Source organism: Plecotus auritus, assembly GCF_963455305.1.
Source record: "Plecotus auritus genome assembly, chromosome: 5".
NCBI classification, from domain to species: domain Eukaryota; kingdom Metazoa; phylum Chordata; class Mammalia; order Chiroptera; family Vespertilionidae; genus Plecotus; species Plecotus auritus.
Window position 1 is genome coordinate 140,287,542 of NC_137776.1, and position 144,179 is coordinate 140,431,720.

General features: G+C 44.1%; 1 protein-coding gene across 19 annotated transcripts; it reads left to right on the top strand.

Moving 5' to 3' along the window:
• Positions 1–769: 769 nt before the first annotated feature.
• TJP2 (tight junction protein 2) lies at positions 770–110,888 on the top strand. Of its 19 annotated transcripts, XM_080669196.1 has the most exons (25): positions 8,071–8,148; positions 26,521–26,641; positions 75,630–75,683; positions 77,970–78,094; positions 79,253–79,355; positions 80,759–81,431; positions 84,073–84,176; positions 84,816–84,963; positions 86,558–86,666; positions 86,772–86,899; positions 87,481–87,547; positions 88,324–88,474; positions 92,754–92,862; positions 94,029–94,239; positions 94,900–95,087; positions 95,529–95,624; positions 96,322–96,401; positions 96,796–97,006; positions 102,834–102,934; positions 104,117–104,329; positions 105,482–105,592; positions 106,744–106,825; positions 106,922–107,076; positions 108,427–108,512; positions 109,657–110,778. In XM_080669196.1, exons 1-25 carry the CDS (start codon positions 8,090–8,092, stop codon positions 109,814–109,816), a joined length of 3,645 nt encoding a protein of 1,214 aa, XP_080525322.1. In that variant the 5' UTR covers positions 8,071–8,089; the 3' UTR covers positions 109,817–110,778. The 19 variants fall into 19 exon arrangements, with proteins under 19 accessions (XP_080525315.1, XP_080525328.1, XP_080525317.1 ...); XM_080669202.1 differs by lacking the exon at positions 8,071–8,148 and adding an exon at positions 772–1,179 and having other exon boundaries at positions 106,744–107,076; positions 109,657–110,888; XM_080669201.1 differs by lacking the exon at positions 8,071–8,148 and adding an exon at positions 1,000–1,179 and having other exon boundaries at positions 106,741–107,076.
• Positions 110,889–144,179: the final 33,291 nt, after the last annotated feature.

Sequence of the window (144,179 nt, forward strand, 5' to 3'; positions counted from 1 at the left end):
CACACCCGGGACCAGCCGGCAACCTGGACTTGTATCCTCACCGGAACTAGCAACCTTTTGGTGCACCGGCCAGGGCACCGCCCCAGGATTTTAAACAAGATGAAGTGAAAGGAGCACCTGCTTGCCAGGGGCAGGCTTGGACACTAGGAAGATTCTGCTCTCGGCTGGGCAGGGATTCCGGTTGTGACTAAGCGGACTCTGGGGTTAGCGCTCCCGCCCTCACCTATTGTCCCAGCGGGAGGAACCGGTATTTCCGGATTGGGGCCTCAGACCCTGTGATCCTGGCTAAGGGTGAGGCTGGTGGGGGAGGGGAACGGAAGCTGATCACAAAAGTTAACTTTCCACCGACCTCATTAACCTGCTTCCCACCCACCCCAGCCAACAAAACGAAGACCCCAGTGCCACCACACACACACACACACACACACACACACACACACACACGCACACACACACACACACACACACACACACACGCAGTGGCCGGAGCTACCCTCTTCCAAAAGCACAATCCTGCAGAGGGTTAGAAAGCCGACCTGGGCACGAATTAAGAAAGAAGTACAGCGCATTCCGCTTGCCCTGGGCGGGAAGAAAACTCAGTGCAGTTTTGCAGAGAAGGAAAGAGGTAGGGCAGTGCGTTGCGCTGTCTGGAGTGACTAGGCGATCTTTGCAGCCTCGGCCCCTGCCCCACCACTTGGTGGCGTGTGGGAGCCCCGCAACCCCGTCCTTCCAGACACCCCAAAGTAACGCTGCAAAAAAAAACACACACACACACACAAAAAAAACAACCTGCGTCTCCTCCCTCCGTGTCTCGAGGAAGCAGGTGACAGCCGCTGCCCACCCTCGTCCCCTCTGAGCCGCCGCTCTCTGGCTAGCCGCTGACCAACTCGCTCTGCCCCCCAACTTGGATATATATTTTTATTTCTCTCAAAGCTCCAAACAGGAAATAGCTTGAGTCACAATAATACACAGGAGCGGCCGCGGAGGCCAACTGCGCCCGCCCATTCCCGGGCAGCCTCCCGCTCCCCGGCTCGGGAGAGGCGCCACCAGCGACGCGCGCGGGAAGCAGGGGACAGCGGCCCAGCAGCCGGCGCCGCGTGGGAGCGCGCCCAAGCGCAGACCGGAGCCACCCGCAGCCTGCGCCCGACTCTGCTGACCGCGGACGCCACCCGCCTACAGGCGAGTACTGCGCCCTCCTCCCTCTCCTTCCCCGGCCCGGAGCGCCCGCAGCGCCTCCCGGTGCCGCCCGCCGCGCAGCGGGAAAAGAACTGCGCCAGGCGCCGCAGCCCGGGCTCTGGCGACGCTGGGGGACCTTCCTCCTGCCCCAACTTTGGTAAAGGAGGGATTTGCGGGGTGTGGCGGGGTGCTTGCACTCTTGATCCGTCGTGTGGACGGAGGTAAGGGGCAGCGCGAGTAAATGCGAGTTCATGCCCGTCCGTCCCCTCCCCACTCCCATTTCCTTGAGCTCTTCTCTATTGAGGATTGATTTTTTTTTTTTTCTTTCTGGGGGATGCCTGGCTGACATTTGCTTCCCCATGCCCCCGGGGGACGACGGCGTATTATAGGGTTTGTCTGGGGGAGCCGTTTGCAAGTGGGCTTGAGCACGTACCTGAGGCAACTACAGGTACCTGGGGGCCACTTTCTTTTTCCGACCTGGCCTCGCGCCATCTCCTCCAAGGGATGGGAGCGGTCTCACTTCCTGTTGAGCTTCTCTTGAACACGTTTAAAAGGCCTCTGAGTTTCTGTTGGCTCTGCCAGCCTTTGCGATATTATCTGGAAGGGGCAGGAGCTGGTGCCTTGGATTTACGCGGGCCCAGGGTTAGTTGGAAGCTGGTAAGGCCGCCTGAGCTGCCAGCCTGCGGGGCTTGGAAACTGCGCACCTGGGAGTCCCATTGCAGCCCCGGCCGCCTCGCGGACCCGCGCCGCCGGCCGAGCGGGGGTCTGTTGCCCCTGTCCCGCAGAACTTTGGAGAAACTGTTTCATTTACTTATTTGTTTATTTGTACTTTCTGACTCATTTGTAAGGGAGGGGCCGAGTTTGTCAACACGCTGGGCGTTGTCCGTTTTCTAGGGGTGCATTGAAAGGTTCTGCTATAGGGAACTCAGTCCACACGGAGTTGGAAGTCTTAATGTTGGATAAAGGCCACTGAATTCCAGTCATTCTTCGAGCTGGGGAAGGGCATTTTCAAGACTGTTTTGAAGTCGGCTGGAGGGCTTCTGCGGAGCTGTGTCTCTCTGCAGTCACTTATCGCCTGTAGCTGCTTCCTAGTCCCCGAGGTGGGGGGGTGGGGACTCTTGGGGGCCCTCTTCACAGTCAGGCCCTCTATCCAAGTTTCCGAACGCATTTTTACGAACGGTGATTGGTTGGTAAGCTAAGTCTTGAACCAATTGGCTTGAAAGATCAGCCCCTCTGTGTGTCCTTGTGAGAGGACCTGGTTCTAGATTTAGACTGATAAGTTGGCATTCCTGGGACGCGCTGCTTCCAGTGAGGTCCGCAGCCCAGCAGCGGCATCATCTGGGGACCTGCTAAAATACATGCTCTGAGGTCCCACCCTGACCTGCTGAGTCAAGATGCATACGGGATCGTTAGCTTGCTAATGTTTCAGAAGCACCAGTCTTAAGTTTTCTGTCCGGGGTAAGGAAGTGATTTTCATCCAATCCTGCATTTGAACCTTGTTGCCAGACCAGGACAAACACATTTCAGTTGGCGGGTCACAGCCCGCCAGGCTCTTGCAGTATTTGGACCTGTAGTTAGCATACTAGCTTGTGAGTTTTTTTGTTTCTCAATATTTTTATTCTTTTTCTGGTAGTATTAGGATAAAATACACACAACATAAAATTTACCATTTTAACCATTTTGAAGTGTACAGTTCAGTGGCACTCAGTACATTCACAATGTTGAGCAACTATCACCACTGTCCGTTTTCAGAACTTTTCCATCAAGACAAGGAGAAACTCTGTCCCGGTTAAACAACACCCCATGCCCACTTCTCCCCAGCCCCTGAGCTTCTGGAGACTGCTAATATTTTTTCGTAGGGTACAGAAAAGGTTGATTAGGAATGTAAAGCAAAAGTAAAATCATGTTCACAGGGAATATAAGCAAACATTTGGCGATCCTTACATCACTGGCCTGGGCAAGGCAGCTGGTTCCAGATTCTTAGAGTGCATGTGCTTTTAATAGTGACAGCCCTGACCATGAGGGTTTCCTTTTTGGTTTGGCTGGAAAGGACTGGAGCAACCCAGGGTTCAAACTGCACTAATTAGCTAAGCGTAGATGCGTAGTAACATCTATCTCTGCTTTTAATTGGCTTTATTTTCGATGGCCTGTTTATATTGGGTTTAGTGTGTTGTTTTTTTAAATAATAAAACTCATTTTTGAAAATTTGTCAGAATAAACCTTAAGAAAAAAAGTTGTTACTTGGTATATAGGAGGAGGGATAGCAAGACTTCAGAAAGATTTGAAATAATTGTCTAAAATCCCCCAGACTATTTTGTTTCTGCTTTAATGGTAAATTAGTCTAATGGTCCAACCGCATTATTTCTAGTTCCAAAAAAATATTTGTATAAATTAGAAAAACCTTGTAATAGTGAAAGTCATCTGCTTGCATCTGCTTAAAATTGTCCAGCTTGTGGTTTGAGGACATGCTTTTTGGTGAGACCATGAATGTGACTGGGTGAACTAATAAAGATGGTTGGTTTTAGGATCCAAGAGAGTCATTGTTACAGATCAGGAATGCGGTTTGGAATACACAAGCTATCCAGGGATATTGGAAAGATCTAATAAATAGCCAAATAGTGGCAGATTCTTCACATTGTTCCCAGATTTCTTTTCTCTAAGACCCTTGACTTTTCTTGTAGTACGACTTGCTTCACAGTGAGCCTATCAGCTTGTAGGAAGGAACTTAGTTTCCTTTGATTGAAAAGTCCCTTTGAACGATGAATGAAGATCATTCAAATAGGCAAGACTTGGGCAGAAAATTCTCCCACTTCGGGAGATTCTTGCATTCCCAGAATTTCGGATTGTTATTTCCTTTTCATTCTAGTAAGGCAAAAGAGAAAAGATTTCCCCTCGTCCACTATGTTTTCTTCCGAAATAGCAATCTCGTTCAGTGTTTCATTTGGTGAAAAATACACACTCATTCATACACACTCAACTAAGATAGTGGAAAATTAATCTGGAGATACAAGAGAACACACTTTTATATTAAACCTGAAATAAAATTAATAATGAAGTCTTCCTTAAAATTAGGTAGTTATTGTTTCAGGTTTGGCAAATCCAGTCAACACCGTTCTCGAGATCTGAGGTTTAGAATACCCAGAAGAACCCCCTGGTCTCCATAGGAGAGATCAAGGTATCAGACTATTTCATTTTAGCACCCACGAACATTTGTTGAGTGCCTATTGTGAATCGAGTATTTTCAGATATATTCTCATTAAATCTTTACAAGGGCAGTGGGAGAAGTATTTCTCTCCCCCCTCATTTTACAGATGAGAAAACTGAAGCCAACCTGCGTCTTCCTACTTTAGACCATGGTTCTTTCCATGGTTGTTCCATGTAGAAGATTAAGTCTGCCTGCTGATGGATGCCTGAGAATATATGTATTCATTAATATCTTTTGGAACATCAGATACTTCATGCACTAGGCCCTGAGGCACATAAGAAGGTGAACCAAAACTGAAATTCCAAAAGAACAAAGGGTTCTTTCCCTGTTACCACAAGACCTCTGACGAGTGATCAGTTAGATTATACTTGGCTTGAATGTAGCATAAATGTCCGTCTCCTAGAAAAATAAGGCGTTCTCCGCATTGTGATTGGTTGGCTCTGCCATCTCTGCATATTGGCTTGATAGTCGCTATGTGGCGCCCCGAGATGCTACGCAGTGTAGGAGCAAGGGCACAGGAAGAACTGACATCTACCCTGACCAGCCAACTGAGAGAGGGAGTAAACCTCATAAATGTGGAGCTACCGCATCCCGGAGTATAAAATTAGGGGAAGATAATTATCTTCCTCTAAGATTATATCAAGGGCTCAAAAGGACCTTATTTGTAAAAGTGCTTATAAATTGTTAAGTGATAGTAAAAGCTATCTTTATCATCATTTGGGGGAAATTTACAGTGCAAAGGAGACAGAAAAACTCCCAATTTGAGGTTCCTAACACTTTTTAGTTAACTGAATTTGTTTGCAATTCTCTTCTAGATTTAGGCCATTTAAAGAAACACACATTTGGCCTTACTGGTTTGGCTCAGTGTTTAGAATGTTGGTCCGTAGACTGAAGGGTCCCGGTTTCGATTCTGGTTAAGGGCACAAACCTAGGTTGGTATGGGAGGCAACCAGTTGATGTGTCTCTCTCACATCAGTGTTTCTCTCTGTCTCTCCCACTCCCTTCCACTCTCTCTAAAAATCAATGGAAAAATATCCTCGTGTGAGGATTAGAAAAACAAAACTAGAAACACACAATTGTATTGAGATGTAATTCACATACCATGCAATTTACCTATTTAAATTGTATAACGTATTGGTTTTGAGCATAGTTACACAGTTGTGCAGTCATTACCACAATCAATTTTAGGACATCTTTATTGTCCTAAAAAGACAGAACTCCTCTATGAACCCCTTCCACCATTTGGCTGGCAAATCCCTATTTCCTCCTTCCCCCACCCTAAGCAACCACTAATCTACTTTCTGTCTATAGATTTGCCTATCCTGGACATCCTATATAATAAAAGCCTAATGTGCTAAGTGTCCGGTCATCTGGTCGGCTGTTCAACCAATCAAAGTGTAATATGCTAATGATATGCTAAGGCCACTCAACCGCTCTCTATGACGTGCAGTGACCACCAGAGGGCAGATGCTCCAACCAGTAGATTAGCTTGCTGCTGGGGTCAATCAGGACTGAGTGAGACGGGCCAGATACTCCCTGGAGCCCTCCCGTGGTCCCTCCCCAGCTGGCCAATCTCCCATGTCCCTTCCTGACCCTGATTGTGTACCAGTGGGTCCCTTGGCCTGGCCTGTGCCCTCTCGCAATCTGGGCTGTGAGGTACCCCCCTCCCCGCCCCCGGAGTGCACCAATTTCGTGCACTGGGCCTCTAGTTTACTATAAATGGAATTATACAACATGTAGTTCTGTATGTCTGGCTTCTTTAACTTAACATAATGTTTTCAAAGTTTATATTGTTGCATGTATCTGTGCTTTATTCTTTTTTTCAATCAAATAATATTCCATTGCATATATATACACATTTTTTTTAATTCATCTCTTAATGGACATTTGGGTTGTTTCTATTTTTTGGCTATTATGATTGACCCTTGTGTGAACATTCATGTACAAGCTATGTGGACATATGTTTTCATTTCTTTTGGGTACATGCCTACAAGTGGAAACCACATGATGACTCTATATTTAACATTTTCAGGAACTGCCAGACTGTTTACCAAAGTGGCTGCACCAGTTTACAGTCCAATTTCTCCACATGCTCATCAATACTTACTGTCTGTTTTTATTTTAGCCATCCTAGTTGGTGTGAAGTGGTTTTGAGTCAGACTTCTCTGATGGCTACTGATGTTGAACATATTTTCATGTGCTTATTTATTAGGCCATTCTTTTTGATTTTTAAAAATTCTTTTCTAAGGAAAAGACTAGATAAAGAAGAAATCAGTTTTGAATAGATTCCCTAGTTCCAGTGCTTCAGAAGAATACTAAATATGTAAATTGAGTCCATTGCTCTTTTGAGATTTATTTCAGTTTGCTAGCTGTGCAGGCTTCCCCGTCCCATCCCTCACGGAGCTCACATTACCAGGTTCTGGGATGTGCAGTTTGGGGCCAAGGGGTCACGTGTGGACTTTCCTTCCTAGGATAGTCCAGAGGCCACAGTCCTAGAGCCCTGACTGGACCACTCTGCTCCTCTTGCCTGTCACTGCTAATCATCACCAACCTGGAGCCAAGCCGAGCTTTGTAGACCAGAAGCCAGAAGCAGCAGTGACTGCTGAGTTTTAGTTTTCCTCTTCTCCCGCGGATGCCTGCCTGGCTTAATAGCTTTAATATCTGTGCTGCCCCGTGTCTAGTCTCCTTAGCATAACTTGTATAAGCCGATTCTGAGAGTGGGTGCTGACAGTTATGAAGGTCAGGTTTGCTACAGAAAAGAAATCCAAGAAGGGCGGTGGCCCACTGCTGTTGGGACCTCTGAAACTTATTTCACTCTTGCTGTGGTTTCACAAAGTTGGGGCAAACATCCCCACATTTTATTGTATATTCTGTTTCAAAGGAATCCCCATTGTATCTGAGGATGTAAGGCATTTCTCTGGGTTTTGGAGAAAGGGCAAAGCCTGTCCCTGGGTGTTCTCTGTTATCCTTTGGGGGCACCTGTTATTAGCAGAGGGAAAGGGTTTAATACCTGTGGTTGTAAACTGATTGCCCGGCTCTGCCTGGGACTTGCTGGTGTCAGGAGCTGAGGAGCCACTGCTTACTTTAAATATGTTTTTATTTTATTTTATTTTTTATTTTTTTTATTTCAGAGAGGAAGGGAGAGGGATAAAGAGATAGAAACATCGATGAGAGAGAAACATCATGCATGTGGACCCCCTGCTGGGTTTGGAGCCCACAACCCAGGCATGTGCCCTGACCCACTGGGAATCAAACTAGTGACCTCTTGGTTCATGGGTCGACTCTCAACCACTGAGCCACACCGGCCGGGCTGTGGCTGGCTACTTTAGACTCTCCTGTTGTCCCCAATCCCTCTCAGCCGGTTGTACACTTTTCCATTCCTGCCTGGCCCCTCCAGGCCCTGGGAGTGAGTCTCTGGTTATTGGACAGGACTGGACAGACAAGAAGTATTTCAGCATCCTGCTTCTGTGGAGACACAGTGTCTGGGAGCCCTAACACCACCCCCAGTTTCGATGATTCTCTAGGGGGACCTGCAGGAATCACACGAAGTTCACACCTGAAGTTTGTACTCACCACTGTGATTGTCACGGTGAAGTCAGCAAAGGGAAAAGCACACGGAATGAAATCCGAGGAGACCTGGCGCAAGCTCCCAGCGTCCTCCCCCCGTGGAGCCCTATAGAGCATGCTTAATTCCAACAGCAGCGAGTTATGACAGTGTGTGTGAAATGCTGTCAACCAGGGAAGCTCATGAAGACTCAGTGCCTAGGGTTTGTTCTGGGGACTTACTACTTTGGAATCCTCTGCATAGTATGTTACAAAAGTTCAGACTCCCAGAACGAAAGCAGGTTTATCATAAACTATATTATTTGTGCAAATAGTTTAGGGTCAGTGAGCCACACTTACCGGTCCTGGGAATGGCGGGGACCTTCTCCAAATCCAAATTCCCAGATGCCAGCCAACCTTGTAAGCAGGCCTTTCAAAGGATGTTAATTTTTTTTTTTTTTTTTTTTTTTTTGTACACAGATGGGGATGGGGAATGGGATAGGAAGTGAGGCTGTTGCTTCTGTTTTCTTCCCTCTGACCAAAGCTGGAGAGGACAGACATGCCTTGGGTTTAGCACTCAGATAGATCTTGGTTTCAGGATGGGTGGCATCCCTTTACTACAGGGACAGAGAAGAAGGGTGAGAGTACACATCGGCAGAGTTCACAGCCCTGCTCATTCATGCATTCATGCACTGTGGATGCCTGTACTCTGCCAGGCACCGTGCCAGGTGCTAGGGATGCAGTGGTGAGCAGAGCAAAGTCTCTGCCCTCACGAGACCCACGTTCTCCAGGGAGACAAATAAGCAAAGAGGCAATTACATTTCACTGTGATGAGGGCATGCTAAGGGCCACAGGGCACCAGGCTTAGTAGGTGTGAGCAGGCATGAATTTTGTAACCTGGGTAGGAATCATACCTCCACTACTTGCTACCTGTGTGGCCCCAGGCAGAATAACTTAGTCACTTGGTGCCTGAGTTTTCTCATCTGAAAATGGAGAATTTACATCCATTTCTTAAGGTTAATGTGAGAACTAAAGAGGGTAATGCATGTAGAACACTTACCTCAGTGGCTGGCACAGTGGGCATGTTCACTAAATAATGGTTTGGTGACATTTAGGAAGGGTGTGTTAGCCAGAGGGAACGGCATCTGCCATACCCTGGCTCTGTGCAGAGCCCAATGACATAGGGCATCCCTGCCTCCCTCCAGCCCTGCACTGCCTTCCTGCCAGCTCGCTCTGCTTACTGGTCCGAGAACACTGTTCGCTGTTTTTGCTTTTTTGGGTCTTGACAATACTTTTCCCTCTTCCTGAGAGGCCTCAGATCCCTTTGTCAGCCTAGGAAATGTTTACTCATATTATTGAGACCTAACTCAAGTGCCTCCTCTGTGAAGGCTTTTCCATGCTAAGATCGTCACCCCGAATTGTCCTCTCTCTCCTTTGTCACATTCCTGTTCCACAGTCACTCACATCTCTATGCTGGGTTGCAGTTAGTTGTCACTCCATTAGACTGGGTGATTCTCTTGGGCAGAGATGGTTTGTATTATTTGTATGTCCAGTGTCAGTCAGGGTGTTTGATAGGAAGGAGCTCAGTGGTTGTCCAGGGAGGGGAGGAATGGATGAGTGTTAGGTTAGACTAGAAAGAAAAGTCAACAAGAAATGGATGCAATGTCAGCAGAATAGGTCTCTGCCTTCAGAACAGAGCTTACAGTCCAGAGAAGAAGATAGGTGCTAAACAGGGAAACACAAACATATAATTAGATACTGAGAAGTGACTCAAGGAAGACAGTCTGGTCCAGCAGCAGGTGCAAGGGGAGCTGGAACAGGGAGACATGGGAGGTCCAAATGTCGATGCCCTGGGCAGCATGCGGTTATCTTCCGGAGGCTGGAAGGACTGGTCAGGCGGGAAGCCACACCAGGAATCCTCCCGGTGGGGCTAGAAAGGTGGGTCAAAGGTTACCATACCTCAGTTGCCAAAGGGCAAGGACCACAGGAGATCTAAGTGGACACTTGGAAGGTCAAAGTGGTCCACGTGGGAGCATGGAACTCTGGGGTTTTGCATATATTCGTTATTTTGATTCTCCCACAACCTTAACAAGTAGGTGCTATTATTATCCCCTGTTTATTGATGAGGAGACTGAGGCCCCAGTGAGATTAAAAGCCTTGCCCAGGTTACACAGCTAAGTAAGTGTGAAGCTGGGATTCAGATGCAGGCGTCTGATTCTGGAGTGCAGGAGCTTAGCCCATTACACCTTGCTGACTTAATTACGAAGCAAACCCTAATGTTATTGGGTGTCTATTATATGTTGGTTCCTGAGCCAGGAGAGACACTAGATATACAAAGATAAATATGACATCATACCTACCATTTAGGTCATCAAAGAATACCGAGGGAGACAGATCTGTAAAAATATGATTTTTTGAAGTCAGTTAAAATTGATTGAGACTAACAAGAAACTCTCTTTACCTTTCTTTTTTTTTTTTAAATATATTTTATTGATTTTTTACAGAGAGGAAGGGAGAGGGATAGAGAGTTAGAAACATCGATGGGAAAGAAACATCAATCAGCTGCCTCCTGCACACCTCCCACAGGGGATGTGCCCGCAACCAAGGTACATGCCCTTGACTGGAGTTGAACCTGGGACCTTTCAGTCTGCAGGCCGACGCTCTATCCACTGAGCCAAACCAGTCAGGGCTCTTTACCTTTCTTTTAACTATAGTGTATTGAACCATTGGCAGAGGGAAGTGTTTTGCTATTTCAAATGTGTCTGGTGGCTGAACTGCTCACAAAAAATATATTGTTGAGGGAATAGTGGGCTGATTCATTAAGCTAAAATTTACTATATATTTTTATAAAGAGTTTATAATAGAATGAGAATAACTAAATGATGGTAACAGGTGTCCTAAAATATATAATACTATCAAGATGTACTTTGAGAAAAAATAGAACCACTTATATAAAGAAGAATTTTTAAACTGAAAATAAATATAGATAATTTAGAAATATTTTATAGGAGAATGTAAAACAAAATGACTTAAAAACCTGTGGCATTTCAGGACCTTGACCATTAGGGTCATGAGGAAGTTCAGGGACTCCGGGAGGTAACTCACTTTCATTTTCTGGATGGGGGTGTCGAGGGAAAAACCCAGCCTATGAGGGAGAAGATAGAAGGACAGTGACCCATTGGTGGGAAGCCAGCTTGGTGATGGTAGTGGTAGGGCCTCCTGGAGAAAGAAAGAGTGGAGGAGGAGAAAGAAGAGAAAGCCTGCAGCCAGGAGGGAGGAGGTCTGAGGGCAGGGGTATGACACCTCCTGTCTCCGAGGAAGCAGCACCCCCTGCCCAGGCATCAGGGAGTAAATGCTCTGTGTGGGTCATCAGATGCAGGAGCACGCACTCTGGAAGGCACTAGAACAGAATTGTAGCTTGAATATTGACTCTGACGCTCAGGGGCTGTATGATCTGGGGCAGGTTTCCCAACTCTGAGCCTTCGTTTCCTCCTTGTAAAAAGGGACCATTCATGTTGCCTTCTCCCTGAATTGGTGCGGCTGTCATTGCTCTTTCGGTTATTCGTTGTCTCAGGTCTGCAGCCTCTGTTCTCAGAAGGGGAAGGTTTTGTCCAGCCTCCCACACTCTAAATCAATGATCATGCACTCTTTTTTCAAGGGACAGAATCGGGCTTTGAGAAGAGTGGGTCTTCCTGCTGTTCTTCAAGGTCTTTGCATCTCTTTCTGTGGATTTCCAGATCCTCACAATCACAGCTCATCGTTTTTTTTTTTTTAAATTTAAGTTTTTAATTATGGGTGATATTCAGTATTTTATATTAGTTTCAGGTGTACAGCGTAGTGATTATTAGACAGTTACATAACTTACAAAGTGATCTCCCGATAATTTTAGTACCCACCTGGCACCATACAGTTATTATAATATTATTGACTATATTTCCTATGGTGTACTTTACCTTCCCGTGACTATTCTGCAACTACTAATTTGTACTTAATGCCTTCACCCTTTTCACCAGTCCCCCAAACCCCTTCCCATCTGGCAACCTCAGTTTGTATTTATGAGTCTGTTTCTGTTTTGGTTGTTTTAGTTTTTTCTTTAGTATCCACATAAAAGTGAAATCATATGGTATTTGTCTTTCTCTGACTGACTTATTCCACTTAGCATAATATCCTAGGGCCATCCATGTTGTTGCAAATGGCAAGATTTCATTTTTTTTTTAATGGCTAAATCATATTCCAGTGTATAAATGCACCACTTCTTCTTTATCCCTTTATCTATTGATGGACATTTAGGTTGTTTCCATATGTAAATAATGTTGTGATGAACATAGGGGTGCATATATTCTTTTGAATTAGTGGACTTGCTGGGTCATAATGTAGTTCCGTTTTTAATTTTTGGAAGGACCTACATACTGTTTTCCACAGTAACTGCCTAATCTGTATTCCCACCAACAATGCATGAGGGTTCCCTTTTCTCCACATTCTTGCCAACACTTGTCATTTGTGCATTTATTCATGATAGACATGTTGACAGGTGTAAAGTGATGTAGTTTTAATTTGTATTTCTCTGATGATTAGTGATGTTAAGCATATTTTCATAAGTCTATTGGCCATCTGTATGTCCTCTTTGGAGAAATGTCTGTTCAGGTCTTTTGCCCATTTTTAAATTGGATTGTTTGTTTTTTTGTATGAATTTTGTTTTTTTAAAAAATATATTTTTATTGATTTCAGAGAGGAAGGGAGAGAGAGAGAGAGATAGAAACATCGATGAGAGAGAAACATCGATCAGCTGCCTCCTGCACGTCCCCTACTGGAGATGGAGCCTACAACCTGGGCATGTGCCTTGACCAGGAATTGAACCTGGGACCTCTTGGTCCATGGGATGATGCTCAATCCACCGAGCCACACCAGCTGGGCTTGAGTTCTTTATAAATTTGGATATTAACCCCTTACCAGATGTATTGTTGGCAAATATGTTCATTTTTCTTCTTCTTTTTTAATCCTCACCTGTTTTCCATTGATTTTTAGAGAGAGTTCTGGAAGCAAGAGGGAAAGACAGAGAGAAACATCGATGTGAGAGAAACGCATCGATTGGCACGAGCCCTGACCAGGGCCGGGGCTGGGAAGGAGCCTGCAACCAGGGTGCATGCTCTTGACCAGAATCAAACCCGGGACTCTTCGGTCTGCAGGCCGACACTCTATCTACTAAAGTCAAACCAACTAGGGTGGAATTGTTTTCTTAATTTCCCTTTCTGATAGTTCATTATTGGTGTATAAAAATGTAACTGATTTCAGTCTGGTCCGTGTGGCTCTGTGGTTGAGCGTCGACCCATGCACCAAGAGGCAGCTGATCAATGTTTCTCTCTCATCGATGAGTTACTTATGGGCTATGATCTTTTTAATGTATTGTTGGATTCAGTTTGCTAACATTTTGATGAGGATTTTTGCATCGATGTTCATCAGGGATATTGGCCTATAATTTTCTCACTTTGTAGTGTCTTTATCTGGATTTAGAATTAAAATAATGTTGGCCTCGTAAAATGAGCTTGGGAGTCTTCCCTCCTCTTGGATTTCTTTGACGAGTTTGAGAAAGATAGATGTTAATTCTTTGAATATTTGCTAAAATTCACCTGTGAAGTCATCTGGTCCAGGATTTTTGTTTATTGGAATTGTTTTGATTATGGCTTAAATTTTATTAGTTGTAATCAATCTGTTCAGATTTTCTGTTTTTTGTTTTTTTTTAATTCAGTTTGGGAATATTGTATGTTTCTAGGAATTTATTCATTTCTTCCAGATTGTCCAAACTGTTGGCATATAGTTGCTCGTAATAATTTTTGCTTTTAATTATTCTGTAACAGAGATTAAAAATCTGGGAAAATTGTAAGGGAGAATCTCGCCAGTTGGTGGGTACCACCTGAACTGAGTCCCAAGATTCTTTGTTCCCGTCTTTTTAAAGGTTTCTGTCAGTCACTCTCTAGCCCCTTGGGTCTCTATACCCTTCAATCAGTCTGTTCCCCAGTCTTTGTTTTTCCTATAGAACCACTCAGCCTTGGACTTGTCTGGTTCTTTTACTGAGTTGAAGGAAGTTGTAGCAGCAAAGGAGAGTTAAGTTTGTAAGTATACCTTGTTCTTGCCTGTAGAGAAGTGAGGATTGAGGAAGAATTCTTGAAGAAGTATTGGGAACAGAAGGAGAGGTGGGAGAGGTGGAAGGAAGGGAGGGAAGAGATGAGGAAATGACATCCATTGATGCATATATAGCATCTCTTTTATTATTAAAACCACCCATGTGATGTGTTCTTATTCCAGTTGTACATAGGATGAAATAGTTTCTGAAGGGGGCAAGTAACTTGTTCAAAGTCACAAGGTTTTAAGCAGCAGCAGTAGGATTCAAATCAAGCCTTCCATTTATCTTTCCTTATGTCATGCATGGAGTTGGTATGATTGGGCACCACCATAACAGGTGAGGGTGGCTACAAGGTCTCATGCCAGGAGAAGTAGGAGGAGGACGCAAGAAACAGGAGAAGGCGAGAGGCGTCCGCTGCTGGCGGCTGGGCAGTGGGTTGTTTCAGATAGCTGTTGTGTTCTGTGGGAGGACAGGCTTGGAATGTCACATTTGGTGGCACGCAGTTCAAGGTAATAGTTTAAACCCAATAGTGAGTGCGTTTTGAGGATGACTGTAGATTGGGCTACGGGCTTGAATCCAGGAGAGCCACAACTAATCTTCTTGAACTCTTTAATGATTCTTCTACATAATGTAACCTGTTTGTTTTTTAAGTGCTCTGATTGGTCACCAGAGTAGCAAATATGTAAATATAGATTATGCATGACGATATTAAGCAGGGGAATGAAATGACTTGCATAAAGTCATCTGGTATTTGTAATAGAACTTAAAAAAAGAAAAAGAGGAAGAGCTGCTTCCCTGACTCTCCTACTCTCAGTAAGGCTTTTTCCAGCTCCCTGAAAAGCAGACCACACCCTGTAAAACAGCCTGTTTGTGGCATTAGTTCATTTCCATTTTTATACTTCTAGAGCACCAGAGCAGTTAAAATACCCAGAGGAGAAGGTTGCCCACTGTGTTTCTCCAGCAGAAATAAAGTAGAAATAATCCATTCAAAGGGAACGTCAGTCTGGCCTGTGAATTTTTATGTTCAAGTTGAATGATTCAGAAACAGATCTTGAGCATCCTGGCAAGAAAGACATTTTGAGCCATGTATATTCATTGGAAAAAAAAAAAAGGATAAGTGATTTTTAATCAGAGAGTTGCTGTTGTAAAGAATTTCTAGGATTAATCAAATCAATGCACATTTCTAAGAAATATCTAGAATTATAAAGAGATTGCCATATAGTGACGTATCTGGATGGGGTATTTTTTTTAAAAAATATATTTTATTGATATTTCACAGAGAGGAAGGGAGAGGGATAGAGAGCTAGAAACATCGATGAGAGAGAAACACCGATCAGCTGCCTCCTGCACACCTCCCACTGGGGATGTGCCCGCAACCAAGGTACATGCCCTTGACCGGAATGGAACCCGGGACCTTTCAGTCTGCAGGCCGACGCTCTATCCACTGAGCCAAACCGGTTTCGGCTGGATGGGGTATTTTGACAAGACTTTTCTTCCTGTGTATTGTCCTTATATACTATTATGAAGGAGTTCTTACAAAGATGACAATTTAAAAAAATGAATACATAAATCAATTAGAAAACTGAACAATCTCATTTATGGGAGAAAAGCAGATTCTTTCTAGTTATTTGCTAAGGCAGAATTCTTTTCCTTATGAAAGACCCAATTTTAATTTTGTATGAGATCATCATAGATAAGAATCACTTTGTAAGAGTTGTGTGTTAAATGCATAAAACATTCCTATAGAAAATGGAACTTTAAAACATGCCCCCCATTTATAAAGTATTGTGTCACTTTCACTGTAGTAAAACAGCTTCCAATGGATAACAAGTTAAACTGGATTTTTTTTTTTTTAGCTCAGGCTTCATTTCTTATTTGAGAGTTGTATAATTTTTATCATGCGTCATTAGAAATACAATTTGTTAGAACAAAGCCTGTTGTGTAATTCTAATTACATCTTCCTGTATGATTAAATGAGGGCTGTATTGGAGTTGTTTTTTTTCAGCCGTGGCAGCTGTAGCCAACCAAGAATTCCTGTGACTAACTGGTACTAATTGTTTGTAGAACAACCAGTGGGAGTAATATTCATGAATACTATGGAAATGGAATATTCCAAATCCAAATGGTTTGTTCCTTGTTTTCACCACTTTATTGTGGTCAGATTATTTGTACAACTAGGCCAAGTGAAGTGGGAGCTCTTAGTCTTTTGTTGTTAGAAGATAAATTGAGGCTTAGGGAGCAATTGAAGGGTTATTTAACTTACTGACCTTTAAACTTTAAAAAAAATTGATTCAGAGAGAGAGAGAAAGATCAATTTGTTGATTCTTGTATGTGCCCTAACCTGGGATCAGACCCGAAACCTTGGTGTATCAGGATAACGCTCTAACCAACTGAGCTACCGGGACAGGGCCCTTTACTAGTAAAATTTTTTGCTCATACACTCCAATCTGAAGTCTACCATGTATATGAGTATATTAACTTATAAATGGTACACCTTAATGTAATTTAATATATATTAGTTTTCAAAGTACATATTAATATTTAAAAGCATAAATCCTCAAACTATAGAAACATCATTGATGAGAGAGAGTCATTGATCGGCTGCCTCCTGCATGCTCTCTCCTGGGGACTGAGCACGCAATCTGGGAATCCAACCCTGACCTCTGGTTCATAGGTCGACGCTCAAGCACTGAGCCACGCTGGCTGGGTCAAACTAAAATTTTAATGGTTGAGAGACAAAAAGGAAATAGATGGTTTAATATTTTCTTTTCACCCCCCTCCCCAAAGATTGTTGGTATGTGCTCCCCACTTTGGAGACCGCTGATTTAGGTCATTCAGGGTAACAGAAAACAATGGGGGAAAAAAGAAAGCTGCGACTGAGGAAAGAGAGAATCTGTAGAAGAAGGCTCAAGAATGTGGGGGCTGGGCCCGGCCAGTGTGACTCAGTGGTTGAGTGTTGACCCATGAACGAAGAGATCACGGTTGGATTCCCAGTTAGGGCACGTGCCTGTAGCGTGCAGGAGGCAGCTGATCAGTGATTCTTTGTCATCATTGATGTTTTATCCCTTTCTTCCTCTTCCTTCCTCTCTCTGAAATCCATAAAAACATCAAAAAAAAAAAAAAAGATTTGGGAGCCTGGGGGCAGGTCTGAAAAACTTATTCATTGTGGGTATCTAAGTTAATCAAAATTACTACCTAATGACTCCCTCTTCTATTTTAATTCCTTTGTATACATGAGTGTTTAGACAAGGAGCAGCACAACTCCTATAGCATATTAAATAGGGGGAAAAAGCTTGAAGAAGTTGGTGAGGGAGGTGTATAAGTGAGAACTCCTTCAGAGTGACAGAAATGCAACTAAAACTAAATTTCACAAATGCCCCTTTATTAGCTTAATTAAAGGGTACCTGGGGTCTCCTGGGATGACAGTGGTCTTTAGGTATAGCTGGACCCAGAAATTCGATGACGTCACGTTGCCATTTGGTGCTGGGGTTTTTTTCCAACTACTAATGATAAGCCCTCTCTACATGATGGGAAACATGACCACCAACAGCCCTAACTTCCTACCAGCCCTGGTTAGCAACTCCAATGAGAGGGCATTTTTCTTTGAATGTCATATTTTTGTCCCCGGGAAGACTGGTCGACCCAGTCTAGGTCATGTTGTACTATGATCCACTAGGTGGGTCCCTATGATGGACGATCCAACTTTATCCCACGGAAAGCTGTCCATAAAGGTCCTCAAAACTGAGGGGAGACACCAAAAAAAGGGGGCAGGGGGTGGTAGTTTCTGAACGTCTCCAACAATGTATTTTCATGCTAGCAGAGCTCACCCATGTTGGGTGCTAGAGGTATTTAAAACAAAAAACAATCCAAAAGAGAATTGATTCTCAATGAATTAATCTTTGCTATTGACTCAAGCATTTAGAAACGCATTGCTACATGACGACTGGACCTCCTTCATTTGTCAGAGTGCAGCCTTGTTGGAGGTTTCTGTAGAACGAGCCAAATCTGCTTCTGATTTTAGTTCACCCAGGGGCACGCAGGCTTTTTGGACCAATTATTACCAGACCTTGAGATAAGTCACCTCCTACGCCATTAGTACTTGAAGGATTATCTGCCTCAAAGATTTATGTGCGGATTAATTGGGGAGCGTACTGTAGTAGATTGCTGTGTTTAGAACCACGGTCATCCTGCAAATCATTTTCATTAGTGCTTTATTCAAAATTCTGTAGCCTTATATAATACTGACGTTGCAGAGAAATCTGAGTGAGCCTCTTCATTATTTATCTGGGGTTTGGCCTCAGCCTGGCACCCCACCCGTACCCCCCACCGAGAGGGTAATAGTTCTGGCTGGGGATCACCGAGCATCTAAAAGCACAGCGGCTTCCCGCTCCCAGTATTGCAGATTACTTCAGTTGCTTCCATTGAACAGGGAGTGAAATTTGCAAGACCTAGTAGTGAGAGAGAGAGAGAGAGAAGATGAGGTACAAAAAATACATGGCTATTCTGGAAGCAGCAGTTGGTATCACCCCTCTTAACAAAAGAGAACTTCTACCTGAGAGCAGAAGACACGTGAACCTTTGGCAGCACCCCGGGTAAGCAGGGGAGGCCAGAGGGTGCTGGGTGGGTGCTTGGGGGCCTAGATGGAGAAAAGGGTTATCTCTGTCATAAGGGCAATACATGTTGAATTCTTCATTGAGAACTTGGCGGATGTGGCCTCCCATACGGATTTAAAAATAGTCAGTAGTGAAATTAATGGTAATAATACTCTAGGAAATTCCGGGTGCAACAGCCAAGAAGATGAAGTCTAGAGTAGAATTTTACATCTAGATATTTTAATTTCCTGGTTTTGAAAATTTTTCCATGGTCTGGCAATATAGCAATTCTTGTATGTACAGACTATGTTTCAGGCAAATACTTTCCTTGAAACAGCAGTTTTTATTTCACATCTTTTTCTGAAGCCCCCATGATTTTCCCTGTTGAAGAAGGGGTAGACATTCTTTTCTGAATGGTTAGAGGCCTCAGTCCTTACTTTTCCCCCTGATGTCCTGATGAGAAACTTAGTTTAACGTGCCTGTGTGGTGGTATTTTTAGGGAATGGATCTAATTTTCAAAACTGAATGAGCCACACATTAGAACTCACCCAAGGATCAACTCAAGGAATCTGTGTAACATTTCTTTTTCTTTCTTTCTTTCTTTCTTTCTTTCTTTCTTTCTTTCTTTCTTTCTTTCTTTCTTTCTTTCTTTCAAGTATGTTTTTATTGCTTTTTAGAGAGAGAGGAAAAGGGGGAGGGGGGGAGAGAGAGAGAGAGAGAGAGAGAGAGAGAGAGAGAGAGACCGGCTGGCACATGCACCTAAGCTGAGGATTGAGCCAGCAACATCAGCATGTGCCCTGACCAGGAATCCAACTTGAGACTTGAGACCTTTCGTTGCAAGGTACGACGCTCAACCAACTGAACCACACCGACCAAGGCATGATAATATTTCTTTTTAAAAAGTAGAAAGTCACTATCTTTAAAAAAATCATATGAACGAATTACATTTATTATGGAAGATTTAGAAAATGCATAAAAACTCGGGAGAAAAATCACACAGTCTCAGTTCCCTAAGAAAATTACTGTAATTATTTAGGTTCTCAATTGGGGTGGAAGTAGGGCATGGTGGTGGTGGAAGGATTTGCCCCCCAGGGACATTTGGCAATGTCTGGGCACATTTTTGTTATAGCTCAGGGGGCGGTGCTACTAGTATGTAGTAAGTAGAGGCCAGAGATTTTAAATGGACAGGCCAGTCCCCCACAACAAAGAATTATCCAGCACAGATGTCACTAGTACTGCTATTGAGATGTGTGATTGAGGTAGATTTTCTTCCCATCTGTCAAAGGTAGTTTTTATTAGAAATAAATGAGATATTTCTCTCTGAAATTTTAGGGATGCTTTAGAATGGAATCCTGAGACAGCATTATTCTTATTACTTATTGTATGTTGTTATTATCATGTTACTGTTCTCTTAAAAAGTAAAAAGGAGTGTTTATATGTATGGAGGTGACTTGAGGAGAGTCCATGTGGGTTAATGTTCTTTCCTGGTGGGTATGGAAAACATGTTGTAATGATCAAACTGATTCTTCAAGTGGCCCCTAGAGACTGGACATACTGTAACCCTGGACCTTTGCCAGAGAATGATGGACGATTAGAGCTGGAAGAATGTTTGTCCGGGAGGTAAATTGGTTTCATATGGCACGCCAGAGCCAGTTGATGTGTAGGCTGCTCAGAGAGTCAAGTTAGGGAGGACCCCGAAGTCAAGTCCGGGCTTAGCAGGAAAGGAATATTGCAATTGTTGAGGGATGTTTGTTCTGGATGTATAATTGGAGGATTGGAGAGCTGCAACACGTGGCCTGTATATTTACCATTCCTCAATTTTCATTTAGCCTTCACATTTTACAAGTATGAAACGCAGCCTCATTTGAGTCATGATCAAGGGCGTGGCCCTCAGACAGCAACTGGATGCTCTCAATTTCTGACTCAAGATCATCCATGAAGGGATTCATCCTACACAAACACATGATTCAGATGTGTGAATTGATTGCCAAATTATTACTAATTTCTTTTTTTAAAAAATATATTTTATTGATTTGTTACAGAGAGGAAGGAAGAGGGATAGAGAGTTAGAAACATCGATGGGAGAGAAACATCGATCAGCTGCCTCTTGCACACCTCCTACTGGGGATGTGCCTGCAACCAAGGTACATACCCTTGACCGGAATCGAACCTGGGACCCTTCAGTCCGCAGGCCGACGCTCTATCCACTGAGCCAAACCGGTCAGGGCCTAATTTCTTTTTTTTTAATGTTTTTATTGCTTTTAGAGAGAGAGGAAAGGAAGGGAGAGAGAGAAACATCAGTTGGCTGCCTCCCACATGCACCCCCATGAGGGATGGAGCCTGCAACCTGGGCATGTACCTTGACCGGGAATGGAACTCTTGACCTTTCAGTGCATAGGACGCGCTCCAACTAACCGAGCCATACCGGCCAGGGCTATTTATTTCTTTTCCAGCAGCTGGAATAAGTACCTTCAGTAGAACCAGCTCTGCTTCTCCTCATTCCCCAAAACAAGTGAAACAGAAGTCAAATTATTCATTCCATCATAATCCTTATATTAAAGGAAGGTGACTGTTCTTTTATTTTTTTCTTAAACAGACATTCCCTTAAGTCTGATGGAAGCAGCACTGGGCACAAGACAACAAGGTCTTGTATCTGTAACACTTTGAATACACAAGGACAAAGTACTGTGTTGTTGATCCCCATTTTTTTGTCAGACTCCCTTGTCACCTGACACAGCCTTCCTTTGGACATACTATTATCCTTCACTAAGGATGGGTTATCTTCTACTTTCATTTTATTAATCAATTCTAAATCTTTCAGCAGCACCTCAGTGTCTTACTTCTCAAACTTTAATGTGCATAAGAATCACTCTGTTAAAGTGCAGATTTTATTTTTGCAGTCATGGCGGGGCCCGAGAGTCTGCATTTTAATAAGCTTCCAGGTGGTGCTGCCAGCTCAGGTGAGCCCAATGGATGGTCCAAGTGATGCTAGTGGTTCAGCCCATGAACCACACTTGGAGGAGCAAGCAGCTAGAGAAGTGCTTTTCATCATAGCCTACTTGCTTTTTCTTGACCTCGAACTTTCTGATCTTCCTAAGGACTCTGAGTCCCAAAACTAGTACGTCCCCTCCCTGCAGTGGTGAGAAGTCAGGTGGTTGGCTGTGCTTCTGTGGAGGGAAATCTGCCCATGAGCATTCTGACTGGTGATTTCTATTGGGCTGGTAGACTAAATAGGGAAGCCATTATTTCTCCCAAGAATTCTGTCTCTTTCATTCTTTTCAAGAAGTATTCTGATTACTACAATATGCAGTAAGTCCTCACTTAATGTCATGGATAGGTTTTTGGAATTGCAACTTTAAGTGAAACGATGTATAATGAAACCAATATTACCATAGGCTAATTGATATAAACAAGAGTTAAGTTCCTGTGGTATATTTCTGGTCACAGAAACATCACCAAACTTCGAAATAAAGGCCCAAAACACATCTCATCTTAAACATTTTAGAAATAAATGTGAGCAATACAGACATTTAAGAGAGATTACTAAAAACAAGATAATTCCTTTCCAAACTGCTGGTTCTAGTTCAGGGTCCCTGGTGACCAGAGCCCATCTCAGCCGCTCAGGGTGCAAGGTGGGAACCACCTTGGACATCGCAGGGCTACCCACATACACACACCCACACCCACACCCACACTCACTCAGACTGGCCCAATTGGACACGCCATTCAACTTGGGTGCATACCTGTGGGATGTGGGAGGAAATGGAAGGAAACCTGAGTCCCTGAGAAAACCCATGTGGACACGGTAAGAACATGCAACTCCAGCAAAAAGTGGCCCCTACGGAATTGATTTTATTTTTTAATCAACGTTATAATGAAACCAGGGTGAAAGAAATGGTATTGCTCAAGGACCTGCTGTCCTTGTAATACTGCATAGTGTTCTGGGGGGAACATGCGGGACATTGATAACACTCTCAGCAATAAAATAAAATTTAAAAATGTAAGGCATTAAAAATATGCAATTGACTAGACAAATAAGTGTTTCAAAAAATTGCTCACGAATCAATGTTTGTACATTTTAAATACGCTAAGAGAAGCTGCAATGTTGGTACCCTCTGATGAATTATTTAGATAAATTCCTCTTATGAGAGAATAAAACTCCAATATGTGTTTTCTTTTTTAATATATTTTTATTGATTTCAGAGAGGAGAAGGAGAGAGAGATAGAAACATCAGTGATGAGTGAGAATCATTGATTGGCTGTGTCCTGCATGCCCCACACTGGGGATCGAGCCCACAACCTGGGCATGTGCCCTGACCGAGTATTGAACCGTGACCTCCTGGTTTATAGGTCAATGCTCAACCACAGAGCCACGCTGGCCGGGCCCAATATGTGTTTTCTAAGGAAAAAAAAATAAAAAAAGCAGCTGCTTTCGCATTTTAAAACGTAATTGGAAGTCAGGTCATGATTCAGTTTTCAAAATGTCCTGGAATTCATTCAGCACCAACTCCCTCCTTTTTGTACTTTTTCTTGGCTGTTAACAGGGCTGTGCTCTTTGGCATTCTATTCTGCAAACAGTGTAGTCACATGATAAGCCCAAACCACCAGCTACCAACCAATTGGCTGAATGTTGCAAGGTCACTGAAATGCAGATTGGAGGACTTGTAAACATGTGCATATTTACCCCACCGCCTGGCACATAGTAGGTGCTCAGCAAATATTTGCCTATGCTTACTCAGTTTTAATGTAGTCACAAATGAAGAAAAATGGATATAAAAGAGAACTTGACACCCAAACACAAAAATACTGAGCCACCTATGGCTTTTCCTTGTAACATTTTATAGTTTTCTAGCTCTCACTCAGGTTACCTGAAAATAATTTTAAATATTTGTTAATACTGTTGCAAACCAAGAATATAATTGAGTTCTTCCTGCCAAGTTTTCTCTTAATGAAAGGTGGCCCTACTCAATAATGGTGTACATCAGAAATGGCTGCTTGTTATTGGTGGTTCCTACACAGGTCAAAAACTTCAGGAATGTTATGAAAGAAAGTTAAAATGAGGGTGTCATAGAAGTGCAGAAACTGGATTTCATTGAAAGGCAAACCAGTTCAATAAAAGAAGCAAGTTCTCTTTAGAGCTGATACCTGTAGAAACATTTCATATTAAGGCCAAAAGCATAGCCAAGCCCATCTTGATTGGCTGGCTATTTATTTATCTTTGGAAATAATAAAAGAAACCATGGATGGGGCAGGCTCTAATCCTGTTGCTTGCTTCGTAGGATGTCCAGATGGCCTTGTTTTAGCCAGTGCCTACATTTCCTGCTGATTCTTGGAGAAGGGAAATGTGTCCCCTGCCTGTACAAATAAAATCCACACTATCTTTTATTTCTTTTTCATTGTGAAGGGAATGTTTTGCACACACGCCACAGTCTCACTTTGTCTGGTAAACAGAAGAGTGTGTCCAGAACTGGTGAGAAGCCACATTCTTCCTCCCACTGGAGCAGTTCTCTGTGACTGCCCTGTGTCCAGGCCCAGGCCCAGGCCCAGCCCCGAAGCGAGCATGTTTCCTTGTGCTGTTTGAAAGGCACATGCGGGATTAATAAAAATGTCCGGAAGGGCTATTTCTTGGGTTTTCTAAGGATAAGGGGTAAAAAAGGAAAAGTGCTTGCTATCTTTTCTACTTGTGGGCAAACCACGCACATAAAGATGAGCCGGTATTATAAATGCAGTGGAAAATGAATTCCCATTTAGTTTTAAATGCTTTTCTCTATTGTATACTTTAAAATGGTAAATTTTATGTTGAGTGTATTTTACCACCATTAAGAAAAAAGTTTTCTCTTAATATTTTTCCACCTGCTGAGTTATGTTTTTAATCTCAAATTTTTTAAGATCTTGTCCTTCAGGATGACCTTCAGGTAGATTGATGATGCCAAATGTTACATGGGTAGTCATTTTCTCCAATTAAATTTTTTTTTTTTTACTTAGTAGTGAGAGAGAGAGAGAGGAACTAATTTGTTGGTCCAATTATTTATGCATTCACTAGAGGCCCGGTGCATGAAATTCGTGCACGGGGGTGTGTGTCCCTCAGCCCAGCCTGCACCCTCTCCAATCTGGGACCCCTCAAGGGATGCCCGACTGCCCGTTTAAGCCCGATCCCGGCAGTCGGACATCCCTCTCACAATCTAGGACTGCTGGCTCCTAACTGCTCACCTGCCTGCCTTCCTGATTGCCCCTAACCACTTCTGCCTGCCAGCCTGATCACCCCCTAACCATTCCCCTGCCTAACTGCTCCCCTGCCAGCCTGTTTTCCCCTAACTGCCCTCCCCTGCAGGCTTGGTAACCCCTAACTGCACTCTCCTGCAGGCCTGGTCACCTCTAACTGCCCTCCCCTGCAGGCTTGGTCACCCCTAACTGCCCTCCCCTGCTGGCCATCTTGTGGTGGCCATCTTGTGTCCACCTGTGGGCAGGATCTTTGACCACATGGGGGCAGCCATCTTGTGTGTTGGAGTGATGGTCAATCTGCATATTACTCTTTTATTAGATAGGATAGAGGCGTGGTGCACGGGTTGGGGCCAGCTGGTTTGCCCTGAAGGGTGTCCCGGATCAGGGTGGGGGTTCCCTTGGTGTGTGGGGCGGCCTGGGTGAGGGGCCTGTAGTGGTTTGCAGGCCGGCCACGCCCCCTGGCAACCCAAGTGGAGGCCCTGGTATCTGGGGTTTATTTATCTTCTACAATTGAAACTTTATAACCTGGAGTGGAGCCAAGCCTTCTGCTTGCTCCGTGGCGGCAGCCATTTCTATTGGGATTTATGTATCTTCTATAATTGAAACTTTGTAGCCTTAAGCGAGGCCTGGGCCGGCCAGGGTGTGCGGAAAGCTTGGCTTCCTCCATCGCCGGGGGCAACCCTAGCCTCCTGCTTTTTCCAGCTTCGATTCTGTTTGGGTTTATGTATCTTCTATCATTGAAACTTTGTAGCCTTGAGTGGAGGCCTAGGCCGGCAAGGGCAGGCGGAAAGCTTGGCTTCCTCCATCGCCGGGGAAACCCAAGCCTCCCTCCTTCTCTCTGTGGCCATAGCCATCTTGGTTGGGTTTATTTGCATATTTGCTCCTGATTGGCTGATGAGCGTGGCTTGTGGGCATGGCTTGTGGGTGTAGCGGAGTAATGGTTAATTTGCATATTACTCTTTTATTAGATAGGGTTAGTTGCTTCCTGACTGGGGATTGAACCTGCAATCTTGGTATATTGGCATGATGCTCTAACTAACTGAGCTACCCAGCCAGGATGATTTCCTCCAATTTTTGAAGACTGAAAACATTAGGGGCAGCAATTCCGTTCTTAGATATAGATCCGAGAAAAATTAAAACGTCCACATACATACTTGTGTTCACAACAGCCAAACAGTGGAAACAACCCCAATGTCCACCAGCGGATGAAGAGATGAGTGAAATATGACCTAACTAAACAATAGAATTGTATTTGGCCATAAAATGGAATGGAGTTCTGGTACATGTTACAACATGGATGAAACTTGAAAATACTATGCTAAGTCAAAGAAGCCAGTCACAAAAGGTCACATAGTGTATGAGTTGTTTTGTATGAAATCTCCAGAAGAGGTAAATCTATAGGGATAAAAATTGGACTGGTGGTGCCTAGGTCTAGCACGTGAGGAGGAGATGGAATTAGAGGATGATGGGTAATGTCCAAGGGGTTTCTTTTTTTGAAAGAGTGACAACTGTTTTAAAATGGATTGTGGTGATGGTTGTACCACTTAAAAGCCAAATATAAATGGGTGAATCATATAGTAGGTGAAGTTAGCTGCATTTCCCAAGATCTCACCGTGCTGGGAGTGACCATGCTGGGTTTTTAACAACCCTCTCTTTTTCAGGGCACAGAGTACCACATTGTTATCATCTCCTTGTGAGTGGGACTGGCACCCCAGCTGTACCTCCGGGCACAGGTGCTCCACGAAACACAGACTCCTGCCTGTGCGCAGCCTGCTTCACCAGGTACTTGCTTTCTTCTTAAAAAATCCCCCAAAACATTTTTATTGATTTCAGAGAGGAAGGGAGAGAGAGAGAGAGAGAGAGAGAGAGAGAGAGAGAGAGAGAGAGAACATCAATGATGAGTGAGAATAATTGATTGGCTGCCTCCTGCATGCCCCTTACTGGGGATTCAGGCCAAAATCTGGGCATGTGCCCTTGGCTGGAATCAAACCCGAGCCCCTTCAGTCTCACAGGCTGACACTCTATCCACTGAGCCAAACTGGCTAGGGCGGTACTTGCTTTCTTTGTCTCTCATCAACCTAATTACTGGCTTTCCTCCACCAAAGTTTGATATAAATTATTTCATGTCCTTGAGGTAGTCAAGGCCACCAATTTCAATGTTAACATCCTATTTACTAAAAAAAAACAGAAACATCTTGTCTGCACTTATGGTCTGAATTGATAGGTATAACTTTGGCTATATGTTAATTGAGGTTCTTCCTGGCTAAAGCATGTAAGTTCAACTCCCATGGTTCAGGATAAATGCCTAGCAAGGTGTTTTGGTGTCTGTGGCAGGTCATCTTTCTCCCATTATCTTTGAGGTAGAAGAATTATATAAAAGACTGGCCTCTAAAGATTAATTATGTACATGCTTTTAGTGGAAGATGAAGAGTATTATCTATTTACTGATTCAATTTTAAGTATGAATTAAATGGGATTTACAAGGTATTAAACTGTATTTTGACAGATGCTGGGATGTATTCTTAGTTATACTTTAACCCCTGATTATAGACCAGTCTATGATGGCTGGCTCGGATGGGGCTAGAATTTTTTTTTTTAATATATTTTATTGATTTTTTCTAGAGAGGAAGGGAGAGGGCTAGAGAGTTAGAAACATCGATGAGAGAGAAACATCAACCAGCTGCCTCCTGCACACTCCCCACTCGGTATGTGCCCGCAACCAAGGTACATGCCCTTGACCAGAATCGAACCTGGGACCCTTGAGTCCACAGGCCAACGCTCTATCCACGGAGCCAAACTGGTTAGGGCTAGAATTTTTTTTTTTTATGCGCTTGTTTTGTCATTCCTGTCTGTTTAAGCTCCCAGCCTCTGCTGGGGTGGATTCCAGGTACACGTCAGTGCTGGAGTTTAGAGGCGTGTGAATAGCACACAGCTGTTCAAATCCCAGCACTCCTGCCTTCTAATTGTGTTATCCCGGGCACATGTCTCTATTTCTTGGCGCCCCACATCTTCATCTATAAAAAGGGAATGTTAACATGAAGCTAAATGTGTCCACATATAGCGAGCACTGGGCACATATCAAGGCCTTGCTTAGAGTCCAGTTGTCCAAATGGGGACACTAGAATGGGGAAGTCCTCAGTTTCCACTGCCCCAACGGGGCTGGGGTGAGGTTCTTTATGAGATGACCTATATAGAGCTCTTAAAGCTTCCAATGTAAGAAAACATACTTGCCTAGACTCCAGAAATGGTTTTCCTGAAAGATTTCTAGGTAGGATCTATCGATCGAGTCAAATGAGTAGGAGGTTCAGCATGGAATATGGCAAAGGGGGGTTGAAGCTGACATCGTTGGAGGGAAGGCTTTTTCTGACTTAAACAAAATACCTCCCTGGTTCTGATTTCCTGTAACCACACACCTTTCCGCATCAGTTGGTTTCCCAAGGCAGTGCCTTACTCCAAAGCTCTTCTATGCATGCGCACTGAAGGGTGCCCCTCCAGCTGCTTGGCAAGCTTGGGGTGAGGATTTTCCCCACAGCATCCACATCGCTCTAGTTTCAGATCCAGCAGGTATTTATTAAGAGCCTTTCATTTGCCAGGCACTAGGCAAGGGGCTTTCACCCTTATTGTTTATCCTCAGAACAACCCTGAGAGGAAGGTATTCCTAGCTCTCTTTTGCAAATAAGGAAACCGAGATTCGGTGATTTTAAATGATTTCCTCAAGATGTACATACAGCCCCTGACTTCCAAATGCAGTGAGATTCCTAGAAGACCAGCTGGTTTCCATACGAACTCTACAGCGCTTGAAGACTGAACACCTAAACTCAGATAGTAAACAGCTTTTTCTCAAGGGCCAGTTCTGATCAACTGGTAGTGGCTGCCTAGAGTAAGGATTCATAGGCCAAGTGTGTTGAGCAAGAATGTTGGGATCCACTAGCAATGTCTGGCCTGCGGCGAGGAAGGTGCCTGTAGAACCTGCCTTTGACCTGAGGTTTCTGATCATCATCCGCTACCTGTTCTGCCCTCCTTTTCAATCTTGGAGTCTGGAGAGCACTGTTTGCCTGGTGTTTGTTGCCTGATACTTCCAGGGGCTTTGGTGATCACTTTTCTGACACGGCAAAGTCATCTTCACCTCTTTGCTTTCAGAAAGGATGTTAAGAATTCGGGCGGAGACTCACTTTCCTAGACCCGGATTCTCATTGTTAGGCAGTTTAGGTATCTTAGAGCTATTACCAACTCACCCCATAGTATGGGCTTAGGAAAAGTGAGTTGTAAGCGAAGGCCCCTCTGCAGTCCTTGCTCCCTTAGGGGCTCCTGAGTCTATAGTGATTCTGTGCTCGGGGGAGCTCACACCAGCAGCCAAAGCCCCACCTCCTGAACTGGGTAAACCCAGAACAGTTGTTCTGAAACTTGAGCTGCATCAGAACCACCTGAAGGGCTTATTAACAAAACAGATTCTTGGGTCCCAACTCCAGAGGTTCTGCTTCAGTCAACCTGGGGCTAGGTCCAGGAATTTGCATTTCTAACAAGTCTCCAACAGGCTGATACTTCTGGTGTCCCGGACCACACTTTTAGAACCATCCACCTGGAAAGTACTTCTGGTCGCTGATTAAGAACGTGGGCTTGTTTGGGCACGATGGGTGTGGCCAGTTTCCCTGCCTGTGGTGAAGAGATTCTTCCTCAACATTCAATGAGTAGTCACACAGCACTGCCTGAGGGAAATACAGAGGCCTAGAAGGCTTGTCCTGGGGGACAGGGGGTCTAGTTTGGAATCAGTAATTGCATTGCTGTGTGCAAAGGGCTGCACTCACCCCTGTGAGGGCGTGTGAGCAGAAGGCTGAGGCAGTGGCTAAGTGAGGGGGGCCTCCGTGGGAGGTGATATCTGAGAGGAAACTTGAGGATGAAACGTTGTTGGCCAGGTATGCCAAGTGGGGAGAAGAAGCTCGAGCGCGGAGGCTACATCAAAGGGCCTAGAGGGGCTGCAGGAGGCTGGAAGAAGAGTGGTGAGACTTCTGTTGTAATTCCAGTACGACGTGAAGTGTCAACCTGCAGTCCGAACAGTGAGAGCTTTACGATGGTTTGGGTGCTATGATAGTATAGTTGGTGCTATGTGGATGTTTTACCTGCATTGTCTTCATTTAATCCCCATACCCACCTCCTAAGGTGTCGGTCCAACTATAATCCCCATTTGTGTTCGTTTCCTAGGGCTGCAGTAAAAAAAACGGTATCTTAAACAATAGACATTTATTGTCTCTGTTCTGGAGGCTGGAAGTCGGAGATCAAGCTGGTGGCAGGGTTGGTTCCTTCTGAGACTTAGGAGGGGAGGACCTTTTCCTGCCCTCTGTCCTTGGTGTGTAGACGGCCGTCTTCCCTCTGCGTGTCTCACTGTGTCTGAATTTCTCCTTTGTGTAGAGACACCAGGCACATTGGAGAAGTGACTACCCTAAAGACACCACTTCAACTGGATGACCTCTGTAAAGACCTACCTCCAAATAAGGTCACATTCTGAGGTCCCAGGGGTTAGGACTTCAACATGTAAAATTTTGAGGGGTCACAGTACTACGCATACCACCATTTTACAGACGAAGAAATGGAAGCTTAGGGAGTTTAGATAAGCTGCCCGAATCACACAGCCTTTAGGCTGAACCATGTAAACCGGCCATTTTTATAGGTCACAAACAGACGAATAGTGGCAATGTCACAGGTTAAACCCAAGAAAGTAGCCGAGCTGGGACTTGTTGAAACACAGGTCTGTCTGACTTCATAGTTGTGCTCTTTCATCCAGTGCTTTCCTGGCTTCTAGCATTTTCTTTGTTTCTGCTATGTTTCCTCCTGGTTCCTGGGAAAAGCAGTGATGTGGATGGAGGGACATAGGGTACCAAGCAGCCAGCTTGTTAGTTTGAGGTTCTTGAGTTTCTGAGTAAAATACTCTTATATTACAGTTTTCTATCTTACCTGTTTAAGAAGGCCATGGGAAATTATGAAACACTTAAAATTCATGAAAGAAATGGGCTGTATTTTTCAAGATGAAGTGCTATTTTGCTATTAAAATGTTAAAATTCCTGTAAATACACAGGCTGTGTATACTAGTAGATGTCCTATTCTTAATTTCCTTCTCAGACCAGCCTAAAGGTTCATAAACAATGAGTTAGCCTTACACTTGTATTACAGGTACATTTACTTGGAATTATTTCAGCATTCAGGGATTTCAGGCCACTTAATTTGTAGTCTTAGGGATTTTAGACAAGTGGTTTTGTCACACAATAATTCCATTTTTTCCTCTCTGAGTATTTAAAAGTAAAAAAGCATTGCTTCCAATACTTGTCTATAAAGACTTTGTCATTTTAGCAATTTCAGCAGACGTTCATCATGAGAAATTGGTATACCATTTAAATGAAAGAAAAATAAAAATAAGATGGGTTTATTCTTACTTTTGAGTGTTCTTGTTATAGTCTAACATGTTTTCCAAACAAAAGTTAGCGTGCATGGCTTACTCATGAAATCTGTAAGACAAGTGCTGGCCACCTGGCCTATCTCTGGAAATCTGAGCTGTCTGGACATTTTCAGTGTAGCACACAGATGAGTAATACTCAGAAGCTAGCTTCTGAAACATAAAATGTTAATTATACTCCTGCTTGTTGAATACAATCCAGAACCTAAGGATTAAACGATGACCAGGGGATTGCAAACCCAGAGCTCGCTCTCTTACCTTTCACAGCCACATTTCTGTTTTTCTTTTTTTAAAAAATATGTTCTTATTTGTTTTTTAGAGAGAGAGAAGGAGAGGGGAGAGAGAGACAGTGAGAGAGAGAGAGAGAAACAGTGAGAGTGAGAGTGAGAGAGAAACTTCCATCGGTTGCCCTCTGCACACACTTCAACCAGGGATTGCAACCACAATCCAGGTATGTGCCCTGACCTGGAATCTACCCGGCGACCTTTCAGTGCAGGGGATGACCTTCAACCAACTGAGTCACACCAGCCAGGGCCTCACAGTCACATTTCTTAAAAGAATTCTTCCTGCTTATTTTCCTTACCACCACCTACCCTTCTTTCCAACACCTTCTCCTCCGCCTATTCTAGCCACTTCTGGGTCTAGTTAGTACCTGGTGTCAGGTACCCTGTGGGGTGGCCCTGCACTGCCTGGGGACATTTTCACGGTGTCCAGCTCCTCCCTGGCTGGGAGTTGCCATCTAATTTGCAATCAGCAGTCACAGTGCTGAGCCTGTGTGAGCCCCTGGTGCTGTGGTTGTGTGGGAAAGCCTGGGGGCACCTTATTTTATGTAACCTGATGAAATTGAGGTAACGAATTTGCAACTAGGTTCTGGTTGGGAGGGGTGTCATTATTGGAGCCCTGATTTTGGTACTGTATCACATTTCCATCAGTTGAGTGGTTGGTGACAGCAGTTTTCAATTCAGCCAAATTTTTGACTTGTGTAGAGATAATCCAGTTGTATAGTGAGATTAGATAAAACTTCCTGGACAGGATTTCCTCACCTCATCATACTTACGTTGATATTTGAAATAATTATGGGTTTTTGAAAATGTAATTATTATTATTAATATATTTTTAAAAAATATATTTTTACTGATTTCAGAGAGGGATAGAAACATCAATGATGAGAGGGAATCACTGATTGGCTGCCTCCTGCACACCCCCCACTGGGGATCTAGCCCGAAACCTGGGCATGTGCCCTGACCAGGAATCAAACTGTGACTTCCTGGTTCACAGGTTGATGCTCAAGCACTGAGCAACACTAGCTGGGCTATTATTAATATTTGATATTGGTATTATAATATAATCATTGATATTTTAAATAAAATCCTATCTAATAAAAGTAATATGCAAATTAACAATCGCTACACCCGCAAGCCACGCCCACAAGCCAATCAGGAGCGAATATGCAAATAAACCCAACGAAGATGGCTATGGCCACAGAGAGAAGGAGGGAGGCTTGGGTTTCCTCTGCGATGGAAGAAGCCAAGCTTTCCGCACACCCTGGCCGGCCCAGGCCTCTGCTTAAGGCTAGGCCTCCACTCAAGGCTACAAAGTTTCAATGATAGAAGATACATAAACCCAAACAGAAATGGCGGCAGCCACGGAGCTGGAAAGAGCAGGAGGCTAGGGTTGCCCCCGGTGATGGAGGAAGCCAAGCTTTCCGCACACCCTGGCCGGCCCAGGCCTCTGCTTAAGGCTACAAAGTTTCAATTATAGAAGATACATAAATCCCAACAGAAATGACTGCCGCCACGGAGCAAGCAGGAGGCTTGGCTCCGCTCAAGGCTACATAGTTTCAATTGTAGAAGATAAATAAACCCCAGATACCAGGGCCTCCGCTTGGGTCACCAGGGGGCGTGGCCAGCCTGCAAACCACCACAGGCCCCTCGCCCAGGGTGCCCCACGCCCCAAGGGAACCCCACCCTGATCCGGGACACCCTTCAGGGCAAACCAGCTGGCCCCCACCCGTGCACCAGGCCTCTATCCTATCTAATAAAAGAGTAATATGCAGATTGACCATCACTCAAACACACAAGATGGCTGCCCCCATGTGGTCAAAGATCCTGCCCCCATGTGGACACCAGATGGCCACCACAAGATGGCCAGCAGGGGAGGGCAGTTGGGAGGGACCAGGCCTGCAAGGCAGGGCAGTTAGGGGTGACCAAGCCGGCAGAGGAGGGAAGTTGGGGGCAACCAGGCCTGCAGGGGAGGGAAGGTGGGGGGGACCCAGGCCTGCAGGGGAGAGCAGTTGGTGGGGACAAGGCCTACAGGGGAGGGCAGTTATGGGTGACCAGGCCTGCAGGGGAGGGCATTTAGGGGAAAACAGGCTGGCAGGGGAGCAGTTAGGCATCAATCAGGCTGGCAGGGGAGTGTTTAGGGGGTGATCAGGCTGGCAGGCAGAAGCAGTTAGGGGCAATCAGGAAGGCAGGCAGGCGAGCAGTTGGGAACCAGCAGTCCTGGATTGTGAGAGGAATGTCCGACTGCCGTGATCGGGCTTAAACGGGCAGTCGGGCATCCCTTGAGGGGTCCCAGATTGGAGAGGGTGCAGGCTGGGCTGAGGGACACACACCCCCATGCACAAATTTCGTGCACCGGGCCTCTAGTAATTATATATAAGATTACTTTTTTTTTTTTTTTAAATATATTTTTATTGATATTTTACAGAGAGGAAGGGAGAGGGACAGAGAGCCAGAAACATCGATGAGAGAGAAACATCGATCAGCCGCCCCCTGCACACCTCCCACTGGGGACATGCCTGCAACCAAGGCACATGCCCTTGACCGGAATCGAACCCGGGACCCTTCAGTCCGCAAGCCGACGCTCTATCCACTGAGCCAAACCGGTCTCGGCATAAGATTACTTTTAATTCAGATGTTGTTTGGTTACTAAAATAACTCTACCACCCCACTTTTAAAGAGGTTTCATAGTATGCTAAAGTTACATTTGTCTCTTCTGATGGCTTCAGCTCAGTAAAATACATATAGTAAGAAAGAGGGACGCTTTCCCAAGAATCAAAACATTTTAGCCACTGGAGGATGGTTCTAGAGGCAGAACTAGATCAAGAAGAGAGAAGATAGGTAAAAATTAAAGTGTCGTTGGGAATAATAGCTAGGATCGCTTCTGAAAAATAACAGAAAAACACTTTATACAGAATGTAAATCTCAGAGAGCTGTAAATCTCCTGGAAATAAACCTTGATTGGTTTGTTTAAAAACTTAGATAACTTTAGAGACAGGAAAATCTGAATGCCCCACACATTCCTGAAACTGAATGGAAGATTTCACTCTTGTGTTAATGTCATTCTCATGTCCCAGGTTAGCAAGGAATTTGATGCACCTTCGGTAAGCCTGACTTGGTTCATGGTGGCTCGCCAGCCTGCTTGCTTCTCTTCAGTGCTCTAGGCGTGGTGGAAATTAGCTTGATGCAGTCTTGCTAAGAATACCGCCAGGCAAGCTTTACCAGAGATCATGGGACACAAAGGCTCAGACCAGAGTCAGCTGTCCTGCTCACACGATTTATTCAGTTTATTCAACTTGAAAACACACAGCAAGAAGTTAAGGGGAAAGAGATTAGAACACATTAACATAATTAGGTTGGGATACAAATAGGGTAAAGGGTCCACACTTGTGGAACCCTGTGCTCACACTGTCCATGCGTCCTGTTCTCCCCGCAGTGTCTGCTTTCCTAGATGATGGTCCCAAAGAACAGAGTTGAGGTTGAACAAGGGTCTCAGCACATAGAAGGTATCTGAAGCCAACTCATGCTTGCTCTATCGGAGGAATGCAGAGCAAGAATGCCTGGCCAGTAGCTGTAGCTCACCAGTGAACTGTGTTTTATCTGTGTCGGCACAGAATATACTTGAGGCTAGAACTGGACATATTGAATGTCACCAATGATGATCAATTTAGGGATGACATAGCTGTCAATCAAGAGTTAATATGAGATGACCTTTACATATTGTTAATATTTTATTAAATAGGAAATACTTATTAACAATAAAAATTCAAAGTTACACAATACTTTATATTATATCTATAATTATAAGTAAGTTATTTATTAAATTTATTAATATATTTTATGAAATATGATTACTATTTAAGATTTACTTTGTCCTTCCATCCCCTTCTATTAATAATTCTTATTTGTTTCATTCTTTTCACCTGCATTTAACACAATAGTTATTCTGTTTATTAGTATCTTTTAACACATCATACGGTTACTAACTTACTATCAACACTAGACACATCTTATGAATTCTGCCTGAGTCTCACTAGCTACTTGCTTCCTCATTATCACTGCAAAATAAACCTTAGGAGTTTCATCCATTTGGTTTTTCTCCTGTCCTCTATACCAGTTTTAAAAATAACTTTAAATAGAAGAATTTATTTAGCAGATTATAGCACTATATTCATACAAATAGGAATATTATGCAGATAAAAAATGATGATATCGCCATGAAAAAAATAGTTAAGCGGTATTCTTATGTGGAATAACAGGTAGCAGAAAAGCATGTCTGGCATAGCCCAGGTGTGAGAGGTTGCATCCGATGTCTACATGCTTACCTGGTCAGAGAGGTAGGTACCTGGAAGGATGCTCTTCCTGTCACTTAACAGTAGTTTGCTCTGGATAGTGACTTTTGTTTGTTTGTTTGTTTTTGGTTAATCCTCACCTGAGGATATTTTTCCCATTAATTTTTAGGGAGAGTGGAAGAGAGAGGAAAAGACAGAGAGAAACATCGATGTGAGAGAAACACATCGATTGGTTGCCTCCTGCACGAGCCCTTATCAGGGCCTGGGCCGGGGAGGAGCCTGCAACTAAGGTACGTGCCCTTGACCAAAACTGAACCTGGAACCCTTTGGTTCGTAGGCAGATGCTCTATCCACTGAGCAACACCAGCTAGGGCTGGATAGTGACATTTTAATTGCATGGTGCTACATTTTTATGACCTACTGTATGGTTTGGGTAAATAAACAAGTATCAGTTATATAAAAATGATTGAAATCCAGATTATATCTGCCTACAAATACATATGTAAATAAACATAAAAAGAAGCGGAGGACTAGACCTTTTTTTTTGTAGACCAAAGACAACATTTTGCAAAGAGAAAATTTTTTTCTGATCTTCAACATGTTTTACCTTCCTTCCATAGGGTAATCTTCCATCCTGTATCAGAGAACAACACTGTCCCTTTAGCAGAATTTCCCAAACCTCCCTCACGATGAGACTCACCTGAGGCTGAATGCTAAAAATATCAATTCCCCAGGCCCTTTTCAGACTGACTGAATCAGAATCTCTGGGGATAGGTCTTGGATGCGTCAGGAGATTCTTATCATCAGAGGCATTTAGACTCTCTGCTATAGGAACAGAAATGTTAGCAGCCACATTTCCCATTTTTATTGAATGCCTCCTGGAAGTGCCCAGGCCAGGCCAGTTTCCTTTGTTTTAAGAGGCTGTGCTAATTTGCATGGCTGCCCTGGAAAACTATCTGTTTGCAGCCTTTTTCTAAGGCCCCTTTCAGGTCTGAGACTTCTTTGAAAATGTAGGAGGCTCTTCAACAACTTTAATCTGTGTCCATCAGGGATACTGCATTCTTAGGGTTAGACGATTCTGGTGATAATTTTTTAAAGCAATTCACGTGTTGCCAGAGGCCCCTCTGGTTTCCCTGGAAGGCCTGTGTGCCTCATGCAGACAGTCCCCTGAGCCACTCTCACCTCAGATTCCCTCCCTGGCCTGTGACATGAGGGCCTTTTTACTGGGTGAAAAGGCTAACTTACTGATGTGTTTTTTTAACAGGTACTTATTTAGGGAGGGGGAGCTCTGAAATCCAGTTAGTCACCAGAACTATGTTTGAATCAAAGGTTCTAATTCACTAGCTCGTGGGCTGGAGTGAGATGGCACTGGTGGCACTTACCTTTTTAGTGTTGCACAGCAGGTTTTGAAGACGTGGGGCCGCAACGCTATTCAGTTGCTGTGTCAGCAAAAATCCCTTGTGTTCTGTTAAAAGGAGCCAGAGGGGAACAATGATGACAACAAAGCCCGCCTGCTGTAGGTGGAGGCAGTGCACCTGGGGACCAGCGAGCAGTGATGGGAATGGGCTTTGGATCTGACAGAACCCAGCTTGGATTCTCACCCACCTGCTCAGAGATGATCTCTCTGCTTTTCCTCTCTTCAGCGGTTTCCTCATCTCTAAAGGGGGCAGTAATGGCAAGTATGCAGGGACGCTGTGAGGATTTACTAGTTAGTACATCAATTGAGCTAAATGAGTGTTTGGCCCAGCTGGCTGGCACGGCTCAGTGGTTGAGCATCGAACTATGAACTAGGAGGTCATGGTTTGATTCCGGGTCAGGGCACATGCCTGGGTTGCGGGCTCAGTCCCTGGTGAGGGGAGCGTAGGAGGTAGCTGATCAATGATTCTCTCTCATCATTGATGTTTCTACCTCTCCCCCATTTCATCTCTGAAATCAATAAAAATATGTTTTTAAAAAAAGAGTGTTTGAAAGCTTTTGGCACATAATATTCATTTACTTGATCATTGTTGATCAGCATTTTATTTCTTCACTAGAGGCCAGATGCATGAAATTTTTGCAAGAGGAGGCCTTCCTTCCCCTGGCTGCTGGCACTGGCTTCCCTCTGGCACCTGGGACCTGGGCTTCCCTTGCTGCCCTGGCTTTGTCCGGAAGGTCGTCCAGTCTAATTAGCATTTACGCTTTTATTATTATGGATGCAGGGTTAAGAAGTGGCACCTGTCCCTGGAAGAGTATGGTTTCATATAGCCTGCAATGTAAACAGTGAAATAGTAAAAGCCGAGGAAACACAAGCCCAGTGCTCTGAGGACCCAGGGCAGCCTGCAGGAGGGGAGGAGCCCTGCTCTGTGCGGAGCTCTTGCCCTAGCACAGTGGTCGGCAAACTACGGCTGTGGCTCGCGAGCCGCGGTTTGCCGCTCTGTTGACTAAGGAGTTTGCCGACCACTGTCATATACTACCCTTTACCTCTTTGCACACAATATGCCACAATTGCCTAATCCTCACAGCTTCCAACTACACGGTAACATTAAGTCTAGTCCAGTGGTCGGCAAACTCATTAGTCAACAGAGCGGCAAACCGCGGCTCGCGAGTTGCATGTGGCTCGCGAGCCGCGGTTTGCCGACCACTGCCCTAGCAGGGCCTGTCTAGCCAGACTGTGCTCCAGAAGGTGCTTCTGGGATCTCCAGGCTTAGAGTTGAATCATGCTCTGCCTTAGCCCTGGCTGACTAAGCTGACCTTGACCTCTGCCTGCCATCCTGAGCACTCCCAGACCAGCCTCATAAGTCCCCTTAGAGTCTGCACGTGGGCAGCCTGGTACCACGAGGCCAGCCCAGACAACAGCCGTCTTCCAACCAGAACGCCCCACAGCAGTCCAGGGCTCATAATCCATCAAGCCCACTGCTGACTCCGAATTGCACAGCTAATTTTTTTACCCCAACTTTGTGGCCAGCTAAACCCACCGTATGCCTAGAAACACCCTGGGGAGGATGCTGGTCTTTGTGCCACGAGTAGGGAGAGGGTGAATGGAAGGCACCATCCATTGAGAACTGAGAACTTTCTCTCCCTGTGAGTCTGACTGCTTTGTTTTCATCACTTTTGCATTTACTCTACCATCTTTTCATTATAGTGATAATAGCAGCCATGTAATGTGTTACACCAGTAATAATAATAATAATAATAATAATAAAGTTAAAAAGGGAGAGCTGTGGATAACAGGCTCATTTGATTGTTTGGGATACTCTCCCTTTCTGCTATAGTCCTCTGCAGGCTTCTCTTATCCTAAGCAGACCACCCTCTACCCCCATCTTTTCATACCTTTGCACTGTTAACGTAAGAAACATTCAAACCTGTGAAGAATTTTTGTGCGTTTATTTGAGCCAAACTTGACAAATGCCGGGAAGCAGAATCCCAATGGATTGAGATAGTGCTCCAGAGAATGGCAGTTTTTCACCTTGTTTTATACATTAGAATCAGAAGAGGAGATGTAAGTGGGTTACATGAAATCAGTGGTGATAGATGATTAGGGAGGCGGGAGAAAGCAAAGGGCGGCGGGGAAGAGAAGCCTCTGGGATTGGGTAAAAAGTAAAATGATAGACACCCACTTCTTTTACTTAGGTGGATACAGGATAGTTAGTCAACAATGAACTCAGTAACAATGAGGGGATTTGAGGTCTCCACAGAGCAGGACAATACTTTGACATTCCAGTGATATGTTATTGTAGATGCAACAAGACAATACATAGACTAGGTTTAAGGTAAAGATTGATGACTGGTCAGGGAAGATACTGGTTTAGGGCATGACTACCCATCAGAAACCACATTTAGTTTTAAAAAATTTAATTTCAGACCATCCTTTGTGGTTACTTTAGGTCTCTTGAGTTTGCAAGGCTGCCGTGCAGGCCTTCCCTGAGCTCATCAGGTTAGCATGTGGCCCCTTTTCGTCCACAGCACTACGCTCTCAAACACTTGTTTCACAGTCAGCAAAATACTGAGCTGGACTCGACCTCTTTGCTTTAACTTAAGCTTGGCTCTCTCCGGAGGGCATTGCTTTTTAGTAGCCACCTCAAGGGGGTGCTTCCTACTTTAGATGGAAAGAGAACTCTAAGGAGGAGCTGGCTCTGCGGTTCAGGCAGAGAAGCTTGAACAAGGGCTCTGGGGCAGGAGTGAGCTTGGCAAGGTCTCAAAAGCAACAGCCACAAGGAAAGGCCAGTGTGGCTCCAGGAAGTAAGCTTGGGAGAGTGGAGGATGAGTTGAGGGTGGAGAAGGTAGCAGGGTCAGCTCATCCTAGAAGGTTGGATTTAGAGGCAGTCTTAGCACAGGCTGCTGTAACAAAATACCACAGCCTGGGTGGTCTCTTCATTCCTTGATTCTCTACTTATTCCCTTTATTTGGAAAGCTCTCCCCCCTCTTTTTGTCTCACAAACTCATTCCTGCCCATTATGTCAGTAACCCCATCTCTGGAAAGCCTTCTCTAATCCCCATCCCTTTAGTGTGGGTGAGGAACCTCTTCTGAAAGCCCTCACACCACCCTGAGTCAGCCAGGAATCTCAGAACTTAAACAGTTCCTCCCTCCTTCCCTCCCTTCCTTTTTTTATTATTTACTCACTAGTGACCCGGTGCACGAAATTCGTGCCCATTAAAAGGGGATTAATTAGAGGAAATAATTTAATATTGCTATTTGCCCTTTCTCTATAATAGAAGTGTCAGAGATGAAAGAAAATTAGTAAAATGTATATGAAAACCTTCCTCCTGTCAGAGTCTGGGGCTCACCACGGGACCCAGAGTCAAGTACCCACCCACCCACATGCACCTCAAAATTGTGTGAGACCCAGACCCGGCTGTCCCTCCCCCCCCATTGGGCTAGATCCAGACCCGGCCTGTCCCACCCTTGTCAAGCCCTGCTGGGCAGGGGGCATAGCCTCAGGTCCCCTGGCCTGGTGCCAGGTTGGGGGGGGGCATGGCCTGAGGTCCCCCAGCCCAGACTGGGGCAGGGGGTGTGCCTTGAGGTCCTCTGTCAAGCCCCGCCAGGTGGGGGACATGGCCTGAGATCCCCTGTCAAGCCCTGCTGGGTGGGGGGGCATGACCTGAGGTCCCCCGTCAAGCCCTGCCAGGAGGGGGGCACAGCCTCAGGTCCCCCGTCAAGCCCTGCTGGGCGGGGCGCAGCCTGAGTTCCCCCGACCCAGCACTGGGGGTGCATCTTGAGGTTCCCTGTCAAGCCCTGCTGTGTGGGGGGCACGGCCTGAGGTCCCCTGTCAAGCCCCACCTGGTGGGGGGTGCAGCCTGAGGTCCCCTAGCCCAGCACCAGGATGGGAAGAGCACCTTGAGGTCCCCCGTCAAGCCCCATTGGGTGGGGGAGGGCGTAGACTCAGGTCCCCTGGCCTGGCACTGGGGGGGGGGGGGTATGGCCTGAGATCCCCTGTCAAGCCCTGCCGGGTAGGGGACACGGCCTGAGGTCCTCTGTCAAGCCCTGTGGGATGGGGGAGGGCATAGCGGCTATAGCCTCAGGTTCCTGCTGATTGCTCGTTAAGGCTGCTTATGGGAACTGCAGCCATCTTTGTGACGGAGTGATGGTCAATTAGCATATTCCCTCTTTATTAGATAGGATTGCTACAATAGATGGAGGTCCCATAGGTAAGAGCCTAATAAGTCTTTTATCAGGAGGTTCTGGCTTCACAGAAGGCGTTAAATAATTTCCTGTTGGATAGAAAAGTTCTTTGGAGAAACCAATTCCAGGAGTGGCGTTCAAATAAATGTGCAACTCCACATATGGAACATATGGACTGTAAATTGCTTCTCCAAAGAGTTACATTGATTTTTTACTGCTGCTAGCAATGTTACTCTATTGATTGAATCATGTGTTTTCAGCCATTATCTGAATCAGAACTATTTATTGTGCCAGAATAGTGGTCTTTCTGCTGTCTGAGTATTTCATCATGTGGAGCAGTGTAGTCCATTAGGACTCTCTGTGATCATAGGAATATTCTGTATCTACACTGTCGTATATTGTAGCCATCAGCCACTGACTGAGCACTGGAAATGTGACTTAGTGTGATTCAGAAACAGAGTTTTTCACTTCCTTTAATTTTAGTTAATTTAAATATATTAAATATCCACATGTTCCAAGTGGTTATCATTTTGGACGGCATAACTCTAGAGAGAGAAAAGGAATAATTGGGCAGATGTAATTGCCACATTCTGGATTCCTTTCTTCCTTTTTAAATGCTGGTGGTGTAAGCTCATCCCTAAGGTGTGACCAGTTCACAAAGGCTGGCATTGTTATTATGAGTCAGCACCACCTAATTTGGGAAACATTTTTTAAATGGTGCTCAGATCGGGAGAGTAACACCTTACATCAGGAATACAACCGAAACCTCTAAGTCTGAAGACCTGAAGGAAACTGGGCAATGTTACTCACTGTGCTTTCTATTCAGAGGCAAGCACTTAGCGACTGACTGTAAAGGAGGCCAGGAGCCTGACACTTTCAGAGAGGCATCGGCCGGACTTGTTTTTCCAGGGAAACTGCCAAACTTGTTTTCATTAGGCAGGAAGTGAAGCAACTTTTCTGGGAACGAGCCCAACGTGTGTATCCGATCAGACCTTTTACCTTTTACCTTCTGCTTGTGAGTCTAGGTCGAGTTTTGCTTTTCCATTTAAGAGAAGAGCAGGGTGGGCTGCAGTTTTTTCCTCTTCCAAGGTGGTTTCCTTGGATTTCAAATCCAAAGTCATATTTGTAATCATTGTACCTGTTTTGATTCTCCAAGTAATCTGTATGCCCTTAAAGGAAGGAAGCTTTTTATCTTGCACAGATTTTTTGTCCATAGAGTTCTCTCATACGAGTAAATGTACTGAGTTGCATTAGATGAAGCCTGCCATTAAGTACTAGTTATATGTGACCTACTGGTAGGTAGCCTTCTACAAGCTGATGACGGGAGGGAGTTTGTCTCTTTATTTGGAGTTGTTGGAAACGTGTCAAAGAGATAACCTCAAAAGACATGTCCTCAAAATCATTTTTATTATTTAACACCAACATCTTCTACCCCTGGAATTCAGGTAATCAGTTGTGGAGCAGAGAAATGTGTTAGCTGGCCAGGCAGGCCTCTAGGCTGGACAGAAAACTTTGGAGTTTCCCCGGCTCTTCGTATCGGAAGAGAATTGAAGAGGCTCCGCAAACCTCTCCAAAAAGTGTTTGTACAGGATGCGCACGCGATCCCAAGGTTAGCAGGCCAGCCCACCGACTCACAGCCGCAGCACTGCTCACAACTCACCGCGCTTCCCGGGCGCGCGCGCTTGGAGCGAGACCTGCTGGCCCCAGTGTGCGCCGCGGAGCGAACCATCGGGCCGGTCGGGGGAGGGTGGTGGTGCGGCCGTGGGGGCGCGGGACGCTACGGTCACGGGCTCCCCTTGCTGCCGCCGCCGACTCCGGCTCCTAGCCGGGCGTCGCGCGTGACTCGTCCTGCTGCGGGGGCCTTGGGGGCGGGGCGCCCGTGAGTCCTCCCCTCCGGTCGCGCAGGGGGTGGTAGCGGCCCATTTGAGAGTTTCCCGGGCCTCTTGGCCAACACAGAGGCGCTGCGCTCGGGCGGGGGGCGGACCTACGCCGGCGCCGCGGGAGGAGGGACAAAGGGGTGCGTCCCCGCTGGCAGGCACCCAGGCTACAAGTCGGAGGACCGACCCGCAGCGCGGAGAAGGAGGAGGAGCGGGGCCCACGCGGGACCCGCGCCCGAGATGCTGGTGCGAGGAGATCGCGGGTTTCCACCCCGGAGGGAGCTGTCATGTTGGCACCATGTAAGTGCCCTCTTGCGCTCATTGGTGGGGAGAAGGGTCGCCGAGAGTGAACCTGGGAGCGCACGGTGGGCTTCCCAGATGTGCTGTGGGAGCTGGGATTCCCTCCCACTCTGAGGAGGGCTGAGGGCAGGGGCTAGGCAGGGGGCCTCCGGGACTCCTGGATTCTTCTCTTCCCCTGGACTCCTGGATTCTCTTCTCTTTTCTCTTCTCTTCTCTTCTCTTCTCTTCTCTTCTCTCTTCTCTCTTCTCTCTTCTCTCTTCTCTCTTCTCTCTTCTCTCTTCTCTTCTCTTCTCTTCTCTTCTCTTCTCTTCTCTTCTCTTCTCTTCTCTTCTCTTCTCTTCTCTTCTTCTCTTCATCACTTGGGTTTCAGATTAAGTCACTGAGTAGGGGAGACTGTCTTGAACTCTGTCTGGGATCCCTGCTACCTTGGAGGCATCTCTTGAGCCGGTCTGTCATCTGCTGTGTGGCTTTGTGTTTTCCCTCTGTTTCAACCACACTCTGTATTTGATTAAAGTTACTGGTATATGTGTGCTTGAGGCAGACTGACAACTCTTTAGAAACCAGGATCTTCATTTCTCCCTTTGAGTCAGCTGCCTCTGCACTCACTACACGTAAAAGTTGTTTTCAGCGGGGAATGGAGATGGAGCTTCAGAAGAAACCACAACAAGGGAGCGCCCAGTGCTTTCTACTCTGGCATTATCTTACCTGTCATTAGTTCCTTCTCTTCTATGTCTTCATTTGTCAGGTTTCCGCTTTTACACAGTAGTTGAAGCTATAAATAATCAGGGTTTTGACAGTGAATACTCCAGAGCTTAGTAATGGACTATGCCTCCCACCTCTATTTTAGCTTCAGTTCTCCGGTGGCAGCTGTGTGCCCTGAGTAATGGCTGTGGTTTCCCTGCAGTTCCCAGCTGATTCTTACCATCCTAGAAACTGCCCTCCGGTCACACACTCCCTTCCCTCTGCCCAGGGCACCCCAGCAGAGAGGGAAAGAGGCCCTCTTCTCCAGGTGTGTAGGTGGTCTGTGCCGGGTGCGCTGACCGTCACTTTGGGAGAACAGGGTCCTCTTTGTCAGGACCCCTCTCAGAGGAGATCGTGGGTGGGTAACATCTATACACACCTGGGAAAGGACATGTTTTAAGTGAGAAGTTAGTAGGAGTAATTGCATTTGTAGCAAAGTGCCACGAGAATGAAATTTGTTTATTTAATACATGTTCACAAACAACTTCACTTCAAGTGTGGGGAATACAAACGATAAGAGGGCACCTCTACCACATTCTTGTTGGGGAAGCATGCAAATAACGAAGACTGATGGGTTCCAGTGAGGAATACGGACCCAATGCTGCAGCTTTCCTTTTGGGGAAGGTGAGGGGTGGGTGTTTCCTAAGGCGGCAGTGGCTTTGGATATGTTTCTTGAGCTTTGCCAGAGCGGCTGCCAGACATTGATGAAGGGGAATTTTCTTCTCGGAAATACTGCCTGTAACTTTTTTTCCCTGGACGGGGCAGCTAATAACGTCATGAGCACCTCCTGTGCTCATCACCGCGGGTGGTTTCTGGATGAGCCACACTCAAATTCTGCCTCGAAGTGTCTCTGTTAGACCTGAAAATTGAGCACTGTGTTTCTGCAGCCCACGCTGCTGGGATACCTGAGGCTGGGGCAGGGAGTGTGCAGGACAGAGAGATGTCCTGTGTGCGTTCCCTTCAGGGATTCTGGCTGGGAAGAAAGGGTGGCATTTGAACAGATACCTTACAACGTAAGCCAGTGTAAAAAGATGGGGCTAATAACGCCCCCACCTCATGGGGTTAAGTGAGGACTGGATGAAATACTGTAGGGGGCCTGGCATGTAGTGGGTGCTAAGTAAATGGCAGCTAGTAATACGAACCATAAAGAGCTCCCTCTATGTACGTGTTGGTTCCAGGGCTGATAAGGGATGTGGGATCTAGAAGTATAAACAGGAGGTGCCCCGTGGGTGTCCAGGGGAAAGAGGAAGAGTTGCTTACACTCTCTTGAAAGGCCTTGAATGCCAGTAAGAGAACTTTAAGTGGGGGTTGGGTGAGGGGATGGAGGAGAAGTCATAAAAATCCCTGAAGTGAACCAGTTTCCCAGTAAACACTCCAATCCCTACACAGGGAAATATTACTATTTTTGAGGCACTCATATGCTTAAGACCAATGAATTTTTATACCCCCCCCCCCCCCCCCCCGGGAATAGCGTTTACTAGGACTTCTCCCTACATTTGTTTAACTTTTGATCTAGTTTTTTGTACATTGACAAAAGGTCACAGGCCAACCATTTATCTTCTGCAGAAGTGCCTGGGAATGCAAGGGAGGTGATAACATTCCTACAGTGACTTCTGAATTTGCAAGGTTTTCTGTCCTGAAGGTTTTTTTGTTTGGTTTGGTTTTTGTTTTTGTTTTCTTAGGAGGCAGATACGTTCTTGAAATTGTAGTTTAAAAAAGTCATGCAGATTTGGTTTGGGAGTGGCATGAAGTGTAGGCGTGCCTGGGGTGGGTGAAGAGGTAGGAAGGGTTAGTAATCACTGCTGAAACTTTCAACATACTTCTAACAAGAATGTGAGCCATCTGGGATTTTTTTTTTCTTTTTTTTTTTTTTTTTTTTGCCTAACCCCTGAAACAAATCCCAGTAAGGAGTTGTGGCTTGAGATTAAATTGTCTAGGTTGGGAGCTTACTTCCTATAACATGCCTCATTGATGAATTAGACCCTAAGCAGTTATCAGGGGGTCAAAAATTTGCTGGCCAGGATGGCCTTGGGCCAGCCAGCCTTGGTGTTGAGAGGCATTTTTCCTGGAAAATTGGGTGGGTGGGGCAAAATGATTCTCTCGGGTGTTTTACTGAGTTAGTTTCTTGATCCTCAATCCAAGGGGTATGTAAGGCTAAGAAACAAAGACTCAGGTCAGAATTAACACGTATTTATGGGTTAAAAACTTCAATGTTTACGTGAGCTTTTTTTTTTAAGGTTAAAAAATCCTCTCTAAAGCAACTTCGGACCTACTTCACCCCCACAAGAATTTTTGTCATGACCCTTGTTAGTAGATACCTAAATAGCTAGCAAATTTATGAGGGTCTGGGGTGGTATTTCCATTAAGCATTTTTGAAAAGACGGTGCAACAGCAACGGGAAAAGTTCCCAGGTACTCCGTCCCAACATCTAGTGTTGATGATAAGCTGGATCCAGTCTGGAAGGCTACCTAGGAAAGCAGTGATGAAGCTTGGACACCGCCCACATTGTTGCAGGACAGGCGGAGGAGCTCTGAGTTGGAAAGTGCCTGCTCCCACTTTCTTAATTTGATTAGGAAATGTGCTTAGAATAGCCCATGGTGACTGACTGCTAAACTTGGCGATTGACTGCTAGAGCCCCACAGGCCTGCAGAGACCTCCCAGCGAAGGTGCCAGTTTCATTTTGGGTCTTAAACGATTGGCACCTCCATCATCCAGCCAGGCATTGCACCCAAAGCTTCATCAGCCTCGATGACCTGTGAGCTCAGCAGAGAGACTAGGGACTGGCATATGGAAAAAAATACCTAAGAGTTTGATTAAGCGTTTTGTCTGCCTCTTTTGCTGTCCTCCCCGGACTGTGTTTTCCAAAGTGTGCTTTACAGACAGACTTGCTGAGAGGGACATACCCTGTCTTTCCATTACTGTGCATGAATATTGTACTTTCAGAATAAAAAAACATAAAGCCAGCTACCTAATTAATTTATTGAATGGATTAGGTTACTTACAAGGAGGCAAAAATAAGTGTTAAGTAACAGTTCAGTTTAAGAAAAACAGTAAATTATTAGGATGAGCGGTATGAGACTAAGTCAGAAATCATGAAGATAGTCCTTCAAATCTAAGACTTGGGAAATACTGTGACATTTATGGAGAGCTAGGTATGCCTTGACGTCACCTTCAGGAAAGTTGGGCACAGAATGGCCCAGGAAATCCAGGAAGGTTGAATTTGATGGATTTTATGTCTTAACGTGTGCATCTTGCTCTTGTCCACGGAGCTCTCTTACTGTTATTGAAGACTTTATGAAGCTCTTTAACATCTTGCCCAATTCTCATTCCTTTCTCCTCTTCCTATAAGCCATTGTGTGAGCAGTGTTTAATGTTTGTTGGTATGGCGTTTACAGGGTAGAATGAAAAGGCCACTCCTGAGGGACGTTACCCTATTATCAAGTGCATCTCCTTTGCCATCCATCAGTGCCCAAGAATGGAGAGAGCTAGTCTCTACCAGGTGTAAATGCATTTAATTTGAAAAGTGTAGTTTCCATTTGTCTGTGAAGTAAGCTTTAGCAAGGATTGTCATAGGAATTAGAAATCTTGAGATAGGACCAAAGTAATCCTGCTTTGACCTAGAGAAATGAGTGATGTGAAGCTCACGTAGGTAAATAAAACCAGGATAGAAAATGCTTTGTTTCCGTCACCAAAATCCCTGCTTGTGTTTGTTCACGCACACCATTTTTGAAAAACCCTAAGCCTTCAATTAGTAACTTGTACTTTAGTCATTTTAAATCAGTACAGATATTTGTTTAGTGCCTCTGCCAGGTAGTTAAAGTTAAATCAGGTCTTTAACCTTAAAAAGATAACCAAACTTTCCTGCATCACTTGCATACCATTGTAAGTTGCAGACCATAGGAAGATACATTTTTGTAATGTTTATTGTAACTTTCAGACTGAATTCTTAGCCTAATTATAATATTCATGGATTATAATTTTAATTTATGTTTCTTTTCTCCCAATATTGTTTGTGTGTGTGTGGCGGAGAGGGGGGGAGAGCAGTGAGATTTGGGGTTGCAGGAATGGTACTGGTGGAGAAAGCATATTCTTGGTACATCTTCATGACTGAAATACATGTTTGTATTTTAGGAAGCTGGATAAATCAAAAAATTTCAAATTATACCAGAAATCATGGCAAAGAATACAAATGTTCACTAAACTTTACAAACTGTGTGCATATGTAATCGTAGATTTAGAAATCATTAATATGGTGATTACTATTTCTATTGTGGACTTGAATCATCCACATGAAATATAAACATTATGTTTGCAAGAAAAAAATGGGCTTTTGAAACTTTAATTATAGTGTGCCTCATCTGATAGATACCCTGTGTAAACATGGGACTAAATATATACTGTAGCTATTTATTAACAGTATGTGACAATATTGTTAGTCACACATCAGAGGTGTTCGGAGGGAATGTATATAACACATTGTGGGAGAGAATTATTGGAATAGTTGTTGGAAAATAACAGTTACTAAGCTGCAGTGAATAGATAATGATTAAAAGCCAGTTATATCTTTGCCATTGTAACAAAGAAAGCTTTGGTAGAGAGGAGAGAATACAGCAGGTACCTGAGTGGAAGGTGAGCAGGGGAAATAATGCTTTCTTGTCATCAGTAGGAATTAATGAACTCTTCTACTACATGCATCTTCTAGGACTTTTGTTCTTCCCAGGAGGAAATAAAGTTCCGAATTTAGCTGCCTGTTTTCATTCATTGAGAACCATTTGTAATCACAGTCTGAAAGGAAGTGTTTCCCGTTCGAGGTTGTGGGGTGTCTTTTATGCTTATATAGCAGTGCGCCTCTGGGTGGAATGAACTTGACGATGTGGAGCAGGGGAATGTGTGCTGTGAGAAACCAGGAGCCCATTCCCAATCCAGGGAATTAATTTAGCAAAACTAACCATTTCTGGTTTCGAAAAGAGCAGTCCTTTAGAAGAAACTTCCTGGTGAGCTCATTCTTAGGATCCCTTTCCTCCCTAACCCTTCTTCACTCAGGCTGAATCAGCCGCCTTCTCGCCTGTGATTGGTTAGTGTGCACATGCTAGTATTTATTAGAGCTCTTATCACCTCTGCCAGGGCCAGTCACTTCCGTTGGCCGGGAACCCCTCCCTGGTCTGAGTCATCTTGGAAACCCCAGAAGACAGGCAGGCACATTACTAAGTACCACCTCGAACTGCCTTGATTTGGGGAGGGCTTGTTGCATACACTAGTAAGAATTGAAGATGCATTGAGAAGTTAGAAGAGTGGATTCCTGGCATTTCTACAGTGAGGAGATGATAGTTCGTAAGGGAAAAAAGGTGTAGAATTACATACAGACCGTTTTTGTGGGGGCATATCAGCTCTGCCACTAATTAGCTGGGTGATTTCAGCAAGGTAAGCAATTCTAGTTCTCAGTCTCTTTGTGGGGAAATGAGCTGTTATGGTTGATGGTCTCTGAAGTCTTTTCGGTGTTTAAGTTTCTGAGGGTTCTAAGTGTTTGGGTGTAAAGCCTGGAGAAAGAACATCCTATATAATAGCCTAATATGCAAATCGACCAAACGGCAGAATGACCAGTCACTATAACACGCACTGACCACCAGGGGGCAGACGCTCAATGCAGGGGCTGCCCCCAGCCCGCAGGCCCCAGGCCAGCCAAGGTGGGTGTGAGCTGGGGGGACCCTCCCATCGCCCTGCTGGTCGCCCTGCAGATCGGCCCTGATCACTGGCCAGGCCTAAGGACCCTACCCGTGCACGAATTTCATGCACCAGACCTCTAGTTCTAAATAATTTCTAATAACTCTTGTCATCATAAAGTGTTCCCAGGCTCCGTTACAACTTTTGTGTTTCTTTTCTTTTCTTTTTTTTTTTTTGTCTTTTAAAAAGAGGCCCGTGTGGCTCAGTTGGTTGGGTGTTGTTCTTTGTACTGAAATGTTGCTGGTTCCACTCTTGGGTCAGGGCACATGCCCAGGTTGCAGGCTTGATCCCTCGTAGCTGGTGTGCAGGAGGCAGCCGATTGATGTTATGCTTTCACATTGGTATTTCTCTCTCTCTCTCCCCCCCTTCTCTTCCTCTCTCTCTTAAAAAATAAAAGTCAATAAACTGTTAAAAAATAAAATAAAATAAAAAGAGATCCAGTGTGTTCTCTCTGAAAGGTATTGGTCTCACAGACAAAATGGGAACCTGAGTGGCTATAGTTGTTTAGCTCATGAAGTGATGGAAGGATCTATTATTCAGTTGCAGCTTAAATAATGTACCAGCCCAGTGCGTGCTGGATTCTTTTCCTTACTCTGCAGCCCAGGCAAGCAAACAAAACCCTTATTTTCTCCTTCCTCTTCCCCTCCACCCTTCCCAGTAAAAGCGGCATACTGGGAGACTCCAGCACCCTCTCCTTTTCCATGGATGTCTCCCCCAGGGACCCCATGGCTGTGGCATGAGGGTGGACGGTAAGGCAGGCCTGCAGCTGGAAGGCCTCTCTGATGTGTTCTTCACAGAGGCGCTGAAGATGAGCCTACTGGGTACTCTTGCGAGACCTCCCTGTTCACTAGTGTAAACAAACTCACTCACTGTCCTCTGGGTCTCGGCATCCCTTCAGGCACCCCTGAGTTTTTCTGCCTGCCTCCATGCAGAGTACTTCGCCTACCTTGGGCTGGCCTGTTTAGTGTCTGGGTGAGTTTTAAGAGGGGAGAGAGATTTGTGGCCTCTTAGACACCCATTGACATTTTCCAGAAATGGAACTGGAAGCATTTGTGCTTTTCCGTCTGGTGTTGTTATTGTTAGAGTCTAAAAACAGGCAAGTGGCGACACATGGAAATGAAGAGGCTCTGAGTTCATTTTGATTATCAGTGGCCTTCTTTCTCGCAGTACCTAAATTCGGATTTTAATCAAAGGTCCGGGAGAAACTTTTAGTCTACTGATAACTGCTTAGGCGCACAGTTTGCAGATGTCTTTACTCAAGAGGCAGAAAGAGGCAGGAAAGGTTGACTCAATTTAACCCAAAAACTGAGGTTAAAAAAATTGGTCTGAAACTGGGAAAAAATCCCCCATGGAAACAGTGGTGTTCTGAGTCTGTTCTCCCGAGCCTGCTCACTCACCCTGAAGCTTTTTCTATATTATTATTTTTATGGTGTTTCCTTGAAGTATAGTTTTCATACAGTAAAATGCACAAATCTCAAGTGGAGAGCTTGGTAATTTTTTTTTATTGTGGTAAAATACATGTAACATGAAATCAACCATTTTAAAGTCTACAATTTAGTGGCATTTAATTCATTTATAAAGTTGTGCAGCCACCAGTTCCAGAGCTGGATGAGTTTATACATGGATGAGTTTATACATGAGTGCATTCACCTGTGTGGTTACCACCTAGATCAAAAATAAGAACTTTCCATCACCCTAGAAGGTTCTCCGGCCACTTTTCCGACTGTTAGCACCCCACTTGCAAGTAATAGTTTTGCTTGACCTTGATCCATGTACATGAAATCAAGATTTTGTGTGTGGCTTCTTTTGCTCACATGACCTTTGTGAGATTCATTTGTGTTGTAAGGTGGCTCCACAGTTCTGTTTTATTGCTGAGTAGTATTCCACTGATATGAATTTATCATAGTCTGTTTAGCCATTCTTTTGTTGGTAGGTATGTGGGTTTATTGTCAGCTTTATTTATTTTTTTTTCCTATTGTGAATAAAGCTTCTATGAACATCACCTACACCTTGTTTTATGGACTTACTAGTAAGCACATAGTTCTTTTGTGTGAATTCCTAGGAGTAGAATTGCTGGGTCATGGCTTAGGGATATGTTTAACCTTCATTCTGTAATTTATTTTTTAAATGTGTTTTTTATTGGTTTTAGAGAGAGAGGGGAAAGGAGAGGGAGATAGAAACTTCAATGATGAGAGAGAATCATTGATCAGCTGCCTCCTGCACATCCCCTGGGGATCTAGCCTGCACTCCAGGCATGTGCCCTGACTGGGAATTGAACTGTGACAGGACGATGTTCAACCACTGAGTCACACCGGCTGGCTACTCTGTGATTCTTGAGACTTTTTTTTATGAGTATGCTTGAGAAATTATAATTTGCAAGACTCCAAATTAATGCAGAAACTGAAAGGTGACTTAATTCTAAGACCTGCTGCTTTGATGTATAACTTTATGAAACTTAATGAGTGTTTTCTTTCTGAAGTCATCCTGACTTGTTAGCTTTTAACAGAGTAAGTAAAAGGTGATCTATAAATCTGGTTTATAGATGGGCTAAAGAGGATATTCCTTTTCCCCCCTCTGTCTTTAAGTTTATCTTTTGACAAGTGAAATGGGGATTATTTTGTGCTGACAGCATGCTCCAAAACATGGGCAACAGTGGCTGTCCTCTTCCCAGCTTATATTATGAAATATGAGCTATAATGTATTGCTCTTTTATTTTTATTAAATTTATTGGGGTGACATTGGTTACTTAATGTATTGCTCTTGAGACATTTAAAAATCTTGAGTCAATTTTGGCAAAATCCTCCCTATAGCGATAGCACATGTGGAAAGAACTGAGTTTTTCTAATGTCTGACTCATCTCTCATTCACATAACTCTGACCAATGTTACCTTTTTAAGGACCTTACTTACTGTAACGGTTTTGAAAAGGTGGTTAGCTAGAAACAGATGGACCAAGTGATTTATCGATCCATGTTTTATTTTAGGCTTATATCTGTAGTGTTATTTCTGAAGGCTCCTTGCAGAGAAATGTAAAGCAATAAGGAAAGCAAGGATTTGAAGTTCCCAGATAAGCATGATCATTAACTTCGTTTTAGCCACTGGTTTGGCAGGCCAGGGCCTTTGCAAAATCTTCCTTAAATTTGAATGTGCTAGAAATATATTGACAGAATCCCCTGTTTGATCGCTTCTTCGCCAGACTTACCCAGTCGGCTAGGGCTGACAATGGACGTCCAAACAGTTCACAGTGGCTAATACAATGGACAAAGGGCTTCACTGTTTGGAGAGTGGAAAGTGGAGCTGAAGGGGAGCTTCTTAAGGGCATTGACCTAATTCACTCCTTCGACAAAAATGATTGGTTTTACATATAGATGTCCGCTCTGTCTACCAGTGTCACAGCTGGTGGTGTCACAGCCTGGAGAAGGAACCGTGGTGCCGCTTTGTGTATTTTTGTGAAGTACAGCCTTTATTTCTATTTGATAATATCCTTAAACAAGTTTTTTTTTAAAGCCTAAGTAAAGTTCTGCCATGAACTCATATTCCACCAAAGTTGGGGGATTGAGAAAGGCAGCAGAAACTGCATCACCACCCATCTGGGTCCCAGAAAACTTGCTCACCGGGGGGAATTGGTTCGTCACCCACTTTTCAAAGATAAAATTCTTTGTGGGCCTTTTCCTCTATGAAACGTGGGGAACCAGAGCTGGGTTAAAAATAAAAACTAGTTGAAGCACTGCTAAATATCAAAATTCTGTGTTTGTGATTTACTTTGTCCAGAATACACATCGGCGATGCCTTTGCTATTTATGACCACGGATATTTGCAGCCAGCATGCATGGCCTCGGAGACTCTCTCTGGCCTATTAATAGAAGAGGCACAAAGGGGAATGTCCATGTCATGGTGGGGGAAGAGCTCATTGGGCTTAGTAGCAAGCGCCAGCCAACAATTGCATTGTTGTTCTGAGTTGTTGAGAGTGATTCGATGATTAAATATAAATGTTGACCTGATTGGAATCTATCCCAGCAATGAACTGTTCTGAAAAAACCGCAGTAGCATATCATTCCACCAGACTTGTTCTTTGGGCTTTATATTTGGGATAATGATTTATGCAGTGAAGTGTCATAAAAACTGGGGCGCTGTGGTGTCTCTCAGTCTCTTGTTTGTTTCCTCTTGGGTGTATTGACTCGATGTGTCGCCTGCTACATGGACAGTCCCATTACCTTTATGGGAAGCAACATAAGCTTTTTTTTAAAAAAAATATTTTTTTATTGATTTTAGAGAAGAAGGGAGAGAAAGATAGAAACGTCAATGATGAAACAGAATCATTGATCATTGCTTCCTGCACATCCTCTACTGGGGATCGAGCCTACAACCCAGGCATGTGACCTTGATCGGAATTGAACCTGGGACCCTTCAGTCTGCAGGCCGACGCTCTATCCACTGAGCCACACCAGCTAGGGCCAACATAAGCTTTTTGGTTGGGATGAATTGCATCAAAACGAATGCTTGGAGACAGAGAACTCCGCAAAATGACCCCAGTTAGACATAAACTTCCCTGCACATGTCTGTCCTTTCGGAAAAGTGGTGAGTTTTCAGTGAGGCCTGGGTTCTCCCTGGAGTGGGGAGGGGGGCTCAGTTTCACGTTGAGGGCAGCTCTGGCTCTTTGCATTCTTAGGCAGAGAATAGTTGCTCAGTAAGTGAAGGAAGGCGAAAGGAGAAGGTGGGCCCCAGAGGACTGAAATGTGGGCAGCATGGGTGTGCATTCTCTCCCCTTTCTTCCTAGTTTCTCTGCCTCCCAAGAAAGCACTTTGCAGGCGGCTTGGGGATTATTGGAACCTGAAAAACTTTGCATTATTGGACTGACAGATCGAAAATGTGCATTGATGGGGATTGTAAAACAGCTCTGGGCTGTGTGCTTATTTTCTATAAATATTATGGGTGTGTCAGGGCAGGCTCCCTCCAGCTGACTCCTGAGGTTTGTGTGAAACGCCCGCTCATGAGGGAGCCCAGGGCACAGGCAGATGCAGCTGGTTTTGCTCTGTGCCCTGAGACTTCACTTTTCTCTCGTGAAGTGAGGGAAGGAAGCCATGCGGTTGATGTCGTGGTAGACCCTTGGTACAGGTCTGGCTGAACAGTCTCAATCAATTGGGGGCAGGTGTTAAAACTCGCTTTTATAGGGGAAGACACTGAGGCTCAGAAATGTTAAAGTAACTTGCCCGAGATCACACAGCTTGTGTGACTGGGAGGGAATCTGAGTCAAGGTCCATGTGACTCATTTGAAACATGCAGGTTTTTGCAGTTGCGCCAGCCTCAGCTTTTCAGAATCAGATGCGTGAAGAAATAGGGGGAGACCTAACAGACAGCATCCCTCTGTTGATTGTTAGGAGTTTAAATATTATCATTGAACATGTAAAGGATCCCCTCCCCCCTTCCCCCCCCCCCCCACCGCTGCCTGCCCAGGAATCATGAGTGACAATAATATATCAATGTTAAGAGATTGAGTCCTTCTTTAGTGACCTCTTTGTGTCCACCACTGTGTGAGCCCCCAAAGACTCTTATCAGATGAGTAAGACAGCCTTATGAGGAAGTAGATTACATAGACAACTAGCTAAAATCACAGTTTTATTACAGAACATTAAGAATATGTCTTACCGCCGAAACCGGTTTGGCTCAGTGGATAGAGCGTCGGCCTGCGGACTGAAGGGTCCCGGGTTCGATTCCGGTCAAGGGCATGTACCTTGGTTGCGGGCACATCCCCAGTGGGAGGTGTGCAGGAGGCAGCTGATCGATGTTTCTCTCTCATCGATGTTTCTAGCTCTCTATCCCTCTCCCTTCCTCTCTGTAAAATATCAATAAAATATATTAAAAAAAAAAGAATATGTCTTACCAAGTGAAAGTCTACTTTTTTCAAGTTCACAGTCTCCAGTTAGAAATGACTGTGTCATTCCATCAACTCTCCCCACAAAAGCAGTGGTTAGGTGAATGGCTACAAAGCACATGGGTTGTGGAATTAGAAAGAGCATCTTACTAGTAGATACGCTATGTTTGGGAATTTGCCTGTTAAAGGTCAGAATTCCATCACAAGTTCCCTGAGGGTCAAAGTACATCTTTTAAAATATGAAACACCTCTAAAAGGTTTAGGCCACCAGACACTCACACTTACGTGTGACATAGGACAGTCAGGTTGTTCTGATATGTATCTGATACCATGTGCATTGATAGAGTAGGAATTTTTAAAAATGTTTTTATTGATTTTTTAGAGAGAGGGGAAGGGAGAGGGATAGAAACAAAGATGAGAGAGAAACATCATTGATCAATTGGCTGCCTCCTTCATGTCCCCTACTGGGGACCGAGCCCTGCAATGCGGGCACATGCCCTGACCGGGAATCGAAATGATGCTCAACCACTGAGCCACACCAGCCGGGCAAGTGAGAATTGTGAATGGGGATACAAGTGGGGGTGACTTTTGGAGCCAGAACATTTTGGTGATGGAGCAAGCCATTATGGGATGCCAGGTGTTTGCCTGTGGATGAGTGGGGTAGGAGAACATCAGAAACCAGAGCGACCAGCCCAAGGGGTAGAAAGAGCAAGGAAATCTCTAGAAGTTATTTCTTCCCTGTTCCTTCCTGAGATGCTGCTCGGGGTGCTTTTGTCTCTTCCTCACCTCCTCCTGCCTGGCTTTCTCCCCCAGGACCCGGCATGGATGAGGTAGGTGTGCTCCCACGGACAGCCTGATAAGGCTGACACTGTATGAAATGCCGATTCTTGGTTGTATGCTCAGCCAGGACGGATGCAGGATATATAATTCCGATCGGATTGAGTTGGACTTCATGGTGGGTAGTGGAAACTTACAAACAAGTTTCTTCCAACGCAGGTTTGCCTGGGCCGTGGGTGCTGCATCCTCGTGGTGTTTCTGGGAGGTGCCCAGACAGCAGGAGGTCAGGAGCCAAGGTTTCCCCTCCTCTGTGTCCATCACGTTTCTTTGCAGAGACTTGCCCAGTACGTGTGTTGATAATACTCACACATGTACTTAATTATCTACTTTGAGGAAAATCTGAAGCACGATTTTGATCTCAGGCCAGCTTCCCCCTCAGAACGTGTTTGGAAATGGTGGACAAGTTCAGATTTTAGATTAGGTAAACTATCCCCAGGGAAGTTCCATTGTTACCAAAACCAAGGGTAGTGCCCTTTGAATTGACCTAACTTTTGGATTATGTACGAGCCGAGAACTTACTCATTATTAGTTTAAAAAGAAGAAGAAATACACAGGCAAACAAAACAGGATTATCCCCAAATGGAGACTGGCTGCTCAGGACAGTCCTGAGGCTTGTCGAAGGTAGAAGTGAGGAAGGAAAGCAAAAATCAGAAAGTGTGTGCACTTCCTTCGGCACCAGTGTGAGCACCTTGCAGGAAAGGACCAGGTCTGGGTGAACAGACACCTGCTCATCAGTCATCTGCCACTAAATTTTGCATAAGTGGAAACTAGGGATTGGCAAACTACAGCCAGCTGCTGGTTTGGTTCTTTTTGTTTGTTTTTCTGCCCACTAACTAAGAATTGTTCTTACATTTTATAATGGTTATATTTTATTCATTCATTCAATTATTTAATATATTTTTGCAGAGAGGAAGGGAGAGGGATAGAAAGTTAGAAACATCTATGAGCGAGAAACATCGATCAGCTGCCTCCTGCACACCCCCTACTGGGGATGTGCCCGCAACCAAGGTACATGCCCTTGACCGGAATCGAACCTGGGACCTTTCAGTCCACAGGCCGACGCTTTATCCACTGAGCCAAACCAGTTAGGGCTAATGGTTACATTTTAAATGGTTATGTCAGTATCTATATAATGCTAAAATATATCAACTATGTGGCCCTTTAAGAAAACTTTGGCTGGCCCCTGGTTCAAAACTCCTAGAATTTCTCGCATGTTCTTTTGCCATCATGGAATAGTCATGTCAGGATGCTGACCTGTGAAAGATTCTGGCTTCACAAGGATGCTCTTGTCCGAGGTCCCTCTTGGCTGTGGTAAAGAGAAAGAGAGAAGGGGTTGGATGGGTGTGCCAAAGGGCTGGTTTGCTTCTGGTTTCAGTTGAGGCAGGTCACAGACTGATAACAGGGGCCAGCTGGGAAGTGCTGAGTATAGACTTCTTCCAGGCTAAGCAGTAACATCGGTGAAAATGTGAAGAAAGTATGCTTCAGAGTGCATTTTGTTTTTAGGATTTTTTAGAGAGAGAGAAAGGGAGAGAGGGAGAGAGAGAAACATCTATGTGAGAGTGAAGCATTGATTGGCTGCCTCCTACACGCCCCCTACGGGGGGTTGAGCCCACAATCCAGGCATGACTGGGAATTGAACTGGTGACTTTTCAGTGCACGGGTTCACGCCCAATCAATTGAGCCATACCGACCCGGGCAGATGGACACTCTGGATGGTGCAATTTGTTCCCTTGGTCCTTGGACTTAATCTGGGTGTGCACCCACTTATCAGAATGCCTAGTAAATTTTTGTGACGTGCCCTGATACGGGTTTCCTGGCCACCCGTAAGTAATGTGCCGCAAAGGTGCCTTTGAAGCCTGCCTTAGAAATGATAGTTCTTCATTCTCTCCTCACAGTAGGAGATCTGGACTATGCCTAAGCCCGTGGCTGGGCAGCGTGCCTCAGCTGCACGGGGAACCCGTGCCAGGTCTCCCTCGCCTCCTCCCCAGCTCCTGTATCCTGCCAGGGCTGCCACCTAGCTTACATTTCTTCCCTGCTTCCTAGTAAGATGAGCAGTTTGGACTCAAATTGCTAAAAACACAAATCCACTGATCCTACCTCAGACTTTTTACTTATTTTGCTCATTAATGAGGCCAAGATCCTTCCTGAGACCCCGGCTCCCCCCTCTTTCTACACTTGCTTGCTGGCCCCTTGATTTATGCATGGGAAGGCAGGACCGTGTGTATTATCCTCACTGTTTGAGTCTCCAGGGCTCGGTACAAAGCCTGGTATGAAAGAGGTGCTTAATAAATATTTCTTGAATGAACTGATGGATGGATTCCGCTTTCCACGTGAAATTTTAACTCTTGTAACTTTTTCCTGGAAAATGATGTTCTTCCACACCTATAATTAGGTCCAGAGATCAACAATTGGAAAGTGTTATTCCTCTGAATATCCCACGGTGCCCATAGCAGGGTCAGAAACACTGTAGGGTGTTGATTGATTGTAATATGCTTTTGTGTTTCCATTTAATGTTAAGGAACAACAACTAAAAGTATAATTGTTCCCTTTTAGTCATCGTCACTCCTTCACTATTTGCACATTTACTTGGCCTCTTATAAAAGCTATAATGGCGGGATTTTATTGTAATTCTTAAAGTTTGAAGGGAAACAGTCTCTCCCCTTTTATTATTGCGCCACCTAGTGGATTATGTCTGTTTATTGTGCAGTGGCCTTTGCTGATTTCCTGATAAATATATATTCAAAAAAAGGGGAAATGCTGGGAACTTTTTTTTATGCTTTAAGACTGCATACAATTTCTGCCCACAGTTTATGTCACTAGGCAGAAATGGATTTTTTGCATGTTACCAGCAAAAGAAAACAATTGAGTTGGGAGAAGGGTGTGTCCTACACATTTTTTTCATGGACTGTCAGTTTAACTCAGTTTATGTATTAATGGTAAACAAGATACTAGATCAAGAATGAGTAGTTCTTTTTCTAAGTTTGGAAACAGCTATCTCAAACATCTGAACTTCTTTTTCCTTTAAATTTTGTCATGAGGAAAAAAATTTAGGAGACTGTTTTTGTGCAACTTGCTTTTCAGTTTCATCTACTCTGTTTTTTTTTTTTTTTTAAATATTTTTTTATTGATTTTTTTACAGAGAGGAAGGGAGAGGGATAGAGAGTTAGAAACATCGATGAGAGAGAAACATCGATCAGCTGCCTCCTGCACACCTCCCACTGGGGATGCGCCCGCAACCAAGGTACATGCCCCTGACCGGAATCGAACCCGGGACCCTTCAGTCCGCAGGCCGACGCTCTATCCACTGAGCCAAACCGGTTTCGGCTACTCTGTTTTATTATTAAGTCAAAGTCATTAGCAAAGCGTGTAGGTTTGCTTTTTCATTATTTTTAATAGCTTGTCATCTGGGTGGGAGGTGGATGCAGGAAATTCCACCTTTCTTTCCCCTTCCTGCCTCTGGTCTTTGTTGCCCCTCCTCTTAATGGTGTTGTGTTCTAGTACCACCGAGAATTCTTTTGTTTTTCTCCCTCAATTTCCAGGAGATGCAGTGGACACGCAATGTGCTAAACACACTACACAGGAACACGTCCCATTATCAAGTTTATGATGCTTTAAATATGTAACAAATACTTATGCATTTGAAGCTATAAATTGTAAACTCTTTAATCATATCTATAGATGAATAGTTCAATATACAATGTCTTTTATATTCATGTTTTCAAACTGTCATTTGCTCACTTTTATCAACGACAAAGAGTTCACAATCTCCCCTCCAGGCACTCCCTCCCCCCGCCCCCCAATCTTTCTTTTTTTAAAAAAATATTTTTTTTATTGATTTCAAAGAGGAAGGGAGAGGGAGAGATAGAAACATCAGTGATGAGAGAGAATCATTGATCAGCTGCCTCCTGCATGCCCCCTCCTGGGGATGGGAGGTGTGTGTAGAGGGGGCGTGCATCTTCTTACCCGTATATCCTAGGCAGGATTTGAGATTGTGCTTTTCTAACAAGCTCCCAGGTGTTGGCAATACAGTTCGTAAAGGTGAGGGTCTTTATGGTCCTGCCTTTATTCCCCAGTCCTGAGAGGAAAGGCATGCCTTTGAGGCTCAGGATGCTGTGTGTGGGCTTACTGGCTCTCAGGGGAAGGAGCAGGCACATTGATAAATGCCAGGAGCATTGTGCCTGGGAGGGACAGTTTACCTTGGGTGTCTCATACAGGACCAACCCTGCTGGCAGGACTCACCCGCGGACTCTAATCATTGTTTTTCTAACCTGCCTTTTGCCAGCTAATAATTTTCTCTATCTTGGTGCCTGTCATGGGGTGGTGGTTGTGTGTATGTTTGTTTTTTTAAACTGAAGCTATGTTTTAATGTTTTGCAGGCTTAGTCAGGTTGAAAATCATAAAGTAGACAGGGCTGTGTCTCTGTTGGCAAATTAGCACCTTCCTTTTTGGCTTATTAATGCCTTTGCAATTACAAATAAGGTCTGTTTAAATGATAATTATACTGTGCTGGTCAGTGTACCAGAACTGTGAACACAGAGGCCTTAAGTATAATGTAATTATCTGCTGATGCTTCTTTGCCTCATAGCTTGTTAAAATTGGACGCATGCAGGGCAGGGCTGGGTTCAGATTGTGACTAGCCACCTAGTGCTTTGGGGCCAAGTGCAAGTTCTTAATATCTCAGGACACACACACATTCATATATGTACTAGAGGCCCGGTGCACGGGATTCGTGCACTGGTGGGGGGCGTGGCCTGTGGGGATAGGTCCACTGAGGGAGTGCCGCTCATCCAGGTCAGCCGAGGGGCTGTGGACCCGCCCTTTGAGCGGCTGCTCCCTGGTCCGGCATCTTCTGTGGGGCACTCGCCTCTCCAAGGGACCAGGTTGGGGCTGGGCCCAGGGACAATAGCCCTGAGAGGCAGCGGAATAGGCCTGAGTCCCGCAGCAGCCACGAACCCACCTCCCAGCCTCCAGGGTCAGCTCTGTGAGCCCAGTGGTGGTGCTGCTGCATGGCCTGCGGGCATCCAGAGGAGGCGGCAGGGAGTGAGGAGGAGGAGCCTGGGGCTTCTGCGTTGAACGTCTGCCCACTGGTGGTCAGTGTGCATCATAGCGACTGGTCGACTGGTCGTTCTGGCCGTTGCGCTGTTCGGTCCCTGGGCTTTTATTATGTAGGATAGGATAATGTATAATGACATGTATCCCATACATATGTGTGCGTGTATTTTAAATTAAGACTATTTTTTTCTAGAGCAGTTTAAGGTTTGCAGCAAGATCGAGGGAAGAATACAGAGATTTCCCATATACCCCCTGCCCCACCCATGCACAGCCTCCCCCATTATTAAGATCCCACACCAGAGCGGTACATCTATTACAGTTGATGAATCTACACTGACATGTCATTGTCACCGAAAGCCCATCGTTTACCTTACAGTTCACTCTTGGTCTTCTATGTGGGTTTGGACAAATGTATGACATGCATCCCATCATTATGGTATCGTACAGAGTATTTTCACTGTCCTAAAAATCCTCCGTGCCCTGCCTGCTTAGCTCTCCCTCCCTCCAACCTTCTAGCCCCTGGCAGCCACTGATCTCTTTATTGTCTCGTCGTTTTGCCTTTTTCAGAGGTTACAGAGTGGGAATCGTACAGTGTGCAGCTCTTTCAGATGGGCTCCTTTCACTGGGTCACATGCATTTCAGTGTTCTCCACGTCTTTTCATGGCCTGATAGCTCATTTCTTTCCAACTCTGAATAATGTTCCATTGTCTGGATGTACCGCCGTTTATCTCTCCACCTCCCGAAGGGCGTCTTGGTTGCTTCGACGTTCTGGCTATTCTGAATAAAGCTGCTCTAAACATCCGTGCGCAGGTTTCTGTGTGGACGTGAACTTTCGTTCCCTTTGGGTGAATACCAAGGAGCACAATTGCTGGGTCCTGTGGTGAGAGCAGGTTTACTAGTAGTTTTGTAAGAACCCATCCAACTGCTTTCCAAAGTGGCTGTATGGTTTTCCATGCCCGCCAGCGACGAAGGAGAGTTCCTTTTGCTCCACACCCTCACCAGCCTTTGTTGTCAGGGTTCCAGACTGTGGCCAGCAGTAGCTAACTCACAGGCTTGTGGGCATCCTGTGAGCAGTTGTATAGGGTCCTCGGTATGGTGCTCTGCTGCGTGTTTAATGACTTCCTGTCTTTGTAGCTCTCATAACCTTCTTATCTCTTGTTCCCAGGGCTGGTGTGTTTTAAGACTGCCACACTGTAGATTAAGTTATTTTGACATCTCTCTCCATGCTGAGGATGTGTGTGCTGAACATTTGATTGCGCAGGCACACTGAGTATGTGCAGCGTCCTGAAGGTTATCCCTCCTGGCTATGACCGTTCTGTTCCCTCTTCCTAGAAGGTCCACCCACCCAACACGTCAGTCACCCTCCAGCACTGAGCTCCTGTAGAGCCCTGAGTGGGAGGGTGGGCCTTCCCTGGGGCTGGTGCACACCCCTCCACCCACCCCCAGTGAATAACTTCCACCCATGCCATTGATTTCAGTTGCGATCCTTGCCATTACCCGTCACCCACCTTCCTCCAGCCCCTCATGGCCCTTTTTTTTCCATGAACATAATAACCTTGTTTCTCCTCAGGGCCTTTGCGTCTGCTGTTCCCTCTCTCTGGAGGTCTGTCCAGAGTTTCTTATCATTAGTTCTTTCCAGTGTCACATCTCATGGCCCTTACTGCTACCTGAGATTATAATATGCTTACTTGTTTACTGTCTGTTTCCTCCTTTAAACTCCTCCCTGTGAGGGAAGGATTTGGGCTTGTTATCCCCCCAGAATCTAGAACAGGATCTGACACATCCCAGAGGTTCCAGGAACGCTGGTTGCATGAACGAGCCTCGTATATTTATTTGTCCGCGGTTGTTGTGCAGCGCTGTGATTATGGTCCCACTTCCCGCCGGGGCTGTGACTGCCTTAGGGTGGCATTCAGTGTTGTCTTTCAATCCACAGGGCCAGTGGGTTGCTGCTCAGTAAATGTGTGTGAATGTGGAAGTTAGGAATCTTTGAGAAATAAATCCTTAAATTCTTGAGATCTTCTCAAGGAGGCAGCTGTCCACCACAAAATGTCCATCTGAACAACTCACTGCTGGTCAGAACAGGTTGCGGGGTTTGGATGGCCGTTCTCTCTGGCCTTTCTCAGGGTCTTGGCCCTGTGTTGTTCTTTAGGCCCTGAGAGTTCTCTCTCTCTCTCTCTCTCTCTCTCTCTCTCTCTCTCTCTCTCTCTCTAATGAGTTCATTGTTCAGAACTCATCCCAATGTCCTTTGCTCATCGTGAACACCCTGCACTCCCCACCCACTCTGACCAGATGAGATGCTGACTCTTGCCAAGCTTCCCGAGGGCTGTGCTGTACATGGATTGACCTTCATTTGATCCTCAGACCTTGCACATTGCACTTGGTAAACATTTGTAGAATGAGTGGTAGCGTATCTGCACACCCATGTTCATAGCAGCGTTCTTCACAACAGTCAAGAGGTGAAAGTAACCCAGGTGTCTCCATCGGCAGATGATAGATAAACAAAATGTGGTCTCTACGTACAATGGAATATTATTCCCCCCAGAAAGGAAGGAAATTCTGACAGATGTTACAAGGGTGAACCTTGACATTGTGCTAAATGAAATAAGCCAGACACAAAAAGACAAACACTTTATGATCCCCCACTTACGTGAGGTACCCAGAGTAGTCCAATTCATAGAAATGGTTGCCTGGGGCTCCCAGGAGGGGGAAGCAGGGAGTTAATGGGAACAGAATTTCAGTTTTGCAAGATGGGAGTCCTGGAGATTGTGCAACAGTGAGAAAGGATCTAATGCTACTGAGCTGCACGCTGAGGAATGGTTGTGATTTTATGTTGTGGGTTTTTTTTTTAGCACAATTAAAAAAATAGTGCAGGAAGAAACTGACTGCTGGAAACCTGGAATTCTTACATTGTAGAATGCCTTTGACTTCTGGGCAGTATGCATGAATTTAAGGGAAAAGGTATTTATTTCCTCACCAGGGAAGCTCACGTGATTTCCTGAGGACTGTCAGAGCGTAGGAGTGAGCTGCCTAAGCAACCCCTCTTTTCCTCCACCTGGATTCTCTGCACCTGGCACCCAGGGCTGAGCCTATACCTGCACAGCTGGCGTTGAGTCCTAGGCACTCTCAGTTTCCAAGATCCTCCTCCAGTAGGGTTCCTTTATTGTGTGTTTGTGTGTTTTGTTGTTGTTAATCCTCACCCAAGGATATTTTTCCATTGATTTTCAGGGGGAGTGGAAAAGAGAGAGAAAAAAGAGAGAGAAACATTGATGTGAGATAGACACATCGATTGGTTGCCTCCTGCACCAGGGCCCAGGCCGGGGAGGACCCTGCAACCAAGGTATGTGCCGCTGCCCGGAACCGCAGGCCGACACTCTATCCACTGAGCCAAACTGGCTAGGGCAGTAGGGTTCTTTTGTACTCTCTGTGCTCTTCAGTGTAAGGTTTGAAACAAACTTTCATTAATTTCCCATCCTGTTCTTCTGTTCCAGCACTTTTGAAGAACTTATTCTTGCCTTGGCCGATGTGGCTCAGTTAGTTGGGCATTGTCCTGTGCACCAAAAGGTCACTGGTTCCATTCCTGGCCAGGGCACATGCCCGGTTTGCAGGCTTGATCCCCAGTAGGGGGCATGCAGAAGGCAGCCTATCGATGTTTCACTCTTGCATCAGTGTTTCTCTCTCTCCCTCTCTCTTCCTTTCTCCCTAAAAATCAATACAAAAAATAAGTATTTTAAAAAAACAAACTCACTCTTGTAGAGTCCAAGGGAAGGAGAAGACATTTTGAGTGCCCATGTAAATTAGTACTTCGGCATGCACACTTGGTAGAGGTTGCCTTGTTTCAGCTGCCAAATAAATACTTGGTCCTCTGAGGTGTAGGTGGTACGATCCCCATTTTATAAAGAAGGCAACAGATAGCCATCCAAGGCTCGCAGCTAAGTGACAGAACAGATGGAGATTGCATCCCAGACTTTATGTCATTAAAACTCGCATTATTGCCTCTGTTCAGGTTATTTCCTCTAGGGTCCAAATTTTTTTTTTAAAATATATTTTATTGATTTTTTTACAGAGAGGAAGGGAGAGGGATAGAGAGTTAGAAACATCGATGAGAGAGAAACATCGATCAGCTGCCTCCTGCACACCCCCTACTGGGGATGTGCCCGCAACCAAGGTACATGCCCTTGACCGGAATCGAACCTGGGACCCTTCAGTCTGCAGGCTGACGCTCTATCCACTGAGCCACACCGGTTAGGGCTCTAGGGTCCAAATTTATTCACATCTCTACCTCAAAAACCGGATGGCACACTGCTCATGGCAAACTGCTTAGGTGCACTGGAGTGACATACATGCGGGAGTGAGAATGATCACCGGTTCCCGGAGACCATGCTTCCAAAACCCCACACCTCGATCTCAAACCCCAGGCGCCCCTTAACATCTTTTCTCAGTGTTCAGAGACCTAAAATGTGCTTTCCAACACTGACGCCTCCCTTCCCCTAAGGCAGTGGTTGGCAAACTGCGGCTCGCGAGCCACATGCGGTTCTTTGGCCCCTTGAGTGTGGCTCTTCCACAAAATACCACGTGTGGGCGCGCACGTACAGTGCGATTAAAATTTCGTGGCCCATGCGCACAAATCGGTTTTCGGCTCCCAAAAGAAATTTCAGTCGTTGTACTGTTGATATTTGGCTCTGTTGACTAATGAGTTTGCTGACCACTGCCCTAAGGTAGTAAAGACAAAGAAGCAGACAGGAGGCCCTTTGTTTTTCTTTTATCCGTTACATTTTCAGAAAGGTTGGAGGGAAAAGTGCCGAGTGAGCACTCTGTCCTTGACTTGGCTCTGAGTTGTACCAACTCCCCAAGTCCTATCTTCCTATAGCCATCAGACCTCATGATCTCCAAGGATGTGAAACATTGATCTTCATGCCTTTTAATTTCTGTGTAACATTAGCATTTCAGTTCACCTGAAATGTTCACAGCTTCTAGCCAGCTTACACCGTGTGTGTGTGTGTGTGTGTGTGTGTGTGTGTGTGTGTGTGTGTGATTATAGGAGGGTCAATATAAATAAATACTTCTGCAAATATTCCTTTCTATAGTATTGCTCTCCAATGTCCTACTTAGTTTCTGCTTAGATCCGGAATTCCTTGGTATGTCTAGAAGGAATGTTTACTCTGATGCTCTAGGTCCCTCGCATGGGCGAGAGGGAGGAACGGGAAGCTGTGAAAGTGAGGCACATCCAGGCTGCTTTCCTTCTCCCCCACAAGTGATGCTTTTCAGAGCGTTTGGCATCCCTGCTGTCTGGGTGTCACTGTGTGAGATGACCAGAGGCTTTGCTGGGAATGTGGGCCACTATTGTATCGGTCTTACGTAACCACGTGCAGGGATGGCAGTGGGCGCGCAGCCTGGAGTGTGGGCAGTGGCCTGGCTGGTCACTCCCCAAAGTGACCATGAAGACGGCTCAGGTCCTGCAGAGGATGTGGCTCCAGGCCGGTAAAAAGCTGGGGCTGTTGAAAGGCCATGTGAGTCTCTCTTTGCCAGCTCTCACCCCCCTTCTTTCCCAACCTTTCCTTTCAGGAAGGAGTTGCGGGGGGCGAGGGGGGGGGGCGGGCAGCAAAATCCCTCCCACCTTTCTCTGTGGGTTTATTCTTGCTGGCAGCTTTCCGTAACAAATTGGGAGATGCAGATGGTAGTCAGTCGTGGGCTTTTTAATTATTTGCCTCATTTTTAGCGGACTTCTGTGAAACGGATGGCCGCCCCCGGGATTTATGAATCAAAGGCTGCTGTTTCCCAGGGACTCTGGGAGCCGGTGGTACTTCCCGGGGTAACTTCATAGACCGCCGCGTGGAAGATGTTGGTGTGTCGGAACGTCTTGTTTTTTTGGGAAGAGCTTTTTGCTTCCTTATTCTGCAGAAATCTATATTCTTACTCTACGCTTAGGCTTCTAAATGAGAAGAAAAGGGTTTTCTCATGTCCTTTTTTGTGTAGTTTGGACAAAGGTAGTACTGTAACATGTAGGAGTGTTACTTTTGTGGCTTGGGATTTTTGTCAGGCATGTCCCTTATGAGCCAATTTTAATTCATCTTTACCTTGAGCTTTGGCCTCCATCACTGGGAAGCAGCAGTTTGGCTGTTGAGGGGGACACAGGGCACTGAAGACTTTGGGTATCTGTCTTTTGGTTGATGTTTAACATGTTTCTATATTCTTTATATAAAATACAGGATGTTCCCTGTTTGGCCAAGATTTTTCCAAAGGAAAGAAACTTTATAACAACTGGAGGGTATTTTTAAAAGAACAAATCAAATAACTATTTGTCTTTGTTTCTTTCTCTTTGTTTTTTGTTTTGTTTTGTTTTGTTTTTTCACGAAAATACCTTACTGTTAACACAGAGCTTTTCTATTTATGGTAGAAAAATGAGCTCTCTTAACTTCCCATGCCCTTTAGAAATGATTCCTTCTAATATCGAGGGGCTTGTTATTAATACTACTTTCATGAAAAATGAAAGTGACGAGAAAAAAGTGGGGACAAGCACACGGATCCCGGGCAGCTGGAACGTTGACTTGGGGTGAAAAGGATGCTTGGAGTCTCCGGCACCTTGCAGCCCCCAGAGCTACCCTCGTTCCCCACCTTTCATTCCCTTCCATGCCTCACACACCCTCTCACGTTACTGCTTCTGCCTCCTGCCTTGCCCTTCCTTCATTAGAAATGATCACCCTTTCTTCTGCTCTTTCACCTTGCAAAATCTGTGCTGCATTAGAGAATATTTGTGTGCATATATGCATAACCCATGGACACGGACAATAGGGTGGTAAAGGCCTGGGGTGGGGGCCAGGGTGGGCTAGAAGAGGTCAGTGGGGGGAAAAGGGGACATATGTAATACTTTGAACAATAAAGATTAAAAAACCCCACAATATTTGTATAGGGGTCTCCGCCAGGAATCAGGTAGCCCGTGATGTTGACTCATGTGCTCCCCCATTTTCTAACTCATGAAGTATTTGGTACACATAAAAGAATCCTATATCTAAATCAAAAGCATAATCATAACGCAAATCCCCGTGAGCTCATCACGCGTGTCCATGAACCTTCCCCAAGAAGAGCACAGACCTTGGTAGTCTTCCCTATCTCACTGTGCCTCGTTCCTCAGCCATTGCATCCTGAATTTCATCTTTCTCATTCCCTACACACATCCATACTCACAAATATCCCTAAACAAAAGATTAGTTTTGTTGGCTTCTCCTCCCCCCCCCCATTGTGATAAAAAATGCATAACCTAAAATTTACAGTCTTAGCCAAATTCTTACAAGTTCAGTACAGTAGAGTTAAGTGTGTTCACATTGTTGGGAATAATGATCTCACACTTGACGAATTCTTCTAGGATGTTTCTCACTCAGTGGTATGTGTGAGATGCATGTGTTGTAGTATGTGTGGCTCTAGTGTGTCTTCATTGCTGTATAACATTGCATTTTAATAATAGATCATGATTTTTATGTCCTGTCTGCTTTTGGTTGATACTTGGCTTGTTTCTAGGTGTTGGCTATTGAGGGCATTGCTGCTAAGAATACCCTGTTGTGTACCCTTGTGCACACATTCACCCATTTCACTGCGTCATGGAATATGGAATATCTTTATCTCTGACACATGTGTGCTTTCCCTATGGCCCTGCATGCAAAGTGCCCTAATGCTAAACAGCCGCCCCCTGGCATTCACACAGACATTCTGAATATTGATAGAGGTTCTCTGATCTGTGCACAGCCCAGCACAGGGTGGGGAGGACCCAAGGCCCGGGGTTCCATGTGAAAGGCATGAGCTCAGCTCTCAGCTATGCTGCTGCACGCTGGCAGCCTGCCCCCAGGGATGCGTGCAGAGCTGGTGTTCTGAGGGATATGTGTGATTATGGGGGGCGCTGTGTGCTTCTGAAAAGGTAAACCTGTGTAGAGAAGAGGCAGGGGAGACAGTGATTTGCTTTTGGGGCACACCTTGGTTGATAAACTCCACGTGGGCTTTGACTGTTTTACTCATCAATGTATCTCAAGTTCCAGGAACCACCTGTTTGGTGCTAGGGGTTGCTAATAAATATTTTCGAATGAACGAGTGAGTGAGGGAATGAAGGAAGGAAGGCTTTCAATGCATGAAGGGTTTCTTCTGAGACCTTTGCAAAAAGGTCACAGCTCTGTAGACTAAATAAATACACACACATAGTTACTGTATATTCTTGATGCTCAAAGGAGGTATTAAAATTTATTTTTCTCCAATTCCCTTACCTTTAAGATTTAAAATTTTTCACTTAGTTTAACAGAACATATATTCTTTTAATATTATGTTTAAGTAGTGAACACGTATGCCACAGTTTCTTAACCCTGAATAAGAAGAAGACCCTTGCAATTTGATGAGAGTCATATCAAACCTGGTGAGGCCTTTAGGCACCTGGTAAGGTCTGATTAAGAATTTGACTTAGTCCTATTGGTAGTGGTAGGGGATTAACCCGCTCTCTGGCAAATCTAATTTTTTTTTTTCACTTCTGCCACCTCCCCTTTACCCCACTAATCACTCCCTCCATCCAGTAGATTTGGGGCAAATCTAATTTAAATCACCCCTGCAGGCAGCACAGAAATCAAGACAGTGTAATCTCATTATGGAAGAACAGTGAATTTCAAAATCCAGGCTTATTCTACTTGGGCAACATTAAAAAAAATATATAGCAATTCATTTATTTGCCTAAGCAATAAAAAATATGTAAATCTAAAACTTTGGAAAGGGAGTGTGCTGTTGTTATTTTTAAAATAAAAATGTATTCTAAAAGTAATGTGCTCATATAAAAATATTTTTGCCATTCCACAGCTCTTGGGGGAAGTTTAACATTTTTTTGGTATTTATTCTTCTAGTCTTTTCCCTATAAGCATATATATGAAGACAGGAATGGAAACATGGATGTTTTGTATCTTGATCCCCACAGTAGACATTTAAATATAGAGCTCTATGTATACATATATGTAACTGCTCTCCTATTGTTGGATATTTTATGATTACCTATTTAAAAAATATAATCAGATATAAACAAGTTTATACGTATGTTTTTGTGCACTTGTGCAAATATTTCTGTAGAATAAACTTCTAGAAGTGGCATTGTTTGGCCAAGGGATATGCAGATGTTACATTGTGGTACGCATTGGTAATTTGCCCCCTGGAAGTTTTGTATTAATTTGTATTCCCACTGCTTCCCAACAATGGACAGACCAGAAAATGAAAAATTCTCTTTAATTGAAAACATAGTCATCATGATGAAGAAACTTTTAAACAGATGGATGGAAGTTAAATAATTCTTTTCAGTGCCCCCGCATTTCACTGTCGGTTCATTTAACCAAAATATCACTCTCTTTTTGGACACTCAACCCCATAGCATAGCTTAATCCTAGTGGGGTGATTGCCGTGATATTGGTTAGTTTTTCCTGAGCCAAACCAGCTATGGGTAGTTTTTGTGTTTTTAAAAAATTCTTTTCTGCTCTGTTAATCAACAGGTATTGTTTTAAAGATCTTAACTGTACTGACTTAAGGCTTCTATTACTGCTCTTTAGAAGTTGGCTGTCATTCTAAGTGTTGTTCTTTTAGTAGTAATCTCTTCTGTCTAGCTGCTCTCAAGTCACTGTATCTTTTTCTGACGTGATAGTTCCATGTGTTTAAAAGGGTTTTTCTTTTATTTCTTACTGATTTTTAGAGGGAGAGGGAGGGAGAAACATTTATGTGAGAGCGTAACAAGTGGCTGTCTCCTGCACGCCCCCTAGTGGACCAGGAATGGAACTGGCAACCTTTCAGTGCCTGGGACCATGCTTAACCAATTGAGCCACACCAGTCAGGGCTCTTTCCTTTTTAAAAACTTGCCCTCCTTGCCATGCACTGGGCTTTCTGAACCTGAAACATCCTCAATTCTGGAAAAGTCAGTATCTCTTCCGGTATTGCATCTCTCCTCCACTCTTATCACCTCCTTCAGAATATATAATTAGACACACTGTGATCCTTTGTCACTCTTTGTCCTGTGTTCACTTTTCAAATACTTGGTGCTGCATCCCAGTTAATTTCTTCACATCTGTCTCCCAATTCATGGATGAGTGTCTTCACTTGTGCGTAGTATGTGCTTTTTAAAAAAATATATTTTATTGATTTTTTTTTTCTTTTTTTACAGAGAGGAAGGGTGAGGGATAGAGAGTTAGAAACATCGATGAGAGAGAAACATCCATCAGCTGCCAGCACCAAGGATGAGATGTGTCCATGCCATCTCCCTCTGCCTGGGTTTTTCCCCTAATCCATCTACTTCGATCTGATCTCCATCTTGTTTGGACCCTACAATTTATCTCTCTTCCCAGCAGCTCCCAGCAAACACCTGCTTTAGGGCTGGCTTATCTCTCCAGCTTTGAGCTGTCTTGGCATTTCTAGCCTTTAAGGATTTCCCTTCAAGGCAGTCTGTACTAAGGCATTATTATTATTTTTTAAACGATGCCCACTATTTTCTGGTTTTTCTAGACATCTATTTTGGAATATTGTTACAACCTGAAGCCCCAGTGGTCTGTACAGGCAGGCATTTTCATTTTTCACATCCAGCAATACTGATGGAAAAAAGGGATTTCACAGATTACACAATTGAACACTTTTTGTGATAAGACCGTAGATTCTTTTACATATAAAAATGCAGAAAACTTGCCTAGGAGATTGCCTTTGATAGGAAGAGCAGAGACTGGTTAAAAAGGAAAGCAAGCCCTGGCTGGTTTGGCTCAGTGGATAGAGCGTCAGCCTGCAGACTGAAGGGTCCCAGGTTCGATTCCATCAAGGGCACATGTTCAGATTGTGGGCCCGATCCCCAGTAGGGGGTGTGCAGGAGGCAGCCAATCCATGATTTCCTCTCATCATTGATGTTTCTATCTCTCCCTTCCTATCTGAAATCAATAAAAATATATTTTAAAAAAAGAAGAATGAAAGATAGCTGATTGGAACTATCTAATTCTCTCTTTTTTTAAAATAAATCTTTATTCAGATTATTACAATTGTTTCTCCTTTTTCCCCCCACAGCTCCCCTCCACCCGGTTCCCACCCCACCTTCTGCCCTTACTTCCCCCCCACTGTCCTCATCCATAGGTGTATGATTTTTGTCCAGTCTCTTCCTGAACCCCCCCTTACCCCTTTCCCCCTGAGAATTATCAGTCCACTCCCTTTCTATGCCCCTGATTCTATTATATTCACCAGATTATTCTGTTCCTCAGGTTTTTAATTCACTTGATTTTTAGGTTCACTTGTTGATAGATATGTATTTGTTGTTCATAATTTTTTTCTTTACTTTTTTCTTCTTCCTCCTCTTCTTAAAGAATACCCTTCAGCATTTCATGTAATCCTGGTTTGGTGGTGATGAACTCCTTTAGGTTTTTCTTATTTGTGAAGCTCTTTATCTGACCTTCAATTCTGAGTGATAGTTTTGCTGGGTAGAGTAATCTTGGTTGTAGGTTCTTGCTATTCATCACTTTGAAAATTTCTTGCCACTCCCGTCTGGCCTGCATAGTTTCTGTTGAGAAATCAGCTGACAATCGTATGGGTGCTCCCTTGTAGGTAATTAACTTTTTCTCTTGCTGCTTTTAATATTCTCTCTTTGTCTTTTGCTCTTGGCATTTTAATTATGATGTGTCTTGGTGTGGTCCCTTTGGATTCCTTTTGTTTGGGGTTCTGTGCGCTTCCTGGACTTGTAAGTCTATTTCTTTCACCAGGTGGGGGAAGTTTTCGGTCATTATTTCTTCAAATAGGTTTTCAGTATCTTGCTCACTCTCTTCTTCTGGCACCCCCATAATTCTGATGTTGGTACGCTTAAAGTTGTCCCAGAGTCTTCTTATACTATCTTCAACTTTTTGGATTTTTTTTTGCTTTTTGCTTTTTCGGTTGAGTGTTTTTTGCTTCTTTGTATTTCAATTCTTTGACTTGATTCTTGTGTTCCTCTAGTCTGTTGTTGGGTCTCTGAATAATATTTTTTATTTCTGTCAGTGTATGTTTAATTTCTAGTTGGTCCTTTTTCATATCTTCGAGGGTCTCGTTATATTTATCGGCCTTTTCTAGGATATTCTTGAAAAGCCTTATAACCGTGGTTTTGAATTCTATATCCAGTCGTTTGTTTTCCTCCATTTCTTTCGTTTGTGATCTGTTTCTTTGACGCTGCATTTTCACTGCTTCCCTGAGTTGGTAGGGTAGATTTGTGTGCTAGGTTTGCTATATGGCCCAGTGGGTCGGCCTCCCCAGTTAACCTGAGGTGGACACTCTTGGTGCACCCCTTTGTGGACTGTGTGTACAGCCTTGTTGTAGTTAAGTCTTGATTGTTGTTGGTATCACTGGGAGGAATTGACCTCCAGGCAAGTTGGCTGTAAGGATCAGCTGTGTCTACGCTGGGAGAAGTTCGGTGCTAGAGACAGCCTTATAGGATTAGACTTGCCAAATTGCAATAGCCTCTGTGCTCAGCTTGGATGGGTGGAGTCTCAGGGCGGAGCAGACAGTCTTGGCTTCCAGTCAGCCTTGCCCTTGCGCGCGTGCGCCTGCAGACCTCTGCCTTCCCCGGCTCCCGAGTCTCTGCCCGAGAGTCCAGATTCCCCCCACAAGAGCGTGGGTCCCCAGGGACTCGCCTGGAACTGGGGTTCAGTGCAGTCAGAACTGGGGCTCAGTGCAGTCAGGAGCTTCTGACTCCCTTCCACTAGGGAAAGCCTGTGCCAACCTTGCAGCCTTTGTGTGCACTGGCATGCATGCGCGTCCAGACCTCTGCCTTCCCCGGCTCCCGAGTCTCCGCCCGAGAGTCCAGATTCCCTCCGTAAAAGCGTGGATCCCCAGGGGCTCGCCTGGAACTGGAGTTCAGTGCAGTCAGAACTGGGGTTCAGTGCAATCAGAAGCTTCCTACTCCCTTCTGCTAGGGAAAGCCTGTGGCAACCTCCGCAGCCTTTGTGCACACTGGCGCACACACCTCCAGTCCCCTGCCCGCCGGGGCTCCCCCGGGTCTCCCCCGGGTCTCCGAGTCTCCGGGTGCCTTTCTCTCTACCTGACAGTCCAGACTCCCTCTGTATGAGCCTGGGTCCACAGGGTTTCTCCCAGGACTGGGGTTCAGTGCAGTCAGAACTGGGGTTCAGTGCGGTCGGGGGCTTCCTTCCCCCTTCCGCCAGAGAAAGTCAGCCAGGCTCTCAGCCGCCCTTCCTCTCTGCACGCACAAAGACCCTTTGCCGTACCTCCAATCTAATTCTCTCTTTTTTAAAAAATATGTTTTCACTGATTTTTTAGAAGGAGAGGGATAGAGAAATAAACGATCGTCTGCCTCCTGCACGTCCCCTACTGGGGATCAAGCCCGCAACCCAGGCATGTGTCCTGACCAGGAATTGAACCGAGGACCTCTTGGTTCCTGGGTCATCACTCAACTGCTGAGCCACGCTGGCCAGGCTAATTCTCTTTTTAAGGTATTCTGTAGTGACAGTGTTTTGGAGTGGTGATCATAAAAAGGCTCCACATAGAATATTCTATTCTTTTTAGAGCATATATCTCACTATGTATTTCAGTAGTTTTCCAGGATTGTTAAGAATGCCATTTCATTGCAGGAGAGAGTGTTTGCAAATAGGCAGCATAATGTTCCCAAACACACCAACTTTTGGTATACTCAAAGTCTAAGCTGAACTTCTTTATATGGAGCTATTTTGAATTATGGTTTCATTTCTAGCATTGAAACGTTTGAGGTTCTAATCAAATTGGTTTTGCTTGTTGTACACAGGCCCCAGGGATGGAGGAAGTGATATGGGAGCAGTACACTGTGACCCTGCAGAAGGTGAGTGCCGCACGTGCCGTACAGGCCACAGTCACGTTCCCGTGTTTACAGATCGCAGGCCTTGCTTGTTTTGCCCTGAACACAGTGTTTTCCCCTTCAGGTGGACAGTGCATTGTAGGGAATAGCTGGCAGTAATTACCGCATCAACCAGGATTTGCATGCTATTACATTGTTTTGGTTAAAGTCTATATAACATAGAAGATTCTAGAGGTTATTTAGTGCATTCATCTATTTCCAGACAGAACTGGTTATGAAAAAATAGAGAAAAAGAGGGGAGGAATGGAAATAACCTATAGTGTTTAAGGACATTAAGGTAGCCTCTGCAACTCTACTAACTTTGATTGTAATATATAGAAAACTTTTAACTCCTTCTGTGAGTTTGAAGTCTAAACTAAATTTAAAACATCAGGAGACATGGGCTGTTTGCCTTTCTCACTCCTTACGGTATTAAGAGGTGTTGAGTTAATTAGATGTAAAAAAAAATCCCCTCATCCAGTGGTATTGAAGGTAGAAGTAATATATTTTACTTAATTTTTAAACAATTTAAATACTTCTATTGATTTTAGATACAAGAAGGGAGGGAGGGAGAAAGAGAAACATTGATTGGCTGCCTCCTGCACGCCCCCTGCTGGGGATTGAGCCCTCAACCCAGGCATGTGCTCTGACCCAGAATCAAACCAGAAACCTTTTGGTGCATGGGACATGCTCAACCAACGGAGCAACACCTGCGAAGGCCAATTTACTTAGTTTTACAAGTCATCTCAGAGGTTTTGCTCCTCTTGATTAAATGAGGTAATACAAACAGCTTCCAATGCAGGGAGTCATAGCTTAAGAAATGTTAGCTCCGTTCCTTTTTACTCTGACAGCAGATTTCAAGGGAGGCCTGTTAGCATTAACCCCACTCTAAACACGCGTAGCCCCAACAGTGGGTGAGTGATTTCTGTGCAGCTGAGCTGGACTAGAGCTACACTCGTGGTCCCCAAGTCTCATTCCATCAAGCCGCCTTGGTCAGCATCGCTGTGATTTTCCTGGGCCCTGAGGGTCTTACTCCTGCTCTGAATCCCTCCAGTCTCTGTCACTTCTTAGGGGAACGGTCAGTTCCTTAAATGGAGTCTTCCTCCTTCAACTTCTGTCTTTAATGAAATTTTGGTTTCTGAGTAAATATGTATTAAACTAATCCAGGTAAGGAAAAACACACACAGATCAGTGTTCAGGTCTGAAACTTCCGGGGCAGTAACCATGGTTTCATCGGTTGAGGCGTTCCCCCCGTAGGCCTCCTTTTTCAGTTCTGTCTCTTCCCTGTGCCCTTCCACCAGCATTTCACATACCCCTTCAGTCTGGCAAAGGGGAGAGACATCTCAGGCCTGGTCTGAAGGATGGTGCTGCCTCTGTAAAACCAGGCACGGGTGATGGTGCTGCCATACCCAGAGCCATGTGGTTAGCTGTGGGCAGCCCAGCCCGTTTTGTGTTGGAGACGTTTGTCCCCATGGTGGGCCCCAGGTGGGAACTTTTCTTGAGGGGAAATTTTTTATTCTCTGAGGAGATTTTCACATAATCAAACTCTGCTCTAGGGGTATAGTCATATCTACCTATATCATCCGGATGATACCCGGAGGCCTAGCTTTCCTGAACACTGAACTGAATTAGGATTCTGTGTTATCTGGGCTCTCTGTTACAGTTCTTGACCATGGAGGTAATGAATCTGTATTCCCATTTTATGTGGATGTAGAAAAGAATTTAAGGCTTTGCTGTCTCATAAGACCTCAAATCTAAGTTTATCTTCAGACTTTATCTTTAAAATCCGTTTACTTATTTTTCACCCTATATTTAAAACGGACCCACCAGCTCCTCTAATTTGGGAGTGAAAGGTATTCTTTACAAAATACGGTTTCAGCGTGGATTCAGTGGCGCCTGAAGCTGTTCCAGCTCAGGCTGGGATTCGAGAACAGGTAGGATTGGTTATGCAACGAGCATGGCCCTATTCGGACAGAAAGTGTTATTTCCCATCCCCTGCCAGCTTCTAGGGATAACGCCAGTCAGTGCTCTCCATCGTCCCCAGCCTTCACGAGGCTGTTTCTTTTAGATAAGGGATTTCCCGCTATAAACCTGTCAGCTAACCAGGATGCCGCTTTATTTTGTTTCTGTGAGCCCGCCCTTCCTGAGCTGGGTCTGGTGATTGGGTCGCCCTTGACTTCATTGAGTGCTTGTAATAAATCCTGAAAGCCACTTACGGAAAAGGTTTTTGTTTGTTTGTTTTTAAGTTTTTCTCTTCATTTCAATGAACAGGATTCCAAAAGAGGATTTGGAATTGCAGTGTCCGGAGGCAGAGACAACCCCCACTTTGAAAATGGAGAAACGTCCATCGTCATTTCTGACGTGCTTCCCGGTGGGCCCGCCGACGGGCTGCTTCAGTGAGTGGCCGCCCTTCCCGCCCCAGCCCCTGCAGCCCACTGGGTCGGCCCCAGACAAGATGCTGTGGGTGGTGTTCATTATAAAATAATATTAAAAAAGCATATATTTATATATATGTATATCTGTATGTGTGTGCTTTCATATACATACATGTGAATTTATGTGAGAATTAAGGCCATAGCACATCAGTCCTTTGGAGCATCCAAATAGAGGGAGGAGAGCAGTGGTTCCTTAGGAAGGTAGTTCTAACGATCACCGCTGTCATTCCTGGGCGTAGGGACCATGTCTGAACATGGAATAGAAGATTGGCATTGCTTCCCCACCGCCCCCCGCCAAAGCATACCCAACACTGCTTATTTTAAATTACATTCATTAAGAATTTAATGAGGATACTCTGGCTTAATGCTTGTCTGCTTTGTAAGAGGGAATGTGGAAACTGGGAAAATTTACTCCATGAAAACACAACTTTTCCAACTGCCACCCTTTTCCTGGTCTGAAGAGAGAACGCTGTTTGAAAGAATGCATCTCCAAGCCCCTCACCATCATTTCTCAGGGCAGAAGCGAAAGTTAGTCACGTGACTGCCGTGGCCAGACAGCTCCAGAGTGTAGGTTCTATTGGCATTCCAAGTCTCCACATGGTCCTATCGAAGTTTGTAGTGTTTCAGAGAGGAGAGGAGAATTTTGCAATAATTTTTGGGGTGAGAGAAAGGTAAGAGGGTTCTGTGACCTCAAAATTTCTTTATGACTCTGAGGCACGCTCTTGACTTCTTCCCGTCCAGAGCATAAGTGGATACAAAGCTTTGAGGGTCTGTGTAGACTTCCTGAAGCCCTGTGTGCACCGGGGTAAGGAGGCCGGTGCAGGAGGCCCTTGGTGCTCAGACCTCGCCATTGTCAGGTGGCTCCTGGGGGGCCCCTGTGGTTTGGGTCCTTCTCCCCACTGTTCTCGGTAGACACAGTCGAAAGTGGGCTGATGACTCCTGGGTTCCTGCCTTGGGAGAGCTCACACTGACTTGGCTGGTGAAGCCTTGGGAGTCCTCAGACATTGAGCCCTTCAATCCGTATTTCACATCCATTTGCTGCCTCTGTTTGTTCCTAAGTAAAAGATTGACTGAATAAATGGGAGTTTTTCACCTCCCGTTTTTATTTTTTGTTTGCAGAGAAAATGACAGGGTGGTCATGGTTAACGGCACCCCCATGGAGGGGGTACTCCATTCATTCGCCGTTCAGCAGCTGAGGAAAAGTGGAAAGATCGCTGCCATTGTAAGTCCTGGGTTTATTTCCTCTCGCCTCAGTAGAATTTTGTTTTTATGCCTAGAAGAAAATGACCACTTACCTTTAGGCACTTGACATACCTACATAATCTAGGGGCCGCTACCTCTTGTATCCTCAGTACTTTAGGAGGGCGATGTAGTGGATGAGGTAGAGGCGTATGTAAATAATGCCTCCCTGCCTCTTTCTCGTCTTTCTCCTCACTTCGTATGACCAATGATTCTTTCATCTGAGTGAGTTTTACCTTCAGGGTCAGGTTAGACAATTATTCTCCATGAGAATTGCCTAGATTGAGAACAGTGATAAAAGAGCATTCATTTAGAAAATACATCTTAGCTCAAAAACTCATTTGTAAAGGCCCAAACAAGATGTTATATCTTCATAAACTAAAGTTTCTTAGGAGAAGGTGGCCATCTGTAGCATTCATTCCTTTGCTCTCTCATTCATGTAGCAGACATTGGTTGAGAATCAACAGTGAGCCAGATGCCACGTGGCCCTGGAGCAGGTCTGCCCCACACTAGCGGGGCCCTGACACAAAGCGAGAATTTCGAGTATAGTGAGTGTAAGGGCAGTGCTAGGGGATGCACTGGGTATGTGGTATTTTATTTTTTTAAACTTTATGTTATGAAATTTTTCAAACAAAAACTCCAAAGATTAATGTAATAAACACATATATCTTCTACATGTTAATATTCTGCCATATTTACTTATTTTTTTCTCCATTTGTGTATAAAAACACATACATATTTTTAGTGAACCATTTGAAGGGAAGTTGCATACATGGCAGTTCAGTTCTATTTCAGCATATGTCTTTTCTAAATAAGGACATTCCTCTACATAACTGCACTATGGTCCTCTCTAAGAAAATTAACAACTGTGTAACATCATCTAATATCCAGTCCACATCCTAAGATTTCTTTGATAGACTTTTTTTTCTTCCCCCTGGGATTCTATCAAAGTTCATTCATTGCACCTGACCTTTGTCTTTTTTGTCCTTTTTAATCCTGAAGGATTCCTCTTTCTCCCACCACTTCCCCTAATCTCCCCCACCCTCCCTTTTAATGACACTAACTTTTAGAAGAATCTAGACAGTTGTACATAGACTGTCTCACTTTCTGGATTTCCATTTTTGTAACTTAGTGACTTAGAGTCCCTTGGTACTTTTCACACTCTGAGTAGAAGCAGATTTTGCAGGCATTGTGTTGAGACCTTTATACTCATTGTCTTACTTGATTCTCGACCCTATGAGGTCTTTATTGTCCCTGTTTTCCAGATAAGGAACCTGAGGCTTAGGGACACAGTTTTACTGGAAGGAGAACCAGAGCTTTTAGCCGTTACATTCTCTTACGTTGAATTGTGATTGTCCTATCTCCCCTCTGTGCTTTGGTTAACAGGTGGTCAAGAGGCCCCGGAAGGTCCAGCTGGCCCCGCTGCAGGGTGGCCTTCCGCTCAACGAGGAAGACCGGGCTTTCGAGGTGGTGGATGAGTTTGACCGGAGAAGTGCCCGCAGCGGGTACAGTGAGAGGAGCCGGCTGCACAGCTGGGAGAACAGCCTGGAGAGGGGGCATCCCCACGACCGTCCACGCAGCCAGGAGCGGGACCGCGGCCGGAGCCTGGAGCGGGGCCTGGACCACGGTGACTATGGCCGAGCCCGAGACCGGAGCCGTGGCCGGAGCCTGGAGCGGGGCCTGGATCATGATGACTATGATGGAGCCCGAGACCGGAGCCGCGGCCGGAGCCTGGAGCGGGGCCTGGACCAAGATTACTATGATGGAGCCCGAGACCGGAGCCGTGGCCGGAGCCTGGAGCGGGGCCTGGACCATGACTATGGGCGAGGCCGAGATAGCAGCCACGGGCGAGGCCGGAGCATTGACCAGGCCTACGACCGGGCCTACAGCCCGGACGTGGAGTACAGGCACAGGGGGCAGCCTGATGCCCGCTACAAGATGTCCCGGAGCTGCGAGCACCTCCGCTTGGGCAGCCCCACCCCTGAGCCGAGAGGGCGGCAGGACCGCGACGCTGACAAGCCCATCGGAGTCCTTCTGACAAAAAGCAAAGCAAATGAAGGTATGACAGCTTGGTGAAGAAAAGCACTCGGATAATAACAGCTAGCTCTGCCATGGCACTTGCTGTGTGCCGAGCACTGACCTGCATGTGCTTCGCACCGAGTAGCTCATCCCATCCTCATCACTACCTCACGTAGGAGTTAGGACATCTTCATTTTATAGACGAGAAAACTGAGGCACAGAAAAGTTCATGGACTTGCACATTGAACTACTAGCACAGGCTGCAGAGATCTGGCTTTTAATTACAAGGCCAGTGGTTCTCAAAGCAGCACAAGCAGCACCTGGGCACATGCTAGAAATGCAGATTCTCAGGCCCCGCCGCTGACTCAGAAACACTGGGGTGGGAGGGAACCTGGAATCTGTTAGCCAGCCCCCCTGATGAGCCTGGTGCAGCTTACACTGATGAGACCACAGGAGAGAACAATAGCATTTTGGTTGCATTTTTCCTCTATGCCAGGACCTAACACTGTGTGGTATGTTGGAATTTGAGAGTTCAGAGAAGTTTTTGGTATGCCTAGGATAGCACAGGACCTTGGGCCTCAGGAATGGAAAAGTACCCAGTGGCTAAGGTAGCCAAGTTATGGCCAGGTGGCCAGAAGGAAGGCCAGATAAGCTGACCACAAGAATGTACCACCCCTCCATTCCCAGCTCAAAAAAAAAAAAAAGTGCAGAATTTTCTCTTTCTTCTAACGACTTGCTTTTCCTACCCTGACATGGAACATTCCACAAGCCCACCTTTTTCTAAAAGCCATCGTTTTGTGCAAACCCGCTTTGTCCCCAGCTTATAGAAGCACCTAAGCAGAGCCGGGCCCTGAGCCAGGTGAGAGGACCTTCCTTTCCTCTGTGTTGTCTCCCTCAGCTTGTGCTGGTGCTTGAGCGTAAGCTTAATAAAATCTGCCTGGCGATTTCTTAGGGTTTCCTCTTACATTCTGTCTTGGGAAGCCAAGAGCCCAACGCTGGTAACACGCCCAGGCACGAGGTGGGCAGTGCCAGGCTGCCGGTCCCACGTTCCGTCCTGGAGCACTGGCACAAGTCACATCCAGGGTTCACTAAAACCCCGTGGGGCAGCGAGGGAAGCTCCTAGCCCCTGCAGTTTAGGTGAGGATTCTGGAACTCCGAGGGGAAGCAGCTTGCCCACACCTTGAAGCCAGTGGGTGGTGGAGCTAGAACTCAAGTTTCCATAGGGGAGAGGAAACAAGCAGGTGAATGGACGGGGCCCTAGAGCCCGTGGTGTGATATTCCTTGCGTTGGTTTTTGGCTTCTGACTTTTTACAGTCCTTGTAACAAGTCTTTTCTCTTGTTCTCTAATTGTTCTCCTTCCAAAGGGGAAAAAAAGGAAGCAAAGTGAAAAACTTAGTGCTGTCCAGGTTGGAAATTTGCCTTAAACAGCCTATCTCTGAGGAATATGCGTCTCAGGAGGTTTAAGGATTCTATAGACTTTTTCTAACCATTTATAATGACATTAATTCATCAACCCACAAGAATTGCAAAACCGTACTAAGTACAGTGTTTTTTGTTTTTTTTTTTTTTCTTTTGAGAGCAAATTCAACGTCCATAAAACCTCAGAGCTATACTTGTTTTAGTTAAATACTTTATTGCTTTGCCTGGTTTGTTTACCCCTTTTCTTCACACACTGAAATGTTTTCAGTGCTAAACCCCACACAACCTACGCTGTTACAGATGAAGGCCTTTCTGTGGGCAACTGCATTGCCAGCAGAATGGTTTTTTATCTCCCCAACATTTTATTTCGAAAAGTGTTCATTGTATAGCGAATACTCATACATAGTCTTCACCTAGTTTTAACATCATTAACACATTTAACAGTTGTTAACATTTTGCCACGTTTGTTCTCATTCTCCTTCCCTTTTCCCCCTCCCTCCTGCTCCTTTTCCCTCTCCCTCATCTTTCCCACTCCCTTATCCCCTGTCTCCCAGTGGTGTTCTGGAACCACTTGAAACTAAGTTGCAGGCAACATACAAATAATTCACCCTTAAATATTTCAGCAGGTATCTATCCCCTGAGGCTAAGAACATCCTCCTACATAACCGTAATGCCTTTATCACATTAACATTAATATCTGTTTTAATATATTACAGTACAGTTTATTTTGCAGTTGCTCTAAAATAATGAAACCCACCCCCTACCACCTCTTCCCCACATTGGATCAAGGATCCTCGTGAAGGTCTTGCATTGCATTTAGTCTTTATGCCTCTTAATCTGGAACATTCCCTCTGCCTCTTTTATTTGGTATGACATTGACTTTTTAAAATATATATTTTATTGATTTTTAGAGAGAGAAGAAGGGAAAAGGAGAGAGAGAGAAACATTGATGTGAGAGAGAAACATTGATTGGTTGCCTCCCATTAGCACCCCAACCAGGGATCAAACCCGCAACCTGGACATGTGCCCTGACTGGGAATCAAGCCCGTGACCTTTCGGAGCAAAGGACAACACTCAACCAAATAAGGCACACCGGCCAGGGCGACCTTGACTCCTTTTGATGACTCCAGGCCAGTTGTCTTACAGAATATCCCACATTCAGAATTAATTTTCATCAGTATTTTTAAATAGTCCTGAAAACCAGACTAAGTTTCCTGAGCAAGTTGATGAAATCGGTGTCTGTTTCTGTTTCTGTCTTCTAGAGTATGGTCTCCGGCTGGGGAGTCAGATCTTCATAAAGGAGATGACCAGCACCGGTCTGGCAACCAAGGATGGCAACCTGCACGAAGGGGACATCATCCTCAAGGTGGGTGAACAGGGTAGAGGACGGTCAGCTTCATGCTTGGCTCCTCGTCTGTGTTTCCGCATTCAGGTGCGAACACAGTGGAACTTGGTCGCACTGGGACGCAGTAGTAGGACAGAGGCTGGGAAGAGCAGCACAGTGAGATAATTTTTATCAGAAAAACCAGACTTGGAGCGCTGTCATCGTTTAATAGCAGTTTTTAAAAATATATCACTGAGTACTTTTTTCCCTTCCCTGTTTGTTTAAAGTTTAAGCTCCTATTCCCTAAATGAAGGAAAGATGAGAGGGCGAGTTGGTGGTATATGAATGCTGAATATTTAATAGTTTTTGTAAACCTCTCTGGTCAGGAGACACCTTCCGGTAGTAAGCCAAACCATCGTCTTGAGCTTGGAAGTTAAATAAATTAGCAGAGTAACTTAAGTACACGACAGCGCTCTCATGCCTGTATTTGGGACCCAGGCATGCAGGGTTATCGTTAATTTAAAGGATAATGCATTTTTATACACCCCCCCCCCCAAATCCCAGGTCTGTTTGAATAGATGAGCAAAGTCTTTTACATTTTTAGTGGGAGAAAATGTCCATTTTCTCTTTTGCCGTGAATAGCTGTATTGCATGTACCATTCCTGTGCTTTTTAAACACAGATAAATGGCACTGTAACCGAGAACATGTCTTTGACGGACGCTCGAAAACTGATAGAAAAGTCAAGAGGAAAACTGCAGCTGGTGGTGCTGAGAGACAGCAAGCAGACGCTTATCCACATCCCAGCGTTGGACGACAGTGACTCAGAAGGTAAAGAGGCTGTGAGCGAGGCTGGAAGCAAGGGAGGCTGTCGCTTCTGCATGCTCACCTCTGCCTAGCCCAGCCTTCCCACGGGAAGTTCCGTTGCCAACGAAAGCCTCTCTGTTAAGCTCCGATTCCAAAAGAGAGGTGTCTGGTTGTTACTGCCTTATTAAAGTGTCTGTGGAAATGGGGTTTCCCATGCGAGATTCTGGTGCACTTGTGAACTCCCAGTGGACACGGATTGGCCACTGAAAACAAAACATGTTAGTAAAACATGTATGTACGAGAAGTTCAAAGAACTAACCACATACATTTGTAAATTGCTCGTTCTTGCATGTGTTCTTTTATTTTTTTTAATATATTTTTATTGATTTCAGAGAGGAAGGGAGAGGGAGAGAGAGATAGAAACATCAATGATGAGAGACAGTCATTGGTAGGCTGCCTCCTGCACGCCCCCCACTGGGGATTGAGCCCCTGACTGGTTCATGGGTTGACACTCAATCACTGAGCCACACCAGCTGGGCTCCTATGTGTTTTTTTTAAAGTGACTGCTAATATTTCCAACAAAGAGAAGATAATGTGGAAGATAGCATAAACTGGTAGACACTGTAATGAAGAATCAGAATGGCTTACATTGTGTATTCAGTAGTTAGCAATCCATGTCACCGCTTTTCTTTTAAGGCATTATATTCATTTCTCAAATATGAATTATACCCAGGACAATACTTGAACCATCTACCAATTACCAATAAACATAAGTAATCACGATATATCCTCCTGAACCATCTCGCATTGCCTTTGTGTAGCAAAGTTTAGAAAAAATATTAGGTTCTCAAGTTTTAAAACGGATGTTGATTTTGAAAAGAATTGCTGTCTAGAACTTAGTTTATTTTCCGTTATATCCAACGTCTAAGCCGTTGTTACTGCATGAGTGCAGTGCAGAGAAGTCATCCCAGCATGCTGGGAGCCTAGCGTGTATTGCCTTGCTTTTCAAAGTGTGGTCCTCACCCCACCGGCAGCCTCGGCAGTATCTGGGAGCTTGAATCTCTTGCAGGGTCTCCGGCCTCACCCCAGGACAGCTGCATTCTAACAAGAGCACGGGTGATTCGTGTGTGCATGAATGTTGGAGAAGCATATACGTGGGACCCAGTAATTGAATTTTGAGTCTTCAGTAGCAGCTTTGATAGAATTTGTGATGAGAGAGGGACCTAGAATTCTTTATTTGGCTTTCTCCTCATTAATTAACTAGAGGCCGAATGCACGAAATTTGTGCAAGGGGCTTGGCCCTCGCAGCCGTAGCGGCTTGCCTCAGTCCTCGCAGCCCCGGAATGCCGGATGTTTGGCCGTCCGGTCTAATTAGCATATTACGCTTTTATCATTATAGATGCCCTCCCCTTCCGACAGAACATGTTAGTAAAAAATGTATATACAAGCAGTTCATAATCCGACTATCAGATTTTTTTTTTCCACTTCGGGAAGACTAATAGCACATTTACTGCCTGCCTCTCTTCCATTTCCCATGTTTCCTAACCAGAGCGGGGATAATTTCTGGTACAGGTCTTAAATATTTCATGGCAAAGTCTTTTCTTATTGTTGAAACCAGATATCTCGGAAATAGAGTCAAATCGATCGTTTTCCCCAGAGGAGAGACGGCAGCCATATTCCGACTATGATTATCATTCCTCAAATGAGAAGCTGAAGGAGAAGCCCAGGTGAGGTGATGTGTATTTTCCCTCACACACGCCGCTGTGAGTGTGCACACAAAGGTATGTGTGAATCTGTCACATTATGAGATGTTTACGTGCCGTGTGCTTAAGTTCGAGGGAGGACATCCAGAGCAGATGGTCCCGGATGGGCTCCACACCCACTCCCTTCAAGTGCGCGGGGGATATTGCAGCTGCTACAGAGACCAGCCAGGAGCCCAAGCACCAAGAGGAAGCCCCAGGTAAGGCTCATTTTATTTATTTTTTTAAAATATATTTTTATTTATTTCAGAGAGGAAGGGGGAGAGGGAGAGAAAGAGAGAAACATCAATGATGAGAGAGAATCACTGATTGGCTGCCACCTGCACAGGGGTTGAGCCTGCAACCCGGGCATGTGCCCTGACCAGGAATCACACCATGATCTCCTGATTCATAGGTTGATGCTCAACAACTGAGCCACACCAGCTGGGCGGGTGAGGCTCATTTTAAATAAATAAATAGTCCCTTTCAGAAGTTTTTGCTCGGTAAATCCAGAGAAAGGCTGGAAGGAGAGAGAAAAATTACTTGAAAAATCATTCTCAAAAAGGAAGAGACACCTTGCATTTTAGAGGTTCATTTCTCACTTACTTAGAAACGATTGGCACCTGCCATCTTAAAATTACACTTCACTGAAAAGACTTACATTTGTGTTTTAATGTGATGACACGTATGTAACATAAGGTACAGACTTGAATTTTTGGTGGGTTTTGTGATCTTTATATTTTGAGACAAACACACTCCTTTTAGTCCAAGTCGATAATGACAGGTGCTTTCTAACCCACAGCTCCTCAACCAAAAGCATTACCGAGGACTTTTCTTCGTCCCAGTCCTGAAGATGAAGCGATTTATGGGTATGTGTTCCCGTCTCTCTTTCCCTGTCTTCTTCCACACAGCTCTTTCTCCTGAACTGAAATCCAGATGAATGGCGTTTTTTTAGTGACGGGTGGTGATTTTGCATGTAATCAGCCACCTTGAACCAACGCCTGTTGCTAGTGTTCATGAGAAAGAGAAATCATTTGTGGGAGAGTGAAATGTGGAAGTGGGTGAAGTGGGTGACATTAGCTGGGTCTGCTGTGTCCTTACCTGGCCACGTCTCCAGAATGTGATTCTGGATATTTGAGTTTGGCAGCTGGGTAACAACAGACAGGTGACGTGCTGCTTACCAGGTGCCTCTGTTGGGCTGCAGAGACAGGAGAATCCCAGGGTGGGGGAGGGACGGGACGCCATGCTATGCATTTGATCATGTTCAGGGTTCAAGAGCAGCAGCTCCTGGATTAGGAGGTGGCTTTCTTGAACCCAGGATGTGTGTCCTTTTGACAGGAGCCCTGGCGCAGCAACAGGCTTGATTAGTTCGTATGGCCTTGATTTTAACCCTAACCTTGCCCTTTTTTTGCTTTCTAATCTTGAGTGAGCTCCCATAAACATTCTATGTTTCCACTTCAACACTGGTAAAGTGGGCCTGTTATATTCATCTTACAGTCCCAATAAAATTACACATGCTAGGAGAAAAATGAAACTATACATCGCTCTATAGAAAGAAGAAATTAAATCTCTCATTTGCTCATGTTGGTCCCCTTTTACAAAAATAATCTTCCATTTTTCCTCTCTGAAACTGAAACCATTGAAGCCCCAATACCAAGATGGTGAGGTTCAGGAAGGGGGACAGCGTGGGCCTGCGGTTGGCTGGTGGCAATGACGTTGGGATATTTGTGGGCGGCATTCAAGAAGGGACCTCGGCAGACCAAGAAGGCCTTCTAGAAGGCGACCAAATTCTGAAGGTAAGGAAAGCCCAGTCCTGTGTCTGGAAGTTACTGGGAAAGAGTGGGGTTTCTGGCGGTCTTCCGTAAGGGAGGGGGAAGTGGTCCCACTTGTGAAAATAGGTCGGCTGCAGGTTTGTCGATGCCCAGCATCAAGGTCTCAGTTTCCCTGAAATGGGTCTTGTCTTCTCAGTTCTGGAACCCAAAAGTCACTCCTGGGTGGGAATTTATAATGTGCAAGACCCTTGCAAAGATTTGTATTAGCTTTATTAACAAAACAAAACAAAATAAGTCAATAAATCAAGACTGTAGCTAAAGCCTAGGAAGAAGATCTTTCAAAATACCTTGCTGCCCTAGCTGGTTTGGCTCAGTGGATAGAGCGTCGGACTGTGGACTGAAGGGTCCCAGGTTCAATTCTGGTCAAGGGGACATACCTCCTTGCCCTGGTTGGGGCGAGTGTGGCAGGCAACCAATCGATGTATATCTGTCATATTGATGTTTCCCTCTCTTTGTCTCTACCCTCCCTTCCACTCTCTAAAAAGTCAACAAATATCCTTGGGTGAGGTTTAACAACAACAAGACAATCTTGCTAATTTGGGTTTATTTTTCAAAATATATATTTATTGATTTCCGAGAGGAAGGGTCAGGGAGAGAGAGATAGAAATATCAATGATTGAAGAGAATCATTAATCAGCCGCCTCCTGCACGCCTGCTCCTGGGGATCAAGCTCACAGCCCAGACATATGCCCTCACCTGACCGGGATTTGAACCGTGACCACCTGGTTCATAGGTCAACAGTCAACCAGAGAGCCATGCTAGCCGGGCTGTAATTTTGTCTTCCATCGACCCCCCTGTCTGGTTGTCACTCTCAAGGCAGTGTGCTGTAATTGAACAGAGGTGGGTGTTGGCACCACATTGTCTGATTTGAATCCCATCCCAGGCGCTCATTAGTTCTGTGACCCTGGCTCAACCTCTGAGACTCGGGTTTCTGTCTCTGTTCGGTGGGGATAAGAACACCTGCCATGCAGGGACCCTGGAAGATGAGCGTAGATAACACAGGCACCTAGCGGAGTTCCTGGCACAGAGCATGAAGGTCCATGTCCCTTCTTCACCCACTGGAAAAGAATAAGTCGCTGCCACTGAATGTGTTATTGACATCTGAAGCCGTCCGGGGGGGGGGAGGGGGACGTTCCTTGGTTAATCAAATATTAGTACTTTTAAAGTTACTGTTATAGGAGTTTGTATAATCTCTTGGTTTTAAAAAATGATAACCAACGCAGCGTGGACATGTTATGCGATAGGTGTAATGTATTTCCCAGTGACTTCAGAATAAACTTCAAGAATGTCAAGTACCTCTCGATGGTTACAAATACAGAATGCTAGGGAACTGGCTTCCCTGGAACTCTTGCTTCTGTAAACTTGTATTTCTTTTGTGGGAGTTCCTCAGGGGTCTGGTAAGAGCATCTAGGCTCAGAGGAGAGGGGTGTAAACGCGGAATTCCCGAGGGAGCAGGACGCAGAGCACCAAGCGGGCAGCCCTCTTGCCTCTTGGCCCCGTTGCAGTAGTTGAGCTTTCATTTCTGGAGCACATGAAGGGCAAACCTTGATCGTGAGCCTGGCTGAAGTTGTCCAGTGACATTCTAGACCCTCTTTGGCTTTGGTCAGGATCCTAGAAGACTAAGTGTACCTGAGTGAACCTTGTGGTGCCACATGATCCTAGGAAACATCACTTACCAAGGGCTACTGATAAGAATCCCATCCAGTGCCAGCTCATACCAATTTACTCCTGGGCCGATGCCAAAGGAGAGGAAACGTGTTTCCTAACTAGTATTGGGGCCATCGGAAGCCAGGTAGGAGTTTGGAAGCTTTTGCTCAGGAAGGATCAAGGATAAAATATTTTTTATTCAGGGAAAATAGATTTTCTGAATTTCCATGGGGGGAAAAAAAAATAGGGAATTCACAGAGGGACTTGACAGGTTGACCTCTCTGTAAGTTGCTGAAGCTGGGAGAGTCACTTCCATGGGTAAAAGCTATGGTATGCAACGTTTATACCTAAGAAAGTATCTTGTTTCCTGTTTTCACTTGGCGACAAGGAAGAAACCCTGGGAACTGGCTTCCTGGCTCCTGATTATGAATCAGTTTTCTGTGGACCACAAAAGGGGTGAACAAGGTGGACCTCGCCTGCTGGGCAGGGAGGCCGCTCCACCCTCATGAGCTGAGGCTGATATAGACTCCTCTTTGGGCTCCCAGCAGGCACGGGAGACCCTGTAAGCTACTAAATAGATAATAAGAGGGTATTTCTTGGAGAGGACTGTACAGTCTAACTTTCAAAGAGTCAACGGTTGGTGCTGCCCAGTTTTTTTCACTTTAATTTGTTTCAGAACTCGTTCACATGGTGACATTGAATCTACGTGGTGCACGATGTACAGACGCCAGCCACTTCTTTGTATCACAGGGGTTTTAAGTGCGGCTCTCTCTTTTGTCAGGTGACAGCCTGACCTGTGGAAGGAAAACAGGAGTGGGCTGTGCTGGGGCCCACGGAGTGTGTGGCTTGTAAATAACAGAAACAGACATGCCTGGGGCGAGGCCGGGCTGTCTCTCTGCTTATTATTGGTCTGGTAGGGTTGTCATTTCCCTTTCAGAAACTTTTAGGGGGTGGAAAGGAGAAAAAAACGCCTCTAAGTTTGCTCATTAACCATGTGGATTTTACAGTGTAGCTACCCTGTGTGCTTAAATTTTGACTATTAAAAGTGTTTTGGCTTAATGGAAGGTCAGTTTCACATGGCCGTAGAGATGGACAGAGGGACTTTAGGGCTTTCTCCACGCCTTTGTGCCTCTTATTTAAATAAACAAATAGAAGCATATGCATTCATATAAAAACATACATGTGGCCGTTTATAGACACAGATGTAGATCTACAAATGGCATAAGAAAGCATCAGTGACAAAGTGCAATCATTGATCCCTAATTGGGGGATGGAGAGATGAGAATGACAGTTGTCTTAAGTGCTAAATATTGTTTCAAAGGAAAAGTTAATGTGATTGCTTTAGCAGATCATTTTATTTTAAAAGTACCAAGTAAGTTTTAGTCTACTGCCTGTTTTCATTGGATTATAAATTCTAACATTCATTAAATCATACGGTCTAACATTAATGAATGAACTGCTTTTAGTAACAAAGTAGTACTCTTTGATTAAAGGATTCTACAATCCTCAATGACTGAAGAGCATATTTCATAGGAATTCTGTACTTTTTACCTCTGTCATACATTATTAAAATATTAGGGACTTTAGCCCGGCCGGCGTGGCTCGGTGGTTGAGCGTCGACCTATGAACCAGGAGGTCAGGGTTCAATTCCCGGTCAGGGCATGTGCCCAGGTTGCGGGCTCCATCCCCAGAGCGGGGCGTGCAGGAGGCAGCCGATCCATGATTCTCTCTCATCACTGATGTTTCTGTCTCTCTCTCGCTCTCCCTTCCTGTCTGAAATCAATAAAAATAATTTTAAAAAAAATAATAAAATAAAATATTAGGGACTTTAAAATAATTTTTGTATTTATTTGTAATTTTTCTCTTGTCACGTGGTTTGAAAGGTACAAAACAAAGATGTCAAAATGTCTTTCCCTCCCACATTTCAATTTTACTTGCTCTATAACTTCCGAATGCTACTTACAGTTGTGGTCTCCTTGCCAGAAATAAGTGTGTGTCAGAAGTTTAAATACATAAGCCTATATATTAGGCTATTTGCCTCCCATATAAGGCGAATGCTCTTCAATTTCCTAAACTCCTATTAAACGACTTTTAGGTGGTAGAAGCTATAGGAGAAAGGCGGAATTGATCAGAACTTTCATTTTCAGGCTTTTATTTGAACTAATTTAAAAATAGTGTTAATGCCTTCAGCTCGGCCAGCATGCTTGTTTGCCGTAGACCCCACCATCCCTGTTGCATTATAGTTACCTCTTTCATGATCATTACCTCCCTGGCTACCTCAGTGGGAGACTCAAAGACAAACACAATCACAAAAAGTTCCAATCTGATCTCCTGGCAGGTCTTGGATAGAATGCATCTTCCTCAGGGGCAGTTGGCAGTGTGGGAGGCAGGAAGGTGTGGTGATGCCCCCACAGGCCAGGCCAATAGCAGGGTTTTGGGAGGGCTTGAGTAGGGGCACTAAGGACTTCTTTACATCTGAGTTTTGCTCTGGGAAGACCCTGATGAAAAGGCCCAGATAAAAATCTAAGGCGGCACCTTTTTATAAACAACTTCTTGTTTTCTTGTTTTTGTTTTTCCTGTTTGCCCTTCCCATCAGGTGAACACACAGGATTTCAGAGGGATGGTTCGGGAAGATGCTGTTCTCTACTTGTTAGAAATCCCCAAAGGTGAAATGGTGACCATTTTAGCTCAGAGCCGAGCTGATGGTGAGCAAGTCTGTTCTTGTGTTTCATGGTGGGGGAGATTGTGGGGAGGATGAGAGAAGTGTCTTGGGACCAGAAGAGGTAAACTTGGGTATTAAAAAATGGAAATGGATTCTAACACCTAATCTTTGGAGACAATTTGGGTACCATTTAACTTTCTATAGAAATGTTTCCTATGCACCCACTGAAGTAATTTCACTTGTTTTGTCAGTTTGGAATATATAACTGCTTTTCTGAACAGTGATCCATCCTTAATTACTGCCTAGAGTTATTATTGAGTCTTTCATATGATGGATGCAAAGAGCCCTACCTACTGGTCAGCTCCCACATTAACTCTTACCAGTCCTACATGTTGCTTCACCTTACCAGGTCTCATTGTTTTCACCTATAGAATGGGAGTTGATAGTGTCTTTCCTGTCTGCTTCAGAGGGTTGATTGACAGCGGGGTCAGTGCTCTCCAGAGAAACAGAACCAATAGGGGGTGTGTGTGTGTGTGTGTGTGTGTGTGTGTGTGTGTGTGTGTGTGTCAGAGAGAGAGAGAGAGAGAGAGAGAGAGAGAGAGAGAGAGAGAGAGAGAGATGGTTGATTGATTATAAAGAATTGGCCTAACGATTACATAGGCTGGCAAATCCCAAAATCTATAGAGTGAATGGCAAGCTGGAGACTCAAGAGAACTGATCATTTAGTTTTAGTCCAAGTCCAAACGCTGGCAGGTTTGAGACCTAGAAGGAACTGATGTTTCTATCTGAGGGTGAAGGCAGGAAAAAGCTGGTGTCCCACTCGAATGCAGGAAGATTTCGTTTTCTCTAAGTAGGGGTTCATCTTTTTGTTCTATTCAAGCCTTCAACTGATAGGCTGAGACCCATCCATATCAGGGAGTACAGTCTGCTTTACTTATTAATCTCTTCCCAAAACACCCAGAATAATATTTGACCAAATATCTGGGCATCCTGTGGGCCAGTCAAGTTGACACATAAAGTTAATCATCAAGGTAGCGCATAGTTTTTATTCTTCCTATTTGAGCCATGGTTCCCATAGGGCCTATATACTGAGTTTGCTAAGTGGACAGAAGGTAAAGGGGGTGATCAGAAATAGGAGAAGCTGATAACTTTAAGAAAAGACCTCTCGCTAAGCAGAGTGCAGCATACAGCAATGCTTTTGCCTTTCAGTGTACAGAGAGATTCTGGCTTGTGGCAGAGGGGATTCGTTTTTTATAAGAAGCCACTTTGAATGTGAGAAGGAAACTCCACAGAGCCTGGCCTTCACCAGGGGGGAGATCTTCCGAGTGGTGGATACCCTGTATGACGGCAAGCTGGGCCACTGGCTGGCCGTGAGGATCGGAAACGAGTTGGAGAAAGGCTTAATCCCCAACAAAAGCAGGTATCTGAGATCACACGCTCCCACACGCCCCTCTTTCATGGTCCCCCCACAAATAAACCACAGTCCCGCCCTCCTCAAAAAGAAGCCGCACTTGGCTTCACAATTTGTCCTCATATCCTCTCCCATCCTCTACTTCCTGTTTTTGAGGAGTGGCCTAGAACTGTGAAATAGCCACCAGCTGGTTTGTGGCTTTGAACGATGTCCTAAGGCATGTCCACTGCCTCACATGGGATGCAAGCAGATGCCGAGTGGCTGTAGGAAACCAGCACACCCCTAGAGATGTGTTGCCCCAGTCCAGGGCATGTCCCTCATCCTCAGCCCCAGGGGACTCTTACTGATTTGCTGATGCTGGGGAGAATAGGCAGGACACCCGTGTTTTGGCCAGGGTTTCAGGTCTGTTGCCTGTATACCAGCCTGTCAGAATGAGCCACGTTTAGTGTGCTCATTACTCAGCTACTTCTGGTGGATTTCATGGGGACCAAGCCTTTATCCACCTCCATCAGGAAGAGAGAGTCCCACATTTCCCACCTGCGAGACCTCGTCATTGTCAAGCTGCATCTTCCCAGGTTCTTCAGAAATGCTGAGTAGACTTGGTGAATAGTATGCACATTCGCACATTTCTGGCTCTAGAGATTTACTTCCTATGGTTTCTTCCCTCAGAGCTGAACAAATGGCCAGCGTCCAGAATGCCCAGAGAGACAACGCTGGGGACAGGGCAGACTTCTGGAGGATGCGTGGCCAGAGATCGGGCGTGAAGAAGAACTTGAGGAAGAGCCGGGAAGACCTCACGGCTGCCGTATCGGTTAGCACCAAGTTCCCGGCCTACGAGAGGGTTTTGCTGCGAGAAGGTGAGGAAGCCGCACGGGGCTAGGAAGGGATCCGCCTGGGCTCGGAGCCCGTCCTTTTTCATTTTCAGATTGTAACTGTCGAGGTCAGACGTATCTATATCACTGAGACCAGAGCCAGGTTATAGAGTTGGACTTGTATCCAAACACTAAAAAAGACAAAGAGGCGAGCTGCACAAACTCACAAATGGCAGCGTATCCACATCAGTTAGTGTTTAATACTGCCATTCAGCCGTTCTTACATAGTACCTCTACTGAAGTTTCTCTTCAATAGTAGGGGAATGAAGGCATATTCTTTAGAGGAGACCTTGGCTGAATTGGGGTGGGGTAACATACAGTTTCTTTCGTTGAGACGTTATCACTAGCCTATAAAATACTTTTGCTTCTTATTTTAACAGCAAAGGAGGTGTATGTGTTTTCATTGCCTTTCTTGTCTCATTTCAGCTGGTTTCAAGAGACCTGTGGTGTTATTTGGCCCCATAGCAGATATAGCAATGGAAAAGTTGGCAAGTGTGTCACCTGACCTGTTCCAAATTGCTAGTAAGTCTGTCCATGATATTTTTTCTCACCAAATTTTAATTCGAAAATATCTAATGTACAGAAAATAAAATGAAAAAGTAATAAACACTCACATACACATCACCTGGAGTCACCGGCACAAGTTAACATTTTGCCATATACACTCCCCTACACACCATTGGCACCACTTACACACTTCTTAAAATTTCTGCTGAACAATTTGAAAGTTGAAGTTGTAGACATTATAATACTTTTTATTTCTATGATTCTCTTAAGAATAAAGACGTTATCTCCTCCTACACAACATTACCATGGTCACAGCCAGAAATTTAACATGGATTCAATGATGTTATTTAGTATGTAGTCTATTTTTCAGGTTTTCTCAATTTTCCAGTTTTGTATTTCATGGCTTATTTTTTTTTAAAGTAAAAATGCCACCCAGGATCCTGAAACACATTTGATTTTTATGTCTCTCTAGCCTCCTTTTTTCTAAATTATTTGGTGACATTGATACTGTGAAGAGTCCAAGCCACTTGTCTCACTTATGGACTGTTTCTCTTGATTAGATTTCGGCCTAACAGCAATGTGGGTCCCTCCATTGCCTCTCATTAAGTGGCACCTTATGTCTGATGTCACATCATTGCTGATGCTGGGTTGGAGTATTTGATTGCCAGTGATTTCTAAAAAATTATTTAGCTCCTTGTTTTTGCTTTTGCAGAATCGGAACCGAAGGATGCAGGATCTGAGAAATCTAGCGGGGTGGTGCGGTTAAACACCGTGAGGCAGATTATCGAACAGGTGAGAAAATGAATCCGAAGGCCATGTTATCAGAAAGAGCTAAGTCATACTAGTAGTTTGCAGCAGTCTTTCTGAGAATGGAGTCTGTCTTTTAATAATCATTAAATGTTAATGATAAAAAATGAGTATAAATGCAAGATGTTTCTTTGTGATATTCTGTGGTTGTGATGTGTTTTTTTCCAAAGTTCTCAGCATTGTACCAAATAACTCATTTCCTCAGAAATTCTAATAGATTGGTAGTATTAAGTGGACATACGTGAAGAGAACCATCTTCTGCTTTATTATTTAAATTGACAAGTTTTCCTGATTGGTGCCACATTTACTGATTAAGGCAAACTCTTCGATGCTGTATGACTTTACATGCCATTTACACACGTCTCCCCATTTCTAACAGGATAAGCATGCCCTATTAGATGTGACTCCTAAGGCCGTGGACCTGTTGAATTACACTCAGTGGTTCCCGATTGTGATTTTTTTCAACCCAGACTCTAGACAAGGTGTCAAAACCATGAGACAGAGGTTGGATCCAACATCCAACAAAAGTTCTCGAAAGCTATATGATCAAGCCAACAAGCTTAAGAAAACGTGTGCACATCTTTTTACAGGTAAGTGAAATTTAAAATGTAGTCTCTTTGCTCCAAAGTGAGAATTAGAGCATTGAAGGATGAAAGCAATAAGAAAATAATCTGAATAGTAATAGAGAATAGTAATCTGAAATATACTACTCATGACTCCTTGAAAAGTAGCTAATCCTATAAAATAGGTGTATTAGACTCATGGCATTTGTATATGTAATTTTGAAAAATGGTCATAAACATGAGAGTTCGTTAAACTTTCTCTCTACCTTTGTATATGTTTATATTTTCCATAATAGAGTATTTTTTTTGTAGTTCTTGATATGAAGGCCACTGCTTCTGTTACTCATGAAAGTAAAATGATGTAAGACTGATATGTTTTAGTAACTGATTATATGCACTACCTTTATAAATGACTAGTTCTGTGAACATGGTATAATTAAGGGTTTAAAAGGGTTACATAAAGTTTTGGAGCTGCATGAGGAGACTGTCTGGATATAATATCCTTAGGATAATGATAGCTCTTTTGAGTTCAGTACCAATCATTGTCAACCTATGTCATATTCAGCATATCTGACACTGGGTGAGGGGAGGGGGGTTGAATCTATGCCCACATTAGACCCTTGTTTTACTGTCACTGGCTTTTCTTGTTAAAGAGTGAACTGCACTACTTAACCCAGGGGTGGGCAAACTTTTTGACTCGAGGGCCACAATGGGTTCTTAAACTGGACCGGAGGGCCGGAACAAAAGCATGGATGGAGTGTTTGTGTGAACTAATATAAATTCAAAGTAAAGGAGCGGAGGGGAGAGCAAGAGAACCGAATAGAACAGCTGGATCCGGCCTGCGGGTTGTAGTTTGCCCACGGCTGACTTAACCACTGTGGTGAAATGCTGTACCCAAGAGGTAATTTAGCTAAATGCAAAGGATGGAGTGGTCCATCATGAACCGGAGTGTAGAGTCGTAGAGCTTGTGCTTTTGATATATCCTATATAATAAAAAGCTAATATCAAAGCGACCGACTGGTGGAACGACCGGTCGCTATGACATGCACTGACCACCAGGGGGCAGATGCTCAGTGCAGAAGCTGCCCCCTGGTGATCGGTGCACTTCCACAGGGGGAGCACCACTCAGCCAGAAGCTAGGCTCATGGCTAGAGAGTGCAGTGGCGGTGGCGGGAACCTCCCGGGAGGGAGCGGGCCTAAGCCATCATTTGGACATCCCCCGAGGGCTCCTGGGCTGTGAGAGGGTGCAGGCCGGCCTGAGGGACCCTTTACCCCTCTCCCAAGTGTACGAATTTCGTGCATTGGGCCTCTAGTTCATACATAATCTTTTCTCTGTCGTCTTTACTACTGCTACTACTGGTAGTAATAATGTAACAATAATAATTATTACTATTTTTATTATTAGTGACAGCTCACAGTGGTTCAGTCTTTCCTGTGCCCTGCCTTTTTGGGCCATAAGAAAGGCCAGGCAACTCTGCAAGGTCACATATTTAGTATATGGTTGAGCCCAGACTGAAATTATAGCATCTCTGAATATGTGTCCAATATTCTATACATGTTACAGCACAGGCTTATTTTTCTAATGTTGAAAGGGGTCACCTAGTGCAGTTCCTCCATTGAACAGGTCATCTATTTAATTGAGGCCCATGTGATTGTGACATGCTCAGCCTCTGTCTACTTCATCTCGCCCTCCACTCCTCCTTGTCACTCAAACTTAAGTCCATTGAATGGCTCGGGCCCTCAGAGAGTTGAATTTGGGCTTCATGTGAGGATATGAGATACCAGGAAGGGATGTAATGGGTTGTAGAGGAAGAACCAGGCTGAAGGAGGCTTGATGAAGGGGAGGACAGGGCAGAAGAAGGAGCCAGTGGCTCTGGGGCACTCCCTTTCTCTCCCTTGGAGTCAGCATCATTTGCTCTTTGGAGCATAGGCCACGACAGCTGGACGGGTCTGATCGAGGATCTGGAGGAGACCACATGTAGAGGGTTTAACAACTCCTGATTCAGCCCCGCTGATAAATTGAAGGTAGGGTCTGCACAGTCTCCAGCTCTGTGTGCTGAAGGCCAGCAAGTATGCAAGGCATAACTGTGACTTAATTAGAACTGCCTCTGGCACACCAAACCATTTCTCGCCTAAGCTAATCAAGAATTTGAAGGTCTTAGGGTAACTAAAGTCAGAGGCTGGAATGGAAACGTAGACACTGTGAACATCTAGTTTCATCTAGAACTTGGAAGTGACCCATTCTCACTCGGCCTGATTAGATTGTGTGTGCTGTGGCCAGAATCAGAGGCTTTTTATGATTTTAAATTTATGGCATTTTTATGAATTAATAAGTAGGAATAGTAGAGCTGCTTTGATTAACATATCCTTCAAAATCAAGGGTTATGTTGCCTGTAGTGTCATTAGGCTCATATCCTTCTTTTTCCTCGTTGAAAGTAACAAGAAAAGCCTGTCCCACAGATGAGTGGTACTATGACAGTGTTAAAGTGGCTGCCCTTGCAAACTCAAGGTACTCCTCAGTTAAGCGGAGATGACAAGGGAAGCTTTATTCTGAGATTTGCCCAAAAGCAAATTAATGTGTCAACATGAGTTAAAATGTTGGGCTGTCCCTTCCCCCTCCCCATTAAAAAAATTATTGTAAGATACATTTGCATGTATATGTCAAAAAGGTTATTTTTAAAAACAAAGTTTGAATATTATGTTTTCTTGGAATTTCTAAAGCACCCAGTTCATGGTTTGTGGACCACTGAAATGGAATTGTGGATTTAGAGACCCTAGCAGGGCCACCCTTCATGTGAAATTGCGGGATTTTTAACGTTCTACAATTTAGGTGCTTTTATAAGCTTTCACAGGTTTCATTAATGTCACATTTGTACAGTTCAGCCCTAGGACTTTGGAAGTACTAAATAAATGCTACTGATCATTATTAGTAATATTACTGTATGCTTACTTTATTGTTTTTCAATGTTACATATTATAAAAAGATAGTTCTGTGTCATTATGTAGTCATTGAAAAGGCTTGAGGGGAAAAGTGGGTCTTGCGCCAGCTGAAAGCCCGGATCGCAGCAGGCAGTGTTTGGTTTCCCAGGTGATTGTAGAGATTGGTGAGCACAGGACGCAGATGGAAGATGCTGTGCCGTCTGGCTGGGCACCTCAGTTGATGCTTGTCCATTTAGAGGGAATCTCTGCCACATGAATAGCTTAAGTGAGATTTAATTTACATACCCTACAATTCATTCATTTAGAATGAAAACTTCAGTGGGTCAGAGTTATACAGCCATCACCACAATCAATTTTAGGATATTTTCATTATCCCCAAAGGAAACCCCATACCCATTAGCAGTCATTCCCTTGTTTCTTCCCCCAACTCCCACCCCCAGCCTTACATGTCACTTTTTGCTGTTGCTCTTGGCACTTCCTAACCTCCTTGGCTGGGGAGGGAGTCATGAACACACTCGTGCTGGGGCTAGGCATGGATGCTCCCAGAATCCCAGGACTCGCAGCCAAGACAGAGGCTGAGTGATGAGCCTTTCACTGTTTCACTTTTTTGAGTTTGAGAAATGTACTAAGCCGGTTCACAGGAACGTACTGGTCCAGAGGTGGGGAGCAACGAGAATTAACTAATGCTGCTAGAAATCAAAGAATCTGAAAAACATAATGAGCAAAAGCCAACAGTCAACCAAAGGTATTAATTCCAAAGAAAGGAAAGGTAGCCCTAACCGGTTTGGCTCAGTGAATAGAGCGTCGGCCTGCGGACTGAAGAGTCCCAGGTTCGATTCCGGTCAAGGGCATGTACCTGGGTTGCGGGCACATCTCCAGTAGGGAGCGTGCAGGAGGCAGCTGATCGATGTCTCTCTCTCATCGATGTTTCTAACTCTCTATTCCTCTCTCTTCTTCTCTGTAAAAAAATCAATAAAATATATTTTTTTTTAAAAAAAAGAAAAGAAAGGAAAGGTAGCGGCGTAGTTGTGCACACACCCATTAAAAAGAGGTCCTGTGCATGAGATGGATGCTACCTTTATCTGGAGCTTAGGAAATCAGCTACAGTGAAGTCTTTTTTTCTTTTCCTTTTTTTTCACATACTTGATTCAATGTGAATTGAGTAAAAGGTTTTGTGACCTTTTTCATTTTATCAGGGGTCATGAATATATATTGTGTTTCATAAATGGTCTTTTTTAAAAAAATATTTTTATTGATTTCAGAGAGGAAGGGAGAGGGGGAGAGAGAGATAGGTAGAAACATCAATGATGAGAAAGAATCACAGATCATTAACGCCCCCGCATTGGGATGGAACTTGCAGCCCGGGCATGTGACCTCCTGGTTCATAGGTCAGTGCTCAACCACTGAGCCAAGCTGGCCGGGCATAAATGTCCTTTTTAACTAGGTTTTCAATACAGACTGTACTCATTTCATACAACTCCAACTTAAAGCTCAGAAAGGCATGTATACATTTAGTGCAGGTCTCACATTTTGTCTCTGGGGTGTGCAATCCTACTTCTGTATCAAGTAGTACTTACGGTATCATGTCTTACCCAAGAGCACAGTAATGTTGGCCAAGTACCATAATAAGGATGCAAAAGTCCAAGGAATCAAGGTTAATTTTTTGAGTTGTCCAATGTATCAGTTTATTCTAATGCTATAAATAATTAATGACCAGGTAAATTGCCAGCTCGCTCAGGAATTTCCAAGGTCAGTGCTAGAACTTCTTAAATGAGAGAATGGTATATGTTACCCGGAAGAAGGCTTGAAGCATAGTTGCTTACAGAATTTGCTTAATGCTGCTTTTTTGGCTGTCTATTGGGAATGCAGACCTCAGGACAGAGGGAGCAGGGTGCCAAACAACTTTTACCAACAAGCCCCAATTTTCTTTTGGGTGCTAAGAAAAGGCTATGACCTTGTAGCTTGAAAAAAAATCCTAATTTCCCTGTAGTATGATCAGTTTAGGTCCAACTTAGTTTATTATTTGGGACCAATGTGCTTCTCTGGTTTATGCCCATTGGGCCCATAAATACCTATTGCTGAAGAACGATTTGCATGTGCTTCCTGTGGCTGGTATTTCCTCTTGGTGCTCTGAATTCATGTTTTTAGGTGGGCTGTGTCTTGCACTGGCTAAGGCCATAGGCTCTAAAAGCAAACTTCTGAGTTTGTATCTAGACTTCTTCACTTATTCGGTGTGAGGCCTTGGGCTAGTTTCATTATTGTGCCTCAGTTTCTCTCCTGTAACATGGGGGTGACAGCATACCTACCTCACAAGGTTTGTGTGTGCATGAAATGAGCTAATCCATGTCAGGTATTTGTAAAGTGCGTGGTCAATCCATGGCAAGTGCTACTGTGTAAGATATATTTTGTCCTGAATAGAAAATGTATATTACTTGAATGTATACCTGTAGAGGTTGGTGAATCTGTTTGCCTATTCTAAAATGTTTAAGCCTATCAAAATGATATACATTTAAGTATTACCTTTAGTATTTTATTGGAGATATCCAACAGCACACTAGTGTACAGTTTTCTTCTTTATATTATACATGTTTATGTAATGGTCTTTAAAATATGTACTTTTATATCTGTTTTAGGTGTGTTTTCTTTGTTCCTGAAAATATACTCTTTAAAAACGTATTTTTCAAGGTAGCTTTTCTGAAAGATAGTTTGATATGAAATTCATCTATTTTTAGGTTTATAGCATCCATCTGTAATGTAAACTCAACTAAAGGGATTTAACATTAAAATATGTGCAAACTTCCTCAAATGTTTTAATTCCGATATGACAGAAATGAGTATGAATGATGTTGGATAAGTTTTTAAGTAAATATTGCTTTGGAAATTGATGCAAACCTTTTTGCGTACATCTCTATAGCAACAATTGACCTAAATGCAGCCAACGATAGCTGGTTTGGCAGCTTGAAGGACACAATTCAACATCAGCAAGGAGAAGCAGTTTGGGTCTCTGAAGGAAAGGTATGTGGCATAGATATTCTGCTGCGAGGTGAGAGTCCGTGTTTTGAATCTTTTCTCAAGAGGGTAGTGAATGTAGTAAAGCCATGCCCATTTGAAGGGATGCCAACATATGTGCGAATCAAGTTTGCAATTTTATAAATTCTCCTAAAAAGTAATAAAGTGAAGGGGCTTTTAGAAGAAAAGCAGAACGTGATACATGCAACCCTACATTCACTTCCCTTTTCCTTTTAACGTAGTAACTAGTATTGTATTCCAAGCACACTAATCAGAGCTTACAAGATCTCGAGCTGAGCTCCACAGCTTACTAAGGATGGGGGAAGCTCAGAGTGGAGGTGAGATGAAGTTGAGGGGTGCTTAAAAATTAATAGGAAGAGGAAAAGCAAATGGAAGTAGAATCATTTGCTTTAAGATTGGCAGATAACAGGCCCTCGGCATTTGAGTGGGTGAGAAGAGAGCATTAGGAAACTTGCGTAGGCTTCTGAAATTGGCTAGCTTCTCCTCTGTGGACGATGTTGATGCACAGCTCTGTGCAGGGAGGATGCAGAGGGAGTATAGAATTTCCTGTGGTTCCAGGAGCCTTTGGGGATAGTCTTCTGTCGTCCAGCTGAATTGAGGTAGCCGAGAGGGACAGTTTCGTTGTGGAAATGAGTCCATTTACCCATGAGATTGTTGAGCCCTAGTCTTGCTCTTCGGGAGCTGCACGTTTAGTCAGGGTGTCTAGCATCTCCTGAGTGCGTACAGTCCGCTAAGGCTCTGTGGTGGTGACAACAAGTTGAGCAGGACAGAGGTTCTGCCCTCAAGGATTTGATAATCTTGTGGCTGCGTGAAGAGGTGTGTAGCACAAGGCATTTATCACTAGGAGAGAAGTACCAGCCGAAGAAGCTGAAGAGAAGCCCGATTCTGGAAGACAAAGCCAGCAGTCTGAGGAGGCATGACTCAGTAGCGCTGTATAAGATGGATGGTGGCAAAGATAGATAGGGTGGAGGGTTCCTAATTTGAGTCCCTGCACAAAAACGAACATAGTCATTTCAAGCCAAGTGATTTCAGGAGAATAAAGTTGACTTCCCCGTCTAGACCCCATCAAGGTTTCAGTCACTTGGCTGTGCCCTTGGGCGTTTTCTTGAGTCCCCACTCCCAGGAGCCATGTCACACCCACTGACCCTCCAAAACAAATTCCTCTAGATGGAAGGGCTGGATGATGACGCTGAAGACCGCATGTCCTACTTAACCGCCATGGGCGCGGACTATCTGAGTTGCGACAGCCGCCTCATCAGTGACTTTGAAGACACCGACGGCGAAGGAGGCGCCTACACTGACAATGAGCTGGATGAGCCAGCTGAGGAGCCGCTGGTGTCTTCCATCACCCGCTCCTCAGAGCCGGTGCAGCATGAGGAGGTGAGGCGAGGCAGGCCCCGGGCTGCGAGGCCACGGGCAGGAAATGGAGGTTCTGGTGTTTCACTGGAATTCTTCTGGACAACCGTTGATTCAGGGTGCTGTGGAAGGTATTCCTAAGGGTTGGAACAGATGGCGTGTAGGGAGGCTCTCATTCCCAGGCAATGCCTGCATGGTTGTGATAGTGGTCCATGGGGAAGCAGGACAGGAACTAAGGGGCCTTGGAGACATGATGGACAAACTGAAAAGCTTTGTGGGCCGGCTGTCCAAATTGCAGGTGGAACATTATTTTTAAAAGACAATATTGTTGTATTTACTTGTAACCTTTGATTAGGCCTCTCTGTACTCTTAGGTATGTATCCCTGCTTTTTCTTCTCCATCCTCCCTTTAACCTTTCTGATCTTGCCAAAGCTCCTGAGTGTTTCCCCATCAGTTTCCTTCTCCTGTATTTCAATTTTTGAATTGAGTTCATGATCAAAACACAATCACATGTACTGTGCATCCACCGGCCAGTAAAGACAGCTTCAGTGATCCTAGAAATCACATCGTTAGGCACTGAATTAGGACCAAAGCAGTTATTAGTTGTACCTCAGAGAACATTGGGATAATGACTTTGGAGATGAGATTATCCATATTTTTGGATAATGATGGCTATGGACTGCCAGTTAGCAACTTCACTCATTTCAGGGAATGATTTTATTCTTTATGAAATAGAAGTACCAAAAATTAAGGTGAAGGATAGGGGGATAAAACCTACCATGACAAAAAAATTAGTATATACACTGGGCCAGTTGTAAAGAATAAATTAACTCCCTCTATAGATACAGATAGCTAATGCTTAAAAATGCTAAAAGCTTTAAGGGACAAAAGAGATTTTAGACTTTTTGTACTTTAAAGGGGAGACTCCTACACTGGATACATCTAGTTAAAAAAACGTATCAACCATTTGCTCATGGGAATATGCCTGGTTTCTGCCCTTTCAGTACAGAAGCACTGAGTCAGTGTCTCAGCGTATGCAAGTGAGGGATTTTTATGGAAGGTGTGAACCTCAAATTCTGAACTCACACAAGTGCTTGGAACTCCAGCAGAGCAGACGAGAGCTCTTTTCTCTCTGCTGTGATGTTCTTGCTGTGAATGAACCTTTGTGTCTTGTAGAGCATAAGGAAGCCCAGCCCAGAGCCACGAGCTCAGACGAGGAGGGCTACTAGCAGAGATCAACTTAGGGACAATAGTCCACCCCCGGCATTCAAACCAGAGCCGCCCAAGGTATGTGTCTGGGAAGCCCAGGATGGGAAGGAAGAGGAGACAGACATCCCTGGAGCTCCCTGCCAGGGAAGAGCACACACAATAAGATGGTGTGGAATTGTGTTTTTAACTCACTATTTCTCTATTAGAACCTGCCTTTTGGCCTGTTGGGTGAGCCCCAAAATTAGGGAAGGGAGAAAAGATAGGAAGGAGGGAAAGGAGGTTTTAGGAGAATGTACAATTTTAAAACAGTATTTTTAAATTATTTAATTGATGGAGAAAGAGAAAGGTTTGACAAATACTGCTTGCCCAGAATCACCAAACTCAGACTGTTTTTCTTTTTCTGTCCAATTAGAGTTTTCTGTCCACAATCTGATTCAGATTCACCATTAAAATCCTTACTGATGATTTGCTAAAGAAAACCACCACCACCATTATTTACAATGCCTCTTATTATGAGGGCAGCTTAATTTATTTTTTAAGTAAGACATTATCCAGGAAAAAAAAATCAACATAAGAACCCCATGGGTGTATGTCATATGATTCTTTATCTCTTTCCGAATCAAAGCTATGACTATAGGTTTTTCCTTATAACCCAATGACGTTTGTCTATTTCACTCAATAGTTTAGATGAGAAGAAAGTAATAAATGATCGTGTGAGCTATCAGAAGTAATTAATGACCTCATAAGATATATCAATGAAAACGTACAAGCAGATCTAGGATCCAAGTATCAAGGGAAAGTGGCCACAAGCGTGATATGTCTTCCCTGCTCCCTACGCCAGTCTCATTCATGGCCTCACCTTCGAGCCAGGGCATGTACCTCCGTGTGGCATGGACTCAGGAATCCACTCTTGGATCCTGAAGTCTGACTGGTTCTGAGGTCTTCTCCAAAATGTCAATCTTCTCTTGAGTGACATTAAGTCTGATCTACCCCTAGTACGTGCAGGGCGCCCAGCACTTCCCAGCGGGTTTGCAGAACTCTCAATACTCCTCTGTAGGAAGTGAGGAAGGGATCGGGATGCCCGGCCAATGGCTGTTGGCCCTCCCCTATTTGATTCTTTGTTGACCGCCTATGGAAACTGATCAGGAAATGGAGTGTATTAAATCACTAATATCGATGTGACAATAAAATGAAAGCCTAAGGTGAAAATATGTCATTGCTCTCAGCAGGCCAGGACCCAGAAGAGAGAAGACTCCTTTGACTACTCCAGATCCTATGAATACATGCCAAACTCCCCTCCAGCTGTTGCCGGTAACGAAATTCCCGGGGCATCTGCCAAGGGTCCTCCTCCTCCTATTGCAGCAAAACCTACCTTCTGCAAGCCTATATTGAAGCCCTCCATTCCAGTCCTTCCCCCAGAGAGTGAGGAGGCAGGAGAGGGCAGCGAGGAGCAAGATAACGCATCCAAGTCTGTCCTGGGCAAAGTAAAAATATTTGAGAAGATGGATCACAAGGCGAGACTCCAGAGAATGCAAGAGCTCCAGGAAGCACAGAATGCAAGGGTAATTGTTTTGAACCACTGGGTTACTTCAGCATGCCAACAATAGGAATTTTAAGTAAATTTCATTTCAATAAAATGCTTCAGTCCTTTTTCCACGGCACAAACATAAAGGGGATATTTGCATACATGATACTAAAGGCACGTCCTCGGTGTGTGTCATTTCCAAATTGTCAACTATCGGTGCATCCCTTTTTCTTCTAATCAAGAAAACCTAATGGTGTAGGTGAATAAGATTCTGCTTTTTGTATTTCAGAGCTTTATGTTGGGCTCTGGAGAGTGAAAGTGTGACAAGAGAAGCAGTGCCTCTCCGAAGTTATTTTTTGTTAAAACATTTGTTATGTTTGTTTGGTATCTGAGCTTTCATTTGCTCCCAGATTTGCCTTAGAAACCTGGTGAACTCCGGGTTCTAAAATTGATAGGCCCACAGATTGTGCTTTGCGATACTGTTTGTATTTTTGTGCCATGTGCAAACATAACCTTTCAAAAGTTAAAGAAGAGTTTAGGGAAAAGTGTGTGGAGCATGTTCAGCCCAGTGGATGTGAGCGTTCTCATCATTTAAGTCTGCCACAAAAGTGGGGCTTCTTAGCATTTTTCTTGTATTGTGATAGAATGCACACATAACAAAGCCCTGGCCAGCGTGGCTCCGTTGGATGGGCAGCGTCCTGGTTCGATTTGAGGTTGGGGCACATGCCCGGGTTGTGGTCTCCCTGGTGTGGGGGTTGGGGGGGCGGCCAGTTGATGTTTTTCACATTGATGTTTCCCTCTCCTTTCCTCTCTCTTTTTAAAAATCAATAAACTATTCTTTAAAAATAAATAAATTGTACAACATAATATTTACCATTTGAATCATTTTAAGTGTTCATTGACATTAAGTACATTCACGTTCTTGTGTTAACTCTCTCCATTATCCATCTCCAGAACTTTTTCATCCTTCATAACTGAAACTCTGTATATATTATTAAACAGTTACTTCCCATTTCATACACACTGCCATCCCCCCCTGGTAACCGTTCTATTCCCCCCCCCCCCCCCCGGTGATTTTAACTACACTGGCAACTTCATCTAAGTGGAATCATATAATCAACCTTTTGTGACTGGCTTATTTCACTTAGTATAATGTCCTCAAGGTTCATTCATGTTGTAGCACGTGGTAGAATTTCATTGCCTAAAACGTTTTTCCTATTTGTACCATTAGGCATCACACAAAAGCATGGAAACAGAGGTTGCTTCTACTTTTTCTCTTCTCCTTAAAGTGGGATTGGAAAAATGGGACCAGCAGGAAATTAGCAAGCTGATTGTCTAGTGATTCATTCTTTCCCTCTTTTTTTTTTTATTTTCTTAATCACCACAGATTGAAATTGCTCAGAAGCATCCTGATATTTATGCAGTTCCAATCAAAACCCACAAGCCAGAGCCTGGCTCGCCCCAGTTCACAAGGTAAGGGCTGCTCAGCAGGTATAGGTCTGCAAGAGGGGCTTACCTGGGACTTGGACTCCTGGGGAAGAATTTTCTTCACCTGCATTTCAAAGTACCTAGAAGACGTTTTCCCTCCTGATCAACAATTTGCCCTATTTATTTAGCTAAATTTAATTGTACAGATTACACCGTCAGTTATTCATGGTAATGTTGCATGTGTGCTAAAACTCTCTGACAAAGCATAATCATTGGCATTTCAAGTCAGTTTCCCTTGACACATTGGAGCACAGATATGTTAAATTGTGTTAGGATAGCCCATGAGCAAAATTCCTGGGGCCTACCCCGTTTTGTTGCTACTGTTTTCTGGCTGTTAGCCAAGCTCCTTAATTCCTTTGCATCACCTAGCTGAATTGTGATCTGAAGGGAAGATGACAATCAATTGGATGTGGGTAAGATGCTGCATTTAAAAATTGCTGCATAAACACTAGGAATTACCAACAGTGTCTTCCCATGGAGGTTTGACACTGGATCATTTCCTGATTCCGAGAATAGGCCAAAAAAAAAAAAAAATATATATATATATATATATATATATACACACACACACACACACACATATATATATACATATATATATAATCATTTCTTATGGCTGTTCTGACAGGAAGCTAGAGTCTAGATCAGCCGTGGGCAAACTACGGCCTGCGGGCCGGATCCGGCTGTTCTATCCGGTTCTCTTGCTCTCCCCTCCGCTCCTTTACTTTGAGTTTATATTAGTTCACACAAACACTCCATCCATGCTTTTGTTCCGGCCCTCCAGTCCAGTTTAAGAACCCATTGTGGCCCTCGAGTCAAAAAGTTTGCCCACCCCTGGCAGTAGAAGAAAAGTAGGGGCAAATTTCTTTACCAATCCAACCGTGGCACTTGAGGCCAATAACTTAGGGATGGGGAAGGCACCCCCTGGTCCAGCTGAGAATTATTAGGCCAAGGAGCACCTAGATGGCTTCCTCCCTCCCTACCTGTTACTCCCATCCCCACTCTGGGAACCTGCAGCGGGGCCAGGAGTGCCCCTGGTTTGTCAGCTCAGAGTGTGGCCCCAAGGTAAGCAATCTACCTTGGGTGACTACCTGCTGTGCCTTTAACCCTCCCACTGTTTTTGTTTCAGACCCCTGGTACCACAGAAGAGTCCTTCCGCACTCTACCAGGATGCCAGAGGAAGCTACGGCAGTGATGTGGAGGAGGAAGAATACCGCCAGCAGCTGTCAGAACACTCAAAGCGTGGTTACTACGGTCAGCCCTCCCGATACCGGGACACGGAATTATAGATGTCTGCAAATTGGCTCTGCTATACCCTGATGTCACCACCTCAGAGCAACACTCCTGCAGAGCCATGGATTGTTCTGTCCAGCTAAAACGCACCATGGAGATGTGGGGAGAACCCGAGCTCCCGCTTCCTCGTGGGGAGCCCAGGGGACAACCCACACAGATTCAGAACTGTGAAGGCTCTATTTGTGGGACTGGGTCTGGGGGAGTTTGTGGCTTTTGCTCAGAATTAAGAGAGAAACTATGTTTGATGCCGTTCCCTGCTTCAGTGGACCAAAATCTGTATTAATTGTGTGTATTTTTAACATGTATATTAAGAAGTGATAACTATTTTCATTAATAGCTGTATTCAAGGACTGTTTCAGTCTGAGACAGAATGTGAAAAAAAAAAAAGGAATAAAAATACTGTTGGACTCCAACTAAATTCAAAGAAGTATTTTATTACACGCTAAGTGCCTTTGATGAGAAGTGTCTTACATGTTCTTCCTTTGAAGCTTTATGCAAAGTCATAAAGGACTAAAACGTTGTAACTAAATTTTTATGCCAGTTTAAGAGCTGTGGTTTTCTCTGAACCATGTCCTCTTTTTGAGGCATCTGTCTTTTTTAGTATTTTCCATAAATTCTGACTGTATATAATAGCTATTTTTGGTTGTTTGGCTACCAGTGCTAAGTGGCTTGAAGACCAAGAAAATGGTATAGAAATGTTTTGTTTGTGCTCCACAAAAGCACATACTTGAGACAAACACATTTTCCCCCCAAAAGTGTGTATTGACAACAGTTTTGTAATTTAATAAAAAGGAGGACATTGCAATCAATAACTTGCTTTATGGTGGATTTCTGCACTAATTCCCATTTTGTTAAATGCAACTTAATGATCATAAAAGTGAGCACATGCCCATTGCTGAACACTGGAAAATGGAGACATATAAAAACAAAATAAAAATTACCCATAATCCCATCCCTCAGCTAATGTTGGTGCATTTCTTCCAGTTGTATATTTGTGGATGTCTGTGTGTATGTATATTTGTGTTATAATTTGTGTTTGCAGTTCTTTTCTATTAAATATCCTGTCACGAACATTTCTCTCAGGTCGTTAAAACTCATGCAAACATCATTGCTAATAACTAAAGTAATACATTGTGTCACTGCTTCCTAAGTAGACAGTTCTGCTATTGTTGGCTGTTTGGATTGTTTCCAGTTTTTGCCTCTTTTACCTGAAATATACCTCTTTGTATATAATCCATTTTTATACATCAGTGATCAGCATTTCAGTCCCTTTCTGCAGGTAGGTTCTCAGAAGTGGAATTAACTAAACAAAAACATAGCAACATGTTTAAGGTTCTTCATGTTTATTGCCAATTGCTTCCTAGAAAAGTTGCATCGGTTTATACTCTTACAGTCACCCTTTAAAGGCTAAAATGTTGTATGTTTAGAATTTAAGCAAGACGGCCTAGGAATTTAGGCTTGTATGGATCCAAAGTACACGAATTTAGGAAAGGAAAAGAGTCTCAATTCCATTAAGGGTCCTTGATCATATTAACGGCACCAAGGTGTTCAGCTGGTGGTTTATTTGAGTTAGAAATTCAGCTTACTCCTAACTGAGTGAGAGATACAGCCTTGATGGTGTCTCTATCAATACGGGTGCTATAATTCATAAACCACTTAGTGCAGTACCTCAAATTTCTGAGAAGTCCTCCCGGCACTGACTCAAATCTGCTTATTTAGTAAATAAAAGCCACCTCTTTGGTAGAAAAAAAAATACACTAGATACATGATGATTTAATTTGCTTATGCCCTTTAGTTACAGGAAAGAGCCCTTTTGCACACCCAGGGACAGGAGGAGAGGGGGAGGCTTTTCAGCAGGAGCTGGGCTGTCATCTGGCTTCAGCACTTTTTATGATACCTTCAGTGGAGCAGACAGGCAAAGGCCTGTGTTCCAGAATGTCCTCTAGTGTGCCCTATGGACAGCCAGTGCCTGCCCCACCCCTTTCTCATGCATATTTTGCTTTGTTCTGGGAAGGATTGAAGGCTGCCTATAATGTATGTGGAGTAGAATTAAGAAAAAAAAAAAAAAAAAAAAAAAAGGATGCGCCCAGCTGGTGTGGCTCAGTGGTTGAGCCTTGGCCCCATGAACCAGGAGGTCACTGTTCCATTCCTGGTCAGGGCACATACCCAGATCTCAGGCTGGATCCCAGGCTAGATCCCCGGTGGGAGCATGCAGGAGGCAGCTGATTGATGATTCCCCTCATGCACTTTTCTATCCATTTCCCTTCCCCTCTGAAATCAATAAAAATATTTTTAAAAAGTGGGGGCGGGGGGGAATGGTGCTAGGTGCATGAGGAAAAGCCACGAGTGAGGGTAGTGTTCACTATGCACGCTGTCAGGGTTCCTCTGCTTTCTCGAGGCCACTGTGGGCACAAGACGTGGCTGGTATGCAACTTGATTCAGAATGTCCCTGAGGGGAAAGTTGTTCGAGCATTTCCTCCCATCCCTCATTATTTTTATTCCGTGGGGTCTTAGGTTGCATCATGCAGTCACGGACACTTGGCAAGGATGATTTTGGAGGTCCGTTTTTTTACTGTGATCTTCCACGCAGGGCAGTAGCACAATTCCAAGGGCCACTCAGTAAAAGTTCCGGAGAGGCTGGTGTGGTTGAGCGACGACCTATGAACCAGGAGGTCACGGTCAGATTGCCAGCCAGGACACAGGCGCAGGTTGTGGGCTTGACCCCCAGAGGCAGCCCATCCACGATTCTCTCTCATCGTGTTTCTATCTCACCCTCTCCCTTCCTCTCTGAAATCGATAAAAATATATATATTTTTAAAAAATTAAAAGTTCTGGAGAAAGCACCCAAAGCTGCAAGTGTAGAAACACCACTCTGCAGTCCGGCCTAACCTAAGCCAGAGATCAATTCCATAGTATCCAGGGCCAAAGGCCTCCCAAGTAACAATACGACATGCATGAAGCCCCAAGGGAAGGTTGTATCCATCATCCCGGAAAAATCAGATTGGCGGTGGGGTGGGGTGGGTAGCAATACAGGGTAGATCGTGCAACATAAGGTAAACCTCACACGAATTTGTAGGACGGAACACAGGACACTTGAAGTTTTGCACTCCCCGCAGGTCTCTGGGCCACATCCCCCACCTGCCCTGCTCCGAGGCTTCCGGAGTCTGCGCAGTAGCCACACTTCACGAGCGCGCTCGGTCTCCGCCAGTTGGAGAAGCGGTGCACAACTTGGCGCCCATCCCTCAGTTTACTGTTTCACTCAACCCCGATTTTGTTTGGTGAATGAACAGCAGTAATGGGGTAGCTGGGCAGGTCTTCCTTTGGGTAGCGGACCCCAAGACCAGGCTTTGAGTGGAAGGCGTTTGTTTGGGAAGTACAAGGAGATTCCACAACGGGAAAACGGCATTTAAGCCCGCCCAGAAACGCAAGTGAACCGGCTAAAACACGTGCCTCGGAGTTTCCCACCCAGGCCGTGGGGGGCTGGGCTATTTGCTCACCAATTGGCTTCAGGCTTGTCGGGCAGCTCTGTGTGCGCATGCGTGCCTGCGTTGGTGGAGGAAGGTGTCCTAGCCATCCTCCCTCAAGCAGAGTACAGAGGGGCAGCTGGAAGACTGGACGGAGCCCCCAGCGGTGCAAGGCCGAGGATGAGGGCGGAGGTGCCCTGACACTGATGGTGATTGGGCTCTGCATCCACCGAGGCCTCCAAGGTGAGAGGTTTTTCTCTATCTGCTCTAGCGTGGGCTGGGAGAGACGTGAGAGGAACCGGAGGATTATCCCCAGGGAGAAGGGGAGGGGAGCCTCCGTGCCTATATAAGTGGGGTTCTCTAGAGAAATGTTTCCCCTACTCAGTGACTTAATCTGAAACCCAAGTGACTTTCCGGGGCGGGGGTGGGGGGGTGGGTGAGGGAGTTAAGGAATTGATTGGCTCATTTGATTTTGGAGCTTGGTAAATACAAAATCTGCAAGGTCGGCCTGCAGGCTGAGGCCCAGGGAAGCCGCAGTCTGAGTGCAGAGGGCTGCCTGCCCACAGGATCCTTCCTGCTCTGCTCTGGGAAGGTTCTGATGCAGGCTTCCCACTGATTAGATAAGGCGCATCCACATATGGAGGACAATCTGCTTTACTCCAAATTCACTGATTCAGATGTTACCCTCATTCCCCAACACACCCTGTAGAAACATCCAGAATAAAATTTGACCAAATAACGTGCTCCCTGTGGCTTCCCCTAGACCCGTGGTCGGCAAACTGCGGCTCGCGAGCCACATGTGGCTCTTTGGCCCCATGAGTGTGGCTCTTTCACAAAATACCACGGCCTGGGCGAGTCTATTTTGAAGAAGTGGCGTTAGAAGAAGTTTAAGTTTAAAGAATTTGGCTCTCAAAAGAAATTTCAATCGTTGTACTGTTGATGTTTGGCTCTGTTGACTAATGAGTTTGCCGACTACTGCCCTAGACAACTTGACAATAAAATTAACCATCACAATACCCCATCTCCTTTACCTTATAGGCCAGCACTGCAGCCCTACTTCTTGTCCAGTGTTGAAGTGTGAATGAATGAATGAATGAATGAACCAACCTATCAGAAGAAGGGAGAATTACATATATTTACACACAGGTATAGATTTTATGATACATTTATATATTTACATATTTATATACTTATAATTTATTTTAAATAAAGAGTAAGTTTAATTTTAACAAGTAGAAAAATCTTAAAAAAGAAAACAAAAATAAGGGATTCAAGAATTATAGTTGAGAAATCCCAATAAAATAAACTATTTGATATTTAAAAATAATATTCAGTGAAATAAGTGAGATTAAAATAAAGACTATGGCCCTGGCCTGGTAGCTCAGTTGGTTAGAGCATCATCCTGATATGCCAAGGTTATGGGTTTGATTTTCAGTCAGAGCACATACAAGAAGCAACCATTGAATGCATAAATAAGTGGAACAAAAAATTAATCTTGTCCTCTCTTTCCCCTACTCGCCCCCCCCCCTGCCGCCCCACTCCCTCTCTCTCCCTCTCCCCTCTTCTTCTCTTCTTTCTCTCCTTCTCCCTTCCTCTCTCTCTCTAAAAATCGATAAAGTATGTGCATATAAATTCCCTGATTAATCTCTCCCTACCCACCCACCCACCTCTGCCTTACCCATATATTTAGAAAATGTTGTTGTAAAAGTGGAATGAATGGAGAAATGAATTGGAATGCAATGTCTGTCTTTTATCACAAAAGCAGGGCAGTGATAAAAGACATGCCCAATTTAAACTTCAACACACCGCTGATATAAACTGGAGAATATTAGTAAAACCAGTTGAGGAAATCTGCTAAGAACTTTGTTTGGCTAGGAAAGGACAGGCTAATATAATTTGCAAAAGGATAAAATTATGATTCTGATGCAAACATAAAAGGAACACATGTCAAAGCTTTTATGGAGCCCATTACTTAATGAAAGAACCAGTAAGATGTTAAGACTTGTTTAAAGAACATTTGAGGAACCAGGTATATGTAAGCAATTAAGGATATTAGAATAAAAATTCTAAGTTAAGTACAAAACTAGTTATTATCTACAGCAGAGTAAAGGATAGATAACCTTTGTAGGTATCTTTTCTATGAGATAAAAATTATTTGCATATATGCATCTCTACCAGATCAAAATTGACACATTACCATGTAAATTACCCTGAGTCAGAAAACTTTAATCAATAGTTTTAGCACTAATTAGTCATCATGTGAATTATTATGATTAATAGTCACACGAACTGTTATGTAGTGTGTTAAAAAGATTAATTGTCTAAATTTGGATTACAGCAGGAATTCTGGCCAGCTAAGGCAATTAAAAATATGTATTGACTGTGTCTGTGTGCAGATAAACACAGTCACTGGGTGCTAAATGTGACCTATTGTCTTTGTACATTGTAAGTTCCTTTATTTGCATGAGAATTTTCTGAACTGATCGTCTGCTTTGTTCTTCGTAACAGCACTGCATGGTAAGCTGGCAGGAGTGCCAACACTGCTTTTCTTAGTAACCCAGAACTTAGTTATGCCGCTGGCTCAAATCCTTCAGCTAATGAAGCACAAGTGTGGTTTGGATTGAAAACAAAGTGTTCTGCTTCAAGTCCAGTCTTCCTCCTTTTCATCTAAAAGTTCCTTCTTTGGGTCTCTCGAAATAGTTGGTTGATCATTTTGTATACTTTTTTATTTTTTAAATATATTTTATTGATTTTTTACAGAGAAGAAGGGAGAAGGATAGTGAGCGAGAAACATCAATGAGAGAGAAACATCCATCAGCTGCCTCCCGAACACCCCTTACTGAGGATGTGGCCGCAACCAAGGTACATGCCCTTGACTGGAATCGAACCTGGGACCCTTCAGTCCGCAGGCCAATGCTCTATCCACTGAGCCAAACCAGTTAGGGCTGTATACTTTTTTATTTAAAAATTAAAAAAAAAATAGCACTTTAGAACTGAGTCTGCAAATTGCCAGAACCCATGGAACTAATCTATTTCACAAATATGTTTTGTTTGACCTGCACCGGGCCATAACATTTTCACTTATTTATTTAAAAATAGGCAGATTTTACATACCCATTCAGATTTGGTGCTTTTCTTTAAAAAATGGTATAGTTGGCAGTTCTGGACCCACATCTTTGCACGACAACCATAGGCTAGAGCTAGGTAGCAGCTGCCCCAAACAGACAGCACTTACCAGCCTCATTCACTAACGCAGCCTTCATGCTGGCTGAAGGCACTGAGTTCGAGACCCTTGCTCACCTCTCCTCTGCTTCCCCATTCGTCTTCCAGACCCTAGAGCTGTGCAAGTATGCGCGCAGCTGCAAGGCGGGCCAGGGTTCTGAACCTGCAGAAGGAACTCAACTCCCTGCAGGTTTGCAACTTACTCTGCCAGATGGGCCAGAAATTTCAGCTGGCCCTGGAGGGAAACACCCTGTCAGGCCCTGTGCTCTGTGGCTACTACAAATTAAATGGGTTGGAATAAGAAGTAGATATTTGGGGAAGGGTGGCAGGTATATTTTTGTTGCTTAGAAAATTACCTCCTGAAGCTCAGCTGAATAAGGACTCAATGGGATTTCCGAGTGCCAACTGTAAGACAGCACAGGGACATGGGCCAGGAATGGAAAATACCTCGTGGCCAGGAAGTCAAGTTAAGACCAGGTGGTCAGAACCAAGTTGAGATAAACTGACCAAAAAAAATGTCACCAGCCCTCCACTCCCTACTCAAAAATGCAGAGGTAGTTTATCTCCCTTCTAATTGCTGATGTTGAAACTGCTGACCTGTACACACAGTTGACCAAGGTTTGATGGCTATATGACCTTGGTGGGGTGGCAGTAATGAGCAGTCTGCCATCTTATCCCCACAGCACAGACAGCAACATAGTCACCAGGCAGTGCAGCTGGGAAAGGAAGTTGCCCCACCCTGAAATGGAAAATTCTGAAAGCCCTCCTTTTTCACGCAAGCCCACTCTGACCCCAGCTTATAAAAGCAGCCAAGCAGAGCCAGCCCCGGCTAGTGCAGAGGACCTTCCTCTCCTCTGGGCAGCCTCTCTTGTGCTCGAACATAAGCTTCAAAGTCCATCTGAAAATTTCTCTGGGGTTTTCTCTCCAGGTCCCTCTTGGGAAACCCAAGAACCTCAATGCCCGTAACAGCAGTCCATCTTTATTAGGGAGGTCAGAATTGTGGACCCTGTCTGGGGAAATGCATTCTGAAAAATTCTCTCAAGAGGTAATATTGTCTAGTACATCATCAGGAGATTTGATAATAGTTTCAGGCCCAGCTGCAGGACTTGTCTCTGTGCCTGTATTCCCCTTCAGGCCTAAATTAATTAACATCTCATAAATAAGTCAATACTTAGCCATCAGTAGATATGCACATGACAGAGGGGAAAGGAAACCAACTCTGCAGTCTTCTGTAGTTGGACTAACTGGGCAGAAAGGGGGTCGCATGGAAGGATAGCAGTGCTCATTCTGTGGGCCTGGAAGGGGAGGTGAGTGCCTTCTCTCTAGACATCCCTTCTTGTTTGCTGCACAGATGATTGAGCTAAGCAAGGGAAGGGGTCCTGTGAAAGACAGCCTGAGAGGCTCCCATGGAGCTAGTGACCTCCATCCTCAGCTTAGAGCAAGGGCAGGAGTCTCAGCTGATCTGCCTGCAGTCTACTCATTGGGCCTGTGACCTGAGTAAGTTTCCTGGTCTTCCTAAGCCTCAGGTTCCTCATCTGTAAAATGGGCATAGCAGTAGTTCTTTCTGCAAAGTGTGGTTGTAAGAATTAAATGGGGAATCCATGTAAGTGACTGACCCAGAGTAGGAACTACAAAAATATTAGCTCCACCCAACCACCAGTACATGTGAGCTTCTTTCTTCTTGGACAGAGCATAGGGAGTAGAATGCCTCTAAAGGCAATAAGTTAACATAGCACGGGGATTGCGAATGGTGGTCCCTGAGCAGACTTTCTGTGTTTGAATCTCTCTCTAAAAACTCCTGATTATGTGACCTTGGGCTAATTATGTAGCTTCTTTGTTATTGCCTCAGCTTCCTCATCTATAAACTACGATTAAAAACTGCACAGATCTCAAAGGGTTGATTGTGAGGATCACATGCTATAATGTAGGTGAGCACTCATCATGGGGCCTGGCTTATACAATTGACCCTTGAACAACTTGGGGGTTAGGGGCACCAACCCCATGCACAGTAAAAAATTCACGTATAACTTTTCACTCCCCCCAAATTTAACTACAATAACCCCTTGGTACTCACAGGAATGGTTCCAGGACCCCCAGCAGATACAAAAATCTGAGGATGCTAAGGTCCTTATATAAAACTAGAGGCCCGGTGCACGGATTTGTACACCGGTGGGGTCCCTCGGCCTGGCCTGTGTTCTCTCGCAATCCAGGACCCCTTGGGGGATGTCAGAGAGCTGGTTTTGGCCTGATCCCTGCAGGCCAGGCTGAGGGACCCCACTGGTGCACGAATCCGTGCACCGGGCCTCTAGTATGCATATAAGATCTTTATTCAATCTCTTCCTGTCCCCTCCTCCCCCATCCCCTTTAGGATTCATCAGTCTATTCCATGTTTCCATGCCTGTGCATTGAGTGCCCCCTGCTGGTCAGTGCGTGTCATATCTACTGGTCAAACGGTCGAACAGTCGCTTTGGCTTTTATTTATATATATATATATATATATATATATATATATATATATATATATATATACACAGATGGAGGCAGCTGGACCAGTGTGGCTTAGTGGTTGAGCATTGACCTATGAACCAGGAGGTCATCGTTCCATTCCTGGCCAGGTCACATGCCTGGGTTGCAGGTTCAATCCCCAGTGGGGAGTGGGGTGTGCAGGAGGGAGCCAGTCAATGTTTCTCTCATCATTGATATTTCTCTCTCCCTCTCCCTTCCTTTCTAAAATCAATAAAAAATATATTTTTAAAGAAATGGATATAGTCTTCTGCATCTGCAAATTCCCAACCACAGATTTACATACCCTTTTCCATCATGGTTGATTGAATCTGCAGATGTAAAACTTGTGAATACAGAGGGCCAACTGTATATTTGAAAAAATCCGAGCATGAGTGGCCCCATGCAGTTCAAACACATGTTGTTCAGGGGTCAACTATAATAGATGCACAACAAATGTAAGCCTTTCTTTTTTTTTTTATAGTTCTTTATTGTTGAAAGTATGACATATGTCCCTCTGCCTTTTTTTTTTAACTAGTTGTAAAAAGTTTACCATTATTTTAAAATTTGAAGTAAAATTCACATAATGTAAAATTAACCATTAACTATTTTAAAGTGTACAGTTCAGTGGCATCTAGTACATTCATAATGTTGGGCAAGCATCACATCTCTCTAGTTCTGAGACATTTCCATTATCCTAAGAGAAAAACCTGAACCCATGTAGCAGTTATTCTCATACAGCTCACCCCAGCCCCTGGATGTCAAGTAGTATTCAACTGATGGTAGGTGTTATTATTATTATTGTTATATTAGTGCCTTGTTTGATTGATATTTTCTCATTATTAATTATAGTAGTAGAAGCAGTAGTAATAAGATAGATCGATCAATCGATTGATAGATAGGTAGATAGAAATGTGTAGATATAGATAGATACAGCCCTTTGGGGAGACTTCCAGTTGCTGCTTAGATGAGTTCCAATTATGCATTCCCCAAATGGGGAATTAACTATAACTGTAGGTGAGTTCGGGAACACCAGGAGATAGACCGGAACCCCATGATCACTTGACCTAAATAAGGCCTCTCTGACTGGTGGGCAACCACGGCATTTTGGATCTACAGAAAGTATTATCAGTTCAAAGCCAATAACTAGGAGTCCCCACAAATTCTGATTATTTCCCCTTTTCCAATCAATCTGCCATCACCTGTAAATGGCGTCAGGTCCCTTGGAGGAAGGCTGGGAGGTATAAATTTCTGATGGTGTGGCAAGTTCCCTCCTTAGTAGGCCCAGACTCCCCCTCATTCAAGCGGCTCTGGGTGGGTGAACTGTCTCATGTCTAGAAATCGGGCTGAGGGGACATTACGATGATTTAAGTCAGACATCTCTTCACCAAACATAAAGCTTTTTGACTTATACAAATCAAATTAGACATTTGAAGGCTAGCCATCTATATCAGTTCTGGGGACACCATGATCAACTAGCCCATGCCCAAGATCTCTGTGGGTCAGACTGCTGATTCCTGATGACTCTGCTGCCCATTACTGAAGCCACACCCACCATGTCTTTGCAATTCAATTGCAGCCACTTGGTCTCTCTTATCCTGGGATGCCATCATTTTTCTCTCTGAGAAGCCCACCAACAAGGAAAGGATCAGGAATGGCAGCTGAACTTTCTAACTTTAAATGAATGTTAGAAGGCTCAGATATAGATGTCTTGATATTGATATAATATAATTGCGTAGTTAATACCCACAATCTAATCTTTAAAAAAGACAAACCTGCCCTTCAAATCAGTGAGGAAAGCTGAAAGCCCAATAGAAAAATGGGCAAAGAATATGATTTCCTAAAAAAGCAATACAAATAGCCAATAAATATAGAAAGAAAATATTTAACTCGACTAATGACATAAAAATAAGACAACATCAAGAAACGACTTTTCATCCTTGGGGAAGGATGTGAAGAACGCATAATAATCTGGCCACTCAGTGTACTTCTCTTGAGTACCTCATTTATTTGATATCAAAGATCCTATGGTCTTATGTTTTGTTCTTCGAGTATAAATTGGTATAAATTTCTGCAGGACAGCATAGCATTATATATCAAAACCCCCTTAAAAATATGTTTACCTTTTTAAAAATATACACTGAGTGGCCAGATTATTATGAACTCTGAACGCATAATAATCTGGCCACTCAGTGTACTTCTCTTGAGTACCTCATTTATTTGATATCAAAGATACTATAAATCATGCCCCTGATCAGTTTTCCCCTTTGCACTGGCTGATAGAAAGCTCAGGGCAAATAGGTGGTTGATCTCCAGCAAAAGTCTAGAATACTTTTGGTACCCATTTGAGATACAAATACACTGAGTGGCCAGATAATTATGCATTCAGAGATCATAATAATCTGGCCACTCAGTGTATATTTTTATTGATTTTAGAGAGAGGTAGGGAGAGGGAGAAAGAGATGGAAATATCAATGATGATAGAGAATCATCAATTGGCTGCCTCCTGGATACCCGCTACTGGAGATTGAGCCCACAACCCGAATATATGCCCTGACTTGGAATCGAACCGTGACCTGGTTCATAGGTCAATGCTCAACCACTGAGCCATGCCAGCTGGGCAGGGCCTGGTGTCACTTTCTTTTGCATTTTATCAAGTTGCTTTCTCTCTCATAGCTCCAAGAAGGCTGTCAACAGTTCCTAGGGCTATGTTTCCTTATTCATGTCTGGTAGCAAGTAGAGAGCATCTTTCTTTTGGTGTCCCAGAAAAATACACAAACTTTAGTCTGATTGGACTATCTTGGGTCACATGACCATTCCCCAACCAAATTCCTTGGCCAGGGCGATGGACTATATGGTTAGTACAAGCTACTGAGTACCCAACAATGTAACTGAGAGCGAGGCAATCTCTAAACCAACCGGCTGAGAACTAGGGTGGGAGAATGTATCCCCAAGACAGTTTGGGGGAACTTGTAGACGAGTAAGAGGGGAAAGTTCTGTGTACCAAATCCCAGTTGTTACGTACAGAAAAACACCAAACAGTAAATAATGGAACTACTGGTGGTTTTTACTTTTCTTTTTTATACTCAAATATAAACAACTAGAGGCCTGGTGCATGAAATTCGTGCACTGGGGGGGGGGTGTCCCTCAGCCCAGCTTACCCCCTTTCATAGTCCAGGAACCTTCAGGGGATATCCACTGTGGGAGGCAACTGGGCTGATCTGGGGAAGGTGCCACCCCCATCACGCTGCTGCTGCTGCCACTGCCAGCCGCCGCAGCCGTCAAGGTGTTTTCATCAACATGGACTCCAGTCCCTTCACCACGAAAAAATGTCAACTTTCTTTAGGCATTTTCAAGATGTCTCTTTCATAGAATATGACATTTCTTTCTCTTTTTATCCTCACCTGAGGATATTTTTCCATTGATTTTTAGGGAGTGTGGAAGAGAGGGAAAGACAGAGAAATATCAATGTGAGAGGCATACTTCGATTGGTTGCCTCTTGCATGAGCCCTGACCTGGGCCCCGGCCAGGGAGGAGCCTGCAACCTAGCTACATGCCCTTGATCAAAATCGAACCCGGACCCTGCGGTCTGCAGGCCGAGGCTTTATCCACTGAGCAAAACCAGCTAGGGCAGGATATGACATTTCTGAGCCCCTCCAGCAGCAGACCTTCATTTTTTCCTCCAGGAGTGAGGTGGAAAAACCCTAGATCACCTTCTTGGATTCTTATTACCCAAGGAAGTGGTGTACCACAAGCTTAGCCAATGAGTGGTCAGAAAAGGTGTTTCCTCTGCAGCTCCCACGCAGAGGCAGGACTGCTGGCATGCCGCAGCCGCGTGGTTGTTGGGGGCCGGGATCCCCTGCAGGTTTGTGTCTCTGCTCCGGCCCCCCTGCATGTTGTTCTCTCTGGCTCCAGGCCCGTGCCTGGCCCCTCCTCCTGAGCTGGTTGTGACTGTTATGGCATCCTGGCCTAATTTACATGTTATCTCTCTCTCTCTCTCTCTCTCTCTCTCTCTCTCTCTCTATATATATATATATATATATATATATATATATATTATTTACTTATTTGTTTATTTTCTGTGTAGAATTCCATTGTATGAATAAATCCCACATTCTCAACTTCTCATCTACTGAGCCAGTATACATCCTTTTACTTTTTATATTAAGCTTTAGAATAAAAAACATTTAGAACTTGAAGGAACCTTAAAACAATGTAGGCAATGAGGAAATAAGGAGCTTTTGATCTCCCAAGTTCACAGAATTCCAAGGTCACATAGCCAATCAATGGAAAAGATGGAATTAAAACCTGGTAGCCCAATACCCAGCACAGCACTCATTCAACTACAACAGCATTTTAATTCTAGATATCTGTAATATCTGTGTAAAACTACTAAAGGCCCAGTGCATGAATTTGTGCACAGGTGGGGTCCCTCGGCCTGGCCGTGATTGGAGCCAATCAGGGCCATCTCACCCAGTCCCAATCAGGGCCAGCCAGCCAGGGGGAGGCACCGTGGGAGGTTGGCTGTGGGAGCGCACTGACCACCACGGGGCAGCTCCTGCGTTAAGCATCTGCCCCCTCGTGGTCGGTGCGCATCATAGCGACCAGTCTATTGATCATTCGGTCATGTGGTCGCTTAGGCTTTTATATATATAGATGAGAATGTATTAATTTTAAAAGTATAAGACAACAACAAAGCTATTTCTAATTTTCTAATCTGGCAAAAGGAATAAAGACTTTTTTTTTTAACTTATAACAACTCTGTACTTTGAATTTGCTTCTCCTTCATAAAGTATTGTTCTTGCAACAAGACCAGCTATTCTGGTCTTTTCCCTAAGTAAAAGGGAAGGCCCTGTTACAGGCGTTTCTGGGTTCCTCAGGGAATACTCAGACCCTCCCTCCTACCCACCCAGTTTCCCTTAACAATTTAGCAGCGCCTGCTGGCTTGCTCCCGCCTGCCCGCTTCACATGATCTATTCTGGGCCCCTGCAATTATTCAGCCAGTTGAGAGTTCTTCTCAGTGACAACTGAGATACCTCAAACTAAGAATAGGACCCTGAGTGATGAAGGAAGGCGACAGCAATGGGGCCACGAGGAACCCAATTCTCTGCCAATTCTTCCTTAAAGACCTAAAACTTAGTTTTGTTCTTTGTGCCTAGGTTTGCCACTGGTCTGTGGTTTTGTTGTTCCATGTGTGTCTGTGAAATCTTGTCAGCCGCATAATCACACACATTATATGGGCTGGAGAAGCTTATCAGAGGTCCCTGAGAATGTTCCTTCTCAGCCGGCCTTCCAGCTGGAAGCTCTGGGTCTAAGTTTGCCAGATCATTATTGTACAGTTGGGGACTTTTTCCTCAGAGGCTTTTGATTTGAGGCCAAAAGGATTTTTGCATTTTTTTTTTTTTTTTTAGCAAATGCAAATTTTTGTATTTTCCAAGAGCTTCTGAGAGCAACGAATGACACTGCCCTCTTTGCACCATGGATGCTTTGTAAAGTGGCAAAAATTTGGTAGCCTTGGGCAGTTTGTTTTTAAAGCCTCAGCTTTGTCATCTGTAAAATGGGCGGCGGGGGTCGGGGGGAAGAGTATTTAAACCTGCCTCACAGTGCTGCGGTGGTGATTAAATGAGTGTTCGCAAATGCATAGCCTCTCAGTGCCCAACAAATACTAGCCAGTGTCCTCCTACAGGGGAGAAATTCCACATGCCCCTCAGGAAGTCCTATGGAATCACGCTCCACTGTCTGGAGTAGCAGCCTCAACTGCTCCCTTGTATTGGTTTATCCGCCGTCCAGGTCCCCCTTCTCTCTTCTCTGGCTCCCTGGGTCGAGACAGCATAGGGGCGTGGGCTCCGCAACAGAAAATACCAGGTGGGCAGGAAGCCAAGTTAAGACCAGAGGGTCAGAAGGAAATTTGGATAAGCTGATAGAAAAAATGCCATCACCCTTCACTCCCTCCTCAAAAATGCAGAGGTGCCCTGACCGGTTTGGCTCAGTGGATAGAGCGTCGGCCTGCGGACTGAAGGGTCCCAGGTTCGATTCCGGTCAAGGGCACGTACCTTGGTTGTGGGCACATCCCCAGTAGGGGGTGTGCAGGAGGCAGCTGATCGATGTCTCTCTCTCATCGATGTTTCTGGCTCTCTATCCCTCTCCCTTCCTCTCTGTAGAAAATCAATAAAATATATTAAAAAAAAATGCAGAGGTGTCTGATTTTATCCCCCTTCTAATTGCCGACGTTGAAACTGCTGCCCTGCCCGCACAGCTGACCCAGGTTTGATGGCTATACGACCTTGGTGGGGTGGCAGTAGCAAGCAGTCTGCCATCTTGTCCCCACAGCACAAGGCAGCAACACAGTCACCAGGCAGTGCAGCTGGGACAGGAAGTCGCCCCACCCTGATGTGGAAAATTGCAAAAGCCCGCCTTTTTCACGCAAGCCCACTCTGTCCCCAGCTTATTAAAGCGGCCAAGCAGGGCCAGCCCCCAAGCCGGTGCAGAGGACCTTCCTCTCCTCTGGGCTGCCACCCTTGTGCTCAAACGTAAAAATCAGTCTGGAAATTTCTCTGGGGTTTCTTCTTGATTTCTATCTTAGGGAACCCAAGAACCCCAAGCCAGGAATAGGATCACTTCCCACATTGACCACCTGCACACAGGTCCTTGTTTTGGGCCCTGCTTGGGGGAGCCCAGGGTGAGATAAGCTACAAATGAATAAAAAGCAGCAGACTACTTGGGAGTGGTTTGCAGTTACACTCTTTATAAGATTAAGTGTGGTTGTATCGTTTGGTCATGTCAAAAATTAGAAAAGTATTGATAATAATTATGCTGATTTGAGATTATGTGGGTGAGGGTTGCTGATGGTGCCACTACTATTGGATATTAAATTCCCCCAATTCTGGTTTTAGCAAGCTAAGCAATAAGGAGCAGATGTGCATGAATGAGAGAGAGGCCTTGAAGGAAGCTGGAAAGCTAGAGATGACAAGGCCTAGGGGGATGTACTGATTCAAACCCTCATTCCCCACATACTTTTTCTTCTTTCTTAAAAAAAGCAGGGAGGGCTATAAAATGCCAAAAGTCGAGTTGCAGCAGATAGAACATAAGGGTTAGGAATGGTCAGTGTTGGGCAAATTACACTCTGTACACTCTGCAGTCAATTCCCAAGTATTCTTATGCTTCTGTGCACGTCTCCTTCCTGTTTCCCATTTCTTTGCTTCCCTCCTGGCTGAGCTGGCTCGGGCAGCAGAACCCTTCCTGTGGCTGTTCCTCCACTCTCAGCGCATTGCTTCTGTGGCACAGTGAGGGTGAGTAGAAGTCTGCAGGTGTCAAGGTAATGAAGGGGTCTTGCAAGGTTTCACATTTTGTGCTTGGTTTTCTGTTCTCATTACTATGGCTGTCTAACAAATTACCTTAAAGTTGAGTGGTAGAAATGGCCATTTGTAATGCTCATGGACTCCAGGGGCCAGGAATATTGCCAGGGTGCAGCAGGGACAGCTTGTCTCTGTTCCGTGAGGTCTGGGACCTCCGCTGGAGGTCTTGAAAGCTGGGGGCTGGAATCCTCTGAGGACTCCTACACCCCCATGTCTGGCAGCTGATTCTGGCTGTTGACCAGAGACCCAGTTCTTCTCCACTCAAACATTCCCATGTGGTTTCTCTGTCAGAGTTGGTTTGGACTTCCTTATAGCATGTCAGCTGAGTTCTAAAGGCAAGTGCTCCCAGCGAGGGAGCCAGGAGGAAGTGATGTCTCCTGTGAACTTGCCTTGCAAGTTGTGCATCATTATTTCCACCAAAGTCTATTCATGGAAGCAGCGTAAGTCCTACTCAGGTTCAAGGGGAGACTAACTAGAATCTGCCTCTTGATAGAGAGAGGCAAGGTTCTAGAAGAGTGTGGGACTGGAAATTTTTATATGATTGTTTTTGAAAAACACAGGCATCCACATTGCACACAGGCCACTAAAGGAATATTTTAAGGTGCTTCCAAGACTCTGAATAATTATAGGTTGAAATAGAAAAAAAGGTGATGGTGTTGGGAAGGAGCAATGGTTGGCTCCACCATGATAAATAAGAATAATGTTTGGTTGAATTTCCCTGCAAGATTCCTAAAAGAAAGTCAAGAAGAAGGAGGGCCAAAGGAAGGATCCTAGGTAAAACACAGTCACCAGGTATGTCAAAATATCCTGCCCCAAGATAGGGATCTTAAGTTTAAACAGTTCAATTTTCTGACAAACTTAAAGACCAAAGTTGGCCTTGTTTTAAGATGTGTTCAAAGGGCGTCAGCAACATGTGTGGACAAGGGGCCAAGGATAGGGCTAGGTGTCTGCAAAGATGTGAGAGTAAAGATTGAGTTCCCAGCTTGACCAGTAGGGTTACATTCCAAGTGTCCTAAGTGAGGGCTTGTGCTGTCAACATAGGGACATTCCAAAGGTGGAACAAGGTTTGCAAACCTCTGGGGAGCTCTATGCATAGGACCCTTGAGACTTCACTCATCCTGTTTCCTCAGGAAGGGGACTGAAAGCTGGAGGTGACACCACTAGAAATTCAGTCCCTGGAGGTGACACCACTAGAAATTCAATTAATTCAGCACAATTAATTGCATAGGTGCACATACTCTGAGTGAATTTATTGAGTTACCGTAGGCACTGGATGTTGGATGTTGGTAAGATTGTGTCTTACTGACTCCATGGCCTGAAAAGGCTCTAGCAATGGAGGGGAAATGCTAACCAAAGGAAGGGAGAAGGAGAGAGAAGCAGGGTTGGGAGAGGTGACCTGAGGAAGAGGGAGGAGAGGAGAGTGAGGCTGAAGCTTCTGCTCCCTTCCTTTTACTGGGACTTGTGGGCTACCCCTTAGAGAGGAGTTCACACAAAGTGCCCCCTGGGTTCCCAATACTGACTCGCAGGTAACTTTCCGTTCAGAGCCTAAAAGTAGATGAGAGTGGCCAGCTGGGGAGGGGTGCTTCTCTCCTAAAAATCCAGACTTTACAGACTCCTCCTTCCCTTTAACTACATATCCTCCCTCCAGAGCCACAGGGGCTGGAGATAGAACGTTGCAGAACAGAGTCTCAAATTGCTCAGGGCTCTTGCCTGGTTTGGAGCATTCCTCAAGCTTCTTCCAGGTATTCTGGGTCAGGCCCCTCACCTCGATCCTTGGATCAAACACCTGGCTCACACCCGCTCTTTCATGCCCAGACCCACGTGGAATATACTTCCTACATACCATGCACACACCTGCCAGTAATGATGGAATCAGGCTCTGGGGATTTGGAAGTCAGAAAAAGAATAACAGAGTAATCTAAAGTAAGCAAATGAAAGGAAATAATAAAGAAAATAATATATATCAATAAAATTGGAAACAGTACCAAAGAGTGGTACTTTGACAAAAAAACATGAAGAAAACTTCTGGCATGGCTGATCAAGAAAGAATATGAAAGACAAATATAAAATATTAAATAGTGAAAATAATTGCACAATTGAGATTTTAAAAATAAAAAGAGAATCTATAAACAGTTTCACACCAATAAATTAGAAAACTTTGATGGGGTAGATTGCCAGTTGTCCAAATTCATTCTTCTCTTTTTCCTCAATAATGGAATCTCTGATTTTTATTTTTTATTATTTTCTTCCTGTTGATTTTTAGAGAGAGAGGTAGGGAGATAAGAATATTGATGAGAAACATCATCAATGGGCTGCCTCTTGCACACCGCCTACTGGGGATCAAGCCCGGAAACCCTGACTGGGAATCAAACTGGTGACCTCTTGGTTCATGGGTCAACACTCAGCCACTGAGCCACCTGGCTGGGGAACCTCTGATTTTTAATTGGGTGCATAGCTATAAAAAAGACATTTTACTAGCATTCCTTGCAACTAGTAAGGATGGCTTCTTAGGAGTGGCTCTGTGACTATGTTTTGTGTGGCAACTTTTGGGAAACTCTAGAAAATCAGCTGACACTCGCCTTTGGCCCCTTTTCATTTCTTCCTCCAACCAGCTAGCTGGAATATGGACAGGATGTCTGGATATGAAGCAACTGTATTAGACCCTGAGACAAGAAACAGGTGCAGAAAGCAGTAGGATACTAGATTAAACAAACCTGTATCCCCGATAACTTTGTGATGCTGTCTACCAATCCTTCAGGCTTCCTCTGGAATTCTTCTATATCTCAGAGAAACAAACGCGTAGCTTGTTGAGCCAGTGGTAGTTTAGGTTTTCTGTGGGCCACCAGCAGCTTTGAGGATGCAGCAATTCTTAAGGGAACGCTTAACTATTGATTATAAGATTTTTTTTTGGTCCAGCTTCTGACACCCCAAAATTTAGTGGCTTAAAACAACACTTTTGCCAAGTTTCTTAGTATGTGATAGGCCATTCTCTTCTATGCATTTCAGTTACAAAATATAACAGAGTGTCATCTAATCCTTTCTTAGGTCTCACGAAGCCCAGCTCTGCAAGGAAATTCTCTCTCATCTCGGTCGTTTTTTTCAACAATGAAAATTTATTTCACTAATATCAATTTTCTACCCAACTGGTCTGTTTACGCAATTTCTATATACATAGTAACTTCCCATTTCCATACTGAATTATAGTGTCATCTTTTTGTTGTTGTTGTTAACCCTCATCTGAGGATATTTTTTCCATTGATTTTTACAGAGAGAAACATTGATGTGAGACAGACACATCAATTGGTTGCCTCCTGCATGTGCCCCAACTGGGGGCTGGGGATCTAGCCTGCAACCAAGGTATGTGCCCTTGACCGGAATTTAAACCCATGACCCTTCAGATTGTGGGCCTGCACTCTAACCACTGAGTCAAACCAGCTAGGGTTAGTGGAATCTTTTTAAAGATTGCTTAATTCAACACATGCATACAACATTGACACTACTCAACTGAAGTATGATAATATGAATAGCCATGATCAAATTCAGTTTTGTAAAGGCAACAATAAATAGGTCCCGACTGCTGCCTGGTGAAGAGGAATCACACAATGTCATGGATTGTTAGACCTCGCAGCCTAATTTCAAAGGTAAAATATCCTTAGAATCAATGACAATAAGTTTGGATACCTAATAGGGAAAACCCTTCCATCTGGATGGTGTTGTTTTAAGCCACTAAATTTTGGAGGTGATTTGTTATGCAACAAAGGCTTAGTGATACAATCATTTATAACAATAACCAGGAAGTGCATCTGTTTCTAAGATTATACAAATACCTCATTAAATAAAAAGTTAGACATCTGTACAGCATCAATTCTTGACCACACATTTTCTGTGCTTAAGATAAAAGGAGAAATACTAACTTCTTAGCCATTGCCTTTATTTAAGTGTCGACTTGTTCTTTTTATAAATAACCATCTAAGTTAGGAAAGCTGAAAGTCACCAAGATTAAGCCAGGCAGGAAAGACAAGTGAGCTCTGATAAACCACAATTCACATTATGGCTGAGAACTCAGACTGATATTTATGAGTATTTGTCGCAAAGATTCAGTCATTTTAAAGTATGTGCTGTTAGTGATGAATAATAAACCTTTCCAGAACTAAAAGGGTTCTTTCTGCTGTCAGCTCCATTTCATTCTGGTTCTCTCCTCCAGAGGACTAAAGAGTCAGAATAAAGTAATGCTTAGATTTTTTTATAAATCCTCATCTGAGGGTATATTCAGTGACTTTAGAGAGAAAGAAAGAGGAAGGGGACAGGGGGAGGGAGAGAGAGAGAGAAATGTCGATCACCTCTCTATCCCCACCAGGGATCCTTGAACAAGGCCTGTGCCCTAACTGGGAATGGAAGCAGTGACCCTTCAGTGAATGGGATGATGCTCCAACTAACGGAACCACACCAGCCAGGATTAATGTGTAGATTTTTAAAATGAGCACTACTGCCCAACTGGCGTGGCTCAGTGGTAGAGCATCGACCTAAGAACTAGGAGGCATGATTTGATTCCTGGTCAGGGCATATGTCTGGATTGTAGGCTCAATTCCTAGAGTGCGGTGTGCAGGAGGCAACTGGTCAATGAGTCTCTCTCATCATTGATGTTTCTATCTTTCTCTCCCTCTCCCTATCTGAAATCAATAAAAACATATTTACAAAAATAAAATAAGTGACAGTCATTGAAGCTGGGTGATCTGCACATGGTGGGGGGGCGGGGAGTCATTGTTCAGTTTTCTCTAGTTTGTAGTATGTTTGAAAAGTTTTTATAACAAAATATATTTCTTTAAAAGGCTGTCACTTTTAAACAAAGTTCCAAATAATGTTTAATGTTCAGTGAATATCCATATTGGTGTTTAAGAATTTGGTGCTCACAATGTACATTACTCCCTAAGAAATATATAGATCATTTCTGCTAGAAGTAGACTGAAATATTTATGAATTACAACCTGGTGTCTTTGGTTTACTTTAAGGTACTCTACTGGTGAAGGGAGTAGAGATTTTGGATGCAACAAGGTTGGCCAGGGGTCAGTAATAGTTGGGGATATTTACACTGTCCTGTCCACTTTCGTGGATGTTAGAAATCTTCCATAATAAAAACAATAAAAAAAAAGAGATGTCTATGGTTCAGCAGATCTACTTCTAGATGTGTGCTCTTGAAGAATGGAGGGCAAAGGTCTGTTTGTACACCATGTTCATAGCAGCCTCGTTCACAATAGCCAAAAAGAGAAAGCAACCTACATGTCCATTCATGGTTGAATGGATACACAAACCATATCATATATATACAATGGAATATTATTATTCAGCCTTCAAAAGGAAAGAAATTCTGACACATGCTATAACATGGATGAACCTTGAAAACATTACGCTAAGTGAAATAAGCCACAGACAAAAGGCCAAATTGTATGATTCTACTTATTAGAGGTACCTAGAGTAGTCAGATTCAAAGAGACAGAGAGTAGACTTGTGGTTGCCAGGGGCTGGAGGGGAATGGCGTTTTGTTTGATGGGTGGAGAGAAGAAAACCTCTGGAGGTGGTTGCCCAACAATGTGAATGTGCTTAGTGGCACTGAGTTGTACACGTAAAAATGGATAAAATGGTAAGTGTTATGTTATGTATAGTTTACTACAATAAAAACATTTTGAAAGATATGTCTAGTTTTTAAAAATGGTTCTGGGGAGAGAGGAGAGAGAGGAAAACTCGAAGTGTATGTGAGTGTGGTAAACACTGCTTGATCTCTAAGACCTGCGGTATTCCTTTCCGTCTTCACACACAGCATCATTTCCTTAAACAGATTCTCTGGTTTCCACTCTTGCCTAGACCTTCTTCCCCCAAAGTCCCTGTGCTTCCGAGTCAGGAGCTGATGTGCCTCACTGAGCCGGTCAGAACAACCGTGGGCAGCACATCACTACCCTGCCTCTCACTGCTCCCAGTCCCAGCCCTGCCCACTCAGAGTGCTCCATGCTCCTCCTGCCTGTCTCTCCCGATAACCAGGCCTAACCACCAAGCAACTCCTCATTCTTCTGAGGAGAAACCCGAGGCCAGAGGAGGCGGGCGGGTCATTGACTGTGGCCAGCGTAAGGAGGCAGTGGGAAGGGAAGGAGAAGTGTGTCCAGCTCCTGTTCTCTGCATGTCACATGTGTTAGTTCAGACCTCCGGGTTCTTCTTCTCAGCTCGCTGACTTTCACGGCTGCCAGGTGTGGTGGCGCTCCCGATATTTTTCTCTAGAAGTCTGCACTGTCTTGGATATGCTCCCAGGATGCTCTCGCAGGATTCAGTAGATGCTCTTTATGGCACATTATTTGGAAGAAGTCCAATAGTGGGAACACATTTATCAAAGTAACAAATATCAGTGGTCATTTAAAGATACATTCTACACCTCAAATGGCAGATGATGTAAACATGGCCATTTAAAGACAGACAAGGCAAGTTTACAAAAAAGACAGGAAAAACTATTTTAAAACAAGTTGTTTCTGTCAGTTACCCATCTAATTTGTTTGTTCACTCATGTATACCATAGCTCTCCTCCCAGAGTGTTTAAAATGGCTTGCGGAGATGTGTAGAGTAAAATAGGATTAATTAAAAATGGTGGCACCATCAGGGTGAGGACAGCCTGGTGCAGGAAAAGAGCTTGGCACAGGGATGACTCAGATACACGGCGGTGCTGCAGGGTCCCATGCTCTTTGCCCACACATGTTGACTCTGAACTTCGAGGCAGTCAAAACAAAGCGGGCAGTGCTGTCAATAACAATCACACAATTGTTAAAAATAAACCTGCTATTCAGGAGGAGCAGCACTTTTCCTGGAACTTCCTTTCCTACAATTCCCAGGAGGCCCTGTGGAATGTAAGAGACAATGTCCTCACAATCACCCTTCCAAAACAATAGGTCGTTTCAAGGGGCTCTTTTCTGAATGCCATTCAAGGTGAGAAAGGAGGGGCACAGAAGTAGATGCCATTAAGGACTCTCCAGCCGTGGCCAGAAGACTGAAGTCCAGGTGTATAGCTCTCTGATGGCCAGACAATTGAAAGACGATGTTTTAGACCATCAGGTAGACTGAAAATAGTGTAACAAACAAATGACTGCTATTTCCATAGCAATACTATTGACAAAGATTAGACAACAGCCCCATCCCAGTGGCTCAGTTGATTGGAGTGTCATCCTGTACACCAAGAAAAGGTTATGGTTCCATTATGGTCAGGGCACATGCCTGGGTTGTGAGTTCGATCCCTGGTTGGAGTGCATACAGGAGGCAACCAATCAATGTTTCTCATATAGATATTTTTCTCTTTCTCCCTGTCTCCTTTCTTTCGCTCTGAAAGTCAATAAAAGCATACCCTCGGGTGAGGGTTTAACAAAAAAATTAGACAACAAACGAGACCTATCTGATTACCTCAGGGATTTGTCTGTGAAACTCGTACCTACTCCTTGTCTGGACCCTTCCCCTGGGTATCAAAAGCATTACATTTAGCTTTTGTGACCTGGTTCTTTTTCTGGCACACCGTGTTGGCACAGGCCCACCCACATACTGTGCTCTGAACCCTCTGAGCTGAGGGGCTGGCAGCTCTTGTAATGTGCTGGTCTTACTGTCCACCAGATATTCAAAGACACTGTCCAGAATATGCTCAGCCTCTATATCTTTTGACTTGACAAAAAGGTTTTTGTGCCAAGGTCAATTCTACTTCCTCGCCTAGGCTCTAAATGGCTTTGTTATCTTCCTGGCAGTGGAAGTGATAGAAGAAAAGCATTCTGAGATGAGGGCAGATGTATTTATGGGAGTGAAAAACTATAGCAATTTTTTCACGTACCACTTTCATGGATTGAAACAAAAATATTTTCATGTGAAATCCAGACGAGAAACAATCGTTTTCAGTTTTGGTTTCATCAGTGTTTTACGGATCAGTAGTTGTCAACAAAAGTGCAGCGTGGGGCCAAGTTTGGGCATTTTGTTCTGCCCTGCATACGTGCTGTGTTTATGGGCCTGATCCTGTGTGTCTCATGTGGGCTCTGAGGGGCCAGGAGGAGAATGACCAGACGTCATCTGTCACTCGGAGGATCTTGAAGCAAAGGCTCTCTGAGTGCCAGGGACAACCTGTGTGGATCATCTGCTTGAAAAGACCCCTCTCCTGGATCTTACATAGCCCAGCCCAGAGAAGACTCATCAGTAGGCATTAACTTGTCTTTGGGACTTCCAGGAGTTGGAAGGAGGGTCACAAAGGGGAGCTTTGTCTCCCTACAACAGATATTGGGTCTAATTGATGAACACACAACTGGCTACCAGGAAATGTGATAGTCTCACCTAGAGTCCCCTCACAAGGAGTGTGGTCCCCTCTCAGCCCACTTCCCGCAGTACTTGCATATGCAGACCTGCCCTTTGTCCTTCAGGAGGGAGGGATGGGGTAGTCAGAAGGAGGTGTGCAGGACTTTCCTCAACTCTCTGCATGCACCCATCCCTTAAGATCTCTCCTCTTAGCAAATTTCAAGTATACAAGACAGTATTATTAACTGTAGTCACATTGCTGCACGTTAGATCTCTAGAACTTAATCATCTTGCAGTAATGAAACATGATACCCCTTGGCCAACTTTTTCCCATTTTCCCTCCTGTTAGCCCCTGGAAACCATCATTCTACTCTCCGCTGCTGTGAATTTGACTATTTTAGAGTCTATGTTTAAGTGAGACCATGCAGTAGTTGCCTTTTTGTATCTGGTTTACTTTACTTAGCCCAAGGATGTCAAACTCAAAGGCTAACGTGGACCAAATAAACAAGGCATGCAGCCTGATGGCCGTGAGTTTGACATGTTTGAGTTAGCCTCTGGGTTCATCATGTTACAAGAAGCAGGATTTCCTTCATTTTTAAGGCTGAATAACATTCCATTGTGTGTGTGTGTGTGTGTGTGTGTGTGTGTGTGTGTGTGTGTATACACATATATAATACCCATTGTGTGTAGATGTATAACATACATATACATACATATATATGAATATATGTAGTGTATGGATAATACATATACAGTATGTGTTCATTCGTCAGTCAGTAGACACTTAGGTTGTTTCCATATCTTGGCTATTGTGAATGATGTTTCAATGAACATGGGAGTGTAGCTATATCTTCAAGATATTGATTTCATTTACTTTAGCTCTATACCCAGAAGTAGGATTGCTGTATCATAAAGTAGTTCTATTTTAATATTTTGAGGCACCTCCATGGTATTTTCCATAATCATAGTAACAATTTACATTCCCATCAACAGTTTACAAGGGTTCCTTTTTCTTCACACTCTTGCCAACACTTACCTTTCCATAGCTGTCAATTTCTCCTGTCAGATCTATCAATATTTGCTTTATACATTTAGGAATTATAATGTTGGGTGTGTATGTATTTATAATTGTTTCATTTTCCTGCTGAATTGACCTTTTTATCATTATATAATAAACTACATAGTTTCTAGAGGCAATTTTTTACTTAAAAGTCTGTTTTGTCTGATATAAGTGTAGCCATCTCTGCTTTTTTGGTTACTATTTGCATGGAATATCTTTTCATCTCTTCACTTTCAGCCTATGTGTGTCCTTAAATCTAAAATGAGCATCTTGTAGACAGTATATCACTAAATCTTTTTAAAAAATTAATTCATCCCTTCCATTCCTTTTGACTGGGGAGTATAGTTAATTTACACTAAAAATAATTACTAACAGCCCTGGCTGAGTGGCTCAGTTGGTTCGAGTGTCATCTTGTACACCAAAAGGTTGTGGGTTGGATTCCCAGTCAGGGAATATACCTAGGTTGCACGTTTGATCTCCAGTTGGGGTGCATATGGGAGGAAACTGATTGATGTTTTTCTCTCTCTTTCTCTCTCCCTTCCTTTCTAAAAATCAATAAAAACATATTCTCAGCTGAGGATTTAAAAAACCCAGTAATTATTAATAGATGAAGACTTACTAATGTCATTTTATTCATTGTTTTCTATCTGTTTTGTAGTTGTTTTTTCCCCCTCTCTTCCTCTTTTGCTGTCTTCCTTTATTATTTGATTATTTTTTGCAGTGATTTGCTTTGATTATTTCCTCTTTGTCTTTTATGCATGTATCTGTTATAGATTTTTTTCTTTGTGGTTATTCTGAAGCCTCCATAAAATATAGTTACTACCAAATTGATAGCTTAAATCATATACAAAAACTGCTAAATCATTGTTTGCTGGGGGAATGGGGACTGAGACTTCTTTGACTGCCATCTTGTTGGTGTCACCTCTTTGATATGGGACTTAATTTCCTAAGATAGCGTGACACTTTCTTCCCAATCCATCCATTCCCCTGATGTAAAAACACCTCCTAGTAATTTATATTGTGGTCATTTTGTCTATCCTTCCACCACTCTCCATCCCATTCCTTGAGCCTGCCACTTCTGAAGGTTAACGCATAGAAAGGGGCATCATCACCTTGAAGCTCACATGGGTTGAATTATATTGCCTGAGCCTGAATTAAATAACTGATAGGACATTCTTTGAAGTTGTGCGTAGGTTGCTTCTCTGGCTGAGAGATGGACCACCTTTTCCTTCTCAAATCAGCAGTGGATACCTTGATTCCTCTGGGGTGGAAGATGGGGAGGCAGAGAGAGCGTATGGGGCCAGCTGCCCAGCTTGGGGATAGTCCTCCTTCCAGTGTAGAGTGATGCACGTGGAGCTGTGCAGGTTCTCAGAGCTGGAGGAGCTAAGTGAGGGGACAGAGCTAAGGAAACCCGGGTAAGACGGAACAGAACCACCCGCCCAAGGAAGGAGAGGCAGCCTCGGCTCCTGGGCTTTGTGGGGATGACACCTGTCCTTCCAGAGCAGTTTTCTCCATTTCCTCTTCCCATGGGTAGGACAGAACGAGTTACCGACTGTTAGACCTGTTCTCAAGCAGGTAATTTGTAAGTGAAAATCTAGGGACTTCCAGACAGGATAACTCTGGGCTCTGCTCCATGGGGCAAAGGTCATTCTGGACATTTCTTCTCACGCTGCTTCCCTCCAGTGAGGCTGGTTTTTCCTCAGAAACTTAGGGCCTTTCATTAATCTAGGTGTTTCCTTAACCCTGAACTATGCTTATCAGCCATGATTAGGCTCATGTTTTTTTTTACATTAAGTTTGAGATCATTAAGATGTATATGCAGTTACAAGAAATATTACACAGAGAATTCATATACCTTTTAGGTGGATTCTCCCAATACTAACATCGTGTGTAACTATAGTACATGATCGCAACCAAGAAATTGACATTGATACAATCGATATACCTTCTTGAGATTTTATCCCACTATTTTACATGCACACTGTGTGTGTGTATTTTATTCTATGTAGTTTTATCCCACGTATAGACTCTGGTGACCACCACCACAGCCAAGATACAAAATAGTTCCATTACTACAGGGGTCTCTCTTGTTACCCTTTTGTAACTGCACTTACTCTCTTCCCCACCCCCAAACCCTGGCAACCACGAATCTTCCCTCTGTTTCCATTTTTCATCATTTTAAGAATGCTACATAAATAGAATCATACAGATTAGCTTGTTTCACTCACTATGATTTCCTGGACAGTCATTCAAGTTGTGTGTATCAATAGTTCATTCCTTTTTATTGCTGATTTTACAGATGTTTGTTTAATTTAAAGGAAATTCAGATGGTTTCCAGTTTGGAGATAACAAACTGCTACAACATTCATGTGTAGGATTTTGTGTGAAGAAATGCTTTCATTTCTGTTGGGTGGTTGGGGGAGGAGGGCAGGGAAGGTACTTAGATTGCACAATAGTTGCATGTTTAGTTTTTCCAGAAACTATCAAACTGTTTTCCATAGTGGCCATACTGTTCTACATTTTCACCAGTCATAGATAAGTGATCCAGTTAACTGCATCCTTGCTAGGATTTGGTGTTGTTACTATTATTTGTTAGTCTTCTGATAGCTGTGAAGTGATATTTACATTTCCCTGAGACATAATTAGGCTGAACTTCTTTTTATGTGTTTATGGTCACATATATGTCCTCCTCAGTCAAGTGTCACTTTTGCCCTTTTTCTAATTGGATTGTTGTCTTCTTATTTTTGAGTTTTGATGGTTCTTTATATATTCTAGATCAGCTGTGGGCAAGCTACGGCCCGTGGGCCGGATCCGGCCCATTCGGCTCTTCTGTCCGACCCGCGGAGCCGAAAGAATGGAGGGTTCTCTTGCTCTCCCCTCCGCTCCTTTACTTTGAATTTATATTAGTTCACACAAACACTCCATCCATGCTTTTGTTCCGGCCCTCCGGTCCAGTTTAAGAACCCATTGTGGCCCTCAAGTCAAAAAGTTTGCCCACCCCTGTTCTAGATACTAAACTTCTATCAAACATATGATTTACTATTTTTTTTCTCAGTCCATAGCTGCCTTCTCCTTCTCTCCACAGGACTTTTACAGAGCAAAAGTTTAATATTGATGAGATTCAATTTCTCCTTATATATAGTATATGATTGGTGTCAAAATTAATAACACTTTGCCTAACCTTAGAGTCCAAAGATTTTCTAAAAGATTTATAATTTCAATAGTACATTTAAGTCTGTGGTCCACTTTGAATTAATTTTTATATAAGGTGTGAAGTTTAGGTCAATGATCTGTTCCTCCCGTGCCCCCCCCCCCCCCGCCTTCGTTTGCTCCATCACCATTTGTTGAAAGGGTTTTTACTTTGATTTATTTTTTATTCACAAATGGGGGTGAGGTGGGGAGAGGGCAGGAAAGAGAGAGAGAGAGAGAGAGAGAGAGAGAGAGAGAGAGAGAGAGAGAGAGAGAGAGAGAGATTTTAATGACATAATTGGGCATACGCTGTGCCAGGTTAAGGGGCACTGAAAGGAAAATGTTGATTAGGTAAGAGGGAAGGATTGCCCAAGGAGGAATTAGGTAAGTGCTGTTAGAAAATAGGGAGGCATGCCACCTGTGCATTTTCCATTTTTAAGGGGAACAAGGACTGGTGGGAAAGAGAATGGAAGAAATTGATGCGCATCTTTGCCACTAGGTGAAGTAGCAACAGTGGACTGTCTTGAATTCTAAGAAGTGAGGAGAAAGTGGGTGGCATCCAGGTGGGTGTTTGAGGAGGTCATACAGAGCAAATAAGAACTTGAGGAAGACCTCATTTTTCTCCAGGTCTCCTCACAGACTACAGTGGTGGCCACACCTTGCAGGGCGCCCTGACCTCTCCAGGGCATGACCAAACTTGGTATCTCCCAGGAGCGGAATGCCGGGGCTGCCTCCAACACGCTCTTCACTGTATGTGCCCCTTAAGCTTCCTTGTGATGTTGGAATGTAACTACTTGAGGATCAAGAGGCCTTCCACAAGAGACAGGAAGGCTTCGCATTCCAACTCTTGGTTCCCTGCCACGCGACTGTCTCTAAAAATTTCTATGTTATTTTTGGAATGGAAAAACCAAACAGGGCTTGGCTTCTTTGGATAAGCGAGGTGATTGCTCGCTAGCTCGTTTTCAGCAAATAGGCATCTGGGTAATTCTCTTAAATAGACATTTAGAATTCAAGAAGAGGGAGGCTGTAAGGAAGGAAATATTTTGACAGTGAATTCTGTGTGTGCATTTTGTTAGTGGTGGTGGTGGAATTTAGAGCAGACTGTGATTAAACATTCTGTCATTTCTATGGAAGGAGCAAACAATAGGATGGGCAATACAACCCACTTTGAAATTTTTTGTTAAAAAAAAAGAAAAAAGCCCTAGCCGGTTTGGCTCAGTGCATAGAACATTAGTCTGTGGACTGAAGGGTCCAGGTTCGATTCCGGTCAATGGCATGTACCTTGGTTGCAGGCACATCCCCAGGAGGGGGTGTGCAGGAGGCAGCTGATTGATGTTTCTCTCTCATTGATGTTTCTCTCTATCCCTCTCCCTTCCTCTCTGTAAAAAACCAATAAAATATATGTTTTTTAAAAAAAAGAAAAAGAAAAAAGAAAGAGCAACCTGGCTAACTGATTAGCTCTGGGATTCTTCCAGGGCAAGTGATTAACATAAAAGAGAGGAGGATGGGATTATTGAGATGGTGATGGGGATGATTTATTTTCTGTCTTCTTTATATGCCAGATCGGGTGGCACCTATAATATACATTCCATCCATGTGCCTCTTTCACAGCTTTCCTTTTTTTTAAAAAACTTAAATTTATTGGGGTGACATTGGTTAATGGCACTATATAAGTTTCAGGCATGCAGTTCCATAATACATCATCTGTATATTGCATTGTGTTCCCACCACCCAAAGTTCAGTCTCCCGTCACCATATATTTAACCCCTTTACCTTCTCCATCCTCCCACTACCCCTGCTCCCCTCTGGTAACCACCATACTGTTATCTGTGTCTGTGAGTTTGTCTGCTAGTTTTGTTTGTTCGTTTGTTGTTTTCTGTTTTATATCCACATATGAATGAAATTATATGGCTCTTGTTCTTTTCCATCTGACTTATTTCACTTAGTATAATACTCTCAAGATTCATTCATGTTGTCACAAATGTCAGTATCTTATCCATTCTTATGGTTGAGTAGTATTCCATTGTATATATCTATATCTATAGATAGATGTGATATATGTCTATAGCTATATATCACATCTTCTTTATTCAATCAACTATTGAAGGACACTTAGGTTCTTTCCATGTCTTGGTTACCATAAATAATGCTGCAGTGAACATAGGGGTTCATATATCTTTACAAAGAAATGTTTTCAAAATTTTCAGGTAGATACCCAGAAGAGGGATTGCTGGGTCATATGGTAGCACTATTCTTAATTTTTTTGAGCAACCTCCGTACTGTTTCCCATAAAGGCTGTACTAATTTCCATTCCTACCAGCAGTGTATAAGGGTTCCTTTTTCTCCGCATCCTCGCCAACACTGTTATCTTTTTTCTTTTGATAATAGCTATCCTAACGAGTATGAGGTGATATCAATTGTGGTTTTGATTTGCATTTCTCTGGTGAGCAGTGATGATGAGCACCTTTTCATATATCTCTTGGCCATTTGTATATCTTCTTTTGAAAAATGTCTATTCAAGTCCTTTGCTCCCTTAAAAATCAGGTTATTTGTTTATTTACTATTGAGTTATCTGAATTCCTTACATATTTTGGATATTAATTCCCTATCAGATATTTGGTTTGCAAATATTTTCTCTCATTTCATAGGTAGCCTTTTTGTTCTGTTGTTTCCTTTGCTGTGCAGAAGCTTTTTAGTTAGATGTAACCCTATTTGTCTATTCTTGCATTTGTTACATCTGCTTTTGGTGACATATAAAAAAAAAAATCATTGTCCAGACCAGCCGTGGGCAAACTACGGCCCGCGGGCCGGATCCGGCTGTTCTATCCGGTTCTCTTGCTCTCCCCTCCGCTCCTTTACTTTGAATTTATATTAGTTCACACAAACACTCCATCCATGCTTTTGTTCCGGCCCTCCGATCCAGTTTAAGAACCCATTGTGGCCCTCGAGTCAAAAAGTTTGCCCACTCCTGGTCCAGACCAATATGAAGTAGCTTTTCCCTTAGGTTTTCTTCTAGTAGGTTTATGGTTTCAGGTCTTACATTTAAGTCTTCAATCCATTTTGCATTAATTTTTTGGGTAGGGTATAAAATAAGGGTCCAATTTCATTCTTTTGCGTGTGCATATCTAGTTTTCTGTTTTCATTTGTCACAGCTACTTTTTTATTTCCCCTTTGACTTCATCTTTGATTCATTGGTTGTTCAGGGGTGTGTTTAATTTCCACATATTTGTGACTTTCCTACTGTTTTTGATTCCCAGTTCATATCATTTTGGTTGAAAGAGATACTTAATATGATTTCAGTCTTCTTGAATTTGTTAGGATTTGTTTTGTGGGGCAACGTATGATTTTTGAATGCTCCATGGGCTGCACCATTCTGTATTCCCACCAGCCATGTGTGAGAGCACTAATTTCCCCACGTTCCCTCCAACACTGTGATTGTCTACCTTTTTCATTCTAGCCATCCTGGTGGGTGTGAAGTGATATCTCATTGTGGTATTTTCCCCTAGTGACTAATGAGGTTGAACATCTTTTCAGGTACTGATTGGCCATTTATTTATCTTCTTTGGAGAAATGTCCATTTTGATTCTTTGCCCATTTTTAAATTGGGTTAGTTATATTTTTATTATTCATCTGTAAGAGTTCTTTAGCATATTAGTCCTTTATCAGACATATTATTTGCAAAAATTTTCTCCCATTCTGTGAATTTTTGAATTTTCTACATGGTGTCCTTTGAAGCACAAAAGTTTTTAATTTTGATGAAGTCTAATTCATTTATTTTTCTATCGTTGCATGTACTTTTGGTGTTATATCTAAGAAACTGTCACCTAACTCAAATTCATGAAGATATACTCCTATTTTTTTTCTTTCAGGGATTTTATAGTTTTAGCTCTCATGTATTCATGAGTTAATTTTTGTGTATTGTGTAAGTTTAATATCCCATAAATGTCAAGCAGTTTAAACATACATTTTCTTATCATAGAATTTCCCAAGGCTGTTCATTATTAACAACTTGGTGATATTGACTATGACACAACTCTTCCTCTGTAAGCTGGTGTTTCCCCACTATACAGGTCTTACCTGAATTTATCAGAGTACCTGAGAATATGGAAATCTTTGTGTTGACAGAGTCAGAATCCCAAATCAAAGCAGTCAGAAAAATGGAGTTTGTCGGAAAGATTGAGGTATCCCATGTAATTAGGGAATTGTTGAATAGCCTGATGGCAGGAAGCTTGAGGTATAGCTGGACCTGAGGAACAGCTGCAACTAGGATTTGAAGGCCACCAGGACACATTCTCTCTCTCTCTCTCTCTCTCTCTCTCTCTCTCTCTCTCTCTCTCTCTCTCTCCCCTCTGGGTCTTGCCTCCTTTTCTCTTTGCCCATAAGCTTCACTTTCCATGCAGGCTGAAGGCTGGTTTCCTCTGCATAGACAAAGACCAGACTACAGGTAGCTCTCGAGACCCTGGACTCCAAGCTCTCACCACCAGAGAGACTTACTTTTTTTTTCTTTATTGATTTCAGAGAGGAATGGAGAAGGAGAGAGAGAGATAGAAACATCAATGATGAGAATCATTTATCAGCTGCCTCCTGCACGCCCCCCACCGGGGATCGAGCCCGTAACCCAGGCATGTGCCCTTGGCTGGAATTGAACTTGGGACCCTTCAGTCTGCAGGCTGGTGCTCTATCCACTGAGCCAAGCCGGCTAGGACACCAGGGAGACTTTTATTCCCATCTCCAGTTTGAAAGATTCTAGGCAAGATTTCTGATACGCTACCTGGGATCATGTGCCTCTCTGGACTGTTAATCCACATTGAGGGTGGGTTTTATTTGCAGAAAAGACTCTTCAGAAATTTACTATTGGTTTAAACAAGTTGTTTTCAATTTATTATAGCTCTTGTTCTTACAGACTTTTTATTCTATTTAAAATCTAGCAGTTGTTACAATTACTTTTTAAGGGATATTTAAATATTGTTTGGTTATTCAAAACTCAATTAAACTGCTTCAACATTACAAATATTGTTTATCAATTTAAGATACTTAATATGCTTCTTAAATATTTTACATGCTTAACCAAACAAGTAAATGTTCCTGAGGATTTCACTCTTATAAATATATTAACCTTATAAATAAGTGAAAGCTAAAGTTCTCATAGGTGTTCCAATACTGTGTTGAACTTGGTAGGATTTCAGCACAGTACCCTAAGTCTGAGTTATTCAAATGTGTATTTTAAACTGGAGTTAGAAGGCTCTCACTCTAATACAACAATTTTTTC

What these genes read in the sequence shown, in the direction of transcription:
- TJP2 (XM_080669184.1), top strand. Translation starts at nt 8,090, where the DNA reads ATGACAGTGTGTGTGAAATGCTGTCAACCAGGGAAGCTCATGAAGACT. An exon ending in CCCGCCGACGGGCTGCTTCA is followed by an intron (nt 78,095 to 79,252) that starts GTGAGTGGCCGC and finishes TTTTGTTTGCAG; the next exon opens with AGAAAATGACAGGGTGGTCA. An exon ending in GAAGATGAAGCGATTTATGG is followed by an intron (nt 87,548 to 88,323) that starts GTATGTGTTCCC and finishes AAACCATTGAAG; the next exon opens with CCCCAATACCAAGATGGTGA.